General features: G+C 36.0%; 6 protein-coding genes and 3 long non-coding RNA genes across 10 annotated transcripts; 5 read left to right on the top strand and 4 right to left on the bottom strand.

Moving 5' to 3' along the window:
• The first annotated feature begins 9,707 nt into the window (after positions 1-9,707).
• LOC128201928 (trypsin 3A1-like) lies at positions 9,708-16,265 on the top strand. The gene is made up of 8 exons (XM_052900352.1): positions 9,708-9,848; positions 11,188-11,242; positions 11,682-11,847; positions 12,911-13,074; positions 13,578-13,685; positions 14,193-14,338; positions 15,152-15,260; positions 15,922-16,265. The coding sequence occupies exons 1-8, from the start codon at positions 9,798-9,800 to the stop codon at positions 16,074-16,076; spliced, it is 954 nt and encodes a 317-aa protein (XP_052756312.1). The 5' UTR covers positions 9,708-9,797; the 3' UTR covers positions 16,077-16,265.
• Positions 16,266-23,086: 6,821 nt separating this feature from the next.
• LOC128201930 (uncharacterized) lies at positions 23,087-26,614 on the top strand. Its single transcript, XM_052900354.1, has one exon. The coding sequence runs from the start codon at positions 23,087-23,089 to the stop codon at positions 26,612-26,614; it is 3,528 nt and encodes a 1,175-aa protein (XP_052756314.1).
• An 89-nt stretch (positions 26,615-26,703) lies between these two features.
• LOC128201929 (uncharacterized) lies at positions 26,704-28,071 on the top strand. Its single transcript, XM_052900353.1, has one exon. It carries the CDS (start codon positions 26,704-26,706, stop codon positions 28,069-28,071), a length of 1,368 nt encoding a protein of 455 aa, XP_052756313.1.
• LOC128201925 (hsp70-binding protein 1-like) lies at positions 27,947-35,151 on the bottom strand. Its single transcript, XM_052900351.1, has 6 exons — positions 34,814-35,151; positions 33,073-33,153; positions 32,001-32,190; positions 31,507-31,725; positions 30,566-30,721; positions 27,947-29,192 (listed from the first exon to the last, which is right to left on the bottom strand). Exons 1-6 carry the CDS (start codon positions 34,922-34,924, stop codon positions 28,891-28,893), a joined length of 1,059 nt encoding a protein of 352 aa, XP_052756311.1. The 5' UTR covers positions 34,925-35,151; the 3' UTR covers positions 27,947-28,890.
• Positions 35,152-36,228: 1,077 nt separating this feature from the next.
• On the top strand, positions 36,229-37,387 carry LOC128201926 (uncharacterized). The gene is made up of 2 exons (XR_008253515.1): positions 36,229-36,421; positions 37,129-37,387. It is a non-coding gene; the product is annotated as an uncharacterized LOC128201926 (long non-coding RNA).
• Positions 37,388-52,156: 14,769 nt separating this feature from the next.
• Positions 52,157-118,787, top strand: LOC116412859 (uncharacterized). 2 transcript variants are annotated; one of them, XR_008253513.1, is made up of 3 exons: positions 52,157-52,958; positions 58,817-58,990; positions 118,389-118,787. It is a non-coding gene; the product is annotated as an uncharacterized LOC116412859 (long non-coding RNA). The 2 variants fall into 2 exon arrangements; XR_008253512.1 differs by lacking the exon at positions 118,389-118,787 and adding an exon at positions 94,315-95,048.
• Positions 65,930-80,692, bottom strand: LOC128201924 (uncharacterized). The gene is made up of 2 exons (XR_008253514.1): positions 80,498-80,692; positions 65,930-66,029 (listed from the first exon to the last, which is right to left on the bottom strand). It is a non-coding gene; the product is annotated as an uncharacterized LOC128201924 (long non-coding RNA).
• Positions 91,809-93,524, bottom strand: LOC113510243 (uncharacterized). The gene is made up of 2 exons (XM_026893694.3): positions 93,185-93,524; positions 91,809-92,450 (listed from the first exon to the last, which is right to left on the bottom strand). The coding sequence occupies exons 1-2, from the start codon at positions 93,366-93,368 to the stop codon at positions 91,891-91,893; spliced, it is 744 nt and encodes a 247-aa protein (XP_026749495.1). The 5' UTR covers positions 93,369-93,524; the 3' UTR covers positions 91,809-91,890.
• Positions 95,132-100,163, bottom strand: LOC113516540 (uncharacterized). Its single transcript, XM_052900350.1, has 3 exons — positions 99,872-100,163; positions 98,916-99,069; positions 95,132-96,980 (listed from the first exon to the last, which is right to left on the bottom strand). The coding sequence occupies exons 1-3, from the start codon at positions 100,041-100,043 to the stop codon at positions 96,611-96,613; spliced, it is 696 nt and encodes a 231-aa protein (XP_052756310.1). The 5' UTR covers positions 100,044-100,163; the 3' UTR covers positions 95,132-96,610.
• Positions 118,788-138,674: the final 19,887 nt, after the last annotated feature.

The raw sequence follows: 138,674 nt of genomic DNA, 5'->3' as shown, positions 1-138,674 counted from the left end.
AAGCTGAATTGCTAGAATCGATCCATTAGTGCGAAAAATACAAAAACAACAAGTTGAGGAAAAATAAAGCAATAGCAATACAGTTGTTTTATGTAGTAATATTTTATTTATGTATGTATTTATTGTATGTATGTATATATTTATTTAATACTAGCGACCCGTCCCGGCTTCGCACGGGGCCTCAGGTGGACCGTCAGTTTGTTTGCCATTCTAAGTTGTATAAAAAAATCGTTTTAGCTAAAATATTGGCTAACAATATTGATTTGGGTCAATCCTAAATTTTTAAATGTAATTTTTTTTTTATATTTATAAAACCTCTTATTCTTTTAATTGATACAACTTCTATATTGTATTGTTGATATCGCCGTATGGTCCCAGCGTAGAATGGGCCACCACATGGGTGTCTTAAAAGGCAACTAAGGGAACTTAACAGTCGAGGGATGGGCAGCAGCATCCCTCTTTAAACATCACATAATTTGACTGCGGTTGTGGCGTCTAATAACAACTTCCTTATGGAGGAGGCCTATTCCCAGCAGTGGACAATTAACGGGTGATATATTTAAAAAAAAAAGCATTTATTGTATATTAAATATATATATGTTTTATATATAAATATGTTATATAACTTGTTATATTAAATACTCTGTTATTTCACTGTGACATTAACATGCCGCGGCTTATCACCTCCATCTCGCTGTCATCACGGATCGACAGTATAAAATATTGTACGCAACACATAAGCATTACGTTGAAACCAACAAATATGCACCATCTAAGTACCCCAAAAACGCTGACTTGATACCCCAGCGTGTATGGACACCTGAAATAATAAATATATATCCATTTACAATATTAAAGGAAAAATCTTATATTTTATGCAACTTAGAGTGGCAAACGAGCTGACGGCCCATCTGATGGAAAGTGGTAACAGTTGTCTATACACATGAGAAGTACCATGGAAATAATAGAGTATACTGTTTCACCCATGATACCCCCCATGCGTTGCCATTCCTGAGGACTCAGGTGTTATTCTTCTGTACCCTGTAAATTCACTGCCGTATCCCACCGTTCAAACTGAAACAGAGCCATGCAAACACAACTGCTTCACAGTAGAAACACGAATGGGACAGAGGTGCCCAAGCAAACGACTTTTGTACTAACTTCCTCTAGTAAAATCCCATATTTTTCTACCCACATCACTAACAACTTTTAAGCCTTCTTTGCATTATTTTTTTATTGGTGAAATATATCAAAGTGATATAATTCATGTTCAAAATTAAAGGAAAAATGTTTAAGAAAGACAGCTGTTTTTTTTTCTGCAATCGACATTAAAAAGATATCCGGACACGATCAACTTAAAGTGAACTTGTTCTTTTAAATAATTTTTGGACATTCAATATTATGATGGAAATTTCCACCATTATGCAAAGAAGGGTTAACTGTCCACTGCTGAACATAGCCTTCCCCATAAGAAGAGTTTAGCCAGTAGTTGCCACGCGTGGTAAGCGGATTGGGAACCGCAGTTAGGCTTTTAGAGATACACGGATGGAATACATTCTAACTCAAAACCACTATCACTACAAACAAACAAAGTCGCTGTCGCTGTCTGTCCGTCCTTATGTATGCTTAGATATTTAAAACTACGCAACGGATTTTGAAGCGGTTTTTTTTTAATAGATAGAGTGTGTCAAAAGGCAGGTTTATATGTATAATACATGCATAATATTGTAGAGGAACACTGATAAATTTAGAGGTTTCTAATGTGATGTCGTAAATAAACACATTTTTTATCATTTCACCCGTGCGGCCGGGGCGGGTCGCTAGTATAGGATACTTTAAATACTGATGCATCGCGGACAAATCCGCGGGAAATAAATCTTGTCTTACCTCCTGTCTGTAAATAAATGCATATTTATTTTACAAGTGTATATCAGTTTAAATCCTCATTTTTTATTTTCTCAAATGGAAAGTATTTAAAATAGAATCCACATTATATGTGTTTTTTTTTATTATTATTTGCTCTTTTTATATTTTTATAATAATTATACATTTGACATTTATGTCAGTTTAAAAATAGAAAATGTCAATTACGATATTAGAACTACTCAAAGAACTATCTATAGTTCTAAGAACAAGGAATTAAATAGAAGGAATGATAAAATAAAAACTGTAAATCATATGGTTGCCTCATTTCTTTTTATGCAAATATAATTAGTAAAAAGAGGACGAGGGATACACCATCAGCTGTTATTTTTCTCAATTCATAGCAGGCTAGTGTATGTAAAATTTTTGTTCATTTACATTACTAGATTATATATTCGACACAGTTTATGTAGAAAGTATGCAAGCAAGTTTTATCTGAATTTGGTAGGGTTATACGGCCGTATAACATTGTTTATAACCTATGTTTTTAATCTATGTTTTTTACCAATATTTAGCTTCGGTACGATTCTTTATCTATATAAAATATTTAATTTTTAAAAAGTTTATAAACAAGTCTATATGAACAAAGACGATTTTTAATTGAATATTAATTATTTTTAGTTATAATTTATATAAGAAAAAGCTATTTCATGTATTAGGTAATTCACAGATAAGTCAACAAATGTTATTTTGTCCTTTACCATTTAAAAATATAAAAATGCAATAATATCATGTTTTTAAAATTATTTTTAATTACATAAAAAATTCTAAAAAAATATAATAGTATTTTAATTATTTATTTAAACAATAAAATGTGATACAAAAGGCAGAATTAATGCTATAGACATTCTGTACCAGTCAAACTTTAGGATGTGCAGAATTGCTCGATGACGGTTTAAAAAAAATAGAATTACATATTTATATTTTAGTATAATTTTTTTTTATTATATTTATTTAAAAATAATTGATATATCACCAGGCGGAAGAGTTGCCAGGCATCAAGATATTCCACTACTGCGGCGGCCTCAACTTCGCCAGTAAGAACTTATTCAGATCGACTCTCTTCCGTAAAATTGGCTACATGAAGCCAGCCGAGCTCTCCCACGACGAGTAGACAACAACTGACTAGAAGCGAGTCGTACGAATGGGACCCTACAATTGGGAGTAGAGTGAGTATTAATATCCTTAACAGACTTTAAAAAAAAAGAAAGTATATTAATAACAACCGTGAAGCAGTTGTGTTTGCATGGCTATGTTTCGGTTTGAAAGGTGGGATATGGCGTGAATTTACTGGATACAGAGGAATAACGCCTGAGTCCTCAGGAATAGCAACGCATTGGGGGTATCATGAGCGAAACAATATACTCTATTTATGTCACGGTACTGCTCGCACATGTCTATAAACGACGGTTACCCTTTCCATCAGGTGGGCCGTCAAGCATTTGCCGTTCTAAGTTGTATAAAAAAAAATTATATTTTCAAGCGACTTAAAAAAACCACCAGAAGATGTAAATTGTAAACCAGAAGGTGACTTTAAATTCTATTTTCTTTTGATTACCAATATTTTTGCAATCAAAAAACGATCAATTCGGATTGTCTAGTTTTCTAGTTCACATTACGACTCTGCTAAGTTCAAGAACTAGATGGCGGTGCATCGCATTTCCGCTAATATTTGTTGTTCGTCCAATCACATCTTCGGTACAAATTGATAATTAAATAAAATTATATTTTATGCGGAGTACATAACGACGATAGTGGACGCGAGCGCATTGTCGTACGTGGATGCGCCAGGCATCAAGACGCTGGTCTCCATCACCACGAGCTCGTCGCGAGCAATATCACGCTGCTACTCGCCGGCGCCAATGGTAGAAACCACCAGATCTCCCTTTTACCGCCCTTCCCTTCTCCCTTACCCATTTCTCTGCTCCTCCTCGCGTATTTTCTCACTCCTTTGCCCATTGCTCTGCTCCTTCTCATCTATTTCTTACTCCCCGTACTCATTTTCACTCTTCCCCTTCTATTTCGTACCTACTTTAATAAACTTGGCCCTGTAAACTATCATCCGAATTGTAAACTTTGTTTATCACCTTTGTGGTATACAAAAAACCTATCTTTATCCCGTAATTTCGCTCGTGGTCGCAAACTACCTTTCTTACCTTCAAAGAATGAGTTATCAGATGCAAAAATATTTTTTAAATTCGCCTAATTGCTCCATAAATAGGCGTGTTCAAACAAACAAACTCTTTTGCTTTATACTATAGTAGTACAGATTTGTAAAAGACTACAATGTTTTTGTTTAATATAAAAAAAAACTTCCGGGTCCAGTTCTAGAAATGATGAGAGATATAACTCTCTCGAAACAGATCGACTGCAACTGGACACATTCCCAACCGTTCACGACGCGGTCGTCTACTACAAAGTGCTGGAGGCGAAGCGACACGACGTCACCACCACCGTCACTATGACGTGACAGCGGAATGAAGCAATCGGTAGAAACAGGTAGTAGAAATGGTAGAAATACATTATTAAGCTACGCTCACACTGACGTGAAATTCGCGCGGGACGCGAACGCGAATACGCTTGTGTGGCAGCCACTTTATTATTGATGGAACTATATTCTTGGCTTTTCCAAGTTCCGTATATCTTAATACTAGCTTTTAGTTTAGAATAGAAAACACAAAAATTGTTCAGCATTTCATATAGGAATACAAAAAAGAAAAAAAAAACGTTTAAATTGTTTTGGAGTTCCATTACAAGCATACAATCAAATATTCCCTCATTTGTAATATTAGTACAAATTTATTTTTATTTATTTGTAATATATATGTACTGCATTGTACTAGATGACTGTTACCCCTTAAACTATATAGATAGAGTATCTCAATAAAAATACTTCGCCAAAACAGGTCAACTTTTTTTTATCCAATTGTTAATAGAGTTACCATAAAAAGTAGCACATTGTTTTTGTTTAAAAAATGTATCAAAATTCAATCAGCCAAGATGGCATTTAGCTGACTAAATTATAACCTGTTGTTAACACTCGATGCTCTATCTATATATTCTAAGTGTTAGTACGTACTTAAATACATTTTTTCATATTCCATTTTTGGAACTTAATCAACGTCAATTATTTAATTGAAATATAGTCATTACTTGCAGCGGCCAGCAACTGAGGCATTGATGGATGAACGTGCAAATGTGGGCCGAGGCGTAGCCGAGGCATACATACGTGAGTCCATCAATGACTAGTTGTGGCCAAGGCTTGTATAGTACTTTTTTCAATCAATGCGCGGAAATCAAAAACACAATTTTTATTACATGTTGGATACGAAATAATTAACACCATTTGAAGGGAGTATTCTACCAGTGTCGATTAATTATTTACACAAAGTAATTTATTAATACTCGCTTTAAAACATAAGTTAGATATTGTGAATGAATCGTGTCCCACGTCCCGCGCGGTTTCTACTAATTTGAAGCTTAAATTATTATCCAAGAGTATAAAATAAATTGATTGTCTTTTAAAGACGAACACTTGTTAGAAATGAACATGGTAGAAATTGGTAGAAACAGAATTGTTCTTGCAATTTATAATTGACTATAAACTACTTCATAAGAGATGGCTATTTACGCAATCATTTAGGTAAACTATGATATTTTCTTATTACCTCAATGTTTCCATCAATTTACACACGGCCAGTGTAGCTCGACATAATTTTCGTAGTTTACTTTAGACTATTTTAACTACCAAATGGTAGAAATTTATTTAATTAAAAATTAAAGTTGTATGACCGAATTTAATACAAATATATAAGGACAATAAATGGCAATAATGATATTTATATAGAAATAAAGTAGTAAACACTTTATTTTTGTAAAATCGAATATAAATGTATGAAAAATTCTATTAATTATATTTCGTCTAAGTACTTAATGAGTACTTAAGTATTTATTACTTTAAAAAATAGGAGAGCGACCTATGAGTGATCACACTTTTTATTTATGTAATTTTTTTTTTTATTATATTTGTTATCCGTTCAGATATAAAAAAAATACCTATAACCCTTTGCCTTATTTTAATTAATTTATTATTGAAAAAAACCTTTCAATGTTTATATAGGTATTGGAATTTTAGCTTACATATATTTAGTAAAATATATGTACCTTTGGATTAGGTAAATATAGTAAGTGTAGATTTATAGACAATGCATTTAATGCGAATTCCAATATTTTAGCTATAACCAGGCTGTGTCCTGTATATTTTTGTTTATATATTTTCCTATTATATTAACAATAGATATGGAGGTAACAATAAATTTCATTCAAATCTCATTCAAATCTGTTCAGCCATTTAAGTGTGATTGAATAACAAACATAGAAGCATCTTTACAAACAATTATATTTATAACATTTATAGGATAAATTCAAATACAATTACAGATACAGGTATGTTTAAAAGGGTTTAAAAAAATCTACCAATCATTTTACGTATTACTAAAATTTATATTGTACTAACTAGTTGTTCGAATATTGTATTTCTTTATTCTTTCTTTCATTTTTTATTCTTTATTGTACACAAACATAATGATAAGAACAAAGATATTTAAACGTAATGTGACAAAGGGGAGCTTATCTCTAATGAGAGATTTCCTCCAGCGAACATTTTCAAGTGATTTAAATTGTTATTTAAAAAAAAAAAAGTATTTATAATTTATTTCAATAAAATTTAATTAAAAATGTAAATTAATTTATAATTAGTCGACCATAAGACGGTCTGCCGAGGAAAAGTTCTTGAGTGGCCACCTCGTATGGGCAAACGTGTATAACGACCCTCCACTAGAGTAAAGTGACGACTTCAAATGCATTGCAGAGAGTCAGTGGATGCAGGTGACTCAGGTCCGTTACTTATTGCAGTCTATGGGAGAGGCCTATGTCCAGCAGTGGTCGAATAATAGCTGAGATGATGAGGATGGTCTGCTGATGTCCTATACTACAAATAAATGTCATATTAATTGTTTGGATGTTTCGATTAGTAACAAATTTCATTTGGACAACAAAAATTGGTTATTTTCATTAAATTATATTGAAAAGAACATATAAATAATATGCACCTTAAGATGCCTAGATTGTCCAATTTCGATCAAACATAACAAAAGTTAAGAATTTTCTCGTAAATTTAGCCTAAAGTCCAGTGTTGCTATAACAAAATTTTATTAATATACCATGTACTTTAACTGTACTTATTTTTAAATTAATTTTAACATGACTGCAATATTGTTTATTGTTTTAAAAATGTGTAAATAAAATTATTGTAATGGAACAATGACATAGGTGACAGAATTGTGATTGTCAGCTGCCATTTTATTTGGTACGCAGTGTCTCTCAAAGTTCACATCGTTTTGATGTACGCATTTTAATGGATTCACAACACAGTGGTGGATTTCCCAGTGATTACTGAACATTAAATATTTATTTTTATACGACCAAAATTATTTTATTCTATAATATAAATTGACACGAATTATAATTACTGAATTCCCTTTTTTATTCAGGGCTGCCAGATTATATAAATGAATACGACTTGAATATAATTTTAAAGTCTTTTTTAGTCTCATTAAATCCTGAATTTTTATGTTTAATTGAAGACAAAATCAAAGTATTTTAAATGAATTTTAAATGTCAAATATCAGTTCGTGAATCGGAACGTATTTAGCAGAAATGGAAGTATTTCTACCATAAATAAAAGCTGTGGTAGAAATACAGCGTTTCTACTAAATATATGTATTTTGTTACAAATATTGTGTAGTAATTAATCAATATTACATATGTGTCAGTCTTTATAATATTTATTTATTTATTTATAGGATAACCAACATAAGATACAACTAAAGATTTTAATACAATACACTGGCAGATTAGATCTTACTGTTCTTACATTTATAGGCAACCACAGCATGCCTTGTGTTTGAAAAACATTAAAATATAATTAAATTATTAAATGAGTAAAGATATTAACAATATGAATATGAATAATAATATAATATAATATAAATAATCGAAATTGTATTTAAATTATTATAAAATATAAATAAATATAATGTAATGGGGAGGTACATCAACATGTTAATTTAGTCATGAATTCAATATATACTGGCAACTCTTACTTATAAAGTACTTGGTATCATATTTATGTATATATGTATATATATACCTAGTTTTTAAGACTATTGTGATATTTTGTACCTACAATATGTACTTAGTTGTAAAAATAAAACAATTACATTTTGCACCGTTTTTTTAATACTCTACAAAACCGTCACCAAAATCTACCAAAACTGGGTGCAGGGGATTGTTGGTAATGGGAAATAGCGGCCACATCGCTAGCAATAAACCCCTGGAAATTGGGTTCATTCCTGGTCTTCTAGAATCACGAAGAATCAACTAAATAACAAACTTGTCCTCACCTTCCATCCTTCACTAGTATCCCACCAGCGAAAACCAATTGCGCAAGCGGAAATTACAACTCTCTAATTATTAATATTAATTTTCTTCTGCCAGAGATATATATATATATACTATACATAAGTCATCCGCATGGGTACTTCTGCCCTACTGGTTTTTACGCCGTAAAGCAGTATTATTTTAAAGTGGCAAACAAGCTGACAGCCCACCTGATGGAAAGTGGTAACCGTCGCCTATAGACATGAGCAGTACCATGAACATAACAGAGAGTATATTCTTTTGCCCATGATGCCTCTGTACCCTGTAATTTTATTGCCACATTTTTTTTTTTAGCAACTTAGAATGGCAAAAAAGCTGACGGCCCACCTGATGAGAAGTGGTAATCGTCGCCTATAGACATGAGCAGTACCATGGATATAACAGAGTATACTGTTTCGCCCATTATGCCTCTGTACCCTGTAATTTTATTGCCACATTTTTCTTTTAGCAACTTAGAATGGCAAAAAAGCTGACGGCCCACCTGATGAGAAGTGGTAATCGTCGCCTATATACATGAGCAGTACCATGGATATAACAGAGTATACTGTTTCGCCCATGATACCTCCCATGCGTTGCCATTCCTGAGGACTCAGGTGTTATTCCTTTGTACCCTGATTACAGGGTACAGAGGGTATGAAATTATTCATTACCATATTTCAGCGTTCAAACCGAAACACAGCCATCACAGGGTAAGGGGGCGTAACACCATATGCATCTTGTATGTGGGAAGGGAAGCTTATTCAATGTACATCAAAATTATTGCATGACAAATCTATTTAAAAACGTGCAATTATATGTAAAAGTGATTAAATATTATCTAATACCTATATTGACAACGATGCATGTACTCGTATATTTTTTTTTGATGGGTGAAAATGGTATGGTAACCCCGCCTGCGCTAACGAGATACGCTGGCGGAGCACCAGTGAAGGGTGATAGATGAGAATGAAAACAGGCCAGTTAGCACATCATGATGAATTCATCAGGAATTAACCATGACAGTTTCCAGGGGGAACCGCGAGGAGGTCGACCTGGTTGGGTATATTGCTAGCAATGGGATTCTCAGTCTCCATTACTAACAATCCCATTCCCCACACAATTGCAATTTATTTATCTTCTTCACTTTAAACTCAGCTAAAGGCAGCTTGAATGAATTAAATATTATAATGGATAACGTAATACCTACCGGGAATGATTTGGCCCTATCTTGGACATTCACGTCGTCAGTAATCTTGATAATCATTATTAATTGGTTCTTCTCCATAATACCTGATAATGTTCACGCTAAGATTATGTCCGTCTGCTATAATCCTTATTAATTACTAATACTGTAATGTGGAATTCACTTGTCAGTCTACGGTGAACTGTGAAATATGCAACACTTGTACGTGGTCGGTCTCCTACTAGCCCTGGGATATGTCCAGGTGAGTTAATACTATTTGTATTATAAAAGCGAAATAAATGGATACATGTTTGTCACTAGACGCTACTGGCATTACTTTGCTACTGGCCGCCCTAGACGGACGTTTGTCGACCAAATAGGCGACGTGCTGAGGAAGGGCCAAATTAAAAGTACCCGTAACCGGCGAGCGTGTATGAAAAGATTGATGAATGTGGAGGAAGCGAAAGAGGTTTGTTTGAATCGAAGCATTTGGTGTTCCATTGTTTCTGCCTACCCTAATGGGAGACAGGCGTGACAGATATGTATGTATGTATGATTGTTACTCTTTCACGCAAAAACTACTGTACAGATTTGAATAAAATTTTCTTCACGAATAGGTCATATCCTAACTTAGAATATAGGATGCTGTATGTATCGATTCACATGAGTTAGTCGAAGTTAGTCTAATATTGATGCATGTACTCGTATATTTTATTTTTTTTATGTGTAAAAATGGGTATGGTAACCCCGCCTGCGCTAACGGGATACGCTGGCGGAGCACCAGTGAAGGGTGATAGATGAGAATGAAAACAGGCCAGTTAGCCCATCATGATGAATTCATCAGGAATTAACCATGACAGTTTCCAGGGAGAACCGCGAGGATGTTGACCTGGTTGGGTATATTGCTAGCAATGGGATTTTTAGTCTCCATTACTAACAATCCCTTTCCCCCCGTGATGTACTTATTATTATTCGAATCCAATGCGTGTTACAATACCGTAACAAAACAAACGTACAAATTGTTATTATGTCTATTGCATGTCTAATTGAATGAGTCACACAAGTCCCGCAAATTGAATAACTATTTAATTTACATAATTGGATGTAACTCCATATGCACTCAACGATGACAGATTTTATATCGTGCCTCCGATCGAACTGTTTATAATTGCTCCTCTCCATCCAAAGGTTGCCTGGAAGAGATCGCTCTTAGCGATAAGGTCGCCCATTGTTTTCTCACTGTGATTATTTCTTGTAATTGTTTATATTTATAATAAGTTTACTATTGTAATCTTTTGGAGGAAACAATAAAGAGTATCTATCTATCTATTTCTAGTAAACTATAAAAGTTTCTGACAATAATATTTTACACGCTTTGCTTTACCTACATTTATGGAATTCTTTGTAAAAGTAGGTGTTCCACCCAAGAGGTCTTTGCGGATTTGCCTAAATCAGATAAATGTTTACTCATTGACAGATATCAATTATAAGTAGTGTAATTATTTAATTATCTACAGACAATTAATCCGGCGACCTTATAGATTATAGATAACATAATTCGATAGATTATGTGTTAATTAAAATAAATTAATACCTTTCAGGGCGAGCCAATACGTCAGCCAGCCGAACCTGCCTACATCGAGGATGTTCGTAGCGGTATGTAGAAACTTCTAGAATACTCTCCTTATTAACGATAGCGTCTACGGTCCTACAACTAACTAAAGTTTTTTTTTTATACAACTTAGAATGGCAAACAAGGCGACGGCCCACCTGACAGAAAGTGGTAACCGTCGCCTATAGACATGAGCAGTGCCATGGACATAACAGAGTATACTGTTTCGCCCGTGATACCCCCCATGCGTTGCCATTCCTGAAGATTCGGGTGTTATTCCTCTGTACCCTGTAAATTCACGCCATATCCCGCCCTTCAAACCGAAACACAGCCATGCAAACACAATTGCTTCACGGTAGAAACACGATAGGGACAGAGGTACCCAAGCAATCGACTTTTGTACAAAGTCTCTCTCAGAAATGATACATTTACCAAAGTAATATAACTAAAATTTTGGATGAATCAATGATATTTTTCTCGCAGCTTCCAACTCCAACTCCCGCATCGTGGCGGGATGGGAGGCTGAGGATGGCCAGATTCCCCACCAGGTGAGCCTGCGCATGGTGAGCGGCGCCGGCGGCGTCTCCTCCTGCGGGGGCTCCGTTATTCACAACAATTGGGTCATTACTGCCGCCCACTGCGCTAGCAAGTTAGTATTGTATATTTTATGACCCATCCGTCATACTCGTGAACTGGTGGGTTTTGTAGATTCAAAAATACTCCAATTGATTATGACTTGTATCAATATGAATCGAAAACTTCCTTTTTTTTGAATGAATGAATGAGTATACTATATTTGCATTATACAATATAGGTAATAAGCAAGACAATTAATAAATGTAACGATACAGTTGTATAAGTACAGTAAGGCGGTCTTATTACTGAGAGCGATCTTTGAAAGACAACCTTGGGGTGATGAACTAATTGTTGTACAAGTAGGTATGATAGTATTGTATAATTTAAGAAAGTAAAGCATTAAGGAAAATAATTACAAGTACCTATTATCAATTTTTTTTAAATAAAATCATTAACTATAACATAAAATAAATATTTATATAAATAGATAGGTAAAGAATGCCAATTTATCAAATAAAAAATCAATCAGATAGAAAGAAATTAATCTCATCTTCGGTTTGAAGGGTGGGATATGGCGTGAATTTACTGGGTACAGAGGAATAATACCTGAGTCCTCAGGAATGGCAACGCATGGGGGTATCATGGGCGAAACAGTATACTCTGTTACGTCCATGGTACTGCTCATGCCTATAGGCGACGGTTACCACTTTTCATCAGGTAGGCAGTCAGCTTGATTACCATTCTAAGTTGTATAAAAAAAAAAAAACTTTCACTTGTCGCTTGAAAGCATCGATGGATTTGAAATTAAATACGCTTGAAAAAAGCTTAAGTGTCCAGTTGTAGCTTACTTGACAACTTGATGTACCGTGTTAATATAGAGAGTTCCCCCTGGAAACTATCATGGTTAATTCCTGATGAATTCATCATGAAGGGCTAACTGGCCTGTTTTCATTCTCATCGATCACCCTTCACTGGTGCTCCGCCAGCGTATACCGTTATCGCAGGCGAAGTTACCATACCATTTTCATCCATCAAAAAAGAAATGAGAGGCTCGACATTTATCATAGTTTTTCGAACCAATTTCTAGATTTCTATTTGTAAAATATGCAATCACTGACAAAGCATTTTCATTTCAGCCGCTTCACATTCGTGATCCGCGCTGGTCTGACCAATCTGACTCGGCCACAGTACTTGATTGAGAGCACGCGCGCTTATCTGCACCCAGCTTACATCGTGGGCGGCCCCGTCCAGACTGACGACATTGCATTGATTGGAATCGACAACCCCATACCTTACGGCCGTAAGTTTCCATATTGCATTTTAATTCCACTACTTCCATAACGTAATTCAATAGGTAATTGATGACAATGGAATGGTAACCCCACCTGTTACATCAAAATTATTTAAGATCGCAAACGACATGCTTTCTCACTGTATTGGGTTGACTGGAAGAGATCTCTGTCAGAGTCCACCCTTACTCACAACGTTTACAAATGCAATATTATATTATATACATGTAATTTACAAGTGCAATAAAGAACAAAGAATAAAATCTTCTGACAATTTAGAGACTGAAAACTCAATATATACAGTTTTGGCGTATATAAAGTTATAACTGGAATATATTCCAGTCATGGGACTAGCCGTTTAAACAGGAGCATAGTTTACTCTCATGTCTTTGCACAAAACATGACCATGGGCACCAAGTAAATCTGGAAGGGGGGAGTAGAAGCATTCGGCACTCTCTTAAAATCTTTGGTTTTATACATAAGGAGCTGCAAACAATGTAAATATCTCTTGCAGCCTACGTGCAGCCATGCCGCCTTCAGAACAGCGCCCAGCGCAACCTGGACTACACCGGAGTGGTGCTCACTGTCAGTGGCTACGGACGTACTGACGACCCGTGGAACGGTAAATATATATTTATACAATTTAATATGGCAAATAAGCTAACAACTCAGTTGAACAATTTTCAATACTGGTTAAAGCCGGCTAGAAGGATCAAATTCTTCTATTAGTTCTTTAAGAGATCAAGAGTAAGTAAAATTAAAGAAAAAGAAAGGAATGCAAGGTATAAAGGTTTAAATTATATGCATGTAGATTTATTTTGGCTTTATACTTGGTTTTGACTTTTTACTTTGATACACTTGTCTATATTTTAACGTATATTATAGTCACATATCAAAATAAAGGAAGAATAGTGAAATGATTGCCATAAACAATATTAATAAGTCTTGATCATAAATAGAAGTAAAACCACTGTTTGATATGATCAATCATATGTGATGAAATGAACAGATGGGCATCACAGACTCTTCTATGAAACACGTGGTGGTCATACGTTGCCATTCCTTAGGTCTAAAAAGTTATACCTCCATACCCTTATTGGGCTTAACATATCAATATTCTATCACACAGGTGGCACAGTGTCAGAAGTTCTCCGCTGGGTATTCCTGAGAGGCATCTCCAACGCGGAGTGCCGCACCTGGTACTCTGGTAACGTCGTGCAGGACAGGACCATCTGCGCTGAGTACTACAATGACACCGCACAATCTTCCTGCCAGGTAAACTAATATAAGCCTATTAAAAAAAACGGGTAAACAATTAAAATGCTTGATTATGAAGTTCTCTTTTATCACATCTTATCTGTATGAAAACATTTGTGTTTTCCTACTGATAAGATTTTTTATACCACTGAGGTGGCAAACAAGCATACGGCCCACCTGATGGTAAGCGGTTACCGTAGCCTATAAACGCCTGCAATACCAGAGGTATTACGCGCGCGTTGCCGACCCTGAAGAAACCTCTTTACCCCCCTTTTGAAGAACCCCATGCTGTAGTCTTTCGGGAAAACCTCGGCAAGGAGCTCATTCCATAACCTGAGTGTTCGTGGGAGAAAGCATCTCTGAAACCGCGATAAGATGTGATAAAGAAAGAAAGACTAGGAAGATAAAGAAAGACTAAGAATGTCAGAAGTGCAGAAACAAAAGAAGATAGAAAATCAATAGAAAAACATAAATAGCATATTTTGATGGCCAGTAATATACCACACCTAGATTATTTTTTTCTTGACAATCGACATCCTTGCCGTGTAGTTCCAGCATAGCATAGGCCGCCCCATCCATTCCCGAGGTTTTTAAAAGAGGCAACTAAGGGAACTTAATCGTCAAAGGAAGGGCAGCAGCATCTTAAAACACTACTGTAAGCCAAACTGCGGTTGCCAATCCGCCTGCCAAGTGTGGCAACTACAGGCAAGATAATTTTTTTTTTGTAATTTAACGCTCTATTAATTTACGCTAGTGATGTACCAGTAAGGGATGATAGGTGAGGCTGAAGTCAAATCGGTTAGCTCATTATTATATATTTATTGTCTCCAGGGCGACAGCGGTGGTCCTCTCACAGTGGTCGACGAGGATGGTCAGATCACCATGGTGGGTATTGTGAGCTTCGGTTCCTCCGCCGGCTGCAACAGTCCGTTCCCATCAGGTAATGTTTAATTTATGGTTTTATTACTAAAAAAAATATGTATTTTCTTTTCTGCCACCAAGCCACCTACATGACTATACTTCGGATTAAATGATGAGATATAACAGTGGTATTACAGGGTGCATAACATCTTAATCTTCAGAAATGGCAATATTTAATATGTACGCCATAGTGTACACTGTTAAATCCAAGGTGCTGTTTATGTCTATAGGCATTAGTTACCACGTTCCATCAGGTTAACCCTCGACTTATTAGCCATTCCAAATATACAATTGGCCGTGTGGTCCCAGCATAGAATAGGCCACCCCTTTCTTTCCTATGGATGTCGTGAGAGATGACTAAGGGAGGCCGAAACATGGGCAGCAGTGTCCCTCTTAAAACATCTCTAAAGCCTAACTGCGGTTGCCAATCCGCCTACCAAGCATGGCAACTACTGACAAACCCCCCAAGGGGGAGACTTATGTGCAGCAGTGTTAATTACAATTAAACGCTAATATGATGATGATGAATTTGGAAAAAAAATTATTGGTTATTACCAATAATTTTTTGCAATATTTTGGGTGCAATATTTTGCACCCACAATCGTCCAAAAGTCATTCTTTCCCCTATTTATTAGTCTAAGAGACAGCAACCCAATTAATAATGGGCCATTTCATTCCAGCGTACGTCCGTCCCGGTCACTACCACGAATGGATCGCTGAAGTGACCGGCATCAACTTCGACTGGAGTTTAGATGACGCAAAACTCAAGCCCATCAGTCTCGAACTTCCCGCCGAGCCTAAACAAATCGACACACCCATTGTAGTCGATGCATAGACGAAGCAAACACATCACGATGCAAATGTTCTCATTTTATCATATTAAAGCATATTTGTCACATTACGAAGCAAATGTGTCACAGTTGGTCCTGTTATGAAGCAAATATGTCATATTTGGTCATTTACGAAGCAAATGTGTCACATTTTCATTTTTGTTTGTCGACAATCGTGTTCACTATATAGTTCAAATAAATTAATTAGATACAATAGTTAACTTGTGTGTTTCATTAAACAGTAGCTATTTAGCATTGAAAAATACTCATCCCGGAAGATACTAAAAAATAAATACCTCGGTGGTGTGAGAGCAAGTTGGTTTAAAAGAAAATATTGTAATATGTAAGATGTACTGCTCATGTCTATAGGCGACGGTTACTACTTTCCATCAGCTGGGCCGTCAGCTTGTTTGCCATTCTAAGTTGTATAAAAAAAATGTAAGATTGAAAAAGGGTATGCTACATTAGTGCGGGTATGTGGATAGGACATTATATAAATAAAGGAAGCAGATACCGGATTAAAACTAAACTAATATATGCGGCCCTTTTTCGTACGGATGGATATAATTTTCTAAAATAATATACAGCCTATGTGGTATATATAATCTCATCATATGCTTTAAACATTTCCGAACGCAATATCCTTCTACCCTCCTTACCTATCCATATTTCCTATCAAATCTGGGATCACATTGGGGGGTAGATGGACAAAATCAGTCTATAATCCAACTGCGTGTCGAGCTGATCAAGTTCCGCTAAGATCACGAAAAATCTCCATTAGTTGCGAATTAATCAATCAGCCGCGATCTCCGCGCAACATACAGTGGTACTTAAGCAAAATCAACACAAGTGTTGGATATTTAGAAGAGAGAACGAGAACGCGTACAAAAGACCTACACGCGGGGACTACGTGAACCAGGTTTGTCCTTTACCCTTCTTTATATCCAACGCTATGTATAAGTCGTTTATAATGGGTTGAGTAATTTTTGAAATTATGCATTACAAACATTATTTGTTTGTAATGCATAAACTCAAAAACTATAGTCAATTTTTTCTCTCTTTATAGATAGTATACTTACTAGTATTGATTAGATAGATTGTATCCCATCTGATGACGAAGAGTCTCCAGAGAACGCGTTACGAAAACGGGCAGAGAACAAAATGTACCATCATTCTCACTGCCTACATCGCAAAAGACTTGGCAAGAAGATAAAAAAAACTCTACTTAGTGCTCTTATCTCAGAAATTACTTTACTAGTGATTATTTTTCACTTCGAATTATAACCAAAAAAAAAATGTGCTTTTAGCTTTAATTCTTAATGAGGTAGAGGCATTTGACCCCTATTGCTGTTGTGGTAAACGTAACTCTCAATGTGTCCTATTTCGCTGAGTATACTAAAATCCACGTAGCAAAAAGTGCGTGAATAGATAAGTATGGCTCTAAAAATACTTTGATTATCTGCCAACATTTAATAATACTGCGCCGTAGTTTAGACACGAGCAATCTAAACACAGAAGCAAATGTGACAAAAACGGTTCGAGTCTAATTCTTCCATAGATGAAGAATAATATATAATAAGTACCTGCATCTTCATTTTGGATAATAGATAATGGAGCGAAGTGCACGCTTCAGCTACAGTAACCCGAAGGAGCGCGCGTGGACAGGTGTCACTGTGTTTTCAGCGTATTTAGTGCTCCTAATGGTCGAGATATACATAGAAATATACGAGAACCAAACCCATATGCGTGTATATAATAGACTGTGTGAATTCTTTGTTTATGTACAAAGTTATTTTGTTGTGTAATAAATATGTTAATGACATTTTCATTCGTTACTTCCGACTTGGGTGAATGACACAGATGGATATAGACACGTGTGTGTTAAATTTGAAATATATCTGATAGTTAAAAGGGTTCATTCTTTGACCCTCTGACCGGACATCCCGCGATCTCCGCGTACAGTATATACTAGTTTAATTTTACGCATCCCGCGATTTCGACGTGCTCGCATTTTTTATGTTTTTTTGACGTTGTTTTCCCGCGATTTTTGTTTTGGTAGATCGATATTGTTTCTCCGAATCTCGCTAGATGGCTAATCACTCGTACTACTATTTGTTGTCAAAGCGATGTGTTTTATTGTTGTAATAAAAAAATACGCGGGAAAAGAGTTAAATGACTTTGCCGAAGTGTGTCAAGATCTCGACGGTAAAAATAATTTCACTAATATAATAAAATTGTAAGGAGACGATGTCTGTACATGGGGTGTGCGAGATACATACATACATACATATCTGTCACGCCTGTCTCCCATTAGGGTAGGCAGAAACAATGGTGTGCGAGATATTTAAGAAAAATTAATATGAGGTGTAAATAGTTTAAATAATAATTTTTAGACATTTTTCTGTCTGTATATTTGTTCCGTACGCAAAAATAACTGCATCGAATTGCTTTTCCAATTATGATCCTAAAGGTGTAGCTTAAAATCTGATGTTTTATCTCAATACCTAAAAGTAATCTATTTTATTAGCTTTCCCACAAAATGCGAGCTTATAAAATAGCAGGGAAAAAACTAGTTAGAAATATTAAACATAAATAAAGTGTTTTTTAAAATTAAGAGATAATTATGAGGTTGCTGTGCGTCAGGGGTATTCTCTGGAAATCAGTACGATTCTAGAATAAAGGCATACGGCTATGAGACTCCGGCCTCCCGAGCCGCTGCAGTGTCCCAGTCCTTTCCGCTACTGTAGTGTCCCCCCCACCCTTCCCCTTTCCTTTCCCACATAACTCCCTTATTCCTCTCATTCACCAATTTCCTTTACGCATTTCCAACGTTCCCTTTTTTTTTCTCAATCCTTACCTCCATATCGTAGGTGGTAGAAAGCACCAACAAATGCATTCCCAAAGAGGGTTGATGTCAGGCAGGCGGCCGGTCGTAAAACTATAAGCCAAATCTTTTTGGCTTGATAAAACAATTTTTTTGTTTTTAATGGGTGATAATGAAATGGTTACCCTGCCTGTGCCACCGGTATACACTGGCGGGGCACCAGTGAGAGATGATAGGTGAGGATGAAGCAGGTCAGTTGGCCCATCGTGACGAATTCAACAAGAATTGTTCACGATGGTATCCAGGGGAAACCACGTGGAAGTCGACCTGATAGGGTATATTGCTAGCAATGGAGCTGTTATACTCCATTGCTAACAATTCCTTTCCCCCGATAAAACCATATTACGCGGACCCCATATAATAATTGGGGTGAGGGTAGGAAGATGACGATGTGAGGTTACTGTTTAACCCTTAAATACCTGAAGTTTCAGATTTGATACCGGGGTTATAAATCGCATTGGGCGCCTACAATCAATTTTATTTTAATATTTGGCTGTTTACATGTTACCAAATGTTTTTTTTTTAAATAAATATATAAAAATATCGTTCTGTTTTTTTTTACTATTTTTCCCCATTAGTAAAAAAGTGTACCCTTATATATTTTTTAATTTGATTTGAAAAAATCAGTCTTTTAAGCGTTAATTATTGAATAAACGCTCTTAAACATGACATGAACATCTGGCAGACACCAAGAATATTGTGTTAATTACAATTTTGGACCGGTGATGAATAACACCTATAGGAAACCAGTTTAAACCAAATCAAGGCGGATCTCTGACACAATTATACACTTCTTGTTTTATCTATTTTGAAAATTCATCCGATGAGAATAAACAAACGTAAAAGGCCAGTAGAATTTGATGATGCACTATTATCGGTTGCTCAACGGCGGAATAGACAATCCTGCAACTCTTAGCCGTTGTTCTTTGTACGCACCCCAACGCTGCATGCGATTGCGCGCGTGTCGACTACTATCGGCACAGCCGGTTCGCACCTGTACTGCTCAGTTTGCTCCCACTTATCAGGCTATTTCTCTGGTCAACTCTCTGATTGCTCAGCAGCCAGATATTGACATATTTAATGACAAAATAGATATATTTTTAAAATGTTGTACCAAATTTGTAAGTTTGTAAAAAACCTATGGCTCACTACACGTTTTGGGAGACTGTAAGTGTGGTGAGTAATTTTCAAATAAATAAATAAAACATATCAATGTAAGTAGCATTATTTTTTATTAAAAATAAAACAATACCTCCATAAATAAGCTATAAATTTATACAAGCATAGTTGTAAAATATCAATTATTTACAAATATTACTTACTTAATAATGGTGAATGTATTCCATAAAAAAAAATGACTTCGACCGTCGCAAAATCAATTGTTTATTTAAAAAATCCAGTTCTTAATGATTTAAAAACTAAACTGAACTAATTTTGATAAAATCTCTATGGGACCAATCTAACCCTTTCAGACCTGAACGATACGGGCGTGAGTTGTAACTTTAAAACATTCTAAAACCGTGCGCAATTCATTTTTACGCACGAAGCTGAAATAACATGATAGTGAGATCCTAAACCAGCCAATAAGAAATCATTTTAGCGGTTAGGTGGTGCAGTAGTCTCGTGCGTGCCGGCAAGATGGCTTTGCTCCAAAACACGAAAATACATTTAATCTGAAAGAAAAAAAATCTTGGGTCTGAAAGGGCTAAAAGTCTTTCAAACAAAGAAGAATTTTCCGAAACTGTCTAGGAGTATTCGAGTGATCGGAGAATATACATAAAAAAATATAAAAAATCCGACGAATTGCAAACCTGTTTTTTTTGAAGTCGGTTTTTTAAATAGCGACTGTCATACAGAAAAAATTGCTTCAGGTGAGAGTTTGAGTATTTAAACCTAATATCAAAATAGGTATTACACGAAACAAAAACGATGTATCTACATCGGGGGTGTCTAACCGGTCGATCGCGCCGGTAAATTCGAGTTTAACTCTTACACTGTTATTTTAATTAATAACTTTAAAGGTCTTAACCAATTTTGCTTTCATATTCACATACCCTCATGGGTGAGTAGTCTGCTTTAGTATTTATTTATTTCTATCCATTATCAAGGTATATTTTTTTGAAATATTTTCAAAATTTGTAACAAATTTATTTACTGTTTGTTTTATTTACATTATTTTTACCTGTACCTTTCCTGCACTGGATTACCTGCCAATTAATTATTTTCTCTCGCAACTACACTGGGTTGGCTGGAAGAGATCTCTATTAGAGATAAGCCCACCCTTGCCAACAAGTTGTTAAACTAATCGCTGTATCTTTTTTTTATACAACTTAGAATGGCAAACAAGCTGACGGCCCACCTGATGGAAAGTGGTAACCGTCGCCTATAGACATGAGCAGTACCATGTACATAACAGAGTATACTGTTTCGCCAATGATACCCCCCATGCGTTGCCATTCCTGAAGACTCAGGTGTTATTCCTCTGTACTCAGTAAATTCACGCCACATCCCACCCTTCAAACCGAAACACAACCATGCAAACACAACTGCTTCACGGTTGAAACACGAATGTGACAGAGGTGCCCAAGCAATCGACGTTTGTACAGTCTCCCTCCCGCTGTATCTATTGTTCAAATGCAATAAAGAATATAAATAAATGAGCAGAAAATGTATTAAGTGTCTTGGATGGACCCACGTGAATAAATGCAGTTATTTTCATTTTAATACAGAATTTAAGTCACTGCTTGAAAACTGAACTTCGATTGCATTGAAGTTGGCCTCGCTGTTAAATAATTATATTATTAGTATATATCAGTGATATATCAGTGAATATATATATATATATATATATATATATATATATATATATATATATATATATCAGTGAATCTCAACCACTGTGCCGCGACACTTTTGTGTGCCGCCAAATTTTAAAAGTGCGCCGCCAAATTTTGCAAATATTTAAAATTTTTGTCATAAACTATTTGTTAAGAATTGTAGCTTAAATAAATTTCGCCTGGCAACATTTTTACAAAATAAAAAAAAAGTCTGTCGGTTGTTATCGAATGTGTCGGTAGAACGTACGTTCGTTGTCGTCGTTCTCGTTTAAAAATATTATCGCACGCGTGCATATATTGCCGCGAATATCGTTTGTCTTTTCGTATCGCTTTTTTAATCATATCACACATAACCAAGAGGCTGATTGAGAGGAGGGCATTGCACTGCTGGTCGGTTCAAGGCGGTGGATAGGTAACCTGGATCTGAGGGTAAGTTCGAACGAGCCAGAAGTACTGGGAAGCCTAAAGCCAGAACCGAATCCTGCAAACTACAAAGTTTCAGGTCAGTGGTCTCCACTTTCATTATCCTCTTGTGTTTCTTATGTTAACTACCACCATTGTATTAAAATTTCATACAGTCCACTAATAACCGTTGCCGGACGATTAATTTCATTTTTTGTAAGATCTTATTTTACGAACGGTCAACATTTTGTTGGTCCTTCGGCGGATTTTGTTGTAAGGCGATCTTTGGATAATTTAGTGTAATTTCGAGTTTAAAAAACTAATTTTCGTAATTCTTTCGCATTATTAATTTTTTGTAAAAATAAGTGGGTACTTTTACATCATACATTAGCAATCAGGATTTCTTCCATTTTGACGCCATATTGCGTTTCGTTGTATTAATTTCATGAAACGTTTTGTTCCATCATTTTGTCGCAATAAATCTCGCCGATCGTTTTTATTGAAATAACTTTTTGCAAAATAATAAAAACATTATTCATTGAATATAAATAAATATTTTCATTGTTAATATTGATAATTTAAAAATCGTAATTCTTTATCTAAAATATTTAAATTGATTTTGCGCTAATAAAACTTATCGTTTCAGAACGTATCTTAAAAGTGACTGTCAATGTAAAAATTGATTGTCATATTTTGTTTTCGTAATTTGGTTGTCAATTTCGTTTGTTTTGATTTTGTTGTTTGTTATTTTCCAAGTTATTTCATTTTATTTGGATATTGCGTTGTAATTAAAAAATAGTTATTTTGTTAAACAATGGAAACCAGTCGTTCATCGTTGGATGCAGGCGATAGAAATCGCATTGGGCGTGATTATGCTTTTGCCCGCATAGAAATGATGGAGGGCACCGATTTAATTGGTTATAGTTTACAGGATGTAAAGGATATTGAGGATGATTTCCATAAGTCACAGTTGGAACTATTAACATCGTTGTCCGGGAGTGATACATCCAGTGAATTAAAATTGTCATTTCGTTTTGAGCAAATAGTAAAATCAATAAAACATCGTTTGAAAAATATAGAACAGAAACCTGTTATATCGTCTAGTGGTAGTAGTAATATGAAATTACCCAGAATTATTATAAAACCCTTTGACAGCCGTATTGAAAATTGGGTCTCTTTTATTCAGTTGTTCGACTCACTAATTCACTCTAAAGAGATAGCACCAGTAGAAAAACTTCATTACTTATTGTCAAATGTTCAAGGTGAAGCTTTAGATTTAATAAAAAATTATCCCCTTTGTGATGAAAACTATTTGTTAGCATATAACACCTTAAAACACAAATATGAACAAAAAAGAGTCATCGCTACTGTCTTTTATGAAAGATTATTATATTGTGAATCAGTGAAGTCAAAGAGTAGCTTAGAATTAAACAGAATTTGTCGAACATTTAAAGAAAATTTAGATATACTTTCGAAATACCAGTTACCTGATAGTAATTTCATGTTATTTAATTTGTTGTGGAGTAAATTGGATGCAGTAACAAGGGAAGCATTTGAGTTACAACTGGATTCAAATGTTGATATACCTAAATATGAAAATTTAATTAACTTCATAGAAAAAAGAAGTCGAGCCTTGGAGAATTCAAACACATCAAAGTCAAATATTATTACTAGTAAACCAACAATTAGGTCAAAACCATCGCTTATTGTGCCTTCGGTTAACTGTATTGCTTGTTCTTCTTCCAGTCATAGTGTGGAGAAGTGTTCAAAATTCAATAGCTTGTCACCCTTTGAAAGATTCTCTTTAATAAAAGAAAATAAACTGTGTATTGGATGTTTTCGGCCCTCACATATTGTAAAGAATTGTAGAACATTTAGCAATTGTTCTAAGTGTAAATATAGACATCACACTTTACTTCATTTTGACAAAGGTGATAATACAGAGCTTTCACCGCAAGCTTCAGCAGTTACCACCACCTTGGCTGTATTGGGCACTGAAACTCAAGTTTTGTTTTCAACTGCAGTTGTTCTCATTAAAACTAAATTAAATAAATGGACACCTATTCGTATTCTTTTGGATAGTGCTAGTGCTTGCAATTTTATTACACACACCTGTGCAAGGAAACTTGGACTTCACATTGGGAATACCAAACAATCTGTTAGTGGTATTGGTCATGTGTCAGCGGACACACTTGGATCAGTCGCTTGTGAAATTATTCCATCAAATGGTGATGTCACTTGTAAATTTTCATTTGAAGCTTTTGTTTTACCAAAGATTTGTTCAGATATGCCATCCGGACAAATTGATGTCTCGGCTTGGAAACATATTCTGGATTTGGATCTTGCTGATCCCTCGTTCCACATACCTGGACCTATCGATATGTTAGTTAGTGTTAACATTTTGACATCAGCACTTCAAGAAGGCCTTGTCAAAGGCAATGTAGGTCAGCCCATTGCTGTTAGCACTGTATTCGGCTGGGTAGTGATGGGAGAATGTGCTACTCATGTTGATTCTTATCGTTCTCATTGTGTCTCTAGTTCCACAAACAATGATTGTCTCTTTGTTTCAAGTTGGTCTTTGGACAGCAATATTAAACGTTTTTGGGAATTAGAAACTATTGATCCCCCCAAATCTGTCGTACTTTCGAAATCAGAATTATCGTGTGAAAACTATATGAACGCTTCATATTGTCGTAGTCCTGAAGGTAGGATGGTAGTACCATTAACTTTCGTTGACCCTCAGGCGAGGCCCAAGTTTTGTAATTCTCGTGAGATTGCTCTCAAGCGTCTTTTAAATTTGGAGAGGAAATTTAAAACAAACCCTCTATTTCGGACTGCTTATGTCAAATTCATGGATGACTATTTTCAAAGTGGTCACATGGAGGAAGTTGAACCACCTTCATCGAATGATGGTAATTTTTATTACATTCCGCATCATGGAGTGATGCGGCCTGACTCGGCTACTACTCCTTTGCGTACAGTATTCGATGCAAGCGCCAAGGATACTACAGGAAGGTCCTTAAATGATTCTTTATTACCGGGCCCTAAGCTGCAAAAGAACATTTTTGACTTGTTAGTCAGATTTCGTTGGCATGCAGTTGTGTTCACTGCAGATATCAAGCAGATGTATCGTCAATTTCTTGTTCATCTTCGAGACTGTGATTATCAACGCATTTTGTGGCGTCCTTCTCCGAATGATCCTGTTAGGGATTTTCGATTACTCACAGTGACTTATGGTGTATCCTGTGCCCCATATCAGGCTCTTTGGTGCATTGCTAGGTTGGCAAAGGAATTTTCGTCTCTTGCTTCACGTGGTAGTGCAGTATTAGCTAGAGATACTTACGTTGATGACGTCGTATCAGGCGCCGATTCTGTAGAGAATGCTCTGCAAATACGTCAGGAATTAGTAGAAATTTTGTCGTCGGGTCATCTTCACTTGCGTAAATGGACTTCAAACTGTCCAGAATTTCTAGAAAAGGTGTCAGATTCCGACTTGTACTCGGAGCAACTTCGTGATTTTGAAGATGTTCGTGATGTTTCGGTTAAAATATTGGATCTTTCATGGTTTCCTGGGGATGATCTTTTTACATTTAAGACATCTTCCAGTGATACTCGTTGTACCAAGCGATCCATTCTGTCGGACATCGCTAGAATCTTCGACCCATTGGGTTTGTTAGCACCAGTGGTATTTCTGGCAAAATATTTGATACAACTTTTGTGGTTATCGGGTGTCGATTGGGATAGTGATGCTCCCGTCACTATCAGTCAAGAGTGGTCTAAATTTAAATCACAATTGTCGTCGTTAAGTTCGTTTTCCATTCCTCGCAGAATGGTCGAGTCTTTCGAGTCATTACAACTCCATGGGTTCTGTGATGCCTCGGAAAGAGGTTATTGTGCCGTCATATATTGTCGTGTCGTTAAGAATGATGGTTCTGTCGTCGTGCGCTTGTGTTGTGCAAAATCAAAGGTAGCTCCTCTACGTAAGTGCTCAATTCCACGTTTGGAATTGTTAGCAGCTGTCTTATTGTCGGACTTAATTTGCTCATTTGTCGATGCTTTAAAAGAGTTTTATCCCTTTAGTAATATTTATGCTTGGTCAGATTCAACTGTCGCTCTGACTTGGATTCGTGCTTGTCCATCTAAATGGAAAACTTTCGTGGCTAATAGAGTGGTAAATATTCAGGAGAAAGTCCCTCCGCAAAATTGGCATCACGTTTCTGGGTTTGAAAATCCAGCGGATTGTGGTTCTCGCGGCTTACTTCCTGTTGATTTAGTTCAGAATACGTTATGGTGGGCGGACCTGCCTGGCTCTCCAACCCTGAAGTGTCGTGGCCACATTCAGAGATGTCGTTCGATCAAGCCGCTGCTGATGAACAAAAGATTTATAGTCTTTTCACAGCCTCTAATATGTCGTTTATAGATGATTTATTAAATAGATTCTCGTCGTTACAGCGCGCCTTGCGTATTTTGGCTTATTGTTTTAGATATATTCATAATTTGCAAAACCCTATGCTGAAAAATAATTGTAATTTGTCGGGTGCAGAGATAAATCAAGCGTTTCGTTTTCTAGTGAGGCATGTTCAGGAGCGTTGTTTTGCATCAGAATTTTGTAGTTTATCGAAGGAAGGATCGTCGCTTTCCATTTCCAAACCCATTCGAAAGTTGTCTCCATTCTTGGATGAACATGGTCTTTTGAGGGTGGGCGGTCGGCTTTCCAAGGGAAACCTAACTTATGATGTCAAACATCCAATTTTATTGCCTCGTAATCATAGATTAACAACACTCATTATCGAAGAGTATCATCATCGGTTTATGCACCCTGGTATGCAAACTTTGAAAAACTTATTATCTCAAGAGTTTTGGATATTGTCTTCGAAGAGAGCTATTCATGCAGTAATATCCTCGTGTGTAAAATGCTTTCGTGCTCATCCTAGAGTTGCAGCGCCACCTATCATGGGTAACTTACCAGCGTGTCGTATCAATCAAATAAAGCCATTTTCGGTTTCGGCAGTCGACTATGCTGGTCCTTTCGATATTAGTTTGGGTCGTGGTCGTGGTACACGTACATTTAAATCGTACGTATGTGTTTTTGTATGCACTGCCACCAAGGCAGTGCACCTTGAACTCGTGTCTGAGTTAACTACGGAAGCATACCTAGCAGCTTTAAGGCGCTTTATCGCTCGGCGCGGTCGTTGCTCTCGGTTGATTTCGGATCAAGGTAGAAATTTTATCGGTGCAGCAAATGTATTGCATGACTTGCTGCAAAATGCTACGCATGTAGAACAAATTGAATTTGTCTTTAATCCACCCGGTAGTCCGCATTTTTCCGGTTTAGCAGAAGCTGGTGTGAAGTCAATAAAGACTCATTTGTCTCGTGTAATAGGTATACAACGTCTTACTTTCGAAGAGTTTTATACCGTCTTAGCTCAAATAGAGGCCATGTTAAACTCAAGACCTCTATCGCCTATCAGTTCGGATCCCAATGACTTTTCGGTGTTGACTCCTGGTCATTTTCTCACCATGGAACCTCTCACTATATTACCTGAAAGTAATCTAGTTGATATAAAATTAGGACCGTTGCAGCGTTGGAAATTGCTACAAAAAATCCATCAGGATTTCTGGCGCAAGTGGCATTTAGAGTACTTGCATACCTTGCAGTCGCGTCTCAAATGGTACAACAAACAACAGGAGATTGATGTCGGCACTCTTGTTCTCATTGTCAATGAGCAATTCAGTCCAATGAAATGGAGGATTGGTCGAGTAGTCAAACTTCACCGTGGTACTGATGGAGTTTGTAGAGTCGTTACCATTCGAACCAATTCTGGTGAATGTAAGAGGCCAGTCGTTAAACTGTGCCCTCTACCGTTATCAAATTAAAGACCTTTGTTAAATTTTTGTCGTTTAACTTGTCGTTATTTATCGTTAAATTAATTGTGTCGTTTGAAAGGAAACCTATTGCTAATGTGTAATTAGGAAAATATGTTGTATTTTGGTGGGCGGAATGTTAAGAATTGTAGCTTAAATAAATTTCGCCTGGCAACATTTTTACAAAATAAAAAAAGTCTGTCGGTTGTTATCGAATGTGTCGGTAGAACGTACGTTCGTTGTCGTCGTTCTCGTTTAAAAATATTATCGCACGCGTGCATATATTGCCGCGAATATCGTTTGTCTTTTCGTATCGCTTTTTTAATCATATCACACATAACCAAGAGGCTGATTGAGAGGAGGGCATTGCACTGCTGGTCGGTTCAAGGCGGTGGATAGGTAACCTGGATCTGAGGGTAAGTTGAGCGAGCCAGAAGTACTGGGAAGCCTAAAGCCAGAACCGAATCCTGCAAACTACAAAGTTTCAGGTCAGTGGTCTCCACTTTCATTATCCTCTTGTGTTTCTTATGTTAACTACCACCATTGTATTAAAATTTCATACAGTCCACTAATAACCGTTGCCGGACGATTAATTTCATTTTTTGTAAGATCTTATTTTACGAACGGTCAACACTATTCATGCAGTGTGTTGTAGTAAGTAAATGATTTTTATCTTTTTCTTTGTGTGCCGCCAAATTTTGAAATCGTTAAATATGTGCCGCAACGAAAAAAAAAGGTTGAGAATCACTGATCTAGGTTATGTTTTCATTCCACATCTTTAAGTGTATAACTGCTAAATTCAGTCCAAACTTAACTGAAACATTTACAAAACTATCTGGTCACTTCATCATCCACCACTTCAATCGGAGGGCAATCCTTGAAGACCTGCTGCAGTATCTCCTGACAGTATTCTTTCTCTTCTATATATGACTCCTCCAATTCTGGATGTTTGAGATGATCTTCTAGAACCTTCTTGAGGTTGAGACGAGGGTTCCTGCACTGTTGCAGCACAGTCGGGTCCAGACCCTCTACTAGGGCGAGGAGAATGCCCAACAGATGTTCGGTAGTGTCATCTCGTCCCGACTTGATTTGTTCCACCACTGTTTCCACAACGTTGTTCTGTATGAATTGTTCTGAAAATATAAAACAAAAATGTACCCTCTTATTCATAACACCATCAAACTGCTTATAAAACCTACTTAAACTATCTCTTTCTTTTATACTAAATTTAGTTTGCATGAAAGTGACAAAACAGTGTAAATAATAGTTAAAACAGATTTGACAGTATTATATAATAGTTAAGACAGATTACATTTTCGTTTTTATGAATAAGGGAGTAAGGAATTGTGTTCTGAGGAATTGATCTTTTTTTTTACAACACAGGGGGCCAACGAGCATGCGGCTCACCTGATGGTAAGTGACTACCGCCGCCCATGGTCACCTACAACACCTACGGCATTGCAGGTGTGCTGCCGGCCTTATCGTATCGGCTCGGATATACTGCTACTGGAAATTGATTCCAAAGAGTGGTTGTGCGTGGAAGAAAGTGCCTTGAAAAACGCACGGTGGAGGACCGCCACTCGTCCAGATGGTTGGGATGAAATTTTAGTTTATGGCGAATTGTACGGTGTTGAAAATCAGCAGCAGGTATCAATCCGAACAATTCCTCAGAGCACTCCCCATGATAAATTCGGTAGAAGATGCACAGAGATGCAACATCTCTACGCAGTTTCAGTAGGTCGAGCCGGACAGTAAGACGCCGATCGTCAACAATTCGAGCTGCTCGACTTTGAATGCGGTCTAACGGAAGGAGTTGCTACTGCGGCGCTCCTGCGCACAGGTGAGAACAGTATTCCATGTGATTATTTGATGTGATGCCTACAGTCACTTTTTATCATCGCACCGCTCGCCATCGACAGGGAATTCATTCTTAGACACTTGAACCTAAATGGTCATATACAGTGCGATTTTAAAGGAATTTTCTCTGATGAACACTCAAGTTGTGGAATGAGTCCCCTCCCGAGGTTTTAGTAGGACATTGTTGTTCAACAAGGTAAGTTCGCCTTTGCTAACATTGTTATTACTGTATTATACATACTGTATTAAAACATACAGTAACAACTTATTGTTGTTACTCTATGTTTTAGCGCAATAAAGAATATATATATTGTTCCTTACGTATACGTAATAATACGATATTTCCTATATTAATAAATGCTATTAATTTTCGATACTTTTAACCCTTCTTTGCATAACGGTGGAAATTTCCATCATAACATTAAATTCCCAAAAATTATATAAAAGAACATGTTCACTTTAAGTTGATCGTGTCCGGATACCTTTTTAATGTCCATTGCAGAAAAAAAAAACATAGCTGTCAAATTTATTTTCTTAACCATTTTTCCTTTAATTTTGAACATAAATTATATCACCTTGATTTATTTTACCAATAAAAAAAAATTATGCAAAGAAGGGTTAAATGACTACCGCATACTAATGACTATACCTTTAGCATCGCTGTAGTGGTGCGCAAGGTGCCTGACGAGGAATGCGGCGCGGGTCCTGGCGGCCGGCTCCGGCGCCCGCAGTAGCGCTGCGAGCGCCGCCACGCCGTCCTGCCACACCAGCTCGCGCGCCGCCGGCTCGTACTCGCGGCATATGCCTGCCATCACCACGCAATTTTTTTATTATATGATAACCCCATATACCATAGCCGCATGTTCATTTGTCTCTGTACGCATGCGCTCGCGTGCGGCCGTGCGTGCGTGCGTGCGAAGCGTGCGTACGTGCGTGCGTGCGTGCATGCGTGTTTGTGTGTGTGTGTGTGTGTGTGTGTGTGTGTGTGTGTGTGTGTGTGTGTGTGTGTGTGTGTGTGTGTGTGTGTGTGTGTGTGTGTGTGTATATATATATATGTGTGTGTAGAGCATATGTCGAAATTTAATTTGAAACAGAGAAGGCCATAAGCTATTGCCATAAGCCTGGTTACATGGATAAAATTGCGGATTTTTTTATTAGACATAATGGGATAACAGAAAGAGCAAAAGAGCATGCGACTTAACTAATAATAAGTTATTACTATCGCCCATAGACATCCGCAATATCTAAGAAACTACAAGAGTGTTGCTGTTTTCTTGAAGGTTTCAGTATCATATCTGTTCAAAAATACTATTGCTTTTTTATGGATTATAATGGAATAGTACCCCGCCTGCGCTTACGGGGCACCATTGAGTGATGATAGATGGGAATGAAAAGACAGGTCAGTTAGCCCATCGTGATGAATACACCTGAAATTCAACTGTGGTTTCCAGAGAACACCACTTCGAGGTCGACCTGATAGAGTATATTTCTAGCAATAGGACAGATAGTCTGCATTACTAACTTTATCGTCCCCCTCCTAAAATACTACTGGTGGAAGTTGGTGCCTTGTTTTGGTCGGTTCCAACTCACATGATATAGCGTACAAGCACTTGGCGAGCGCGTGCCCCCGCTCGGACTGCACGAGGTGTATGAGCACGTTGAGCAGGCCGCAGTCGAGGGCGCGGCGCTGGCAGTGCGGGTTGTTCTGGCACGCCTCCGCCAGCACCGAGCTCGCGCGCGACCGCACCTCGTCGTTCTCGCTGCCGTAGCATACCGGAAAGATGGCGAACCCACCCATTTTGTAGAAGTCTGGAATGTAAAGCCCATCATGATGAATTCATCAGGAATTAATCATGACAGTTTCTGGAGAGAACCGCGAGGAGGTCGACCTGGTTGGGTATATTGCTAGCAACAGGATTCTCAGTCTCCATTACTAACACTCCCTTTCCCCCCAATATTGCTATATTACCCACCCCTATGTCAGATAAATATGACGGGATTGGTATGGGCATGAAAATGTTTCTCAGGTATACGTAACAGAGTGAAGGGTTAAATAAATAAAAATATTAAAAAAAAAAACACACCATTAGCAATATCGATATCATCAATATAATCCAGCAGGTTGTCGAATGCGGTCTCAACATCAGAAGGCAACGGTTCCCCGAGCTGGCTGCGGATCTTCTCTGTGTCTGTTAGCACTTTGATGGAACTCTGCAGCACCTCCGCCACATTCACTGTGAGACTCTTTAATGCGTCTTCGAGAAATTTCCGCCGCTGTGAATGATAAGTAATAACATTGCTTTAATATTTTAATATTTGCCATTCGCGTTTCTACCGTAAAGCAGTTGTATTTGCATTGCTGTGTTTCGGTTTGAAGGGTGGGATATGGCGTGAATTTACAGGGTACAGAGGAATAACACCTGAGTCCTCAGAACTGGCAACGCATGGGGGGTATCATGGGCGAAACAGTATACTCTGTTATGTCCATGGTACTGCTCATGTCTATAGGCGATGGTTACCACTTTCCATCAGGTGGGCCGTCAGCTTGTTTACCATTATAAGTTGGATAAAAAAATAATAATAACTTGATAACCTGGGGAAAGGAATTGCTAGTAACGGGGTCTAAGGACTAACTAGCAACTAACTGGACTTTTTTCACTGTACTGCCACAAAGTTTAGCAAGGTGGTAACAAATTATGCAAAACTGCATTTTTACTGTTTATTTTTATACTATAATTAGATATGTTATGATATGTATGATTTTTTTATTATTATTATTTTTCCATTATTGTATTATTACAATATTCTATTTTTGGTTTTTGATGAATGCATTGGTAAATCTGTAAAACTCACCAAAAATATGTATATATGTTATAAATAAATAAACTCTCATTCCATGTTAAAACATATGTAAATACTTTTTTTTCTAAGAATGGCAAACAAGCTGACGGCCCACCTGATGGAAAGTGGTAACCGTCGCCTATAGACAAACAAAACTGCTTCACGGTTGAAACACGAATGGGACAGAGGTACCCAAGCAATCAACTTTTGTACAAAGTCTCCCTCTGATAAAACATCAACAAAAATTTACATAAGGATTATTAATATAACTTTAGCAAAACTATGAGTTAAATACTAATATATTAATACCCTTACCTCTTCATCCATGGGACTGAATTCTGAGTTCCCTGGTGCATCTTCTGCTTTTGTTGCTTCCATTGCAAACCTCAGGAGACCCTGAAATAACCAAATCAAGTCCATTTAGTTTGTGACTTTTGCCTTATTTGCTAAAAAAATATTTACAAGCTGTTTAATATATGTTTTTAATCATTCACGTTTATATAAAAAAAAATATGTCATCAGATGACCAGCGAGGTTACAATAATAGAAAAGCCACACATACACAAAAAAAATCACATAGAGTAAAAGTGTTTTGTATTTAAAATTCACAAATAAATATTTCAATAATGATTGAACACGAAATATTTAAAACACAAGAATGTTTAAAATACTTATGTACTGTTTTTATGTAATAATGTTATTTAACTCCCTTCATCATCATCATCAGCCATTATCCGTCCACTGCTGAACATAAACCTCCTCCATATACTGCCGTAACAAACTCCCTTATTTTAATTGAAAAATTCATAAAATAATGAAATAAAAATGAAATTTTACAATGTTCAATTAAATATTATATCTTAAACATCATCGTTTCAGGCATTAATCCATTGTCCACTGCTAAACATATACCTCCCATATAGAGTGCCATAATGAATGTTCCAGACCACCTGCATCCATTGACTCTCTAGTACACATTCAAGGTTGTTCCATTTAGTTGGAGGTCATCCTATGTTAACCTGAACATTTGTATTAGTATGTAAAGTAACTAATTTACCATTGTCATCCATGTGAACAGTGTTGTAAATAGCAGGATGCAGTAATAAAACATATATGTATTTGTGATACAAAATAATAAGTTTAGTGAAAAATTACGAGACATGTCTTATAAAAATCTGACACAGAACAAACTTAAAAATAATACATTGTTCTAAAAAAACCTCAGTGTCAACAGCCAGTATTAAAACTCCAACAACCAAGATATGTTGAGTAACTATGAAAATGTTGCCCATGTCATTTTCGATCCAATAAAATAGTTTTGTGCCAAATTTCATAATTATTGTTTAAGCCATTAAGACAACAAGAGGTAACAAATATAAAAATCACTTTCAATTTTATAATAAACTGGATTTCACCTGTACATGAATACATTCATGGGATATATTTACTGACCAGGATAAGAAGTAACCTCTCGTTCTCCAACCCCTATGTATACCATATTTCATAGCCATTAGTTAAGCTGTTAAGACACTAAGAGGTAATAAACAAATTCACTTTCACATTCAATAAGGATTTAAGGTTTCGCCATATAAAAGTATCCCTTAACTTTATTTCTATAAATGATAAATTTAATTCAAATAAAACAATAAATTTTTATTTAGGGTATTTTAATTAAAATTTATTGTTTTTATTTGTGATAACATCTTTGTATTTATTTTTAATTTAATACCTTATGGTTGGGTGTTTCGGTGCAAATAGACACATATTTATATCCTGGCAGGTCGACCTCCATGTGAAACCATCTTATTAAATTCCAGGTGAATTTATTATGATGGGCTAACTGATCTGCCTTTTCATTCTCACCTATCATACCTCACTGGTGCCCCGCCAGCATATATTGTTAGCCCAGGTGATTACTATTCCATTAAAATCATTAAAAAAAAAATACACACATATTTTCAATTACAAAAAAATGTGTACATGAGTGAGAACTTTTACTGAGTAATATTTTATGAATGTATTTTTTTACGTAAAGTTATACAGATAAATAAGTTACCTGGAGACTCCTGGGCTGCCGCGGTTGTACAGGCACGGATTGCATATTCTGACTGCTAACAGGATATGTTATTGCACCAGCTATTTGGTTATTTTCAGGATTCGTACCCATTATTCAAAATTGAATAATAAAAAAACAATTGACAAACACTCAACTGTAACTAACAGGACATATATCTGTTCTCACGCGTCTTCTTTATATACTAACACAACAACGACGTATTGACGAATGAATAATGTACGCAAAGGAAAATAAAACACAATATTCTATTCTATTCGAGAAAATTCAAGAACGCCTAAGAAGATGGAATCATAGAAATCTTTGAAGAACACGCGGAATGCGTAATTCTGTTTTGACATTTTAATTTGACATTTTATTATGACATTGACAGTACTATTTGTTGTTGTTTTAATATTCGTCCAAATAAGACAGTCAAAGAGTATGGCCCATACAGCCTAGTCGTAAGTTATTATCAGTTCTTCATAAACGGGGAGAAAACTATTTCATAATATGTATTTTATATTAATCTTCATAGGAGTTGTAACTACCAAACGTCAGAGTTCTTAATACTCTTATCTCAAAGCTTATAGCTATACTGCCATATCTAAAAGTACTTACTTTCATATTACTTTTATATTAAAATGTTATTAATTACAAAATATTATTGATCCAGAAATTAAATGAAGATAACGGCTGTACAGACATATCCCTTTTGCCGTTTTTATTGATGGGGTAAATCTTAATTATTACTACGTAAAAACGTTATACTAAGTATATGGGGAAAAGAAATAAAAAAATATTGATACATAAGACTACTAACAATAATATTATTGTATTGCTAAAAAAATAAGCACAAAATATAACTTATAAAAAAAAAACTTATACAGTATTTACATTAAATTCTACTTAAATACTAATGATAATTCCCTCACTAGATGGAACACGACTTCAAATGCATTTTCTGTAGTGGTGGATGCAGGTGGCTCAGATCCATTCTTTATTTCTTTATGGCAGTCTATGAAGAAGGCCTATATTCAGCAGTAGACAGATAATGGCTGAGATGATGATGTCTGATGATAGTAAGTTTCTAATATTTTTAAATTATAATGCTCTACACTAAGGAACTTACTTTTTACTTTTAGCCATAAAAAATAAGTTAATATGATGTCGTGTGAATGTTCGTAGCTTAAGGTTTGCAGATAATTGTTCAATGAGTGGGTATATAAACAATTATTTGGAATACTGATGTTTTTAAAGTTATTTAATTAAATTAATTAATTAACATTTCTGAATAACTCAAGTCGTGAGCTAATTACGAATTTATTTCTTTGTTTTTCTCACGACTAGCAGCGGGATGTTTTTTTTTTTCATAGTTTCCCGCGCTGTCAATATTTACAACTGCCGTAGGCACAATATACATTGCATTAATCTCTGATAATTCCTGAGATAAACTGTTTCGAGATAAACCAAGTGTAATAATATATTTTCATAACATCAGTGTCGACTGTGAATATGACTAAACGGCATTGTTGTAGATTAATTAATAATTTAAATAATTAAAATTAGGTAGAGTAAGGTCACTGCGGAATTGGAGTTTATACAACACAGGTCAGTACAGCTGTATATATATACATACATATTTAATGGCGAAGCAATTTTCTACTTAATTGTCGCTAAACACGTACCAAGTTAATTTATTACTAATAAAATAACTTCATTTATTATATTTGATTGTGCTTTACTTTTGACATTTGTTTTTTATTTTTTAATGTATGGTAACGGAATAACAACCCCGCCTGTGGCAACTGTATAAACTGGTGGACTACTATTGAGACATGGTAAGGTGAGGATGAAAAGACAGGTTTTTTTTATGAGTGATAATGAAATGGTAACCCCGCCTGCGCTATCGGTATACACTGGCGGGGCACCAGTAAGGGATGATTGGTAAGGATGAAAAGGCAAGTCAGTTAGGCCATCGTGACAAATTCAACAATAAATTAGTCACGATAGTTTCCAGGAGAAACCGCGTGGAGGTCGACCTGATAGGGTATATTCATAGCAATGAGGACTAACCTCCCCATTACTAGCAATCCCTTCCCTCCCGAAAAGGCAGATCAGTTAGCCCATCGTGGGTTCACCAGGAATTAAGCAAGATCCAGGCGAGAAATGAATTTTTGAATTTTTATTATTATAATTATGTCATCCGTTAACTTTCCACTGCTGAATATTGGCCTCTCCCATAAGAGAGGGTGTTGCCACGCTTGGTAGGTGGATTAGCAACTCTTCGACTTCAGTTCGATTACATCCATTTTCAGAGATGTCACCTCGACAGGACCACATACGAGAGACGGAACGAGTGTGTCTGCCCACGCAGCCGCGGCCGCCGCCCCCGCCCGCTCCTGGTCGCCTACAGAGACCTCTGCACGACCACCCCGCCAACTATATCCTACGACCCGCCAACACGACACGCAATACCGTCACAATCACAACGCGCTAAATATATAATTTGAAATTTGAAAATGGAACTCTTCGTTCTATAAGTGTGGTTTACATAAAAAAAAAGTTTTTATCGTGTTTTTTTTTTTTTTATTTTATATTTTCCTCATCTTCCTTGTACCGTACTGCAACACTTACTCAACAGTTTTTTCTTTTTTATACCATTGAAGTGACAAACAAGCATACGGCCCACCTGATGGTAAGCGGTTACCGTAGCATATTAACGCCTGCAATACCAGGGGTATTACGTGTGCGTTGCTGACTCTGAAGAAACCCCTTTACCCCCCTTTTGAAGAACCCCATGCTGTAGGCCAGTGATTCTCAACCACTGTGCCGCGACACTTTTGTGTGCCGCCAAATTTTAAAAGTATGCCGCCAAATTTTGCAAATATTTAAAATTTTTGTCATAAACTATTCATGCAGTAAGTGAATAATTTTTATCTTTTCCTTTGTGTGCCGCCAAATTTTGAAATCGTTAAATATGTGCCGCAACAAAAAAAAAGGGTGAGAATCACTGCTGTAGGCTCTTGGGAAAACCTCGGCAGGGAGATCATCCCATAACCTGAGTGTTCGTGGGAGGGAACATCTCTGAACCCGCGTTGTACACGACCATTTAGGCTGTAAGGTATGAGCGTGAACTCCCTGTCGATGGCGAGCCGCGCGATGGGAGAAAGTGGCCATGGTCATCGTATTGGTATTCATAAAAATAAATTTGTAAATATAAATATTTTTACCATCTGTCTACCAAGTCGACGTTTTAGACACTGTGATCCAAAACAGCGTAGTTTAAATACTGCATCCGCCACATCACATGCCTAATCAGAGAGTATCTTTTTTTTTTTTAATGAGGGTCGTTGACACTGATACATGCCTAGACAATGGCGGACCGGCATGAACGTAGTGGGTAGGCCGTGTAAATTATTACAACGGAACGGTCACCATACTACCCCGCAAATTGGATATTAATCGCTTGGTTGCGACGCCCTCTGTGTGACACTACACTTGACTACTACGAGACTGTCTTATTTGTTACGTTGTAAATCTTAATATTATGTATCTATTTTAAAAGAAAACTGAAACTGTTTAATATATTAAGGACTATTACTGCATCAAGCGGAGTATTTAGTAGTAGAGGGTAAAGAAATGGTAATCCGTCTGCATTATTGGTATAAGTTGAAGGGGCATCAGTCAGTTATGACAGTTGAAGAGGAAAGCAGGTCAGTTGGCCCATCCTGAAGAATTCAACAAGCATTGACCACGATGATTTCCAGAGGGAACTGCGTGGACCGCGTGGAGGGCAGTTAGACCCTATTAGCGCAGGCGGGGTTACTATTTGATTATCCTTTAAAAAAAAACCTATAATATCTTTTCTGGGCTTTTTTTTTAATGTATCATAATGGAGTAGTACCCCGCCTGCACTATCGGTTTACGCTAGCGGAGCACCAGTGAGGGATAATAGGTAGATAATAAAAAAGCAAGTCAGTTAGCCCATCGTGATGAATACATCTGGAATTTGACACGGTTCCAGGGGGAACCGTGTGGAGGTCGATCTGACGAGGTATATTGCTAGTAACGGGATTGGTAGCCCGTATTTCTAACAATCCCTTTCCCCCCACCCCTCTGTGGAGGGCTTTGCTAATAGTTGCCACACTTGACAAGCGAGTTGGCAACCGTACTTAGGTTTTCCTTTAGTCGCCTCTTACGACACCCATGGGAAAGGAAGGAGCGACCCATTCTATGCCGGGACCACATGGCGGTACTATTACCATTCTAATTTTATCCATTAAAAAAAACTTTCTTTACTTTACTGGCCAGTTCACAATTCTGCGATCTGTAATTATGAAAAGTTACAATGTACAGACAAACAGACACAAACAATGCAAATGGTGCGTCGACAATGGCAGACGATGGCCAGTACTCGGCAGGTGTCATTATTGCCACATAGTAATTGATTGGTAACAATAAAAATAAACAGCGCGCTGCGGGTCAACAGAACGCGCGGGCAGTCGACAGCTTGGCGGACTGGTGTTGCCAATCACAAGGTATAAAAGTCCACTAAGGGGTAAATATATTAAGGGGTAAATTATTTTGGTGTCTTAACCGAAATCTTTATATTACAATTGACAATTTAACATTATTATTTTATAATTAAAATTTTGTGTAATATATGATAGACATACACCATACAAATCTTTATAGATTTAATAATAATAAAATAAAAAAAAACTATGACTTTCTGTGTTGGGCTCACAATAAATTATATCAAATAATATATATTATTACATAATACTTATAATATTTCTCATAAGGTTTACAAAAATTATTTACATGTCAAAATACACACACTTCATACCTTGATTTTATTATTATACTCTTTTTTTTTTATTATTTCTGATCATAAATAGTTTTAAAATATTTCATACTGTTCTTTTATATCTGTATTCTATTTCATTCACTCTCTCAATGAAATAGACATATGAATAAATGGTATAAAAAATTGTTATATAAAAAATTACGAACACGGATTCTCTGTTAGATAAATCTGACTCGGATGATTACATAAAAGGTTAAACATATGTGATAATTACGTAAATCACTTTACTAAACAAGTGACACAGTGACAAAATGGTTAAAATATAGATAAATAAATAATAATAAATATATATATCATTGGTGGGTTTCATATGGGGTGAATAAGGAAACGTAATGGTCGAAGAATGGGCAGCATATGACAGTTAACGGCTAATATGACGATATATATCATTGGACTTATTATATAACACCATTTATGCAACAAGAAAAATTATGAAAAATAGTAACTGTCGCTTTTAGATATAAACAGCATCAAATTATATAAAAAATGTACCTTAATTATATTTGTAATGTTATATGAATTCATAACGATTTATCTATTAATGACTATTTTATACCTCTAAACAGTCACTGCTTGAAACTTTTTATTGAACTTCGAATGCTAAATGCAAAGAAGTCCAAAATATATTGTGATGATCATGCTTTCCCTAAGATTATAAGCTGTTATAACTTCGTTACCCTGTAATTTGATTACCGTTCAAATCAAAACATACGCCATGCAAGCACAATTGATCGCAGAAACATGAGTAGAACTAAAATGTACAAGCACAGGACTTTTGTATAATTTCAATATGTAAAGTAAAATTTGATTAGTTCCGTTTTGTAATCAATAAGAACACTTTATTTAGTACATAATTTTACATAGTATAAAACAAAATCGCTTCCTACCATCTCTCGTTTAGATCTTTCGAGTTACGCAACGGATTATAATGCAGTTTTCATCAGTAGATTGATTGATTGATTCTAGTGGAATGTACATGTATAATATAATATAAAACATGCATACTATAATAAAAAAAGTCGATAATTCCAAAAATTTGCAATGTTATATCCAAAACATGTTTTTGTGCGCTTACATTGCAAACGCCGGCTATATCTTACGAATAACGTCAGAATATTGTGCTATAGAGTTATATATCTTAAATAAATCTACAAAAAAAATCCGCGATGATAATTATCTATCTCCTAAGAATAACCTACACAACTGCAGTAACCATTTTTTTTTTATTACAAAAAATAATTAATTATTTACAAAGCTATTTTAAACAATACAGTATTATTCCTTACCCAACTAATTACGGTAGATACGTTGTACTTTTATTAAATACTTAAATTGCCCTTTACAGCATATCATTAAAATGTATCTTAGAAGATATTAGAGATTTAAAATGCGCTGGTGGAGCGGCCGTCGAGCTGTACATTTAGTCTAAATGTATGGCCCATGCTAAGCAGGAGCGAGTTGCTAGTATGTTATAATTTAAATCAAATTAATTGATCTCCAAAATTCTTGGGGAAATTCCTGCGCTGGCAATCCAACTGAAACCGCGACAAGTGACAGTCCCCCTAGCGCACGGAGCGGCAACATCGCTCAATCGATCCACATCACGTTCAGTTGGCGGTTCGAGCCGTTGTTGCCGTTCCACGTGAAAGCCCGCATTTCTGTTCTGTTTCCTCTTCGACTGACTTCAAGAAGTAAAAAGTCCTCAATTCGATTGTAGTTTTTTTATATTTGTCACACCACAACTTCGCCAGTTGTAAAGAGATTTGGAAAATTATTTTTTTATCTGCAAGTATTGTATTGTAAAAATTAAGCACTGATAAATGATTTATTATACAATGGCGGACTTATCCCATAAAGGGATCTCTTACAGTCAACCTTTGAGAAGCTGAAAGAAAACTGTAGAATGTATAACCGTACAATTAAAGATAAACTAAATAATACGCAGTAAAAAATTTTATATATAATACATTAAAGTAGGTTTTATATGGAACTCAATTTCTTTTTTTCCACAGAATGGATGAAAAAAAAATGTGTTAGACATTAGACGTTTACATTTTTATAAAACAAGATTTACAATTAATATACGCCAAGCGTTTTTATAATGGTTGCTGTTTTTGAGGTTTTGTCTAAACATTTTCCTGTCTGGTTTAGTAAACAGTTTTAAGGTCAATTCTAGCATCCAAAATTAATAAAAGTTGTACGTAATACTTTTTGACTACTCCATCGGGGATTGCAGTCGTAAGCATATATTTTATTAGCCAATGCCCGTGACTTCGTTTGCGTAGAATTGAATTTTATATCTCTAAATTGAAAAATATATTGATTCTCCATACAAACGTGCAACCCCATTTTCATCGCTTTCAAGTTTTACATTCGTGATACAGTGTTCTTCTCCAAAGTTCAATCTATCTTTATACCACAACTTATTAAAATTGGTTTAGTACCCCGCCTGCACTAACGGTATACGCTGGCAGGACACCAGTTAGGAATGATAAGTGAGGATGGAAAGACAGGTCAGTTAGCCCATCGTGATGAATACACTTGGAATTCAGCACGATGGTTTCCAAGTGGGACCACGTGGAGGTCGACCTGATAGGATATATTGCTAGCAATGAGACTGGTAGTCCGCATTACTAATAATCCCTTTCCCCAATGGTTCAGTGGTTTAAACGTGAGAAGGTGATAGACTGATAGAGTTTGTAATATTAACTAGCTTTTACTCGCGACTTCGTCTGCACGAGATATGTTATATTAGCTATTAAATAAAAACAAACCACGACCACGATGGTTTCCAAAGGAAACAAGGGTCGATTCTAGTTGAATTCGTCAGGATGGGCTAACTGACCTGCTTTCGTCCTCATCAGTCATCTATCACTGGTGCCCCGCCATTGTATCCCGATAGCGCAGGCGGTGTTACCATTCCATTATCACTCATTAAAAAAAATACTGACGGAGTTATAAGGTAACAGTCATAAAAAAACACAACTGAATTGAGGGGCCACCTTCTTTTTGAAGTCGGTTAAAAAGCGATAAAAATGCGCAGTTGTAAAATATATATATTGTTTTTTTGTTTTTGATGGGTGAAAGTGGTATGGTAACCCCGCCTGCGCTAACGGGATACGCTGGCGGAGCACCAGTGAAGGGTGATAGAGGAGAATGAAAACAGGCCAGTTAGCCCATTATGATGAATTCATCGGGAATTAACCATGATAGTTTCCAGGAAGAACCGCAAGGAGGTCGACCTGGTTGGGTATATTGCTAGCAATGGGATTCTCAGTCTCCATTACTAACAATCCCTTTCCCTCCATATATATATATATATATATATATATATATATATATATATATATATATATATATATATATATATATATATATATATATATATTATATATTAAACTTGTAAAATGACAACAGTAAAGATTTACATTCTAGAACTTTCTAGATATTTTACCTTTTGCCATAAACAAAAGAGGTTTCCGTTCAGTTGCATAAAATTTAATTTTATGTTATTAATTTCTATTCTGGTTATGAGAGCGATCTTTCTCTCCGCTCCAGGCTGGGTCTAGGGTTGGCACTCGTCCAACCTTATCAATATACTAGCGGCCCGTCCCGGCGTCGCACGGGTGGACATTTTTAACATTTCCCTTCACTGCTCTGCTCCTATTGATCGTAGCGTGATGAAAAGTATACTATAACCTGGCCAGGAGTATGAAGAATAGTTGTGCCAAGTTTCGTTAAAATCCGTCGAGTAGTTTTTGTTTCTATAACGAACATACAGACAGACGGACAAAAATTTTACTGATTGCATTTTTGGCATCAGTATCGATCACTAATCACCGCCTGATAGTTATTTTGGAAATATATTTTATGTACACAATTGACCTCTCTACAGATTTATTATAAGTATATATTAAAATTGCAACTGGACGGTGTCTGTACATGAGAATTATGTGTGTAAAAATAAGATGAAAGGATGTTAACAAAACCAATAGAGGCCAAAAGAATATTTTTTAGAAATTTTGTGTTTGTCTGTATGTTTGATCCGATGTCACGCAAAAATTACTTCACCAACTTGGATCCAGTTTTCACAGTTGTGTTCCTGAAGGTTTAAATCAAAATAAATTTAAAATCTGATATATGTTTATAATATATATATAATATACAGCGACATATATATATATATATATATATATATATATATATATATATATATATATATATATATATATATATATATATATATATATATATATATATATATATATATATATATGGAATGGATTCCTTCTTTTAAAATCCACACGTTCGAAGCAGCGAGCAAAACGCTAGATTTTAATAATCGTCTAACTCGGTCAAACATGTCACATATACTGGCAAGCAAGCATACGGCCCGTCCGACGGTAAACGGTTACAGGAACCTATAATTGACAATACCAGGATTATGGGGGGAAAAGGATTGTTAGTGGTGGAGGCTGAGAATCCTATTGCTAGCAATATATCCAACCAGGTCGACCTCCTCGCGGTTCTCCCTGAAAACTATCATGGTTATTTCCTGATGAATTCATCATGATGGGCTAACTGGCCTGTTTTCATTCTCATCTATCACCCGTCACTGGTGCTCCGCCAGCGTATCCCGTTAGCGCGGGCGGGGTTGCCATACCATTTTCACCCATAAACAAAAAAAAAACCAGGATTGTCACAAGTTGTTATTAATGATTTTTGTATGGTAAATATTTTTACTGCATTGGTTATATCTATTTAAAAATCTAATCTCTTAGGCCTAAATCCCCAGATAAAAATAACTCTTAATCCGAAATTTATTATTTTGTTACTTGGCAACCCTAGCTGGATCGGGGTGGAGTCCTCCCGTCAGGGGTGTGCGGAGGGGGTAAAGAGGGTGCGAGAGGGTCGACCTTCACGGAAGTCTCGGTTGGAGTTACTTATAATTACTGCGCGACTCGACTCACATCAAAATAGACGTTTCGTATGGAAAGTTTTGCGTACAGATGGCGCTAGCATCACTTGCCTAGTAAAAATATTTTGAACAAAACCAATCGATTCTTTGTTAATCCCACTAGGTACTATGTAATAAATGCGAAAGTTTGTTTGTTTGTGGACGGCTGCTAGTTACTATTTCACGCAAAAACTACTGGACGGATTTGAATGTAATTTGGTAAGCGTATAGATTACATCCTAACACAGAACATAGGATACTTTGTATTCTGTATCACGTGACTACGACGGACAAGTGTGTCTTTTGCAAGGAATAGCAATTCAACGAAGGTCTGTTAAGTGGACTTTTATTAGATCTTTAGATAGGACAGACATACAATTTTGTTTATATATACACACACAAATATATATACAAATTCGTATCCTTACATTTATACATTGACATCATTGGCGATCGCACTTACTAATAGACAAATAAATTCCACGTGTTTCGGTACCAAGATATTTAAAATTTGATCTATATTAAAGAAATTAGGTATGAAAAACAAAAGGAGGGATCAAATATCCCCAGTCTCCCTATATCTTCCGTGTGGTCCCAGCATAGAATAGACCATCCCTTCCTTTCCCGTGGGTGTCGTAAGAGTCGACTAAGGGAGGGCGAGAGATGGATAGCAGTGTCCCTCTTAAAACATCTTCAAAGCCTAACTGCGGTTGCCAATCCACCTGCGAAGCGTGGCAACTACTAACAATACCCCCAAATGGGGTGGCTTACAATCAACAATGGATAGTTAAATGTATGTATTTATATGTACATTGTTTTCAGTTCTTAGCGGCTAAGAACTCACTCACCACCACCAGAGTATCACGCCTCCACTGATTTCAACTGACTCCAAAAAGTGGAAGTATCTCAATTCGGTTGTATCCTTTTTTATGTTTGTAACCTCATAACTCCACCAGTTGTAAACCTATTTGGATTTTTCTAATTTGAAAGCATATATTTACTGAATGCTTTTGATTGAATCAATTTCGAATTTAACCGGTTTTATCACAATGTAATCCAAAATTTATATATTTATATTACATATTATATACACACATATATAAGTATCTATAAACATAATCTTTGCAGTTATTTGTCAGACGAGGACTTAATTAGGTAAATACAATTAGCCGACAAATCATAGACAGATAGATACTCTTTATTGTTTCCTCTAAAAGATTACAATAGTAAACTTATTATAGATACAAACAATTACAAGAAATAATCACAGTAAGAAAACAATGGGCGACCTTATCGCTAAGAGCGATCTCTTCCAGGCAACCTTTGGATGGAGAGGAGTAATTATAAACAGTTTAATCGGAAGCTCGATGAAATTATATTATATCTTAATATAATATTATATTTATTTATTAATCTCCATTACATAAAAATTGTTACATTACAATAAATAACGATCTAATTAAAAGGTCATTAAAATAATTACCATGATTTATTAATTATCAAAAAGATTTACATTAAATATTTTTTCTTTACAATTTCTGTCCTTCCACGCTTTGTTATTTCTTTTAAACATATGGTATAATCGAAATCTGATAAACAGTTTTTTCAAATAATCTATAGGGAAACATTCGCATGGCAAGTGAAGTTTGTACATCGCGTCGAAATTCCTCAATAACACGTTACCGGGATTGGTGATTCTTGGCGTGGTGTCGAAATATTCACACGCAGTGACCTCTAAAAATTTTACATATACTACAAAACTTTCCGGAGGGATTGATAACGATGTAATTTTTTCACAATTGTGTACTTCTTTACACTTTCTGTACAAATAGATAGTGGCGCAAGCCAGCGAGCTCTGATCGGGCAGATTAAATCTATAATCAGCTGTTCCAATTAGAATGGGATCTGGAATAAAAGTGGGTGGACCGACCTGACGATCCAATTGTTTTACTAACAAACTTTCCAAATCTTCATTGCATTTGGCTGTCTCAGGCCTTTTAAGAGGTTGTCTACGAAAAATTTTTTAAATGCTATATCTAGCTTTCGGCACGTTGGTTCCTGACCGCCATTTGCCCGCCGTACTTTGTCAAATACATATCTAATAGCATCAAGACTAAGACGTCTCGTATAAATTACTGCAATTCCCGCTGATTTTAAATCATCATACAGCTGTAATACAGATTTAATGGACACTTTAAAACCAATAATAAAACTCTTCTCGCCCGTAACATCTACTTCTGTACCTGTCTTTCTTAACCTTAGATATTTGAAAAACTTTAACATATCCTGTAAGAACTGGATTTGGTAATGTTCGCCACAGAAAGCCCTTTTAAATTTTTTCTTAGATCCTAGCGTTTTTGAATTAAGTATGTCGAATAAATTATTTATTTTATTAATAAAATCAGCAGTATCTCTTGCAGCTACATCAATAAGATTTAAATCAATATATGTATCAATGGCCGACGCTACAGACCGGCTCAATACTTGTGCAGCATAATTTATATTTGTTTTTCGCAAATTTTTTGGATAGATGTGATCGTCTATCAGTTTAGGTGCCAATTTTATTTGTTTCGTTCTCTCCTGATCATACATATTTGCAACATGAGACCATCTCGCTATTTTATTATCGAAAATGAAATCACAAATGGTTAATTCATCTCTCAAGCAATTGATAAGATGGAGGACATCGAAAATACAATAAATTTTGCGTCCGTTCACCGTGAAGTATGTTTCTTCACTGCTTACAGAACGTAGTTTTGAGGTGCCCACGAATTTCGAACCTAAAGCTGAGACAAACACTCGTATATCCAGACCAATGGTTGTTATCAAATCAACAATTATTTCGTCAATCCAAGTATTCAAGTCCATATATGATTTGCACTGACTCGGAAATGCAATAGCTATTGGCTGTTTCCAATTATATATTATTCCATGGACCATAATAACTACACAATGCTCGGCCGCTTTTGCTCTTTGAATCCCATTGTATTCGTGAAATCCTATAATTTTATCATTTGTAATATCGTAAAATAAACTGGGTTTTACAGAGGTGCTATCCACGGAGATACTGCAAATCTTTTCTTTAGCATCCATTTTGTCAACCTTCATTTTTAAAACAGCCAACAAATGTTTGTCTAACTTAGTCCCCTTTGGCTTAAAATTTGTTTTTAAGGTAGCAAGAGGAGGTAAATTTAATGTATGTGAAAGGAATCTATATATTTCTTGGCTTGAAAAATGAAGATTGAGTGCAAACAAATTGAAATTGACATTGCTGTATTTATTTCCATTTTTCTTATAATCCGTTTGCCACTTTAATATTTGGCACATACCTTTACTAATAATGTCCGAATTATTGCAAACTTTAAAAAAGTCTGTGGTGAACGGATTGGAAACTAGTTTTTTTGTTCTTGTGCCCCTCGAAGTATTTTGTTGTGTCCATTGCGCCTTGCTATTAGAAGGCTTGTCATCGTCTAAATCTATTTTAATACAATGAAGTGTTTTAACATCGTTGTCCGAGACATAAGTTTCAGTAACAGTATCTTCTTGAAGATACACAGTTTCCCAATGACTAGTGCTTGTTCCTACAGTGTTTCCTTGGTCCATACTTGGTCTTTGAAGTGAATGTAATTTAAGGGTTGGGAATGCATCAGCAGTTAAATATTTTATAGTTCCTTTTTTGGAAAATACAATGCAGTCCTCTTCAAAATGTTCCTCGCATATTCTGTGTTGCTGTCTGGTTTTGTTGTCGGTTAGTTTAGGAAGGAGGTCTTCCCGATCGACAGCTTTGAGCCATTCAAGTAATCTGAAATTAAACGCTAAATTAATATTTGTTTTTGTTAAATGAAAAAGGTACTTTTACTACGTTTACGCGGCTGATAGCAAGGTACCAGAGAAGTAAGGGTGAAAGGCGAAGATGAAATCAGATCACTCGGCTCAACAAGACTACTTTACCTAGATTCAATTAATGTATTCTAAGAGTTAAGCATGAAAGTCAATCTAATAGGGTATATTGCTAGCAATGTAGACTAGCCTCTCTATACCTAACAATCCCCCTCCTTCTTCGCTGTCGGTATACGCACGCTATCGTATGTCGTAGCCCATCGTGATGAATTCACTGAAAATTAACTACGATGGTTTGAAAGAGGAACCACGTGAAGTTCGGCACGATGGGGCAAACAGTAACAATGTAACTGTTACACCTCATTACCAGTAGACCCTTTCCCCGTCGCGGGAAGGTTGTCATTCTACACTATGCTTACCTGCACGTGGTTTTTACGCTTATATGTTTCATTCCTTATCATTATTAATAATACTATAACCAATATAAATTAAATATAAGTTAAAAAAAACTAGACTACAATAATTATATAGAAATATAACAATGTCATTTAGATAATATTTATAAATAAATAGATAATTTAACCATTTATGTCTAGAAATAAGTTTTTTTACCTAGTCTGTTCCCTTGGGTACGTAAAATACGATATATTTTTGTTCGTTCTATTATTGTTCATACATATAGTACAATAGTTGACCATATTTAATAACCTCACTTTTTTAAACAGCTGTTGATTACACACTTTTTAAAAAATTGTGCCCTAAAATTTGTCCACTCCCGCAATACCGTACAATGTGCTACATAAACTCGCTCAACGTTTACTTAAAAAAAAAATAACCATATTTCACAGTCTTGACGTAATAACAAACGCGAAAGAAATGTATTCGGTATGATGAACCACACACATTATTTAAAAACGCGACCCTAAAATTGTCCACTCGCCGGTAATCGTAGCGAAACAGCGCGAGTCACTTTTGTTAGACTGTAGTGAAGTTGTCCACTGGAGTTGCGTCATCAATGCCTCAGTTGATTCGTAATGTACACATCGACGCAATAAATAATAATAACAATACCCACAAATGAGCGCCGTTTTTACTGGTATGCACGTGTGCAAAATTAGGTGGAAATAGTGACGTAACGATATATTCGACGTATACGCGTTCGCATAATAGAATATTGACCATATTTAATAACCTCTTTTTTATTTTATTTTTTTAATGTATAATAATGGAATGGTAACCACGCCTGCGCTAACGGTATACGCTGGTGGGTCACTAGTGAGGGATGATAGGTGAGGATGAAAAGGCAGGTCAGTTAGTCCACCGTGACGTTTTCGACGATAAATTAATTTAGATGGTTTCCAGGGGGAACCGCGTGGAGGTCTCCCTGATAGAGGTTTTTTTTTTATGGGTGATAATGGTATGATATGCCTGCGCTAACGGATGCGCAGGCGGAGCACTTTTGAAGGGTGATAGATGAGAATGAAAACAGGCCAGTTAGCACCATCATGATGAATTCATCAGGAATTAACCATGATAGTTTCCAGGGAGAACGTGCGAAAAGGTCGACCTGGTTCGATATTGCTAGCAATGGGATTCTCAGTCGCCATTACTAACAATCCCTTCCCCCCCCTGATAGTGGTTATCGATAGCAATGGGGACCTCCCCAATCTTAATCATAAACTAACAATCCCTTCTATCTTTATTTGTATTAGGTACAGTCAGTTTTAATAATTCTTACCAAATTTTGTAAACCAGAGGGAGACTTTGTACAAAAGTCGATTGCTTGGGTACCTCTGTCCCATTCGTGTTTCAACCGTGAAGCAGCTGTGTTTGCATGGCTGTGTTTCAAGAAGGGTGGATATGGCAGTGAATTTACAGGGTACACAGGAATAACACCTGAGTCCTCAGGAATGGCAACGCATGGGGGGTCTCATGGGCGAAACAGTATATTCTGTTATGTCCATGGTACTGCTCGTGTCTATAGGCGACGGTTACCACTTTCCATCAGGTGGACCGTCAGCTTGTTTGCCATTCTAAGTTGTATAAAAAAAAAAGGCGTCACATAATTGGTATATGAATAATATACGAAACTAAATTCTATTGATTTGTGAAACAATTATTGAAATTAAGTTGACGAAGATATAGCGTGACATAAAACTATGCACAGCAGGTATCTAGGTACGTAAAGTTTATAGACTACGCTTTAAAAAAGATTACATAAAAGAAAATGACTTTTTTTTACCTTCTTATTTATTTATTTAGTCATTAGTACATACATGTGTACATGGCGGACTTAATGCTAAAAGCATTCTCTCCCAGTCAACCATAGGGAAGTGTCAGAATACTCGAATGCGGTACTACTAATTATTGATATACATACATACTAAAATTACATATATAAACGAATAAATATATATAAATAACAAATATACTTACACATATATGACATATACTATATTATACACGAAATTGAGAATAATATAAAGCACTTACCTTCTTTATTTATGTTTGCGACTGAAGGAATTGTATCCATGGTCATGAATAAATTAAAAAAAAATTACCTTCAGGTACATATTCGTATATTATTCTAAACTGATTTTTTAAAGTTTTATCTACTTTCCCTAAATACGGAAAGAGAGGAACTAATAGGTATCAATTATTCACAGTGATGTTAAAAAATTTCTAATTTGTTTTTTTTTTTACAACGCAGACGAGCATGCGGCTCACCTGATGGTAAGTGACTACCGCCGCCCATGATCACCCACAACACCAACGACATTGCAGGTGTGCTGCCGGCCTTTTAAAAAGGAATATACTCTCTTCTTGAAGGTTATGTTGTCGTATCGGTTCGGAAATACTGCTGCTGGAAGTTGATTCCAAAGAATGGTTGTGCGTGGAAAAAAGTGCCTTGAAAAACGCACGGTGGAGGACCGCCACTCGTCCAGATGGTTGGGATGAAACTTTAGTTTGTGGCGGGTTGTACGGTGGTGAAAATGAGTTCAGCTAAAATGACTTTAATTATCTTCATAATAGTTGCCTGACCATTGATCAGTATACATACTAAAAGCGACGCCCGTCACCTAGATAACACGCATTGGATTGAAAACATTTTAGATTAATAATAATTAGGCATTATTTCACAAGCGGTACTTTTGGTTCACGAAGAAAAAATGCAGTTTTACTAAAATTATTTTATTATATTTTTTTTTATTAATTTATTATATTATAGTTTTACTAAAATATGCGTGTTATTAAAAATCACTTGAACAAGGCCTGTTACACACTAAACGATTACTTGAATGACAAATGTGCATGGTGTTAGTCGATCATGCACTCCTGCCTCCCCCATAGACTGTAATAAGGAACGGTTTTGAGTCACATGCATGCACTGACTCCCTGCAATGCACTTGAAGTCGTCGCTCCACCTAGTGGGGGGTTGTCCTACACTGCGTTTGCCTGTACGGGGTCACCACTTCAGCTAGCAAAGTTAGTATTTTATATATATAAATATATATGTGTAGGTGAATACTTATTAACTTTTATCATTAGTTTCGTGAACCTCTCAAGCCGAGACACCTCTTGTCCTACTTGCAATAAGATTGCAACTGTACCTACCCACATACATATACCTGTAGATAGCACATACACTTACTTATCTATAGATAAGTATGTTAGTATGTAGTTTATAAACCCGTATTTGTTACCTAGAAATTGTAGATACGCGGTTTGATACTTTGGTTGGGAATGCTAGTGTCTGTTGGACCCGTCAGATGGGTACCTAGGCACCTATTAGCTCCTATAAACTAGTACTTGGAAACGCGTTATTCCCCTAGAGATATTTCGCCCACACTACAACACTAGACTTTCGTATTTTGTTGTAACGTGGTCTCAGCGCCTTGAGCAGCGGGCGCGCGGTCTTGCAACGTCGCACTCTCGACCGACGACCTCGCGTTATCGCCCGCCAGCGCGCGCGATACGCAAAAGGGTCACCAGTCGCCGCGGCGCTCGCCGACGCCTAATGTCTTCAGTCAGCATCATCAATATAAACAATAGCAGTTTCCACATTGAACACCATAAGCACACCGTGGAAATAACTATTGCTGCGACGTGGCGACGCCGCGCTCCGTCTCGTTCTCGCGTGTCCGCCGTCTCCTAGCTCCGCCCCTCTCCGACCGCAGCGCCGCCGAGCGGCCGCGACGGGAATGTACACGTCGCTCGAAATCTACACGTTGCCACTCCGTACCAATAATTTCGCTGGACGTAAATTTTAACCTAAACAGTTCAATGTACTTTTCGGAAAATCAAAACGCGTCTGTTTCCACAAAACGTCTTATGTTGTACCGGTTATTGTAAAATAGTGTTGTAAAACGTTATATTTTCGTATTACTGTGATATCTAGTGATAGTTGCGTGTCGTGCGTGTGAGAAATTGTGAACACAGTCCTGTTGGAGGATTTTAACACTGTTTCTAGCTAAAAAGTAAGTAGTCTCTCTGTAATTTTGTATCCAGAAGGTCAGGTTGCCAATCGGCTATGTGTTAGTGATGTTTGTGTTTATATTCCATGATCGTCACTTTCCCCGTGCGTTCCTGTTCGACACACGTTCTCAGTTTATCTAACTGCGCAAATAACTACAGTTACTGTACAGTTGTGACATTAATGGAAAAACAGTGTTACATAGTTACATAGCACGTGCCTAGGAGCCCTGGATTATATAAGGAATGATAGCTTATCACGGCGATGATGGTTCGTCGTTATTTTGGTCTCGCTGTGGCCTTTGGTCGCGACAGTTAAAATAGACAGCTCTGTTCCGTGGTGGCAGTGCATACCACCCGCTGATGCATCTCTGGTGAAAGCTAGCGAATGGAACCGTTACGCAATATTTTCAGCCAGCACTCGCCGTTCGATTTTCAAATTTTTTTAAAAATAATATAACATTTGACGGAAACGGCAAAAACAGTGAGTTAATTAATTTCCCATTACATATATATATAGACATAAAATAATTTATATAAATAATAATTGGTTAATGAAGTCTTAATTACCGTAACAATAAATATACATATCGTCATAGTCGTAGAATACTGAAGGATCTGACAAATATTAAATATAAAGTTCCGTCAGTATTCTACGACTATGACGATATTTGGTGCTAGACGGACTTCTATCATTCAAACTAGTTACTGAAATCTGTAGATATTAAAAATAATTAAAAACCAGTTTATGAATATGCCAAAATCAAACATAACTAAATTATTAAATATCCAAGTTGCTAGAAGGTTGGTAGCTTTACATTTGTACGTCTTATTTAACCTAGTGTCTTATTAAATAACTTTTTTATTTCATCACCTTTCTATAAAATAAAATTTATAACGTCTGATATACCTAATTAAAAAAAATTGTCAGCTTGTAGTAGGTAGGTAGGTAGTAAATTTTTTTAGGAAGATAGATAGGTAAATATCACCTACAATAAAGTGTTTTTCTATTCTGAATAAAAAAAAATGTAAGCATACTTTTTTATTGATATATCAGTACATAAAATAAATATTTCCTTATTTAAAAAAGGCTCTTGTATTAATTGTATATTACGCGGTACTTTTTGTTTATTTCCAAATAGCGAAATTCAACAAATTCCATGACGATTGATCAAGAGTACAATTTTCAAATTTAATTATTTGGTTGCATAGATTTTATACAAACGTTTTTTTTTTATTCGAAGTGATTGGTTCTACTTCCATGTAAGGGTAACTTCATTAAGTGAAAGAGACAAAGGAAATAAATGATACTGCCAAATATAATGCGACATTTCCATATTCAATATCAAATGAAGATTGCAAGGTCTTCATAGCTACGTATGTATTGGTTTAATTTATTATGTACCAACATTAGCAAGTAGGTAGGTGGGGAGTTGACGGTGCCTTGGCTGGCGTGGGTGGGCACAATAACATGCTATTATTATATGATAATACATGTGGATTAGCTTTAATTGAACTGCCGAACTCACAGCTTTGCAAATCAACCAATTAGGTACTTTTGATGGATTAAAATAGAATGGAAACAACACCTGAGTCATTACTTTACGTTGGTAAAGTACTATAGTTTTTTTTTTTTTATGGGTGATAATGGTATGATATGCCTGCGCTAACGGGATACGCTGGCGGAGTACCAGTGAAGGGTGATAGATGAGAATGAAAACAGGCCAGTTAGCCCATCATGATGAATTCATCGGGAATTAACCATTATAGTTTCCACGGGGAACCCTTCACTGGTGCTCCGCCAGCGTATCCCGTTAGCGCGGGCGGGGTTACAATACCATTTTCACCCATCAAAAAAAAAAAAATATATATATATGTAGGTATGTTTGTACGAGCTTGATTATAATATTATGGCAAAGCGCGTTGGAAAGTAGCCAGCTAGATTCGCGTAGGCGTATGGAAACACCAACAAACAGGAAAGTAACGGGGGGATTTTCTTATTTATAGACAAACCTGGCTAGGCCCTGTCGCGGAGTTCGCTGAAATTGCCATTTTTTCACATAAACAACAGTGTAAGGTAATAGCAATGATCTATATATGCACATAGATGGAGCTAGTGTTCAAAACCGTTCCATAATTTTCATCTCTATTTATTTAAACTTTAATGCATAGTAAAACTATACGTACATATCGTCATAGTCGTAGAATACAGACGGATCTGAACAAGATTACATATAAAGATCCGTCAGTATTCTACGACTATGACGATATGGCAGACTTAACACCGGACGGTGTTCTCTACCAGTCAACCATTGGGCAAACAGAAATACGTAGGCGGTGCATTATTGAATTAAAGAAATAAAAAAAAAATCTATACTTATAATAAATCTGTAGAGAGGTCAATTCTGTACATAAAATATATTTCCAAAATAACTATCAGCGGGTGATTAGTGATCGATACTGATGCCAAAAATGCAATTAGTAAATTTTTTGTCTGTCTGTCTGTATATATTTTCGTTATAGAAACAAAACTACTCGACGGATTTTAACGAACTTTGGTACAATTATTCTTCATACTCCTGGACAGGTTATACTTTTCATCACGCTACGATCAATAGGAGCAGAGCAGTGAAGGGAAATGTTAAAAATGTCCATCCGTGCGACGCCGGGACGAACCGCTAGTATATTAATAAGATTGGAATTAGAATGGCAAACAAGCTGACGGCCCACCTGATGGAAAATGGTAACCGTCGCCTATAGACATGAGTAGTACCATGGACACAACAGAGTATACAGTTTCGTCCATGATACCCCCCATGCGTTGCCATTCCTGAGGACTCAGATGTTTTCCTCTGTACCCTGTAAATTTACTGCCATATCCCACCCTTCAAACCGAAACTCAGCCATGCAAACACAACTGCTTCACGGTTGAAACACGAATGGGACAGAGGTATCCAAGCACTCGACTTTTGTACAAAGTCTCCCTCTGGTAGATTATATATAATTATTCCGACCACTTACGATTTTATTATATCTATTGATATTGATAATATAAATAATAGTACATAAACATAAATATATAAATATAAATGTACTAAATAGATCAAGTAAATAACGCGTAGTAAACATCGAGGCAAATTGGAGAGAGATAGGTAATGAGGTTTATCTATACTTATGTATTTTACTATCTAGGTATTATTTACATTGTTTAGATAAATTTGTTTAAATTGTATTTCAGTGTAACATTAAAGTATATATATATATATATATATATATATATATATATATATATATATATATATATATATATATATATATATATATACCACGGATTTAGGCAGTTTGACTTTTGGTCATGTTTTAAGAGGGACGCTGTGTGAGGATCCCTCCACCAGGAGCTCCTTTAGTTGCCTCTTGCAATACCCACAGTAAAGAAAGGGGGAAGTAAGGTAGACAGTGTTTTAAATTATCTTTGTGGACCTATACTATAGACTGCGTATAACTTTTTCTAAATAAAACGCTTCTAAATATTTTTTTTATGACTCGTTTGTCTATGATTTTAAAGACTTGTTGTTATTTCTTAAGTACCTATTTATCTAAAACGAGCCTTTTTCAATTAGGCCTGTTCCTTTGCCTCTTAAACTAACAAAAATGCAATGGACCGAACTGTATTTTTATGGCCTAGCCCATTATGAGGTCTATGGCTGAATCGTTTTATATGCTGCGTCAATCTACACTAATATTATAAATAGGAAAGATTTGTATTTTTTGTGTGTATGTATGTTTGTAATGAATAAACTCAAAAACTACTTTGCCGATTTTAAAAATTGTTTCACCATTAGAAAACTATATTCACTCTGAGTGACATAGGCTGTATTTATTGCTAGAAAAGATTAGGGATCCTTACTAAAACTCTAGTAACGTAACTCAAGGTGTAAAAAATGCTATATCTTTCGTCGTGTGCGCTGCGGAAACTATTGGTGATGGAACAAAAGTATGTTCTACAATATTGAAGAAAATATCGATAACTACAAAAAACTCCGCGATACTATATGTCCAACTATTATCGTTATGTCGCAATAGCTACTTTTAAAATATTGTAAAAATGTCCACCCGTGCGAAGCCGGGACGGGCCGCTAGTAACATATACAGTGTCTCGGATTACTAGTTACAGATCCATGATACAATGTCTACGAATCGTCACGTTGGCAGTGTCAGCAGTTTCTTTGCCTTTCTTCGCTTCTTGGAATGGAGACTTTTGCTGCAGTCCGTTTCAATAGGGCTTATTTATTTATTTATTCTTTATTGTACACAAAAAATTACAATATATAATATATATGAAATAAGGATGTACAACAGGCGAGCTTAACTCTGTAAGAGTTCTCTTCCAGCAAACCCTGAGTGGAAAGGAGCATTAATCACCAGCGGGCAGTATGCGTACAATAATAGGAGGAAACATTATAGATGTTTCTATTAAAAAATTATAAATATGTTGACGTACATATATAAGTAACTCATACAATTTAAAACAAAATAAATACATATCTGTACACAATAATACATATACATATATACATAGACATAAAATATAATGATATATAAACAAATGAATACCACATATCTACCATAAAATAAATGCATAATTAATTGTGAAATTTTGCGTTGTTGACACATATTTTACCATATATGTATGCTTTTTTTTTATTGAACGATAATGGAATGGCAACCCCACCTGCGCTATCGGTATCCGCTTCCACCAGTGAAAGATGATAGGTGAGAATCAAAAGGCAAGGCAGGTCAGTTAGCCCATCATGATAAATATGCCTGGAATTTAACACCATGATTTCTGGGGACGACCACGTGCCATGTTCAGCTGCTGAGCGTGGTAGAATTGGCGCTTTACGTTTTCCTTTATCATACGTACGGCCAAGGAGTGGAATTCTATTCCTGTATATGTTTTTTCATCCAAATATATTTTGCACCAATTTAAAACAAATGAGAATAGTCGATTCGTGGGCTCTCGAGCCCCATCTTAGACCACATCATCTCTTACCATCAGATGAGATCGTGACCAACCGCGGGACCCAACAATAATTAAAAGAAATATCGGTAACGCAGGCGAGGTTACCATTCTTTTATCATCCATTAAAAAGCGGAATGGTAACCCCGCCTGCGCTACCGGTTTACAGTGACGGATGATAGGTGGAGTTGAAACCAGATCAGTTGGCTCGTCGACGCGTTAAAGAGGGTACCGCGTGGAGGTCGACCTGATAGGATATATTCCTGGCAGTGTATTATAATACTAGCATTACTACCACTCTTCATTACTACATAACTGGGAGATTATGTAGGGTTTCTAGACATTGTCTGTATATGTAATGGGAGATATTTAAAAAACATATATCTACGGTCATAAAACACTAAAAGATACCAAAATTTTGTCTGTGTGTCTGTCTGTATGTTTATTTCGGCATCATGCATGAACTATTGCACCAAATTGAATGTTGTCGCTCTTGTGTTCAGGTCCAATTTAAAAACGGTTCTATATTAAGGAAACCCAAGGAATTTTTAAGTAATTGGTTTTCCGAGTTTTTAAATACACGTTTTTTTTACAATACGGAACAAACAAGCGCGCGGCTCACCTGATGGTAAGTGACTACCGCCGCCCATGATCACCCACAACACCAGCGGCATTGCAGGTGTGCTGCCGGCCTTTTAAAAAGGAATCTACTCTTTTCTTGAAGGTTATGATGTCGTATCGGTTAGGAAACGTACATGTACGAAGTAGCGGGAAAAAGGTGGTAATTCTAATAATATAGATACTTCTAGAAAAGATTAATAAGTCGTGTGTCATTGTCCGCAGGTTGGTGCAGTGTGGGCTTGGCCGTGTGCAGTGTCCGTGCTAGTGTATGTGTGTGTGTGAGTGCCCGATGGCGCGGAGCTAGCGGCGTGTCCCGGCATGCGCGCCGCCTAGCCATGCCCGCTGTGCACCATCCCACATGGCGCAATACACACAAAGGACTCAGCCGATGCACAGGTAAACTCACAAGTTAACGATTATCAGGTATAAACTCACAAAGGGTTAGACATGGATATTATAGCTATATTTAATTCGTTATCGTGTAGTGATTTTTGTTCACTGTGATATCACTAGTGACAAATCACAGACAGTGATTTTCCTTCACTATGATTTAAAATGAAATTAGTTGATTTGCATTAAACAGGTTTAAAATTATGACAAAAGCCACGTAGTACTTACTATTTTGGCACGTGTTTAATTGCCTAATACGCAGGCGTGCGAAACAAAACATTTTATAAAAAAAAAAAATTAAAATATATGATTCACTACTTAGTGTTAATTATGAATTAAAAAAAAAGAGACTAAAAGTGTGCTAAAAGACTTTAAAATCCACTTAAGTATTTCGTTTTTAAAACAGTATGATAGTCTTTAATGTCTCCCTTCGTACGGGTCAGATAGTCATTTGCCGCGATTTCACTTAGTGAAATGAAATCGCCGTAAATATTACCAGTGGCTAACGGAACACAGCACATACTCACGAATAAAACTTTAATTTTGAAACATTTGAATTTTGAAACATTTTGAAACATTTTTTAGTGATTTTAAAAATCTATAAAATGTATCACTCCATCTTATAGATTTTTTAAAAAATTGAAAAAAAATGATTTTAGCTAATGTTATTTCTTTTATTATATGTGGTCACATATAACAAGTGAAATATCATATAGCTACGCAAAATCATTTGTCGATCCATCTACGTCGTTTTATATTCCAAACATTAAAGGATTTGCTTTGCATAAACCCGCCGTTGGGGAGGAAAGGAATTGATGGTATGGTCAAACAGCCCCATTCCTATCAATATACTCTATCTGGTGTTATTATATATTTTTTTTATTTATTTATTCATTAGTACAAATATGTGTACATGGCGGACTTAATGCTAAAAGCATTCTCTCCCAGTCAACCATAGGGAAGTGTCAGAATACTCGAATGCGGTACTACTAATTATTGATATACATACATACTAAAATTACATATATAAACGAATAAATATATATAAATAACAAATATACTTACACATATATGATATATACTATATTATACACGAATTTGGGAATAATATAAAGCACTTATTGCTCGGATAAAAATAAAAATAAAAAATATCTCTCGTCTCTCGCTGGTGCCCCGCCAGCGTATACCAATGACACAAGCAGATTTGCTTTTCCATTTTCACCCATTGAAACAAAATTAAGTATAAACACTTGGCTCACGAGAACGTGACTGCTTATTAACACTTCTTTAAACTAATATATTAAAATGAATAAGATATTTATTATCACAATTGTTATTTATTTAACTCTTTATTGCACCAAAAACATAAAAATATACAATGACAATTAGAAAATTCAAGTGAAATACAGTAGCATGGAGTAGAGATCAGAATGTACACATAAAGGTACAAAAGGCGGTCTTATTGCTAAGTCAATCTCTGACTGACAACCTTTGATTAAAAGAGATAATGAATAACATGTTTTTTAAACTGATAACAGACCATTGGGGTATTTAAGATTATTTCCCAGGGGCATATTGACTCCTTGAAAAAGGCCTATATGTAGACATGCCTCTTAGCTATACTCTACTCTGTTATGTCCATGGTACTGCTCATGTCTATAAGCGACGGTTACTACTTTCCATCAGGTAGGCCGTCAACTTGTTTGCCATTCTAAATTGTATAAAAAAGGCATGTTCTTGCGAAGCTTTGTTCGTAATCTGGGGTGGGCACCGGACGTTTCTAAGACGGGCCAGCCCGTACGGTCTTCCCGTCTATGTACGACGTATTCGACGCGCATAGGATTAACATCCGGTGTTCTCTGATGTTCTGTCACGTTTTAGATGTAAAATTTTTTTGGTAAACCCTAATTTTATGCAAAATATTGACCGATTAAATCTCATAATCGATAATATATACTTTTACCAGGGAGAGACTTTGTACAAAAGTCGATTGCTGATTCGTGTTTCTACCGTCAGTTGTGTTTGCATGGCTGTGTTTCGGTTTGAAGGGTGGGATGGCGTAAATTTACTGGGTACGGAGGAATAACACCTGAGTCCTCAGCATTGGCAACGCATGGGGGGTATCATGGGCGAAACAGTATACTCTGTTATGTCCATGGTACTGCTTATGTCTATAGGCGACGGTTAATACTTTCTATCAGGTGGGTCGTCAGCTTGTTTGTTATAATTTTTTTTTTTTTGTTATAAAAATAATAAGTTTAGAAGAGCAAATATTTCGGAATAGAACAGATGGAATGCATAATTCACATATTGTGTTACTCGTTGTATTTATGACATTGCCAATGCGTTAGAGAGGGATGGACATATAAAAACGCATCTGCCTTTTGACTAGTCTGTAGAATTCAAATTCATCAAGATATGTCACTGGATTTTATTGGCCGTATAATCCTACCAAATTCAGATACAACCTGCTTGCATACTTTCTACATAAACTGTGTCGAATATATAATCTAGTAATGTAAAATTTGTTATTGACAAATAATTGACATGTCAAAATAAACAAAAATTTTACATACGTCTATAGGCGACGGTTACCACTTTCCATCAGGTGGGCCGTCAGCTTGTTTGCCATTCTAAGTTGTATGAAAAAAAAAACACATACATTTTCTATACACTAGCCTGCTATGAATATAAATATAAATTATATTTGCATAAGAAGAAATGAGGCAACTATATGATTTACAGTTTTTATTTTATGCATTCCTTCTATGTAATTCCTTTTTCTTAGGTTTAGAGTATAGGTTTTTTTTGATGGGTGAAAATGGTATGGTAACCCCGCCTGCGCTAACGGGATACGCTGTCGGAGCACCAGTGAAGGGCGATAGATGAGAATGAAAACAGGCCAGTTAGCCCATCATGATGAATTCATCAGGAATTAACCGTGATAGTTTCCAGGGAGAACCGCGAGGAGGTCGACCTGGTTGGGTATATTGCTAGCAATAGGATTCTCAGTCTCCATTACTAACAATCCTTTTCCCCCTAGTGGTAGTAGTTAGTAGTACTAATTGACAGATGTCATGAATGAGCAAACAGTGAAAACTCAAATTTATGTATTGGAAGATTTGAAAACACATGTCTGTTGTACCGCCATAAATTGTGTGCTGCATACATATACGTGCATATAAACCATACATCTGCATTTATATGTGTACACGGCGAAACAATGGCCCCAAGTAACGGACGGCGGCTCGACACAGGTTTGCCAATTTGTCTTAACCGGTTACGATTAATGGTCAATTAATTAATGCTTGGAAAGGACTAGCTTTCTCTTTACCAAAATATATCCGTACACAATTTTTATAGGTAGTAATTGCAGACTATGGTTTTTTTTTTTTAATTTTATTAATGACTTTAATGGCATTATGAATTATATGGGAACAGTGCGGAAGTAAAGTCTGTTCTTTTATTTATTGTTCACTGAGAAAAGAAAATAAAAAAAAAATATATTAATCAAATAATAATTATTAAATTTCATGTCTAATTTCACGTAAAAAGAAAGAGTGATCTCAATCTCGTCAAAGTGAGAAATGAGGTCAAGAATTAAAAAAAAACATAATACCTGACAACCTATACTCTAGGGGGGAAACGGATTGCTAGTATTGGGGACTTAGAATGTCATTCTAGCAATATACCCAACCAGGTTGACTTCCACGCGGTTCCCCCTGGAAACTATCATGGTTAATTCCTGATGAATTCATCATGATGAGCTAACTGGCCTGTTTTCATTCTCATCTATCACCCTTCACTGGTGCTCCGCCAGCGTATCCCGTTAGCGCAGGCGGGGTTACCATTCCATTATAACCCATTAAAAAAACTACTACCACTGTGTACTACTGGGTTCTAACAGCCCCATTGCTAGCAGTATACCTTATCAGGTCGACCTCCACGTGGTTCCCCTTGGAATCCATCGTGGTTAATTCTAGTTGAATTTGTCACGGTGGCCTAACTGACCTGCCTACATCTTCACCTGTCATCTATCACTGATGCCCCGATAGTGTATATCGATAGCGCAGGCGGGGATACCATACCAATATCATCCATTAAAAAACCCACAATTTATTGCGTAACAACAGACATGTTTTTTTTAATGGATGGTAATGGAATGGTAACCCCACCCGCGCTCCGTATACACCGGCGGGGCACCAGTGAGGGATGATAGGTGAGGATGAAGTAGGTCAGTTAGCTCATCGTGACGATTTCAACAAGAATTGTTCACGACGGTTTCCAGGGGGAAGCACGTGGAGGTCGACCTAATAGGGCATATTGCTAGCAATGGGGCTATCAAACTCCATTGCTAACAATCCCCCAACTCCCCCCCCCCCCCCCTCATCAACATTATATTAATCCTTATCATAATAACAGAAATTGACGTGGGCGAAGTCGCGAGCAACAGCTAGTTATATACATAGATTTTATGTACGATCACCTTGTTTGTAAGTATATAATGCTAGCATGTAGTATGTATAATGTAATAAACATGTAAAGGTACAGTTTAATTAAATTAAACGGAAAATTACTGATTACTATAATTACTAATATAAATGTGACCAGTTGTGTATAGAAATATTTTCCCTAAGGAAACAATTTATGACATGTTTTTTAATTATCTAGGTTAGTGTTTTACGACCTGTGGGTCGCTTACCATCAGGTGGGCCGTCAGCTTGTTTGCCATTCTAAGTTGCATAAAAAAAAATTCTGCTGCAGTTCAGACATTCACAGCAGTGATTAAGTAATACAATTCCATGGTAAATAATTGTAAAGAGGTATATATGTGTGAGTGGGTAGGGTAGTGTGAGTTATAGTGTGATGTAAATAAATGTAAATGTGTAGTGTATATATATATATACGTATATATACATATATGCACATAAGGTAGTTATGATATTATCTTATCCATTATTACAGCCCTGAATTTATATCTAGGATTTATTGTTCGTAAATAACACTCTTACTTTACTAAGGTTCCGTATAATTATATATCTAGTATAGAATATGATCATACACAAAAGAAGACTATGCCGAATCAGTTTCCTTTGCCTCGCCAAATATAAAAAGAAATTAATTTAAGTGGGTCGCTATACTGTTATAAAACAAGCAATATTAGACTCTCATACATATACAATAAGGTCAAAGGCCGTCGAGTTGGTACAAAATAGTATTGTTCAGGTTAACAAACAAAAGTCGTTGGCCGATTGACGTGTAGCAATTTGCATAATTTACACGCGGGTGACACATCAGGAAGGTTTAGTGCAGTAAATGAACTATAAAACTTTTAATTATAGTTTAATAACGCGTGACGTCACGCTACGTGCCTGGCATGTTAGTGTAGCGTTAGTGATGTGCCTATTGTGTTTAGTACATAACGACAATTAGATTGAACGCATAGTGATGTTCCTTATGTTTTTAAAAATGCAAGCTCTAAGTCTAAATGATAATGTCATGCTTTTTGAGCGTTCTTTTTTAATACCACTGAGGTGGCAAACAAGCATTCGGCCCATTTGATGGTAAGCGATTACCGTAGCCTATGAACGCCTGCTATATCAAAGGCATACCGCGTTTTGTCGATCCTAAAAAAAACTTTTTTACCTCTATTTTGAAAAAAAACCCGTACTGTTAGAAATATGTTGTGTATCTCTTAGGAAAACTATGACACTCATTCCATAATTTGAGCGTTCATGAGGGGAAGCATATCTGAAACCGCGTACCCGACCGTCTAGGCCGGTGTTCCCCACGTGGGGTCCACGACCCCCACAGCGGGTCAATTTGATAATTAAGGTGGGACAATTAAAAAATGGACTCGAAGCTATTTTAACCCTTTTGCTGGCCACTTAAATGCAATGCTAAGAGTAGATATCGGTGCCAAATTTAACAAAAAAGTAAATTAAAAAAAATCTATAAATATTTATTAGGTATAATTTCGTTTGACGTTACCAAAATATCAACTGGGCGTTTAGAGTCATCAAGTAAATTTTGTCGGGAAAAATTATGTATGGAGGCATACAAATTTTAAAAATGTTTAAGTCTCTACGGTACCCATACCGTATCGGAAAGTAATAACATACTTTACTCCTAAGTGAGGTATGTTAGTACTTTCCGATTAGAAACTAAAAACATACTACTATATAACGATATCACGTAAGGACTACTATCAGTCCCGATAGTACTCGACACTAGCTATGAAACAATCCTAGATTACTAAAACACTCACATTCAATCATTCGGTAATTTGCCATTTCTCTACAAGAAATTTTAACCTTTTTTTTGTACAACTTAGAATGCAAACAAGCTGACGGCTCACCTGATGGAAAGTGGTAACCGTCGCCTATAGACACGAGCAGTCCCATGGACATAACAGAGAATACTGTTTCGCCCATGATACCCCCCCTGCGTTGCCATTTCTGAGGACTCAGATTTTATTCCTCTGTATCCAGTAAATTCACGCTATATCCCACCCTTCAAACCGAAACACAGCCATGCAAACACAACTGCTTCACGTTTGAAACACGAATAAGACAGAGGTACCCAAGCAATTGACTTTAAATTCACCTCTTTACCTTTCACCTCACCTTTAAACTAACCTCAATATAAATGCATTTTTCCTATTTAGAATTCCTCAAAATTACTTTATATTATTTCAACAATATTATTAGAAAACATTAATTACAAATACATATTAATAGTACAAAATGATTGTCAAATAAATCCCTCAGTTGGAACAACACTAGCGTTTTGCTCGATGCAGACCATAGACAAACCGGAATGGCTAAAACGCCATTTTCTCTATCTGGATGTATTTTGCGGCAATTAGGCATTAAAACTGTCACATTACTGTACCGAAAAGGGAAGATTTATGGTATAATTAAGCAATGAGAGAATAAACGGGGGTTAATATTATAAAAACTGGATTTATTTCGTTTATTAAGCCATAAAGAAGTTGTGTAGAGTCCGCTCGCACCGCAGATGCGCTTGAGCTCACTCGTACTATCTGAAATAAAAATAAAAAGTATCTACATTATGTTTTTTTTTTTTAGAAAATGTACTAGACCATTGCGACTTTAATACATAAAAAAAAAACCTGGCAGTGTCTGGAAAATAAGAAAGAAAAATTAGACAATATGGTTGTTACCATAGTTATTATTTTTATACTTAAAAGTAAGGGTTGGTAACATATAGCAATATTTACTGATTTAATAACGAATGTGTTAAAAGTCTGTTATACCAGAGGAAGACTTTGTACAAAATTCGATTGCTTCGGTACCTCTGTCCCATTCGTGTTTCTACCGTGAAGCAGTTGTGTTTGCATGGCTGTGTTTCGGTTTGAAGGGTGGGATATGGCATGAACTTACTGGGTACACAGGAATAACACTTGACTCCACAGGAATGGCAACGCATGGGGGCTATCATGGGCGAAACAGTATACTCTGTTATGTCCATGGTACTGCTGATGTCTATAGGCGACAGTTACCACTTTCCATCAGGTGGGCCGTCAGCTTGTTTGCCATTCTAAGTTGTATAAAAAAAAATCCAAAAATTAATATTGGATATCAAACTTTTAACAAATTCGAAAATAGATATTTGATCGATGTGGGTGATGTCGAAATGGGTGATGACCTTTTTTCCGTCATGAGTGTTCAGAGGATCCCAATATATAGGTATCAGATCGGTATGCATATTACCCATGCCTATTGAATAGGCATTTAAAGAAAATCTCATAAATATATTGTAGGCATTTACGAAATAAAATTTATCGCCACGAGTTTGCATGTATGTGGGCTATTAAGTAAAAAAATCGTATTTCAAGCCTTTGTTACTTTCTCCGGATTATTTCGGATTCCGGATCTAAGTTGGGGTATTTATTACTTTTATATATAACTAACCGACCCGACAAACGTTGTTTTGGCCATTACAGTCCATTGCTAGCAATATAGCCTATTTTTTTAATGGATGATAATGGAATTGTAATCCCCCCCCCCCCCCCCCCCCCCCCGCACTAACGGTATACGCTGGCGGGGCACCATTGAGGGATGATAAGTGAGAATGAAAAGGTACGTCAGTTAGCCGATCGCGAAGAATAAACTTGGAATTCAGATCGATGGTTTCCAGGGGGACCACGTGGATGTCGACCTGACAGGGTATATTGCTAGCAATGGGACTGGTACGCATTACTAACAATCCCTACTACCCCAATATACCTTATTAGATAATGGAGTAGTAACCCTGAGTTAACGGTATGCACTGTCGAGGCACCAGTGAGAGATGATACTTGAGGATGGAAGACTGCGTTTCGGTTTGAATGGTGGTGAATTTACAGGGTACATAGGAATAACATCTGAGTCCTCAGGAATGGCAACGCATGGGGGGTATCATGGGCGAAACAGTATACTCTGTTATGTCCATGCTACTTTATATATCTATAGGCGACGGTTACCACTTTCCATCAGGTGGACCATCAGTTTGCCATTCTAAGTTCCAAAAAAAAGTAAGTCAGTTAGCTCATCGTGACAAATTCAACAATAAATTAATCACAATGTTTTCCATGGGGGACCGCGAGGAAGTCAACATGATTAGGTTTATTGCTAGCAATTGGGTTCCCACATCCCTAATATTGCAGGCATCTTTAAGCTATACTGACCGTTTATCATCAGACGGGCTAAATGCATGTTTGTCACATGGGTGATATGAAAAAAAAAAAAAGCTGATAATGAAAAACTGATATGAATAATGCTACACGTGTGTAATTGTAAGATATGACTAATCAGTATTCTGTGCTCATTATTATTTCAAAGCTTTGCATTTCATATACGTAATATGATATAGGATTTGTACCTATTTTATTTAGCTACTCAAGCATTGTAACTTGATATTTTATCATTACTTCTTGGAATGACAAGCTCACTTTGCACTTCAGTGTCATATTTTAAAGGAGATACTAACATTCCATTTTTTTTATGCAATTTAGAATGGCGAACAAGCTGATGGCTCGCCTGATGGAAAGTGGTAACCGTCGCCTATACACGTGAGCAGTACCATGGACATAACAGAGTATACTGTTTCGCCCATGATACCCCCCATGCGTTGCCATTCCTGAGGACTCGGGTGTTATTCCTCTGTACCCAGTAAATTCACGCTATATCCCACCCTTCAAACCGAAACACAGCCATGCAAACACAACTGTTCTACGGTTGAAACACGAATGGGACAGAGGTACCCAAGCAATAGACTTTTGTACAAAGTCTTCCTCTGGTAAGATTCTAGATTGTGATAGCACATATACCAGTTCTTAAGTTTTTTTAATAGATGAAAATGGAATGGTAACCCCACCCCGCCCGCGCTATCGGTATGAATGAAGGCAGGATGAGTGCAGGTCAGTTGGCCCACCATGATGAATTCGGAAATTTCCGGGGGGAACCGCGTGGTGGTCGACCTCAGAGGGTCAATTGCTAGCAACGGGGCTATTAGACCTCATTACTAACAAACCCTTTCCCCCCTGATCTCTAGGATTGCAACTATAGAAATCGTATCCAGATTGGTGTAGTAGTTTTTGCATGATACCAAATCAAACATACAAACGGAGAAGACAAAATTTTTAAAATGTGTTATTTTGACACTAGCGAGTCTCCCCGGTTTCGCACAGGTGCACATTACATCACATTACATTAGAGACCTCTAAAATTATCAGTGTTCCTCTACTATATTACGCATGTATTATAAATATAAACCTTCCTCTTGAATCACTCTATCTATTTAAAAAAAAACTTCAAAATCTGTTGCATAGTTTTAAAGATTTAAGCATACATAGGGACGGACAGACAGCGATAGCGACTTTGTTTTATACTATGTAGTGATGTATTCGTCTTTAAGACCGCCTCATATAAATTTTTCTTTAATATATATATATATATATATATATATATATATATATATATATATATATATATATATATATATATTCTTTATTGCACTAAAACATACAGTAACAACAATAAGTTAATAACAATGTTAGCAAAGGCGAACTTATCTCTAAAAGAGATCTCTTCCAGTCAACCTAACACAGTGGCACAGTATTTGAAAGATACAATAGGTATGGTCTAGTTATAATTTTATCATATTAGTAATATATTTAATTTTGACCTTAACTTAGCTATGTGTACCGGAGCAGACTAGATTAATCCGGTAATTTCGCATGCGTTACTAACTATTGGTTACGCAACCGGCCGCGTTTTCTACACAACCAGCGTCGAACAATATTCATGGCCGTGCCTATGTACGACTGTCAAGGTCCCTCATTTCGCGCCGTGACTCATAAATAACGAACACAGATGCCGAATAATGACATGATTTGCATATTTATTAATCCTATTCGATATTTAAAAATTTCTTTTTTTACTCGCTTACCGAAAATTCTGGGTGAATTTATTACGACGAACTAACTGATCTACATTTAGGGGGAAAGGGATTGTTAGTAATGGAAATTGAGAATCCCATTGCTAGCAATATGCCTAACCAGGTTGATCTCTGGCTATATTCCAGGTGCACTCATCACGATGGCTTCCAAGGGTGACCACGTGGATGTCGACCTGACAGGGTGCATTGCTGGCAATGGAACTAGTAGTTCGCATTACTAACAATCCCTTCCCCTCTTAACATGAACGTAGTTAAATACTATGTAAAAACTTGCGAAATGTAACAGTTGGTTTTCGTAACATGATCACGTCCACTTGTCACTAGGTAGCGTCGTAATGACATGTCTGTACCATGGAATGTTTTAAGCATGGGTCATATTAGTACCGCTGTAATATCTATATATCGACTTCTTCTATATATTGAGGACGGAATAGAAAAAAAAAATATTGCTAACTATGTATATACGTATATAGCAGTAAACATTGCTTTGGATTTGACATAAATATCATTTTAATTTAATATTTTTTTTTTTTGTTTTGTGTTGATCGACTCTGCATGTATTATATAAAAATTAAGCTATTTTATGTAACACTAGCTGTTGCCCGCGACTTCGTCCGCGTTTTCGTTGATTTTCGTAAAAGAAGTAGCCTATGTCCTTTCCTCACGGTTCAGTGGTTTTGATGTAACAGACACATTTCCCTTCACTGCTCTGCTCCTGTTGATCGTAGCGTGATGAAAAGTATACTATAACCTGGCCAGGAGTATGAAGAATAATTGTACCAAGTTTCGTTAAAATCCGTCGAGTAGTTTTTGTTTCTATAACGAACAGACAGACAGACGGACAAAAATTTTACTAATTGCATTTTTGACATCAGTATCGATCACTAATCACCGCCTGATAGTTATTTTGGAAATATATTTCATGTACAGAATTGACCTCTCTACAGATTTATTATAAGTATAGAAGATATAGATTAATATGATTTTTTTATACAACTTAGAATGGCAAACAAGCTGACGGCCCACCTGGTGGAAAGTGGTAACCGTCGCCTATAGACATGAGCAGTACCGTGGACATAACAGAGTATACTGTTTCGCCCATGATACCCCCCATGCGTTGCCATTCCTGAGGACTCGGGTGTTATTCCTCTGTACCCAGTAAATTCACGCCATATCCCACCCTTCAAACCGAAACACAGCCATGCAAACACAAATGCTTCACGGTTGAAACACGAATGGGACAGAAATACCCAAGCAGTCGACTTTTGTACAGTCTTTGTAATGACTTTGCAGTAGTGTTGCTTAATAAATTGTTGTGTGTCGATTTAAGCAATCGATTGTAATCCTCGATCCTTACTTCCTTACTAATGTTATAATTGTGAAAGTGAGTTTCTTTAAAGTGGCTCGAGGCCCGCATCTGCGTCCCCGTAAGGTTTTTTTTTAATGGTATGCTAACCCCGTCTGTGCTATCGGTTTACACTGGCAAGGCACCAGTGATAGATGACTGATGAGGATGAAGGCAGGTCAGTTAGCCCATCGTGACGAATTCGACTAGAATTAGCCACGATGGTTTCCAGGGGGAACCACGTGAAGGTTGACCTGACAGGGTCGTAATGTGACTATTGGACCCCATTACTAACAATCCCTTCTCTCCCCTCCCTCATAAGCGGTCCTAGACAAACCGCACACTCATTTATAAACCGATTTGAAAAATACTTTTTTTTTTTTTAACTTTGAGAGAATTGCAATACATAGCAGTAAGTCCGCCTTTCACACCAAAATTTTTTTTTTATATTTTGATCAACAAAGAATAAATAAATAAACACGTTATATTGTCGAAATTTGCCAAACGGATTTATCATGAAAATTTTCTGTACTCGAATTAAAATGTAAGAACGTAATTGCATACAACTTTAATGAAGTTCTAATGCCAAGTGGGTTACTCAATGAAACTACATCCCGCTATTGTGTTGTGTTATACGCATACATTTATGGCTAGTTACAATTAACCGTCAAAATAACGTACTTGACCCGAATTCCCGCGTAATCGTCGTAAGAGCAATCTCTTTAAAATTCGCCGCCATATTTGTTACGCAACTGCGCCTAAATGAATCGTGTTTGTCCTCGCCTCTTGTAAATGTGGTAATGAACTTGGCAAGTGTTTGGAATGATTTTTAATTGAATAAATCGTCACTGTAACCGACTTTCATATTGAGGTTTCGATTGAGTGTGTTTATTCTTTAAATATATATGTATGTATGTGTGTTGTTTTTTTTTTTTTTTATGGGTGATAATGGAATGGTAACCCCGTCCGCGCTATTGGTATACACTGGCGGGGCACCAGTGAAGGATGATAGGTGAGGATGAAGCAGGTCAGTTAGCCCATCGTGACAAATTCAACAAGAATTGTTCACGATGATTTCCAGAGGGAACCACGTGGAGGTCGACTTAATAGGGCATATTGCTAGCAATGGGGCTGTCAAACTCCATTGCTAACAATCCCTTTGCCCCTGTGTGTTGATATTGAAATTGTTTATTTCAACAAAAATCTAATTTCACCATCATTGTTGATCTTTAATAATTAAAATACGTATATTTCGTATGTAATTAGTGAGTGTTGAAATGGCTGAATATTAATTAACGGAAGTTCTCCTTTAATTAATATTATCTAATAAAATTTTGCAAGGTTTTTATTTTAATTTTTTTCTTTTTAGGGCCTCCAGAATTCAATTTACACATGATTAATTTTTTTTTTTCAATTGTCTTCAAACAAAATGAAGTTTTTATTTTGGCTGTATTTTTTTTTATGTAAAAAAAAGAATTCCGAATCGGTTAACAACTGACATAGTAATCAGGTAATAACCTGATTACTATGTCAGTTGTTAACCGATTCGGAATTCTTTTTTTTTTATCTAAAAAGATATACTTTAAATGGGGTAGTTAGTTAATGAAAAAAAATAATAATAAGACGCAATAAAAAGTTTAAATTAGAAATTATACTTTATTTCAATTGTCATTGGATGTGATTAAGTAAAACTTTCTTTTTTATATACAACTTAGAATGTCAAACAAGCTGACGGCCCACCTGATGGAAAGTGGTAACCGTCGCCTATAGACATGAGCAGTACCATGGACATAACAAAGTATACTGTTTCACCCATGATACCCCCCATGCGTTGCCATTCCTGAGGACTCAGGTGTTATTCCTCTGTACCCTGTTAATTCACTGCCATATTCCACCCTTTAAACCGAAACGCAAACATGCAAATATACTCGTAACTGCGTCACGGTAGAAATAATTCAATTGATGCATAATTAATTTTTTTTTTTTAAACTGAACTACTCAATTGATTTTGATCAAATTTCTATGAGACCAATCTGTAAGTAAGTCGTGTCAATTAAAAAAAAAAATTAAAATCTGTTTAAGACTGACTGAGGTAACAAACATAAAAAAAGGAAAAAAAAAAACAGGACCTGTTTCTGAATCTCCTTCTTTTTAAAATCAGTGAAAAATGAGAATTTCTTAGTCTTTTAGTATTAAGCTTTGTTTTTTTTTTTTGCCATCTCCCGTATTGTTCTCATAGCAAAGTCATTTAAACTGCTTTCAGTGGCGGAATAAGTTCTCATCATCATCATCATGTCAGCCGTTAACTGTCCACTGCTGGACATAGGCCTACCCCATAAGAAAGGGTTTTGCTGGTAGTTGTTTTGCAATTGTAGTTAGGCTTTGGAGATGTTTAAAGAGAGATTTTAAGCTTCTTTAATCATCTCTTACGACATCCACGGAAAAGGAAGGGGTAGCCTATTCTATGCCGGGACCACACAGAAATTAGTTCTATTTATTTGAAATTTAATATTTTCCCTGATACTTTCCCTTGATATCAAAAAATTTTAAAGAAAAAAATAAAAGAAGAAAAAGGACTTATGGTTTGAACAAAGTAAAAAAATGAGTTTTCTGTACTGACATGACTGCTTTTTTTTAATCGACTTAAAATATATCTCTCTGGAAATAATATTTAATGATACAGATCGAAAATTCTTTTAAAAAAAACATTAATAAGTTATTAAATAAGTCAAAAAATGTATTTTCCGTACTAACATGACTGCTTTTTTTATCGACTTAAAGTATATCTCTCTAGCAATAATATTTAATTATACATGTCGAAAATTCTCTTAAAAACATGCTAATTTTCCTTTGTATCCTGTATTCATCATCGCCATATCACCAGTGATCTGTCCACCTGTCCTGTCTATATCCTGTATTGTGTATAAATTATTCTATGCATACCTAGACGCTCTAAAATTCCGTGCCGTTATCTGTCTGCTTATAGCAGTGGTCTGTACCGCCTGGGCAGGCTGGGCGCGGCTAGTACTATGTCGAGAACCGGTCGTATTAACACGCGGCGTACACACAAAAAACATTTCTTACCTGTGTGAACTGGCTTGTACGACAGTTTCTTACTATCCAAGTGTGAGTCCTGTACAAGGTTTATGGTTTCTGTGACACTGATAATGGTTGACGAAGCCGTAAATGGGGGAAAGGGATATTTAGTAATGGGATTAACAGCTCCATTGCTAATGGCTGTCTTTTTTTAATGGAAGATGAATGGTAATCCCGCCTGCGCTGTGGTTTACACTGGCGGGGCACCAGTTAGGGATGATAGGTGAGCATGAAAGCAGCTCAATTGACCTATCATGAATAATTAAAAATAATATATACAATAACCATGATGGTTTCCAGGGGAACCGCGTGGAGGGCGACCTGATGTGGTATTGCTAGAAATGCGGATGCTACCTTCTCACGTACTTCTTCGGATACTATTGTGATACCTATTATTAACAGTCCCCTCTCCCTCCCCCCTTAATATCAGGATTAACGGTTCTATCAAGTTAACATATGTATATGCGATTATAGAATTCATCCTTCTTAATTCCTGGTCAATTCGTCACAGGTCGACCTCCATGCGGTTCCCACTTAAAACCGTCGTAATTAATTTTTGATGAATTCATCACGATAGGCCAACTGACCTGCTTTATCTTCACCTATCATCCCTCACTGGTGCCCCGCCACTATATACCGACGGCGCGGACGAGATACCATTCCATTCACATTCATTAAAAAAAAAAACCCTTATGATGAACCGACTGATCTGACTTCATTCTCATTTATCATCTCCCACTGGTCCCCCCTGTCATATATTGACAGCACAGGCGAGCTTACTATTCTATTATCCCATAAAAAATATATATAAATAAAACCGTATGGAACGCCTGCAACAGCTAGGTAATTCGGTCCATTGGTCTGCCATTGATCGATTTTTCATTAACACTGAAGTCCAACGAGGCCAGTTCGATGCCCGAAATATATCGGTCTCCGTGCGACCGTATGGCCTACAATAAAAATACCATACAACGGCTCGGTAGGCTAATATTGATGTTCGACTCTCGAACTCTCGAACTCTCGAGTGGGGTTGAACGCCGCGTCGATACGTTCGAAATTCAAATCCCGAATGTTTTTTTTTTTAATAGGTGATAATGCAATAGTAACCCCGCCTGTGCTAACGGTATACGCTGGCGGGATACCCGTGATAGGGTATAGATGATAGATGACGATGAAAGCAGGTCAGTTAGCCCATCGTGAAGAATTACACGAGAAGTAACCACGGTGGTTTCCAGGGCGAACCGCGTGGAGGTCGACCTGATACCCAGTTTAGCAGTATTTCCGAACCGATACGACAACATAACCTTCAAGAAAAGAGTATATTCCTTTTTAAAGGCCGGCAGCACACCTGCAATGCCGCTGGTGTTGTGGGTGATCATGGGCGGCGGTAGTCACTTACCATCAGGTGAGCCGCATGCTCGTTTGCCCCCTGTGTTGTAAAAAAAAAAAAAACAGTTACCATGGGGTATACCAGACCCCAATTACTAACAATCCCTTTCCCCCTACATAATCGACTAACACCATGCACATGTCATTCAAAATCTGTTATTTAAAAAATCATATTGGATAAAAAGCTTTTAACACCGACCGATATGGACGATATCGAAATAAATTATGAACTGTTTTCCCATCGTCAATGTCCAGAGAAACCCAATATATATGTAGATATCGGATCGGTATCCGTATTGCCCATGCCTACTGCAGAAGTTATTTTTACCACTGTCAAACGAAGGGTGTCCAACTGCAGATTGAGGAATATTGAACATTTTCAATAATTCAGCTCTCGGCGGAGTCTAGACAGCGGTGACCGTTCGTATTTATGGAAGGCCACCAATTTACAGACTTAAATAGCTATCAGATACGGGTTAAAATTACTTGACCCCATTTGATTCTCAGTTAGAACTCTCTAGAAGTTTATTTTGACTATTATTATTATTGAAAGACCAACTATTTTCAGACAGAAAAACCTGTGACACTGCGACCTTTTCATGATCTTTCGTGCTCGTTTTTTTAAAGGAAGATTTTTTAAGATGTTTTTTATCCCTCAGGATACAGAGTGTGTTTTCCCAATGAGATATATCGTTTATGTATGTGTGGGCTACAGCGACACATTCAGTGCTGCGGCATTTCTTCCTCACTGTGACAAAATCTGCGAATAATTTTTGGGCCTAAGCCTAGTTGGGCCATGTGCTTGTTTAATTTGCAGTGTCTAGTGAGAGCCCTTGTTAATATACACATTTTTACTCAAAAGAATTAATTTCTGAGAGTGATTTACTGAAAATCCCTTAATCAGAGTTTATTTAACTACCATTATTTTCATCTTTTTTTTTATGCAACTTAGAATGGCCAACAAGCTGACGGCCCACCTGATGGGAAGTGGTAACCGTCGTCTATAGACATGAGCTGTACCATGGACATAACAGGGTATACTGTTTCGCCCATGATACTCCCCATGCGTTGCCATTCCTGAGGATTTAGTTGTTATTCCTCTGTACCCAGTAAATTCACGCCATATCCCACCCTTCAAACCGAAACACAGCCATGCAAACACAGCTGCTTCACGGTTGAAACACGAATGGGATAGAGGTACCCAAGCAATCGACTTTTGTCTTAAGTACTGCTAGCGACATATCACCGTGTTGTATTATGTTATAAAAAGTCCCAGAAATATAATTGAAAAAAAAAAATGGAGACATCAATAGATATAGGCGTGATGAATGTGTATATATTTATTTAAAAAAGTTCACAATTCCATTACAAAATGCTTGTAAAACACGCACGTTTTACATAAATCATTACTTAGTTACAAGTCGAGTGAAATAAAATTTAAAAATTTGTATTTTATTTCTTTTAACATTAGTTACTTATAAATAATCTTATGAATACATAAAATGTTACAAAAACAAAGGTCAAATGTCCTCGCAGAAATACCTCTACTCTTTGTCTTTACAGAAGATCGTAAATCAAATAACATTTGGTTACGTTATTTGGCGGTAACGCTTCGATATCAGGTTCAGGGACGACTTCAAGCACGTAAACACACCGTGGTAATCGATTTACTAATTAACTGAACTAATTAAAATATATAAGTTTGGATATTAATAGAAATAACGAAACAGAATATTCATATATTTTTCCCTCTCGTATTGTGATAATCAATCAAAATTGTTAGGTTATTTTTCCCCACTCGTGACATTATGATTGAAGCTTGGACTCTGCTGTTGGATATTTATTTACTCGGTGGCGAAATGGCGGTGCGACGTTGCCGCGCTGCGCGCTGAACGAGAACGTGCCACGTTGCCGCTCCGCCATGTTCCACAAGTAAATATTCGAATTTCGAACTTGTTTGGCATTGCGAATTGGTCAGGTTAGCGTAAATGGACGCTCGGTATTCTTTAGATATAAATATAAGTTTATAACAACATTGTGCGCCGTGTGTAGGCTGGTTTGGTATTCTGTAACGGTTTCAGCCAATTAAAGAACACGAAACTGGTTTAGTTCGCCGTTTCGTACTGGGATACCTATTGATAAATAAATTGCCGGTGGCCGGCGGTGGTCCGCGCGAAATGCACTGGCCGGAATAATTAAGTAATATTTTATAATCATAAAGCGTTATGAGAATTTTTGTATCTTACATAATTAATCGTAGTCGTGCACTTGTAGTTTTTCTTGAATATGCAATGGTAATGCCAGTTGTATAGCGTTTAATGGTATACGCACACATTAGTGGAAGTTGAAGCAAAAGAAATTCCGTAATTTTATGGTTGGAATCAACTCAGTTGGCCTATCATGGTATTATTGGCGAATGCCAAAGGAATGTAATTAGATTAGTCTAATGGGAATATTAGAAGTCATATGACGATACTATAAAATTAATATGGTGACTATAAACTGTAGAAAGATTATTGTCAATCGACTTTAAAAAGAATGGAGTTCTCAAGTCGGTTGTATTTTTTTTTTGTTTATTACCTCATAACGCTGTTAGTTTGTAAACCGATTTGGAATTTTTTTTTATCTAAAAGTATATATTTACCGATTGGTCTCATAGATATTTTATCAAAATCGGTTCAGTAGATAATTTTTTAAATTAGTTATATTAATTAGTTTTGTCACAATTGAAGTCGACTTTTTTTGTGAAACGCGATCTTAATTATACCGTCGACTTTTGTGACTAAATGTAATCGTTTACCTGCTGAGAGCTAGCCAATGGGTATAGAATGGCAAAACAGACATACTGACGGCCTGCCTGGTGAAAAAGGTAACGTACACAGTAGGTAAATTGGTATTAAGCATTATTTAATCGTTGCTTGTCCACGATTCTACATTATGGTATCTGACCAAACGGAAATCAGGAGGCACGGCTTAATAATTATAAAAAAAATAAAAATATAAAACGAAATCTACTATTTCGATTACTAAATAAATCTAAACAGTGGGGGGGGGGAAGGGATTGTTAATAATGGAGACTGAGAATCCCATTGCTAGCAATATACCCAACCCAACCAGGTCGATCTCCTCGCGGTTCCCCCTGGAAACTTTAATGGTTAATTCCTGATGAATTCATCATGATGGGCTAACTGGCCTGTTTTCATTCTCATCTATCACCCTTCACTGGTGCTCCGCCAGCGTATCCCATTAGCGCAGGCGGGGTTACCATACCATTTTCACCCATCAAAAAAAAATCTAAACAGTGGACTTGAGAACAAAGTATTTTATTAGTAGAACATGTTGCAGTGCAGTTGCCAAGTCATTATAATTATTATAGAAGTAAAGATGTCTAATATTGATTCGGTTATTATAAACGCTGATAGGTCATTTGATTAGATTAACAATTTATAACAAAGTTGTAGAATAGACACTTCTAGTATAGTCACTGATTAAAACAACTGATTCGGTTTTACATGAGATCTCACAACTGTCTGTAGTGGAACAACTGCGTCGAGAGACTTGGCATATTTTTACATTTTATGTTTTTGATGAGTTGTCTTATCAGAGGGAGACTTTGTACAAAAGTCGTTTGCTTGGGGTACCTCTGTCCCATTCGTGTTTCAACCGTGAAGCAGTTGTGTTTTCATGGCTGTGTTTCGGTTTGAAGGGTGGGATATGGCGTGAATTTACTGGGTACAGATGAATAACACTTGAGTCCTTAGGAATGGCAACGCATGGGGGTATTATGGGCGAAACAGTATACTCTGTTATGTCCATGGTACTGCTTATGTCTATAGGCGACGGTTACCACTTTCCATCAGGTGGGCCGTCAGCTTGTTTGCCATTCTAAGTTGTATAAAAAAAAATATTATAATAGATAATTAGAAAGACGAAAGAGAGGAGTTTGTCAACTGGATAGATTCTATTTTCGTAGGGAAAGTGCAGGTTCGAATCCAATTTAATCGTACTGCCATTAATTTAAATTTTGGATATAGATGGAGAAATGATGGATTAAGTATTAGGAGTATTTTTGTTTACACATACCTAGATATCTAAATAAATGCTACATAATAGATAGACATCAGCTGAATCACCGGCGCTGACACAATAAAGATATTCTAAAAACGCCGCTTCATTTCTGAGCGTTTTATCTTTTACGTATGTTATCTATTATTAATTTACTAGATAAATTAAGCAAATACCTAGTGTGTATATTTTATTTTCCTAGATAGCTAGATTTTTAAGATTTTTTTAAACGGATGATAATGGAATGGTAACCCCGCCTGCGCTAACGGTATACGCTGGAGGGGCACCAGTGAGCGATGATAGGTGAGAATGAAAAGACAGGTCAGTTAGCCCATCGTGATGAATACACTTGGAACTCGGCACGATGGTTTCCAGGGGGACCACGTGGAGGTCAACCTGGTTGGGTATATTGCTAGCAATATTGCTAGCTATTAACAATCCCCCAGATTTTCGAGTTGGCAACGCGAAACTGGTACGGAATCTCGCTTCGAGCCGGCTTGTCCTGTCCGCATTGATCGGTCGCCGCCGCGACGTTGCCGCTCCGCGCGCTCTCCTGGCCGCACGTTGCCGTTCCGCGGCGGCCTATTATTATTTATTATGTTATGGCCGCCCGCGGCCCCCCGCGCGCGCCACTGCACGCTTGCGTCACCCGCGTGCAATGCCCGACAATGTTTTTACACTATTGTTTTCCGAGATTCGCGCTAATTATAATAATTCAGACGGTAAAGGATGTAAGTTTACTTCACGCCCACTGTTATTGTGCGAAAAGATTGTTAGATTGTTTTTTTTTTTTTATCGCGGGTTGATCTCTAGATGCTTGCTAGTAATATACTCTATCAGATCGACCTCCAAGCGGTTCTCCCTGGAAACTATAGTGGTTAATTGTTGTGAATTTCATCACGATGGACTGACTGCTCTCATCCTCACTTACCATCCCTCACTGGTGCCCCTCCAGTGTATATCGATAGCGCAGGCGGGGTTACCATTCCATTACCAACTATTAGAAAAAAAATCTAGACGCTATGTCCACATAGAATTGTTACTTTAATTAATAAGAAATGCAGATTTTAATGGGTACATAGATAAACAAATAAACAATTTATTGGCATTTAATTGAATATAACATGCTTGACAGGTTAACAAACGAGACAAACCTAGCTGTGTGGTCCCAGCGTAGAATTCCTTTCCAGTGGGTGATGTAAGAGGCGACTAAGGGAGGGTGAGGGATGGGCAGCAGCGTCCCTCTTAAAACATCACCAATGCCAAACGTGGCAACTACTGGCAAAACTCCCCAAGGGAGAGGCCTATGTTTAACAGCTCTATTGTTGTAACGTTGACTTCCACACAGTCTCCCCTGAAAACCATTATGATTGATAATCGTCCCAATGGGCCAACTGACCTGCTTTCATCCTCACTACTCATCACTCACTGGTGCCTCTCCAGTGTATACCAATAAGCGGGGTTATCATTCCATTATCATACATTCAAAAAATGTCTCTGCCTATCCCATTCGTGATTGTAGTCGTTAGTATATTCATTTAAAAAATATTATCAAAATTGTACTACCAATAGATTTAGACTGATTTTATTTTATTCTTGAACTCTGTGGTTTAAGAAACACCACAGTCTAAATATAAACAGTGCGCCAAACGTGGCGAAACAAATTCCGCGCGTAATAAAAATGGATGTTCATTGACTGATTGTAAATGCCAATATGGTTGTATTGTAACTAATTATGTGTACTTTATCGATGAATCACGAAGTACTTTATTATAATATACGTGTAATTCTTTCATAATGTATTTTATAGAGATATATACTTATTTCAGACATATTCTTTTAAGCGGTTACCGGATATTTTTGGTATTTATAAATATTTTATAGAACTTCACGGAGAACGTACTCAAGTCTGCACTGACTTCGATGATTATTTCCATCGAAAGGTTTCGCTTTAATTTGACACTTGATTTCTTTTATCTTCTCTTTTCACAATCATAGTCCTTTTCAACTTTGAATTTAGCAAAACGACCTAAATTCCAAAGTATGATTAGACATTTTAGATACCACCTGCAATGCCGCTGGTGTTGTGGGTGATCATGGGCGGCGGTAGTCACTTACCCATCAGGTGAGCCGCATACTCGTTTGTCCCCTGTGTTGTAAAAAAAAAACCACACACTTTATGACTACATAAAGTTGTAAAATATATACATATCATATCGTTGAGTTATACACAGTTTAGAACGGTAAACGACGTCACAAATAAAATTAATTCCCAACTAAATATTATATTCAATGTCATTTTAAACAATGTATAATTATTTATACATATATGCTATTTATAAATATAAATTTAATATTCATGTACAGACTATGAGACTACGTCAAAAGATATGTTTGTTATTCAATAAAACGTCACACCGAATTACGTGTGCGTACGTGATCCGAATTGTTTATATAAGATACATAGGTGCAGATAAAACAAGTCGCTACTGCCACAAAATATACGTTTTTATTTTATTTTGAATTTTTGGAATTTAGACTTTTAGTTTGGAGTTGACAGTCTGTGACGCGTTTGTCTTTAGGTCAAAGATATTGATACATAGATGAGCATAAGTCTCTACTGCCGCAAAATATTAGCTTTTATTTTATTTCGAAATTGGAATTTAGACTTTAGTTTGGAGTTGATAGTCTGTGACGCGTTTGTCTTTAGGTAACATATTGATACATAGATGAGCATAAGTCTCTACTGCCGCAAAATATTAGCTTTTATTTTATTTCGAAATTGGAATTTAGACTTTAGTTTGGAGTTGATAGTCTGTGACGCGTTTGGCTTTAGGTAACATATTGATACATACGAGATTCTGTCCGGAAAGTTCGTATAAAAGTGTTCTGGAATGCGAGAAAGAGGACATTTTTTTTTCCCCTTCCTTATGTCCCTAACAATGCTTCAGTTCTGGTCTGACCGCCGTGCGGTTTGGAACTGGATTGTCACGCCATCTGTGAAGTAATACCTCTTAACGAAACCCCGTCGGCATGGAGCCCGCTTCCGTTGAAGAGCAGCGCGTCGTAATCAAGTTTCTCTCGAAACTCGGCAAGAATGGCCGTGAAATTTTTGCCGATCTCAGAACAGTTTATGGGGATGATGCTGTGAAGGAACCAACCGTCCACAAGTGGCTAAAAAGATTCAGAGAGGGCCGAGAAAGCGTTCAAGATGACCCACGTTCAGGACGTCCTTCCACTTCACATTCCGACGAATTCGTCCCTCCAGGCCAGACAGTTGATGGAAAATTCTACGTCGATGTGCTCAGACGAACCTCAGAAGCTCGTGTGGCACGAGTTCGTCCAGAATTGGCGCGAGAGGGGCGTTGGATTCTTCACCACGACAATGCCCCTGCCCACACCTCTCTTGTTGTCCGTGAGTTTTTGAGTAAAAATTCCATTACGGTGACCGAACACCCCCTATTCGCCGGATTTGGCCCCGTGTGACTTCTTCTTGTTCCCAAAAACCAAATTGGTACTTCGGGGGCGGCATTTGGGGGACATAAATGAGATAAAAAAAGCTACGACGGGGCAGCTGAGAAACCTACAACCAGAGGACTTTCAAGGAGCCTTCTCACAGTGGAAACGGCGTTGGCACAAGTGCATTATGTCACAGGGGGAGTACTTTGAAGGGGATAAAATTGATTTACCTGAATAATTGTAAAATAAAATTTTTAAAAACTTTTATACGTACTTTCCGGACAAACCTCGTAGATGAGCATAAGTCTCTACTGCCGCAAAATATTAGCTTTTATTTTATTTCGAATTTGGAATTTAGACTTAGTTTGGAGTTGATAGTCTGTGACACGTTTGTCTTTAGGTAACATATTGATACATAGATGATCATAAGTCTCTACTGCCACAAAATATACGTTTTGATTTTATTTTGAATTTGGAATTTAGACTTTTAGTTTGGAGTTGATAGTCTGTGACGCGTTTGGCTTTAGGTAACATATTGATACATAGATGAGCATAAGTCTCTACTGCCACAGAGTATTGACATTTTTTTTCTTTTAAATTTAGACTTTAGAATTTAGAATTCATAGTCTGTGACGCGTTTGTGTTTGGGTCCAAGATATACTTATTATTGTTAATAATGTTAGGTACATACCTGTCAGATTGACTTTTATATGGTCTCCCTGAAAACCATAGTGAATTTTTGAACGAATGAGAATGGAATGGTAACCTTACCTGTGCTATCGGTATATGCTGGGGAGGCATCAGTAACAGAGACAAAGATAAAAACAGGTCAGTTAGCCCATCGTGACGAATGAACCTACAGGAATGAACCACTATGGTTTCCAGAGAGAACCACGTGGCAGTCGACCTGCTATTGCTAGCAATAGAGCTGTTCAACTCCATTACTAACACTTCCAAAATCATCGTGATTAATTCCTGTCAAATTCGTCATTATGGGCTTATTGATCTGCTTTCATCTTCCAATAGCGCAGGCGAGGTTAGGATTCCAAACTTTTTCATACGGGGGGGGGGGAGGTATTGTTAGTAATGAGGTCTAATAGCTCCATTCCTAGAAATATACCATCTCAGGTCGACCTCCACGCGGTTCTCCCTGGAAACCATCTTAATTCTTGTCGAAGTCATGGCGGACCAACTCATCTGCATTCATTCTCACCTATCATCTTCCACTGGTGCCTCGCCAGCGTATACCGATAGCGCGGGCGGGGTTATTATTCCATTTTCACCCATTAAAAAAAACTTATCCATACAAAAAAGTTGTATCGGTCGGTATGGTGGCGTGGTATCGCGCAGTAACAGTATCCTGTACAACGATACCGCAGTCGTTTCCTTTTAACGAGCGCTCCAAGCCAGCCTTTTGTTTCAGACATTTTCGTAATCTCTAAAGAGTAAAAGAATCTCGTTTGTTTTGTAGGCTTTAGCTTCTGGTCTATATTTATTTATTTATTCTTTATTACACAACTAGCGGCCCGTCCCGGCTTCGCACGGGTGGACATTTTTAAACTTTGACAAAAAAAAATGCAATTAAAATCGTCAAAAAATGTTCAATATCGGTTACGTCCGCTGCGTAGGGAGGCGACCGGCGACCGCGCGAATGAATCTATCAACTTTTAAAACGTAAAAAATGGTTATTGTGACATAACGATAATAGTTGGACATATAGTATCGTGAAGTTTTTTGTAATTATTGATTTTTTTTTCTTCAATATTGTAGAACATACTTTTGTTCTATCACCAATAGTTTCCACAGCGCACGCGACCAAAGATATTTTATAGCGTTTTTTTTTTACACCTCGGGTTACGTTATTAAAGTTTTAGTAAGGATTCCTAATCTTTTCTAGCAATAAATATAGCCTATGTTACTCAGGGTGAATGTAGCTTTGTAATGGTGAAAGAATTTTTGAAAACGGTAGTTTTTGAGTTAATTCGTTACAAACATACATACACACCAGAGGGAGACTTTGTACAAAAGTCGATTGCTTGGGTACCTCTGTCCCATTCGTGTTTCAACCGTGAAGCAGTTGTGTTTGCATAACTGTGTTTCGGTTTGAAGGATGGGATATGGCGTGAATTTACTGGGTACAGAGGAATAACACCTGAGTCCTCAGGAATGGCAACGCATGAGGGGTATCATGGGCGAAACATTATACTCTATTATGTTCATGGTACTGCTCATGTCTATAGGCTACGGTTACCACTTTCCATCAGGTGGGCCGCCAGCTTGTTTGCCATTCTAAGTAGTATAAAAAAAAAAAAAAAAAAAAAAAAAAACACAAAAATACAAATCTTTCCTCTTTGTAATATTAGTGTAGATAATACATAAGAAATACGCATATAACACATAAACACTATTTCTTATTTTATAATATAATTAGTAGATAACATTTCAACTTCAATTACGGACCCTGTTGGGCACAGTGAGTACGAGAGAAGATGACACTTTTTTTCACTTTAAAAATAGTCTAAGAATCTTTTTTTTTTATACAACTTAGAATGACAAACAAGCTGACGGTCCACCTGATGGAAAGTGGTAACCGTCGCCTATAGACATGAGCAGTACCGTGGACATAACAGAGTATATAATCTGTTACAATATTGGGTGAAAATGGTATGGTAACCCCGCCTGCGCTAACGGGATACGCTGCCGGTGCACCAGTGAAGGGTGATAGATGAGAATGAAAACAGGCCAGTTAGCCCATCATGATGAATTCATCAGGAATTAACCATGATAGTTTCCAGGGGGAAGCGCGAGGAGGTCGACCTGGTTGGGTATATTGCTAGCAATGGGATTCTCAGTCTCCATTACTAAAAATCCCTTTCCCCCTAGTATATATGGTTATACTACATACATACATACATATCTGTCACGCCTGTCTCCCATTAGGGTAGGCAGAAACAATGGAACGCCAAATGCTTCGATTCAAACAAACCTCTTTCGCTACTACTATATATGATATATATATATATATATATATATATATATATATATATATATATATATATATATATATATATATATATATATATATATATATATATATATATATATATATATAACATATACCATACATGTTTTTCATTTACATTTTCTTTACATGCATTTAACTTGCTTTAGTATGTAAATCTTTCCATTCAAAATTTATTATCTGTTTTTTTATACCACTGAAGTGGTAAACAAGCATACGGCCCACCTTATGGTAAGCGGTTACCGTAGCCTATGAACGCCTGCAATATCAGGGGTATTATGCGCGCGATGGTGACCCTGAGGAAATCTCTTTATTCCCCTTTTTGTAGAACCACATGCTGAAGTCTCTTGGAAAAACCTCGCCAGGGAGCTCATTCCATAACCTATCCGTGGGAGACTGTGTTTTTAACCACTTCATTACCAGCCTACTTCAATCCACTTTTGGATATAGTTCTCCCTCAGTGTCTTCCAACCCAACCAATGCGATATTCTTATTATGTATTATATTTATTTTATATATGTAGTAACACCTCATAACTAGATCAGTTGTAAACCGATTTGGGTTATTCTTTTTTTTTTCATCTGTAAGGATATACTAACAGATTGGTCTCATAGAAATTTTATAAAAATCTATTCATTAGTTTTATTTTAGTAGAGCCACGGTAGTTACTGTACAGTGGTACCCTGCACTTTGGTTGTTTTGTTAAGAGAGGGACTGGCTGAAAACCAGCGCTGTGCAGCTGTTCACATTGCGCTGGGACACTCACAGCGTCAGCTGAGCCGGTTCTTTTTGCCGAGTATGGACACTTTTTGTATATGTTATTTATATTTTATATTGTAATTGTATGGCAATAAATGTTTCTATTCTAGTTGTTTGAAAGCTAGTTACCGATGGGATGCTCTATGTAAATTTATCAAAATAACTCTCTATCACAGATACAGTCGAAATGTGAACCCTAAGCTTTTTTAATTCCATTAGAGTAGCTGTCAACGGGCAGTTGGCTACTGTCGTAATGATTTCCCAAACTTTAATAACTTACAGTTGCATCAGTCACATAAAATGGTATTTTATAGTGGCAGGTGAGATCGCTATGGTGTATTTAAATTCTTAACACATTAATACATATATAGCTATATTTTTATACCGTGATCTCATGGAGTGACCGGTACATGTCGATTGGCTGGGACAAATAAATGGCCTAGGGTTTGCCAGTAGTTGCTACACTTGGCATGCGAGTTGGCAACCACAGTTTAGTTTTTTTTTATACAACTTAGAATGGCAAAAAAGCTGACGGCCCACCTGATGGAAAGTGGTAACCCTCGCCTATAGACATGAGCAGTACTATGGACATAACAGAGTATACTGTTTCGCCCATGATACCCCCCATGCGTTGCCATTCCTGAGGACTCAGGTGTTATTTCTCTGTACCCAGTAAATTTACGCCATATCCCACTCACCCTTCAAACCGAAACACAGTCATGCAAACACAACTGCTTCACGGTTGAAACACGAATGGGACAGAGGTGTCCAAGCAATCGACTTATGTACAGTCTCCCTCTGGTAAGCTTTTGGTGATGTTTTAAGTGGGACGCTGCTACCTATCCCTCGACCATGAGCTCATTTAGTCGCCTCTTACACGCTCCTGTGAAAAGAAGGGGTGGCTTATGCCGGAAACTACGCGGCTATCCCATATAAAGTCTAAATCATTTAATATTATATATTCCATATGTAATTTTATATTATTTATTGTGTATAGGTATACATTATTAGTTGTTATTTTCTCTACCCATCCCAATAATGTAGCACCGCGTCCGTGATTCACCGTTCATCCCTAAGGATGACTCTTAGAGAATGCTACTGGCATTTTGTACCATATTTTCTTCTGGTCATTAAAGTTATTTAAATAAACAATACTTGAATACTAAATCAGTGGCGATTTGTTCAGCTTTTAAGGCGTTAAAGGTAACAAACATACACACACAAATATTACTGTTTTCTGTAGCTTTTCCTGCATGAGCCAGTGTATAATATGACGTATGTTTAAAGCTGGAATATACATAATCTTTCTATGTATATATACAAAATATCATTCAATACGTTCTGTAGTTTTTGCATGAAAGACTAACAAACAATCATGCATACATATATACTTACAAACTTTTTTATTTATTACGGTAACAGGACAACACGTCTTGAAGCGTACGGCAATCAAGTTCGTATGTTTCCATCGATTGTTGGAAACTCCAATGTCGCCCTTTATCCTGCCCAAATATTGGTTCAGCTTTGGCCAACTTCAATCGGTACCTCTATCTCTCTCCTTGTACAGAACGCCGAGAGAGATGGCGAGAGTCGGCCGCCTTGACAAATAAGTGTTAAATTTCGTATTCACATCGTGCGTGTGTGAGTGTTGCAAACCTAAAATCATGTTTCTATTCAAGGTCGGCCAAAGAAAGATGTTTTTCTACCAATTTGACATTTGTCTATGGTTTTTAGATGTTATCGTATTGTATATTTTACGGGATTCATGGGTTCAGTAGTGATATAAAATTATATTATAAAAATTATAAAAGCAATTATAAAAGTATTTTTAAATCGATTTTCGATTTTTTTTTAATACGATAAAAATGGAATTTAACCCCACTTGTGCTGTCGGCATTGTCGACTAAATTCACTATGTAGTCCGAAACGACCTATTAAACGAAACATTGGGCAACTCACACCGTAATTCAAAATACACGTGGTGCGAATCGCCCCAATACCAAATTTATGAAGTTCATGTTGTTTGTGTCTAGTGACGTTAACCTTCCATCAGTCGGGCCGACAACCTTGTTTGCCATTTCGGTCGAAAACTTTCGAAAATTTTCCAATATTAGTTTGTATTAGACGACTTACTGTCTGTTTTTCCATGAATCACTTCATTTCGTACGCGCTCAAATTGCAACTGTAATTTTTTAAATAAATATACTCGTAAAAGACATTTTAACTTCGATTACGAATCATTTGCTGACTAGCTACCAATAAGGAGTGGTAGATAGTGAGTTTTTTTATGGGTGATAATGGAATGGTAACCCCGCACTGCGCTATCGTTATACGCTGGCAAGGCACCAGTGAAAGATGAAAGCAGGTCAGTTAGCCTATCGTGAAGAATTCCACAATAATTAACCACAATGGTTTTCCAATGGGAACCGCGTGGAGGTCGATTTGGTAAGATGCATTGCTAGCAATGGGGCTGTAAGACCCCATTATTAACAATTCCTTTCCCCCAGATAGTGAAGTTGGAATCAAGTCACTTGTCCCATCGTGACGAAATTTATTAGAAATTTACTAAGATGGTTTTATACGCCGCCAGCGTATACCAATAGCGCAAACTCGGTACAATTCCATTTCCAGCCCATAAAGAAAGATAGCTCAACTACATACTGTAATGAATGCCTCACCCTTAAAAATGAATCACGCATACTACTATCATACCAGGAATAGATTTTTTTATTGTTTCTCGCTATGTATCACTCTGATATGTGCCAAAGACTTTTATATGCAAATGTTTGTTTTATTATTCTTTTTATTGACGACTACATGAGTCCGTACATTCGTCCGCGTGATCTGGATAAAGATTACTACTTATTCCAAATTATATTATAATTGGTTTAGTCGTTAATGTCTCAACAAACAAACAAATTTACTTTCGAATTAATGGATCGATTGCTTCGCTTACATTCTGTTCGGAATATTATTTAAAACGATATGATTTTTGATGTTGTAGTGTAATATAGGTTCTAGTTTAAATGTCTTCTAGGATTCCTAAAAGGACGTAGCTAATGGCGAAGAATATTTTATAATTTTGGGTGTTATTCTAGAATTTAAGTTGACCTTCATAAATAAAATTCTAACATTCATTGTTAAAGCAATCCGTGTGGAATAAAGTGTGTATATAACCAGAATTTTTAAAATAATTTCTTTTCCCGCCATAACTAACGTAAATGTATTTCATTAACTTACAATACAAGAGAAATTGTAATGGTTAGGTAAATATGATCATACTAAGTACAAGTTTCACATTTTAGCGTCACTTTTCTCAGCTTTTACGTTCAGCTATTGAAAAGTAGAGCCCATCCGGAGTTGTCGAAGTAATTACAAGGCCTGGCTTTTGTTAGGAACAAACTCCTTCATAGCTGTTTCATCAACAACATACTAATTTGCATCTATCGTTGAAGATTTTTTTGTAAATCTAAGTTTTAATGTGTTCGACCACTGACTCACTGTAGCCTCTTAAATTAAACATTCTTACTTATTACTTGTTTTAATTCTGTTGTTTGTTTATAGATAAGATCTATAAACAATCTACAGAATTAAAGTGTTTTTTATTATCCCATCGTCACTATTATATTATGAACAAAGTGTAAAACGAGGTTATCAAAGTAAGTATCTATGTCTACTATGAATGCAAAATATAAGAACTCAAAGCCGACAACCTGCCCCATACATACGTTTTGGTACTCTATTCGCGAACCGCCCCGCATGCATAACTAGGCAGGCACCTACATACACAACTACAGACGTATATCTAAATATATGTTCTGTAGTCTGTAGTCGGAAGGGTCAGCTCCCCTTCCCGCAGTCGCGCGCTCCCCCGCGCTCTATCGATTGCGCGCCGTTGCCACATCACTACTTTCCCGCGCCGTTGCCAGCCCGCTGCTATTTAGATATATTTATTATAACAAGAGTGATTGTACTTTATTACTTGTTGCTGTTTCTGCGACATCGAGCACTTGATAAAAGATACCTACCGTTTCTCATTCACGCTGCAATGGAAAATTGGGAACGTTAATTGACATCAGCGAATTATAAACAAGCCGAATACAAACTCTTCATCCAATTTTTGAGAACTCTAATTGTTGTGTGGGTGAATGAATGAAATACTTTCTTTATAGTTATGACGTTCGTGAAATAGCTAATCGAAAGTTGAACAGATGTAGATAAATTAAAAACGAAATCGTACTGGCTGACGATAGATGTTATTACCGATAGATTATGTGAAAACCATGTCACCACAATCGATGGTAGAGAGAGAAATTTAATGACTCGCTTGTTCTAGTTCAATTCAATGTGATTAAATACAATACACTCTGATTTTAGGACATTTTACATTACTATGTGCGACTCGGCCCATGATGGGGATCATAGATAGGCATAGAGATAGACGTAGTTACCTCAGTTTACATGTAAAGTATGTAATGTATTTAAATGACTTTACGAAAGTCATTTATTTATTCACAGTAAATCCCTTCTCGTAGCTGGATAGCTATTTCGAAAATACCATATGTAATGCATCTATTAAATCTATATCTAACTATAAATAGTTATAGGATTTTTTTTTAAATGAGGACGAATTAGATTCGCATTTTTTTAGTGATACTATAAAATCCGAATAATTCTAACAAAAAAGAGCAGTTGGGCGTTTCGCTCCCCTGGTCTGAAATGCCCCATTAAAAAAACTATTGTACAATTTATAACATGGTCCGAATCACCCCACGTTGTTAGATAACGTAGGGTAATTCAGATTGCGTTGGAATGGTAAAAAAGCTATTAGGCTTTTTGTAGACTATTGACTAGCCTATCGGAATAGTTTAGGTAGACTGGCCCAGCCATAAACGATTACAATGATCTAATTACGTAAATGAGGTTAAGTGCGGAATTAGTCAAACCATATACATAGTAGTATATAAATCTAAATGTTGAACTGATTGCTGTTAGATAACCCCACTAGGTGGAAAATAAGATGTAATCATCTCGTGTGTTGATATTAACTCCTCATATGATATTTACCCTTAATATCTAAAGTGTTACGTCGTAAATTGTCTGTAGTTTACTGCTCGTGTGTAATAGAGACTGCAGTAGCTTTTCGAAACACCACTACGTGATCGAAAATGCATTCAATAATAGTGTATATTTGCTACCATCTTGTTGGGTATTGAAATAACACATAAATATATAGTCTTTATTGTAACAAAGTTGGAATGAATTGTATAGCTAGCTAGACTACTATCTACCTAAATGGTTTGTTCTCTAATCATTGAAGTCTCCTGTCGTTGGGTCGAGTTGAAACTTCCTAATATTATTTGACCTAATATTTTTAATCAAACCTAAAATTTCGCTACGGAATTCTAATTTCTGGTCTACATCGAACCTCCTAACCACTGGTAAGAGGGATTCGAAAAATGACCTATCCTCATCTTCTATTTGGTAAGTGGAGGCCGATGCGTCTATGTACGGGGTGTCGACGTACTCTATGTCTTGTTTTTTGTTTTTACTAGATCGTTTTCGTTTGAGATTCTCTATGGTCGAGGGCGGGCCATCCTCGCCATCACTGGGCCATATATTGGAATCAGTCAGCAAATTGAGCCTCCGTTTTAATGAGATCTTTTTGAATCCGTGAGAGTCGTCAGCATCGCTCTGCCACGACTCGTTATTGTCCAGATCCTCATCACTGCAATCACTGGGTTTGTAGATATCGTTTAAGAAGGACAATTGCGCTGCATACAAGTAACCTCTCTTTCCGTCTTTCTTTTTCACGTGTCTGACGAACGAATCTCGTATATTACGCCATTTGCCGTGTAATTTTCTATCTGAAACAGATTTTTTGTATCAACCATTCAATGAATGTTAGATTTATATTGAAGATCGATCTATAGGTGCTATTTGCGCAGTTCCTGTAAAGAGTTTAGATATAATTAATTTTAAAACCGCTAGTTTACGTTGCGATAAAAATAGGTAACGTTTTTCTAATAAAATATTCTCGTTCACCTAGAGCGTAAACATTGAAATTAACAGTTTTAAAAAGTTAAAACTGTTACAAAAGTATTTTTATGTATTTATCTAGAATGGTCATACGGTGAAGTTTAATACAATTTAAATCCGTTCAGTATGAATTAATTATTATAACACAGTTGAGTAACAAACATGCAGATGTCTTTCCAAATATTTGAAATTATTTATAAAATTAGTAGGTAAATATTTTTGTTTATGTTTGGAATAGTTCAGGCTATTCAGACCTGTAAACACTGCGACTTTTTAGAAATAGTTGTATTATTTGGCCGTTTGCTCTTCATCTTAGTCCTTGATTGGTCATTACGTTTGTTCACTTTGCTGTATCCAGTGAAGATCCTTGCCATTACACAGATATTGTTTTCATTAAATATAATTCTATAATTTTGTGAAAAGTTTTTTTTTATCTAGTTTGTATGCCACTAAATCTCATTTTGCCAATTTTGAATTAGTCTGTTTTTTTTTTTATTAAAAATACGATGCCACAAAACTGTTTTCATTTGTAATTGTCTCACATTTTGGTTCATATACTCACAAACATCAATTTTGTCGATTTCGGGCATATCGTCAAAGTCGGTTATAAAAACACGCGCTATTTCAGCCCAAGCGCGCTGCTTCTTGTTCTTGAATCTGTAATCTTCGTTGTGCAAATCCCATATTTCTGGATATTTCTTCACTTCACTTATAAACATTTCTACGTCCAAGGAATAAGAAGACATTTAGCACGACAGGATGTAGCAGAAGTAGGACGGGTATCGTGCGGCGTGATGGCGTATGGTCCGCGGGTATGTGATACGGGCGATCGCGCCGGAGTGACGCTGCGTTGCCGGCGCGAGTCCGCAGCGATTCCGCCGCGCGCCTCTGCCGGCTGCCACTAGTGTGCGGTGTTGCAACGTCGCATATCTCGTAAACGGCAACGTCTCCTTTATTGATTGTTTTGATTATAATTCAGAATGTGTTGCAAGTTTGCAAATACATGTCATGTCGTACTTGTGTCATAGGCGTACTTACTGCTATTTTGCTACTGTTGTTTACGGCGCTTCAAAGAGTTGTCTCGAACGGTCTTGCGTCCCAACTTGGTCTTCAACTTTGTTGTTGTTGTTAATGTAACTACTTTCGGTTAACTACAAAGATGCAACTTAGTCTTGTCACTAAATGTAACTTCTGACATAAATAGAGAATAGAACCTGCGCCCATGTACGGTCGTATAATACGAGAACTGCTTGGAATTTAACTAGGCCAAGTCTTTATGAACGGTGTAGGCAGACAGAGAAAACTAATTGTCTTGGGTATGATTTATAATGTGCGAAAAGTTCTGTATAAAAAAAATTTAAGGACGATTTACAAAAATGTGGTCCGAAAAACCTCATTGAAAAAAAAAACTAATTGGGCGACTCACAGTATGGTCATCTCATACGTGGTGTGACACGCCCATTTATCCATAAATTTATAATGTGTCTAAAATTTTAAATTATCAAGTTAAAAAATGAGAAGATAGTGTTATTTCTGATTCTGAAAAGAAGTTTGAAGTTTACTTCTTAAATAAAAAAAAAAACATATCTCGTCTCAGTACGTAGTGCTTATTACTTTTGTCAAGATTTAAGTTAATTATTTTAAAACAAACTTACATACTTATATACTTAATTTTACTTTCTTTTGTTACAGGTATAAGAGTTAACGTTAAAGGAATATTGGGTAAGGCTAAGTTAGAATAAGTTATTTGTACCGTTAAGAACTATAAAATATGTAACTAAATACTTAAATAAGTTCAATTAGTCAGCGTACATAAATTTAAATTATTTCCCTAAAAACTTTAGAATCCTAATGCGTGAAGTTTTTTCGTGCGTACAGGACGAGTATACTGCCAAGTAATTTGGTTAGAGAATTTTGGCGCGCATTCCACGTGTCTTGTTTGTAGACGTTCCAGTCGCTGCGTTCGGGTGAATAGAAGACTTTCTTGAGCCAACTCTCATGTGAAATCTTTTGCAAATTCGCCCTTATTTAGCTTCGTAAATGACACAGTGCGTTGTTGTAGATATTGTGCTAGTTTTAGTATTAATAATTAAAATCACCATACTAATAATACTACCATTTGTGTGTGCCAACGGATGTCAAATATTTTATGTCGCTACAAACGCCTCTGATGTCTCCCATAGCACGAAACAAGTGACACACTTTTAAATGTTCCAGACATAATGTAAAAACATAACGTTCTGTGTTGGAATCACATATAAACACTCTATTAATGAGCTAACACCACTTTTATACCTTTAATATACTTACTTATAGCATTTTGTCATTAGTTTTATCAATAATCTAAATCCAGGTTAACTATATTATAATTTTAAGCTGATGAAAGTGACCACGCAATACGCCATAATATTTTAAGCTCACTTTGATTAGCTGTTATAAATAATAATTGCATTGTTTCATTTTATCGATATAATAAACAAATTTCAAATTAACATTAACAATTGAACCATTAATTTACTCAAATTTTGAATTGCGACAAACAAAACATTTACCTCTCAATAACACAAAACAGTGTATCTTTGCAAGATACCACAGAAAATTGGGTAAAAAATACCATGTGACTATGAATACTTTTCAATTTGAATTGCACATATATTTTTAAACTGACCTCGTATATGAGTGTTTCTCTGTAAACTGGGCAAAAAATATTATATAAAAAAATACAAGTTATTACATATTTCGTCCATAACTTAAAAACATAAAAGCGTAATCTACCTCTACTTAATGTACAATATCCATTAAAATAAAGTTAACTATATAAAAAAACTTTTTTATAGTCCTCAAAAAACAATCCCCTGACGTGTAACCAATACAAAATGGTCGCAACAGGTGAAATTAATTATGACAATAATTAAAGGAATAAATACATTTTTTTTTTTTACTTAACCCATTTTATTTTATTTCTAATCAGACCTGTTTATTTTTTACAAATATTATTTTATATTGCTAAAAACTTAAAGATTGTTCCCGCATTTTCTGAACAGTTCCCCTACCTATATTTTAAATTATGTGACATGTAGTCTAAAAATTAAACAATTGCATTGGTGCATGTAACAAAACGCAAACGATGTAAAATTTGCGTTGTTGCCTCTATTAATGTCCTGACGCCGTTTTTTTTTTATGCTGCGCGAGCATCCCTCCGTAAAATTCACGTTGAAACCTGACAGTCGACAGTCCTCTGGTAAGGATTATTTTTATTTCTTTATATTTATTATATTGATAGCTTTGCAATTTTATACTGTTATAATAAATTATCCTTGTATACAGTAAAGCAACGTAACTCAATTACATTTTGTATTATCTTTCAATTAAATCAAATTAAACAGTCCCCTGGCAACAGCTCCCTGACTCTTAACAGGACAGGAGATTGTTTAAACAACCAGAGGACTGTCTTTACATTATGTTTGTTATTGTTATAAGTGTATTGTATATAGGTGTATTTTAAATATGGCATCGATGAAGAAATATTCTTAAAAATTTTAATATAAAAAAGAGAAGTCGACAAACATATAAACGAACATATTAAAGATAGAAAAGGAACTAAGAAACTTGTTAAGAATATGACTTCATGAGAGCACTGGGGAGCAAAGAAAAGGTGGTGAGAGAACTGCACCAAGCATTGTAATAATAATTTTTCAGTAAATGCTTAATATTTTCGAAAATAATGGAAATATTTTGGATTCGTCTGTCGTTTATTATTAAATGGGTGGAAATATATTCTTTGAATAAAATTATATTAATATATAAGTAAAAAAAAAAATACCTAGACAGCTTTCTTAGGGCGAGTTGCGCAGTTTACAGAGAAATGCCCATATACCTTCTTACATCGCGATACTTATCAGAAAAAATCATAAACCTTTACAACGTAAATTATATTCCACTGTTCCATATTCAAATGTGTTCTTTTTTTAAAACTTAATCACCATTTTCAGTCAGTACTATCATGCCTTTCCTTTTTCCCGTTCTTATTTCCAGAGACTCCCGGTTGTGTATTGTTATAGTGGCTGGACACTGCTTCTTGCATCACATTAGCTATCTGCACTCTCACCCACATCTTAATATTTACCGGTAGTTGCTTCATTTCTGGAAGGAACGAGAGGAGAAATAGTCTATCACTATCACTGTCTCCCTCTTCCGCTATTTCTACGGGGAACGTTGGCATTTCTAATTCTTCTGGTTCAGCGATGCCATCGGAACTGGGTTTTCTGTGTCGTTTCTTGCGTGGCTTTTTGGTTTTAACCGCCTGGGGTATGGGGGTTTCCTCCTCTCCGTCATCGTCATCCACCACGTTGTCATCGCTGAAACAAATTATATCTTTATAGGTTTTTGGGAATTATTTCAACATAACTATAAATATTAACGTTCACTGCTAGTTAAGAGTTCCTCACTATAAGAAGAGAATGTTTTTTCCTTTACCAATTTTTCACCACTACACACAGTTAGTACTTATACAACTATTGTAATAGCTATTTAATGTTTACTGTTTGTATATTCACCATCACCATGTCAGGCGTTAACTGTCCACCATAGAACATAGGCACCCCCTATAATGGGGGGTTTTGCAGGCGGGTTGGCATCCGTAGTTAGACATTGGTGCGTTCTAGGAGAGACTCAACCGTTTTTTTATTTTGATGGGTGAAAATGAAATGGTAAACCCGCCTGCGCTAACGGGATACGCTGGCAGAGCACCAGTGAAGGGTGATAGATGAGAATGAAAACAGGCCAGTTAGCCCATCATGATGAATTCATCAGGAATTAACCATGATAGTTTCCAGGGGGAACAGCGAGGAGGTCGACTTGGTTGGGTATATTGCTAGCAATGGAATTCTCGGTCTCCATTATTAACAATCCCTTTCCCCCCAACTCAACCAACGTTGTTTTGCTCCCTATAGCCATTCACCGAGTCCATTTTTTTTTTGCTATTAGAATAAAAATAATCCTATATCTCAAGTTGGGGCAAATAACATATATTTACGAAAATTCATTTAAAGTTAAGCGGTTTCGTTGATTAGCGCAAACGAACATTGTGATACGAGATTTTTATATATTATGATTAATACATAATTGTATGTCTGGCCTACGCATTGTAAAAACAGAGCTAATTACTATGTGTAGGTGTAACCTAGGCGAGCAATTACGGGTGTAATTAGTCGTTTCACAACACCTGCGATTCGGACCATGCTGTAAATTAAATCATCCAAGTACTATTTTTGAATGGGGGCTTTTGACCCACGGTGTGAATAGCCCCATTAAAAAAATGTATACCTAATCCGCACTGTGGTGTGAAACTCCCAAGTATTAACTACGTAATTGGCGATCTTCGTAGCGCAGTGGTGGACGAATCGCTCTGCGTTGAGGTTCCGTGTTCGATTCATGTCGGGTCGAGCCAGTTTAAGAAAGGAACTTTTATGAATTGGCTCAGTTCTGTGTGTTCAAGGTTATCCAGTATTAAATACCTGGTTCCTCATAACACAGAGTATCCTAACCTGAGCATCAGGCCATTGATGTTTTTGTTGGCACTTAAAAAAAGTTACAAATCTAGATTAGGGAAACCGTTCATTTGATGGAGTGTTAACATCAATTATACTAAAGATGGACGCTAGTGGATCGAGATTGCCTTTCGCCTTTGGAACTCAATGCAGCCAGTATGTTTAACCATGGATAGTAAACAACTAACATACTAATGGCGAAGAATATGTGTGTGTGTATATATACATGTATATATGTATATATACACACATATATGATTGTCACATGCACTACTTATTTACATTATAGTTTAAAACACCTCATTACTTTGTTATTCAAATGATGAAACTATTAATAAAAATGTATGTATGTATGTCTAACTATTAGACTATAAAAATATTCGTGGTCGATTTGACACAGTGGTCCGAAAGACCCCTTAAAACAAGAGCGCTTGGGCGACTCATGCCATGGGTCAAATCGTATAATATTTTTCGCTTTTGACAATAACAAAATATCAGTGTATATCCCTCTTTAGCCTTTAGCAAAGCAATAAACTGAGCTGTGACCACTTTGTGTTACTGTGGTACACGCACGAAATGAAAAATTATGTTACTTCTTTTGTTTTTCTTTTTTTTTATATGTATTCTTTTATCACTTTTTTTGTATATAAAAATATTTGTCTTTTAATATTTGTATGCTGAAAGTGATGTAAATAAATTATATCTATTTATCTAACTAGAAACGCTCTTCACAATGTTTCTTACTCTTCACTGATACTTCCAGTGAATCCTCCGAGGAAGCTCATCTTCTTGAAGTATCTATACACCCTTCTGTTGACCCTGACGCCGGTTTTGCGCGCCCTCAGCTCTCTGTTGTACGCGTCCCTCAACGAGCGCCATTTTCTTTGCAGTTGCAGAACTGAAATATGAACAAATTAGTGCATTTTGTTGCATTAAAATGTAATTTAATTGTTCTTTAATTATACGCTTACCACTAAAAAAGATTAAAAGATGATGAAATTAAAATTATATGATGATGAATTCCAGTAATAAAATATAATTCGTTATTACTTATTTAGAACTAGAAATACATATATATTACTTATTTATATCTTTATTCTATTCAAATAATTTATAACTACTTTCCATGGTTCACTTTTTTTTTTATAATAATTTAAAAAGTACGTGATTACATTATAAACCACGTCTATGGTACTATCCATGTTAGTAATACACTTATTTAAGCTGATGGCTCCCAACCAAATCCTAATATATTTTTTTTATCCAAAGAGGAAGGCAAAGGACTCTGCCCATACAGCTCATGTCTATCGTAATGATTCTTAGAATAAAAAAAAGTCTATGGTACTGTCGATAATCAAAATTCAAAATCTATGATATAACAATACTTAGTTATAACAAAAATTACTGAAACAGTTCTCACTAACTAAATGATTCTAGAAAACATTTGATCGATAGAAAATTAATGGATTCATTTTCAACTCGAAAAATTTTGCTCAATACTATACTTTTATTATTTAAAAAAAAAATTAATAAAAATGCCATATTACAACATACAAAATATGGAGAAAGGTATATTCCCAGACGAAATTGTATTACTATATGCCATTGTCGTGCTGTTTATCAAACCACAGTACAAATAACTATTAACGATACGACTATAATAAAATTCGCTAGACTATACTGTTGCCGACTGAACGCACCTTTGTCGTAGGCCGTCGCTTTATTGAACGTGTCCCAGTCGTGGTACAGAGCTGCGCCCACCTCCTTCCACAGGGCCAATTTCTCCTCCCTGTCGGCCGGCGTATCAGTCTTGTATAGGCCGGGCCGTTTTTTAATCTCCTCAATCAAAGCGGGTGGATGGAAAAACGTCATTGCGACTGCGACGAAAAAAACGCACCGTCCGTAAAGCGCGGCGCGACGCGACTGCCGCAGTGAGTCGCGTGTCGCGTGTCGCGTGTGTGCGCACGCAGCCGGCCTGCCCGATTGGTCGCCGTCCGCGGCGACTAGCCGCCCCCTGCGACTGACGTGTCGGAGCGTCGTTGCGTTGGGTTTTCATGAATGGAAATTGTTTATCTTATCGTTTGCTCATGTTGTATTCTGTGGATTTAAAGGCGTGAATTTACAGGGTACAGAGGAATAACACCTGAGTCCTCAGGAATGGCAACGCATGGGAGGTATCATGGGCGAAACAGTATACTCTGTTATGTCCATGGTACTGCTCATGTCTATAGGCGACGGCTACCACTTTCCATCAGGTGGGCCGTCAGCTTGTTTGCCATTCTAAGTTGTATAAAAAAAAGTTTTCTATTTATGGACTGTTCATGTCTATTCGCCACGCGCGACAGTTTTTTTCAATGGTTGATAATGGAATGGTAACCCCGCCTGCGCTAACGGTATACGCTGGCGGGGCGCTAGTGAGGATGAAAAAGCAGGTCAGTTAGCTCACCTGGAATTCAGCACGATGGTTTCCGGGGAGGACCACGTGGAGGTCGACCTGATAGGGTATATTGCTAGCAATGGGACTGGTAGTACGCATTACTAACAGTCCCTTTCCCCCCTTACGCGCGACAGTTACCACTTCCCACCAGGCGGACCGTCCAATTATTTGGTCGTAAAAAAAAATATATATAAAGTTTAAACTACAATACAATAATGGCCGTGTTATTTTTTATTATAACGGTCAAAAATTCAATTCGCTAATGGTTGCCAGATATTACTAGAAAAAATGTTATGAGCTGGATTGCTCTTGATTTTTTTTTATCAATTTAAATTTTATTTCAATATGATTTGAGTGAGAACAGATTTTGCAAATGTTTCTTTGTTTAATAGATGACAACGGAATGGTAACCAAGCCCGCGCTAACGGGATATGCCGACGGGGCACCAGTGAGGGATAGGTGATGATGGAATGGATGATGGAAATGGTTAATTCTTGTGAAATTCGTCACGATGGGCTAACTGACCTGCTTTTATCCTCACCTGTCATCCTTCACTGGTGCGCCGCCGGTGTATACCGATAGCGCATGCGGGGTCACTATTTCATTTTCACTCATAAAAACAAATACAAAGAGTCATAGGTACGTATAGACACAAACTGTGAATTTCCCTCGTCCTTTTTTAAAGCGGCCGATAAATATTGCTTTAATCACGAGATATGACGGCGATTATCCATTTAGTAAAGAAACAACGCGTGTAAGAAAGTACAGAGAAAACGTGTATACTTAGTTAGTGATAATTATTTTATTACTTACACCCAACGTCATTAAAATTGTACACTTCTAAGAACTAAAGTTGCACTATCGAATGCTCACTAAACTTGCTTCAAAAGCTGGCAAGATTTAGGGGCCGGTAATATAATATACAGCAATATATATTTATTTATAATTTTTTTTATTTTACACTTTATTGCACCATGTAAAAAGTTCATCCTCATGTCCTACAACCTCAATGGTCGCGTACTGCGCGGTTTCAGAGATGTTTCCTCCCACGAACACTCAGGTTGTGGAATGAGCTCCCTGCCGATGTTTTCCCAAGAGACTACAGCATGGGGTTCTTCAAAAGGGGGGTAAAGAGGTTTCCTCAGGGTCGGCAACGCACGCGTAATACCTCTGGTATTGCAGGTGTTCATAGGCTACGGTAACCACTTACCATCTGGTGGGCCGTATGCTTGTTTGCCACCACAGTGGTATAAAAAAAAAATAACAAATACAGTAAATGTTAATGAGAAGCGATACAAAAGGCGGCCTTATCGCTAAGCAATCTCTTCCATACAACCTTTGGGTAGAGGACATTGAGAAGAGACAAAGGGTAAGTGACGAACTATTATATAGTGCGCCGCTATTATATATTATATTATCTATTTATTTATCTATATCGTCATAGTCGTAGAATACTAACATATCTATATGTGTAATATTTGTCAGATCCGTCAGTATTCTACGACTATGACGATATATTGGTCCAACAACGAATATTGGATAAGATATTTTACGTATTCATAAACAGATATCCGACCGATATGGACGATGTCGAAATGAGTTTTTTCCTTTTTTTCTTCAGTCAATATCTAGTGAAACCCAATATATAGATTTCGAATCGCCACCCATATTCCCATGCCTAGCCAGGATGTTTTACTGTCTAATTAGAAATTAAAAAATATTATTAGTTTAATAGTTTAGAGTTTTAGTTATTAGTATAATAGGTAGGGGGGAGAAGGAATTGTTAATAACAGGGATTAGTAGCCTCATTGCTAGCAATATACCCTGTCAGGTCGACCTCCTCGTGGTTCTCCCTGGAAACCATCGTGATTGATTTATTGTTAGATTCGTCACGGTGGGCTCACTGACCTGCTTCATTCTCACCTATCATCCCTCACTCGTGCCCCGCCAATGTATACCGATAGCGCATGTGGGGTAACCATTCCATTATCATTTGTTAAAAAAAATAGGTTAAGTCTTTGAAATCATAGACTTAGTATAATGTATAATACTTATGTACTAACAGACTGGCAATAAAATCACAAAAACGAGACAAGAAAATGTGTTTACACTTGTGTGCGTGAAATGTAAATGAGAGCGTGATACAGTGTTGCACCATGCACATTCAGTTGTTAGATGATTTATCAATATTGTTAAATAAATACAAACACAAAATATACAGTTTTATTTAATTTAAATATTATTAAATTAGTTATTTTAAAAGTTAACAATAATTTATTTATTTATTTAACTTATATATTTATACACACGTAATTGTATGTAGTATGTACATTGTACATATTAGGCGTGAATTTACTGGGTACAGAGGAATAATACATGAGTCCTCAAGAATGGCAAAACATGGGGGGTATCATGGGCGAAACAGTATACTCTGTTATGTCCATGCTACTGATCAGATCTATAGGCGACGGTTACCACTTTCCATCAGGTGAGCCGTCAGATTGTTTGCCATTCTAAGTTGTATAAAAAAAACTGTAAATTATTCCATTTTTTTATTATTAAATATTACACATATAATAGTGTGTTATTAACCAATTAAAAAAAAATATGATCGTCAATTCGGTTGTATTTTCTTTATGTATGTTTGTTACCTCATAACTTTGGCAGTGTAAAACCTATTTGGAAATTTCTTTACCAACCAGTTATTTTTATCTAAAAACTAATAAATCGATTTTAGTAAAATTTCTATGTTACCATTATATCTTTCAGATAGAAAAAGAATTTTCCAATTCATTTTATAAAAAAATATTATACATACAAAAAAAAAGACAGACAAATTGATAACCTCCTTTTTGAAATCGGTTGAAGCAAACCTATCTCCCAAGTTAGCAAACAATATTTCATTCAAATCGGTCGAGTGGTTGCGGAGATTACTGCGAACGGATATCGTGACCGTGACCCGGGATTTTGCTAAGCCTTACACGTGCCGCCCGTTTCTCTTTGACAACACTTTCCAACCGGCAAATAATATTATCACAGCGTTATTTATATATTTATACTTGAATGCACAGTATTATTGTATAGTTGATGGACCTAATACCGTTGTTATCTATCTATATATGTGTGTATGTGTCTGAGCGTGCGTGCGTGCGTGCATACGTGCGTGCGTGCATGCGTATGTGTGCGTGCGTTCATGCGTATGTGTGCGTGCGTGCATGCGTATGTGTGCGTGCGTTCATGCGTATGTGTGCGTGCGTGCATGCGTATGTGTGCGTGCGTGCATGCGTATGTGTGCGTGCGTGCATGCGTATGTGTGCGTGCGTGTGTGTGTGTGCGTGTGCGTGCGTGTGTGCGTGCGTGCGTGTGTGTGTGCGTGCGTGTGTGCGGGCGTTCGTGCGAGTGCGTGCGAGTGTGCGTGTGTGCGTGTGTGTGTGTCGAGTGTCTATGTGTGTGTGTGTGTGCGCGCGTGTGTGTCTGTGTGTGTGTGTGTGTGTGTGTGTGTGTGTGTGTGTGTGTGTGTGTGTGTGTGTGTGTGTGTGTGTGTGTGTGTGTGTGTGTGTGTGTGTGTGTGTGTGTGCGCGCGCGTGCGTGCGTGCGTGTGTGTGTGTGTGTGTGTGTATGTGTGTGTGTACTAATATTATTATAAAGAGGGAAGATTTGGTACATATACATGACAGTAAAGGTATAAAATGTCCATTTATGTTTCTATTGTATCTTATTTTTGCAACAATAAATTTTAATATATGGCAATTAGTCGTCTAGTCTCAACAATCGAATCGAATTTAAACATGGATAACTGCAAAAAAAATTACGCACTATTCGACTAAGCTTACGATTTTCCGAGTCGCAGTACCATTTGTTCATCGATTTGCCGCTAATCAATATCCCAGCGTTTGACGTGAGCGTATTGGCGTATTTAACATTATTCTCCGGGCAGGGCCTGGCCCCTTTAAAAAGACATATATCAGCATGTTTTTGTGAAGCTCCGCTCGCAGCCTGGGGCCACGGCCTACTCGCCCCCCCCCCCCCCCACCCCACCTCCCTCTACCCTCTAAATATGCTTATGCGTGAGTAATTGAGCATTGAATTATCATCATTATGATATCAGCCTTTATCTCTCCACTGCTGAACATAGACTTATGGCGGAGCCATAGGCTGCCATAAGGAAAGGCATACCTACATAGCATTGTAATAAAAATATAAACAAGATAATTTATAAATACCTAAATATATTTATGTTTTCTTTACAAAAATCTAAAGTTTTGTTCTCCTCAAATAGATATGAATACTAATATTTATATTACTCGGGAATCGAACCTGCAAACAATAGAAGGTGAGATGCTATGTGCTAAACCACTACACTATCAAGTTCTTCAGTAAGGTCACCGTGTAAATATATATTGTATAATACATATTTAAAACATTTCCATGCCACGAGGGGCAAAATATAGATTTATCTAAAAATATATATGCACTTAATAAACCTATATAATTAATCTTTCTATGTTTTTGCAAAATAAATTTTCAATTTTCAAATATTATTTTTAGTTTTATTATCTCTTTTAATTTAAAAGTTTCCTCTTGTCGGTTGCGATCAATTCATGCATTTTCTTCCAGCCAGCTCTATTTCAGGCCATATCTTTGACCTCCTTATACGACATGACAGCTAGTGTTTCCTTTATCTGTCCCATGTAGTTATTCCTCGGTCATTCCCTACCTCTTTAGCTCTCTATTTTCCCTTCTACTATATGCTCTTTAAAAAATCGTCATGTCATATATGGTGGCGCAGCATTTTGCCTCTTCTATTCTCTATTGTTTTTGTTATTTTCTCATGCCCCCTTTTCAGGACTTCCTTATTCGTTACTCTAATTGTTTTTCCTATTCGTTTTTCTGTCCAGCCTTTCCATTTTCCTCCATTCCACATTTCGAATGCTATGCTCCAAATGTAAGTTTTTATAAATTTCTTAAGGATTATTTTTAATATATATATATTTATACAATTTAGAATAGCAAACAAGCTGACGGCCCACCTGATGGAAAGTGGTAATCATCGCCTATAGACATGAGCAGTACCATGGACATAACAGAGTATACTGCTTCGCCCATGCGTTGCCATTCCTAAGGACTCAGGTGTTATTCCTCTGTACCCAGTAAATTCACGCCATATCGCAACCCTTCAAACCGAAACACAGCCATGCAAACACAGCTGCTTCACGGTTGAAACACGAATGGGACAGAGGTATCCAAGCAATCGACTTTTGTAAAAAGTCTCCCTATACATATATGTATATATACAGTTTTATTATATTAGCTGTAAATTTTAAATCACGCACACATCGTTTGCTGGACAATACTATTCTACTAATTGTCTACTCGCTGGAGACAGTGCAAAGTCCATGTTTTTTCGCGTCTACGTTATGACACATATGGAAAAAAAAAATACTTGATGGAATTAATGAAGTGGGTCGTATATAATATTGGTTTGTTTGTGAAGTCTTATTATGTCTACGAGTGGTAACTATGCAATAAAAACAGCTTCATTTATCACGACACCTTGTAACTTCATTAGTGACGCTGCAGTCGATACTGTAGCGCCATTTTTCTGAATTTATCTATCTATCTATATTTCTATATAATTTTTTGTATAATTCTCGTGTCACAGTGTTAGTTGCTATACATCTCCGAAACGGCATAACCGATTTTAGGTCTGAGAATAGGTTGGTATTTATTTTTTATACCCGTTAGTGGTAGAGGATGGACCATCCCAAAAATTTGTTCCTTAGAAATAATTGATATGGCAAACCGTTTGCGGGGTCAGCTTTTATACCACTGAAGTGGTAATCAAGCATACGGCCCACCTGATAGTAAGGTTATCGTGGCCTATGAACGCCTGCAATACCAGGGGTTTCGCGCATTGCCGATCCTGAGAAAGCAAAGATATGACACAAAAATACAGATGAACGATTTTTTTAATAGATGATGATGAAATGGTAGTTATTGATGACGCTGGTAAAACGTGCAGGAGAGAAGGCATTGTTAATAACAGAGACTAATGGCCCCATTAGTACGTAGTTATTTGTCAGGTCGACCTCCACTCGGTTCCCCCTAAAAACTATTTCGATTAGTTCTTACTAGTTCGTCACGCTGTTTCATCATCACCTGTCCTCCTTCACTGACGCTCTAGTAGTGTATACCGATATCACAGGCTGGGCTACCATTCTTGTATCATTGATTAAAAACTCTAGAAAGATTGGCAAATCAATAAATGTCCTCGGCACACAATTATTTCTATTGACAACATTTTGTGAATCTAACTTCTATCGTCTTGACAGGATCTGCTGACGATGTGCTTAACACCTGAAATGACGCAAAACCGCCAAGAATGGCGTAAAATTATCAAGAGTGTTGACCACAATTAGGAAACTAGCCGGGATTGATTGATTGATGAAGAATTATTTCGGGAATTTACTATAAACTTTTGTAATATAAATTTTTACAAGACACAGGTAAATATGTCGTGGGGGGTTACGCATTTAGCTCACTTGTTATATTTTTGTAGCGCGCCGCGTGGATGCGACGTTGCCGCACCTACACTGCCCCCATACCGGCTGCGGCGTTGCCAGACCGCCGCCATGCGCCATGCCCGTAGTCCGTACCGAATAAAATATTTTACATTTTTCGTTTGATGCACTTTTCGTGTTGCATTTTAGGCGTAAACTTTTTATTTTACACATTTCGCAAATAACTTTATACTGTATCAAATATTCATGAAAACCAATTTCGTTTTATACCGTCTGGTACGAGCTGTATTTCTTTCTTTCATTCGGGCCTCCAGTCCAATAAATAATCATTTAATTCCCTCCAAAAGGTATAATAACTTACAGCCGAAATACTAAAAATAGATTAGCATAATAAAATATATGTACATTATATCTCATCTTAAAACATATCGCGCCTAAAAATGTTATTTCTGTATATTTTTTTAATTGTAAATTATATTTCCGCGGCAGTGCACTTACATACCTATTTTGTTAATGGCCAGTCTTAAATTTACCGCCTAATATACAATTAGTTTTTTTTTTTTTTTTTATTTAAGTGTACATACAAAAAGTTTTTAATTTATTAGTGTGAATAAAAAACGAACGCAAGGTTAGCAAAACAGTAATCGCGTGTCCAGTAATTTTTTTGATGGCCGCATAAATCAGATTAGTAGTGGTACATACATATAATCTAAATTATACTATATAATCTAAGCATTATACATAATTATAAATACTTTCAAGAGAACTGGCAAAGTGTAGGTTTTTTTTATATAACTTAGAATGGCAAACAAGCTGACGGCCCACCTGATGGAAAGTGGTAACCGTCGCCTATAGACATGAGCAGTACCATGGACATAACAGAGTATATTGTTTCGCCCACGATAATATGCGTTGCCATTCCTGAGGACTCAGGTGTTATTCCTCTGTACCCAGTAAATTCACGCCATATCCCACCCTTCAAACCGAAACACAGCCATGCAAACACAACTGCTTCACGGTTGAAACACGAATGGGACAAAGGTGCCCAAGCAATCGACTTTCGTACAAAGTCTCCCTCTGGTAATTTATATATTATATATAAATTTATAATGACCGTTTTGTAGTCACGTTTACCATAGATTAAGGATAACACCTGCGGTGTTTACTCAGTTATTTGATATTGATTTAACATTAAATGTCAAATTATTCATTGATCACCGACTACGTAGAAAAAGGCAGGTACTATTTTTAATCTATGACTGAATAGCATGTTTTTTTATACAGCTATGTCGGAGAACTCTTCAAATAATTTAACATAAAGATAATATTTACATTTGGCTCTATAAGTAATGAAAAAAAAATCGATCGTGACAAAATTAATATGAGAGCAATATAGAACTAAAAAACATGTCGATTATAAAAAGAATTATCAAAATCGGTTCAATATTGACAATTGTATTTTTGAGCATACATACAATAGAAATCATTTAATAATGAATATTTTATCATCATATAAGCCGGTTAACTGTCCACTGCTGAACATAGGCCTTCCCCATAAAGGGTTTTTTTTATAGGTGATAATGAAATAGTAACACCACCCGCGCTATCGGTATACGCTGATAGGGCACCAGTGAAGGATGTTAGGTGAGGATGAAGCAGGTCAGTTAACTCATCGCGACGAATTCAACGAGAATTGTTCACGATGGTTTCCAAGGGGAACTACATGGAGGTTGACCTGATATATATTGCTAGCAATGGGGATGTCAAACTCCATTGTTAACCATCTCTCCCCCCCCCCCATAAAGGGGGTTTTACCAGTAATTGCCACGCTTGGCAGGGGAGTTGACAACCGCAGTTAGGTTTTGATGTTTTGAGAGGCACGCTTCCCTCGACTGTTAAGTTTCCTTCGTTACCACTTAGGATACTCGCGGGAAAATAAGGTAATTAATTGTGATTTTTCGTGGTGAATTAGTCACGATGGGACAACTGACTCGATTCCAACCTATAAATTAAACATGATACCTGAGCTACATCCTCACCTCTTATCCCTGACTGGTGCCCAGCCAGCGTATACCAATAGTGCAAATAGGATTACCATTCCCATATCATCCACAAAAAAGCATAATATAGCCAATTTGTATTGCTTTGAATATAGACGGAAAGGGGATAAGGGATTGTTAAAAATGCTAGTAATATACCTTTTAGCTTGATCACGCGGTTCCCCTTGAAGCCATCGTGGTTAATTCTTGTTGAATTCGTCACGATGGGCCAACTGACCTGCGGGTCTACCATGAAATGAAATTCCGAAATTTCGGACTCAATTTCGTGTTTTTGTTTATACCAAAATCGGATCAATAAATGTGGTTTAACATTTCGTTCGTCATACATCCTATCATAAAGGTCCAAAGGAACAATATTTTAACATTTTTAATATTTCTAAGCGGAATGTATTATGTAATTTTAACATTAAATTTTTGTTTCGTTTGACTCCGAAATTTCGGAAAACATTTCATGGTAGACCCGCTGTTTTCATCCTCACATATCATTTGTCACTGTTGTCCCGCTAGTTTATACCGATAGCGCAGGCAGAGTTACCATTCCATTTTCATACATTAAAAAAGTACAAACGAACAGAGAACGTCCGATATTTGGAACTTAGAAATGTCAAAAATTTGCACTATTTACCAGTAGGGTTTTCCTTTATCGCGTTCCACTTGTTCTATACAATCATTTGAAACATTACAAACCATCGTTAAAAAGCTTTTACGAATTCCCAACCGTAATTTCGCGTAGAACTAGATAAAATAATCCTTTGGCTCATCTGTCGGCCATCAAATCCTCTTGGGTGGGATAGGATAGGAACGCTTACTACCTAGTATACCTACCCGTGTGTACGGTGTAGACTGTACCAAGCGGTGTGTCAACGTCGCGTTCGAGCGCGGTTGCCGCTCCGGCCGGTACCGCTATGCGACGTTGCCGCATCGACCCACTTCCAAGCGGCAACATGCCTTTTTTCACTTTGCTAAATTGTCCGGGGTTTGTTTTATAGCATAATTGCGGACGATTTTTAGATTCCGCTGGCTCGGGCGGGTCATTTATTTATTTATTCAACTTTAATACGCCTAGACAGTAAATATAACCTTGTGTAAATGGCGGACTTAACACCATATGGCGTTGTCTACCAGGAATAACAGAAAATATAATGGACGATGCCACGTGATTAGCAAATAAATGGAAAAATAAAAAAATATTTTAATTTATAAGTAACGTTCATATAATACTCATGTTATCTACATTATACATATATATTATTTTATAATAAATAGTGTCGGACGAAAAACCACTCGGATACAAGGGAAAGGGTCATCTCGCTCCAGCGAAATTACTTCCAAGTAATTTCACAGGTACTATATTGTGACGTCACTGTTTGGTTTACCTTTAATGCATTGTACAGGCCAGGTAGAATAGGAAGACAGTTTAAGATTTTGTTCAGCAAAATAACAACTAACCTCCTCATTACAAATAATCCATCCCATACAGTGAATCAGTTAACCTATCGTCATAAATTCACCGAATATTAATTATGACAGTTTCTAAGAGGGTCCACGTAGAGGTCAATCTGATAGTCTGTATTGTTGGAAATGAGGTTCCTAGGCCCCATTACTAACAATCCCTTCCGTTGTTACTTTCTCCTCCGTTTAAAACATCTGATTTAAATAAAAATATATAAATATGATGTAGTCGTAAGGACTAGATTTCTTAGTAGGATAATTTTTACCTACTTGTACAACAATTAGTCCATCACCTTAAGGTTGTCTTGTAAAGATCGCTCTCAACAATAAGGCCGCCTTACTGTACTTATACAACTGTATCGTTACATTTATTGTCTTGCTTATTTCCTATATTGTATAATGCAAATAAAGTATACCATCAGGTGGGCCGTATGCTTGTTTGCCACCTCAGCGGTATAAAGTCATTCATTCATTTTTTTTTTTTAATATAAGTGATATTTGAAAATACTAATGCTAATGTTTACATGGGATTTTCCTCATTAATTTCACATATAGATAATTACAATTTAATACAAACGTAAGGTTTGAGCGTATTTTAATTAGAGACACTATAAGATGTATATATATATATATATATATATATATATATATATATATATATATATATATATGTGTGTGTGTGTTATTTCATAATGAGGTAGAGGCATTTGTCGACTGTTATCTAACTAAATATTACTGCTTAATGTTTCATGCATGCATGCATACATGCATGCATACGCAATTAACAATTAATCAGTCTCCCAACACAGTTTTTATCAATTTTTTTTGTTAACGTGCAATTTGTTTTCTTTAATTTCTGATTATTCGCCGTCATTCTCTCACTTCATTAATTATCACTTAATTTTTTTTTCTTTTCATTTAAAATAGAAAAAAAAGTTACCTAAAATTTCAATATTATCATCATACCAGCCGTTAATTGTTCACTGCTGCAAATAGGCTTCTACATATTGGAGAATTTTGCCAGTAGTTGCCACGCTTGGCAGGCGGATTGGCAACCGCAGATTTTTTTAATAGATGATAATGGAATGGTAACCCCGCCTGCGCTTATAGGTATACGTTAGCGTGGCACCAGTGAGAGATGAAAACTGAGAACGAAGGGGCAAGTCAGTTAACCCATCGTGATGACTACACCTGGAATTCAGCACAATAGTTTCCAGGGGACCATGTGGAGGTCGACCTGACAAGATGTATTGTTAATAATAAATTGGACTGGTAGTCCGCGTTACTAACAATCCCTTCCTCCTGGCAACAGTAGTTAAGCTTTGGTGATGTTTAAAGAACGCTACTGTACGTTCATACAGTTTTATTATAAAATCATATTATTATATTGTTTGGTCGCATAATAAAAATGTTACAATACTATACAACTATGGTTTTCCTATTCCCAGACGTTAACGACATACTAAAATGTAGGAACGTTATGTTTCTCTCTGTATATAAATGCTTGCTTATATATAAGTATTGCGGACTAGTAGTATTTTTATTGTTGTACTTATTCTTTAGTTTATTTCGTTGCTGTAACGTGTATTTACTAGAGCTGAATAACATCTATTGTTATGCATTATTCGTAATAAAAAAAAAACAACAAGTATTATGTCTGTTGCGTTTTTTAACTAAAAAAAAAAAATAACTCTTACAATCACGTCGATTTCACAGTCCAGAAATTAACAGAAGACAACGGCTGTATAGACTTAGTCCTTTTGCCTTCCCTATTCTTAAGAGTAAACAGAACCGAAAAAAAAAACTTCGATTGCTCAGTAAAGAAGCTATAAAGTCTGTAAGTATTACAAGAAATTTGATATCCATAAACTGGGGTATCAACCCAGATTTAAAACAGCCAAACTCGAGACAATGCCGTATTTAAAAAATGCCAACTTGCATATTTATTTATGTATATACATACACAATATATGTACATACTTATATACAGAGGTATCGATTATGGTAAGTATAACGTGTTCAATAGCTTTATCCCATTTCAAAAATGTTCAACGCGCCTAAAGCAGTTTTCATTTTAAAATCTAAAAAAAATGTTACATTAAAATGTGACTGAAAGTAAAATCGATAAAACGCACACAATACTGTATACGGTGAATGGTATTCTTTTTTCAAATCTGCAATATTTGACATTTCAAATTCGAATTGTCAGCGATTCCGCATCGAAACTATTTCAACGTATTCTGACAGCAGTGACAGCCAACCAAGCCCGCGTCATTTGGAATAAAAAACCACTTGTGTGATATCTATGCAACCGATTCATTGAATTTGAAAATTTTATGGTTTACAGCATAAATAGATAGGTCTTTTATATATGTAAAATAGTTTTAAAAAATATATTAGTTTATTTTGTTGTGTGACACTTCTAAATGCTTGCATAGATTTTTATATCAGTTTTTTCAATATATGGGCAGTGTCAACTCTTAAATGACATGATAAATACTTATTCTGTGAAACCAACAGGTGCCATCCTTAATCTATGAACGGGCCGTATCATGAGCGCGGCCCCACACTGCCTTCGTGTGCGTGCACTTTTTGTGTTACCAGCACTCGCCTGCCAGTCCCACACACAATGCACATCCGCCCCATTGTCGGCGCATTAGATCTGCATCTTCATGCTCTCTTGCATATGCATGCAATACACCTGAATAGCGTTCATACTTGGGATCGTTTCTCTCGGTAAATGAACAATTTTATAGCGCTATAACCAAGATATAGCGATGGAAGACTTCATTCCCTAGTATTTGTACGTTCATTGTGATAGGATACATTAAATGTTAATTGTGTTGGTATTTAAAAGCAGTAATAATACATACAATTATTGTATTTGTGAAACCAGAATTGTTCCGCAGTCAATCATCCGCACAATCATTTATTAAAGAGAATTGAAGGGTGGGATGTGGCAGTGAATTTACTGGGTACGGAGGAATAACACCTGAGTCCTCAGGAATGGCAACGCATGGGGGGTGTCATGGGCGAAACAGTATACTCTGTTATGTACATGGTACTGCTCATGTCTATAGGCGACGGTTACCACTTTCCATCAGGTGGGCCGTCAGCTTGTTTGCCGTTCTAAGTTGTATAAAAAAAAACAATCATTTACCGAAGTTAGGTACTTTCTAGTTTTCATAATAAATTAAGTATCTCAATATATAAAAAAATATAAGCATTGTCTATATCTATATTTGTTATTTCTTACTATTGCTTACATATGTTGCATGCACGATGAACATTTTGTTTACAGACGAAGTTTTCCTCGTCTACGTGGGTCATTATTGATCAATATCAACGTCAAAATTATATTTGTACGAGTATCTATCGAACCTCTTTATATTGGAACAAATAAAAATATATTGGAAACATACAAAAGCAATGAAATCCAATAAAAACATTTATATTAAAATATATATTTAGTATCTACTAAGTCATGTTGTTACAGTGTTTCGAATAGGGCTCCATTTGAGTTGAATATTTTGATGGGATTTATTATTTTATATAATATTTATTTAATTCTCAAACTCCGTGGCACGAAATAATATTTACATCTACATGTATTACGTAATTGTATGGTGTTTTGACTTCCATCCATACATGTTCATTTACGTTCGTCACGGTGGGTGCCCGCCATTATTCCATTGCCTGTCACCCAGACAAATGACAGACGGCGGCCATTTTGTCCAATTACCCGCGTCTGTATATTCAAATTTCGAATTTGTGTCTTCAGTATTTTATTATGATTGTTCAAATTTAGAGTCCGTTTTTAAAACTATAAAAGAAAAAAGGGAGTGTACACAGGATTCTAGAAAATTCTTGTGTAATATCATGAATTGTATGTTAAGTATAAAATGTAACTTGACCTTCCTTTCCCGTGGGCGTCTTAAGAGGCGATTAATGATCGAGGGATGGACAGCAAAGTCCCCCTTAAAACACCAAAGCTGAACTGTGGTTACTAACCCGTCTGCCAAGCGTAGCAGCTACTGGCAAAACTCCCTTTACCTAGGCTTTATCTAAAGGCTATGTTAAAGCCTATATTCAGTATATCTGGACAGTTAACAGCTGGTATGGTGATGATGATGATGATGATGTAATTTAACAGAAGCGTATCTCTTGAGTGTTCATTAAAAGACAAGATACGTCTAGCAGTTCTATTGACCTACACTGGAACTTTACAGACAATAGGCAAAAGGGCCAGCCGTCAGACAATAATTGTACCTACTGATGTAGAAGTTGATTCAAAGTTGAGAACGATTACGAGCACTTATATGTAGTCATTATATTAAAGTTCCTCTTAATAATTTAATACTAGCGAGACGCCCCGACTTCGCTCGGGTGCAATGTAGAAACGATGTGGTATTAGTGTGACGTAATTAAAGTAAGAAAGGTAGATTAATATTGTTTTGTCTTAATTTGTTAAAACATGGCGAGAACTTTCATCAAAAATACAAAATTTTGTTTTATGCAACTTAGAATGGCAAACAAGCTGACGGCCCACCTGATGGAAAGTGGTAACCGTCCCTATAAACATGAGCAGTACCATGGACATAACAGAGTATACTGTTTCGTCCATGATACCCCCATGCGTTGTCATACCTGAGGACTCAGGTGTTATTCCTCTGTACCCAGTAAATTCACGCCATATCCCACCCTTCAAACCGAAACACAGCCATGCAAACACAACTGCTTCGCGGTAGAAACACGAATGGAACAGAGGTACCCAAGCAATCGACTTTTGTACAAAGTCTCCCTTTGTTTACTATTGTATGTATATTTATATAACCATAATGTACTGTAGTTCTGCATTATACTATATATCACATACATGTAAATGTTTATTTACAACAATTATAAATTTTTTTACCGTTCATAATTATATTTCTGTTTCGCCAAAGGTTGACTGCGAGAGAATGCTATACATAGCATTAAGTCAAATTATTAAGTTACATTATATATTAAAAATTATATCCCAAAAAGAAACCGACTTCAAAATTGACAAAACCAATTATTTTGATCTAAAAACTAAACTACTAAACCCAATTTGATAAAATTTCTATAAGACCAATCTATGAGTGTATCTTTTCAGAGAAAAAAAAAGAATTTTTCGAATCGGTGTACAACTGACAGAGTTATGAGGTAAGAAAAATAAAAAAATAAAACATTCGAATGGAGAACCTCCTTTTTAAAGTCGGTTGAAAAGATGTCAAAAACACAAGCTTTGTAAGTACCATATCAAACATATCTCGGTAAGAAAGCAAACAATAATTTTCATATGAAGCTGTACTAGAATCGAGGTGCCACTCTGCCTCGGCTCGGTGTGAATCCTTATAAAATACTGTTCTCGTATTTACTCGAAACGCCTACGAGATTATATTAAAAACCTCTGTTGGTGTAGGTATGTTACGTGGTTATGTCATATGTAGGTACCTAAGTTCCTAAACCACGTGTTACGTCAACAGATAATGAAAAACAAAATTATACTTATACCTAGTAGGCATATAGTCTCTTAACATATCTGTTTTCCTATCTACACTACGTTCTTTGTTATAGATATGTATGTGAACATTTACGTAGGTATGTTTCTATTTAAAATTAGATAAGCTATCTACCGACTTACTGATGCCTATGTTATTATTATATCAGTTGGTTGATATTACAAAATGCGTAGCTATTTATTGCAAGTAACATATTTTAATAACAATAATTTTCAATGTAATCTTGAACACGACTCGAATCCAGGCTGAATGTGAAGTGCTGAATCAGTGCGCGCCGTTGCCACACCGCGGGCCGCGACGTTGCCGCCTCGGCGGATACGATGGCGCCGCGTTGCCAACTCGCGCGGTCCGGGGCGCCACGCGGCGTTGCCGCTCCGCCGCCGCTAAGCCGTATAATACCATTCATTCAATTAGTGTGTGGCGACTTCTATCAAACATTTAATGAATTCAAAGAGATAAGCGGTTATGTAGATTCACAAAATCAAAACACATGCGTTGTGACGATTGTAATACAGCGGTCGGTCGCTGGGTTTCACTCGCAACGGCGCGCTAATAACAAAATACGCCAAGCGGCCGATCGATAAATATCTACCTAGGTATATACGACAAGCAAGTTCCTCCGCTCAGATGATATTTTTCGGGAGCGTTACTGTGAACGGCCTCTGATTTGGGCCCGATCGCTTCGCTAATGGTCCGGAATTTCGTTGATTGCGCGATTTCCGCAGCCCCAATCCCGTCCATCCAGTAATATCGGTGTGGAGTCCCTTTCGAGCGATGGAAGCGCTCGAACACGGTCCAGGGTTTTATTCCGAAAGAGGTAGCCTCTAAATCGATTGCGAGACCGTTTTGCTCAAACTGTCGTGATATTTTCAAGATAGATAGGTTCAACAAGAGTATTTTAGAGGACTAGCTGATCCGACAAACGTTTTGTTATCTTAGTTCAAGATAGATTGAGATAGTAACCGTTCTATTCATCCAGTTGGAGCGAACAATGCCATTTTTATGGGTGAAATTGGAATGGTAGGCCAGCCTGCACTATCGGTATAGTCTGGTAAATACAGTATTTATTTACAGGAGGAGGGGAATATTAGCAATGATGGTGTAGCAATATACTCTGTCGGGGGGAAAAAAATATGAAATAACAAACACTGGCCATCTTATTGTTTTATTGCTCCATTCCTTTTATTTTATTTTTTTATTATAATGCCTTTTACCTTCTTTAGATGTACCAGCTCTATCGTACCCTGAACTGACTTCTCACGTAAAGTTTTATCTACTTTCCCTAGTCATGGAAAAAGAGGAATTAATGGGTATTAATAATTTACAGAGATGTTCAAAAATATCTAACTTGGGTTCAGCTAACATAGAGTGAATAAGACCAATATTAAATTTATTTAAGTTAAAGTGGCACATGAGTTCTCTTTCCGTCGAGTTTATACGACACTCTAATAGAATATGTTGCACATCATCGATGGTATCACAAATTTGACAATGGGGTAACCAATTTTTGGGGGCATTTTACGATGTGGTAAAATGTTTAAATTAAATAAATAAATTCCTATGTATGATTTTTCATTTGTTTTCTGTATGCGTGTATAAAAATGTATTTATTTATTAGTAAAAAATATATAAAGCTCTAGAGTTTACCTAATAAATAAAATATAATAAAATAAATAATATATTATAAATAAATAAATATATCAAAAATCCACGAGTACAGTAACCGCTTCAACCACCTCAGAGTTTCAGAGTTAAGAATGTTCGAAGCTTTTTATGGCGTCACGCTATACATATTTATAATATTCGTTGATACACGACCAGACTATGCGTGGCGCGGCCATAAAGTCCTAATAAAGTACCCCGGTGGCAATTTATTGCGCGAATCTGAATAACCCTTGGCTTCTGGGAATATGGCGCCCTCGCTTTCTTTTGGCACGCATTTTCGTATAAGTAACGCGAAAATATGGATAAGTTTAGGAAATACTGTATTAATTCCATATTTTATTGGTGGTATATACTTATTTTACTAGAAACTTATTGTTATGACTTAGAAAAATTAAGTAAAAAGTTAAAGTGAAAAAAAAAAACAGTCCATAGAATACTTTATGTACTAATTTACGCGGGCAAAGCCGCGGGAAACGGCTAACCGGTCTCAATAAAATTTATCAAATTTATTTCCTAATAGTGTCTATTTGTTACAGGTACTAATACAATACATCTAAATGGAAGGAGTTCGAATTAGTAAGTTTTATTCTTGCTTTTATTGCGAAAATAAAAGGTAGAGATTATGCGTCAAAATATGGAAACCATTTCACAATATTTTTACCTAACACAAACTTCCTGCGCTACTAAACAAGACTATCTTTCGATGATTCAAATCGGACCTAAAACAATAACAGAAAAGGTTCTATTTTTAATAACATACAGTATACCTAATTAGGGGGGAAGGGATCGTTAGTAATGCGGGCTACCAGTCCCATTGCTAGCAATATACCCTGTCAGGTCGACCTCCACGCGGTTCCCCCTGGAAACCATCGTGCTGAGTTCTAGGTGTATTCATCACGATGGGCTGACTGATGTGCTTTTTTCATTATTCACCTATCATCCCTCACTGGTTGTGACGGTTCGCCTATAGTACAATAGGTTTAATACCATAAGTACATAGAAAAGAAACAGAGGTTCCTATGGGTGACCGCTGCGAAAGCTGAGCTATTTAATATAAACAAACTTTAAAGTCAAGGTTCACAATAGTATACAGAGAAGACGTTACCATATATGAAATATTGACACAGAAGGGAAACTCCTTTGATGTGTTTCCAGAGTGTAGTGGACGTCACAAGAAAATTAAATAAATTAAACAAAAATATATTATATTTTATATTAACCAAATTATAGTTTACCTTTTTCTCATCAGGTGTAAAAGGATGCATATAACACAGTTTAATAAGGTTTATGAGAGCCTTTAAAGTTTTATAAATTCGATAATCAATTTAATAGAAAATATCAAAATACGTTAACATATAATTAAATTGAATTTAAAGAAAAGTTCAGTTCGAATAATAGGCTAAATCCGATTATTGAAATATCTACCCTTCGGTGACATAATCTATGACGTTACTAGGTGAGGAAAAAGAGAAAAGAAAAATGGCGGGGAGTCGTGTTTTAGGGATTGCGCAATAAAATAAAAAATTAACTGGGATATAGATCTAGGAGGGACTGGATCGATGAAGGGGTTTGAGATCTTAGTGTATCACTATCGATTAAGTGTGTGAAATTAATCAATAGAAGACTGGAGAATCCGGTGAGCTTGTTCCATTTATTACTACGTAGTTAGATTTTTGACTGTGATCACAGGCAAAGTCTATACTTAATATTTTTCCCAACAACTATTAAAATACGTATTTAGTCGAGTCCATATACCTTTAGGTAATGCGTATATCGTTAAATGCAATCACATTTAAACAAAGTTTACATCAATATAATTTACGTACTTACGTTATTTTACTCATATACAAAATCCAATTATATGGTCGTTTGATAGAACTTCATCAATTTGATTCAATGTTCTAATTGTCCAGTTTTGGAAAATACTTATTGAATCAACTATTGAACTATTACAATACTAACTAGTTTCATATCTAGTTATTATAAAGTATTTATTTATTGAGGATAATAGACTAAAGTGACTATGGTCTGGTCTCATTGCTGGGGAAACAGCCATTGATGAGAGAGAGGGGTTATTGAGTGGCGACCCTGTGAATGCAAGTGCGGTGTGGGCTACCTCCATTGTTTGGAGTGACTGTTTTATGTGTATTGTGGGGCCGTTCCTTGTGTCAGTCGGTGGAAATTGCCTGTGTTCAGTCGTGGGTTGGTGATGGTTGAGACGATGATGATGATGAAATATTTGTATTTATTACACTATTACAGTGTTGGTTTAGAATATCTATTCATACTTAACGCTTCATGGTGAAGTGTTTTTATACCATTACTCGGTCGACCAGATTAATGATTCTTAGTCTATATTTGATTATCCATGACTACATGTGGGGATTTGTTTTACTCCAGATGTACAGAGAAACAGCTTAGCTGTTGCAGGTGATTTTATGTGAATGTATTACTTTTAATACATTATTGTGTTAGTAGATAAATTCATGTAACGGTGGGATGTTTATGGTAAACAAGCCTGTATTGTTTAAATAGATATTTTGTCTTGATTTATTATAAACTTTAATATTGATTTTGTTGTAGTAAGCAAGCTGATAATAACAATTCTGTGTGTATTACTGGTTTCTAATAATATTTAATTATGCTGATATTATGGGTGTGGATTTATTTCCTAATGGTAATAAATGTACTAAAGGATTCTCTGACTATAGTTACTCTTAACTAGGTATGAGATACAGTATAAAATTAGTACTAAATGACAAGTGTGAGCTATGTATTTTACTCATATTTAGGAAGAAAGTTGTCATGGCGATAAGGTTTGTATGTGTGTTGTTTGTTCATGCTATATTGACTAGACAAGTTCAGACAGGGTTAAAATTAGTGAATCTTTATTGGATTTATATTTAATATACATATTTTGAATATTTATGGGAATAGAATGGAGATATACAAGTAATAAAATATAATATTAGTATTTTATAAATTTCATTATCGAGTTAGTTGTATATGTTGGGCTGCATCCAAGGAGATATGAACCTATTATATTAATAAAGCAAACACTAACACTGATTATTCACTTCTTTAATAAATTTACATTAGAGTTTAGAAATCAAATAGATAGCATATTGGGAAAATCTTCACCACACATGTATTTGAGGAATGTTCTTGATAATTAGTACTGTATGTATATATTATTGCAAGTACAATTGCAATAAGAATGTTAAACTTCTAATCTTCTGTTTATTCTTGAATTTGAGAGTAAGCTTGGCTACTGATATGAATATAAAACTGCAGCATTACTGGATACTATTAATTATTTCTGGTGTAAACCATGATTATTTATGTCACTGATAATTTAGTTGTATATTACGGTTGATATATGATGATTTTATATTTAGTTATATTAAACAAATACAAATAAACAAACTTGCTAGTATTTGTTACGTTGACAGTTGTGATAGATAATCAAAATTCAATTCAATACATCAATACGTCATTCAATACGTCATTAATGTGACAGATGTCAAACAAAAGGAGATTATACACGTTATGATTCTATATCTAAGTCTATAGAAAATTTATATAATATTCTGTTATTTTATAATAACTGTAGGGGGAATATTGGAATTATTTATATGAGAAATTTCACTTAAATGATATGATAATTATTTAAAGACCTAATTTCTTAGGGATTTAATCATGATGATTTAAATACTAAAACACTTGTTTATCCTAGAAATCTTCTTAGTAAATAGGTTTACTAAGACACTAAAAGGAAGTAAATATAGTATAACTATAGTACAGCTACAATAATTGTATAAGACTTACTGTCCTTTCTATACAAATATATATTTAATCTATATCTTTCACATTATAATTATGCAGTATATTGCCTCTACTACTACAACATACACAAATAGGACTTATTGTCCTTCCTATATACCTATATATAATAATTGACCTGGCACTTTAATGTGTAATTTATCAGTACTTATGACAACAACCAATTAGGACTTATAGTCCTCTCTATAAAGCTACATAATTATTTAATCTGATTATTTCACAATGTGATTAATCAAACCTCTACAAATATTACAAAAGATCTCTATTACTCTCAACACAATAATAGCTTGTTGGACTTAGTGTCCTCAAACTTATAGAAAACCCAACTGGTTATTTCACGAGACGTTGTTAACTTGTGATTAATCAGTGTCTTTTAAAGGACTTATAGTTCCTTTAGATATATCTCTCTGAATAAATAATTGGTTAATTCACAATGTGGTCAATCAACAATAATATTATATATAATTGACTGGACTTATAGTTCATTCAATAGCACTCATTACTTTTAGTAGCTCTCGACCTATGGGTTGGACTACTCGTTCTTAGGCTCGCCTAATCAACAGATTTAACTTGAACCTTGAGTATTCTTGGTATTAAGTAAATAATATTAAATTGACAATGCTATGTTATGATATAGCAATTATCAACATTATATGGCTTGGCCAATTCCAGGGTGTGGAAGGTATCCCCTATCACACAAATCTTCATCTCTATCGGACTGTCTTCACAGGTGATCTCTAATGTCACATTATAGGGCCGAAGGGTTATGTCCCAACAAAGTAAGTTCTGGTGTCTGGGTGATCTCGCTTCTTGGTCTGATCTCTTGTGGAGCCGAAGGGAAACCCCATTGAGTAAGCTCGTAACAGGGTGACGCTGGGAAACAGTTTCGTACTGTTAGTGGGTGATCTCTATGTCGCCATATAGGACTGAAAGGGTCATCGCCCATGAGTAAGCTCTCGTGTCGGAGTGATCCTGGGATTTCAGTTCCGATCCTTTTGCCTCTGGCAAACACCAATTTATACTGGAAGCATCGTGGGGCTGGTGGAGCCACTGTAATGTTGAAGTAAATGTACTTATGTTTGGTTTGGAACTGAGAATACTCATGCCCTTATTACCATCAGAGTGCATTAGTAAATAGTAATACCCTTCCCTACCTTTTAGGAGGAAGAGTTATAGATAGTTGGAAAGTCTTCCACTGGTCCGGGCGTGTGAGGGGCCCGACCGCTCCCCATTTTTTTTTTATTATTACAGTTATTCTGTAATTTACTATTAAATTAACATAACTTCCTAGTTACATGAATTATGAGTATAATTCATTAATTATTCTTAATCCTTAAAGATTTATCAATCATCTTCATTATTTAACTCCTATCATATACCAATTAAAGAACCTTTTGGTTATTACACACACAACGGGTCCTACATTACTAGACGATCACACATTTATTTATTTGGCCAGATGATCAAGTGTTCTACTATAAGATCTGTTCAATATTAAGTGTTTATTGTAAGGGTTTATATGATTCATAGGATGTTTGGGGTGTATAAGGCAATATAGGTATGGGGTTATATTGAGGGTGTTAGGCCATTCTTTAGGGTAAGTTTTCATTAGATTTTCATAGATTTCATTAGGTAAAGCCTTCGTAGGCTTTTCTTAGGCTTTGTAGGTTTTCCATGTGTAGCTTAGTTTAGAGGGTAATTATTATAAGGGGTGCAAAAGGGGGGGACCATCACAATTGGTGCCGTAGTGACCAGGATATAATTGGTTCATGGCTATTTACATATCAGATCAATAAGAACACTTGGTCACAATTGGAGCTTGTGACTTCAGGGATTGGTTATTAAAATATGAAGGAGTATAAAGTTAAACAGTAATATCTGCTAATAGTATAACTCAAAACCAACTTTGATGATTATGACTAAATAATTATACCGTCATAGATCTAGGATTTGGACCTAATTTCATGATTTCTATGTGTATAGGTAAATAGCCTATTTTACTGTTATCTCATGTTCTTAGGATTTAATTTATCAAATTCATTCAGTGGTTACCTATTGGAGTCAATTATACAACAAATTTACATGATTTGGTTTATATTTTATTTTACTCTATATCAATTGAGTAAATAACATTAGGTATTACACTAATAGGTACATAACAATAGTAGTGAGGATAGCTTACTAGGTTATATTCAGTTCACATTGATCTAATTTTATGCTATAGGACACATTTATTATTCTTTTGCTTCATTAATTCTCAATACTTACTGAACTATTAATTTAACATTATATAAATTTTATAAACAATAATTATGCTATAATGACTTATACATAAAATTTATTAAATTCTTTTTATTGTGAAAGAAATGATTTAAGATGAATTAATGACATTATTCATTTCTGAGGAAATATCCAATTGACTTTTATTTCATAAACTTTTATGATGCAGTGACATTGATTATATATATAAAAAAAAATATTAAATAATTATGATTTGATTTTGATCATCCTAAGATGTTTAAATAGCTTATATAATGTTTTATAGGGGTTTCAAATTGAAAGTTAGACGTTTCATAAAATATCATTAAGGTTAGTTAGGGCCTTTAGTTACTTTATTTGATTACCTAAATTTGAAAATTTAATTAGTTGTTTTCATGTTGTTAAATTTAATTCCAATAATTTATTAGGATGCTATTATAATATTTTATTTATGGTTCTATACATAATTTCTTTATTCCACTTTACAATTATATTTCAGATTTTATTTGATTATTCGCTTATTTTGACTTAGACACTTATTATAAAAAAAAAAAAAAAACTATACTTATATCAGAGGGAGATTTTGTAGGTTATTTATACATATACACTCTTTACATGCCTAAGCATTTTACATACTTAGATGTTGCGCACACTTAGTTTATTTTGCTCTTTGTAATTGCATATAACACAAGACATTTGTATCTTTTTAAATGATAATTTATTGTACAAAATAAATTAATTGATGTATCTAATATAGTTGGTTGTATTTATGTTGGGTTTGCTGTTGTGATCTTTTGGAGGAGGCGATGGGGGGTGTCTATCTACCTATCTAATGGGGTTACATAATATTTTATTATAAAACTTATTGATCATGTTATTTCTGAGAGTATTAAGAAATAGTCATTGGTAATTTAAGTATATTAAAGGAATTTCTTATAATAAGAGTTTTAAACTATGGGGGCCGTTTGTATTATTTTATGCAACATATTTATAGGAGTCTTAAAATTGGGGAGCCGTGCAAAATTTGTCAGACAGATAAGAGTTTTAAACTATGGGGCCGTTTATATTATTTTATGCAACATATTTATAGGAGTCTTAAAATTGGGGGGCCGTGCAGGAATTGTCAGATAGGGGGGTCGGTGGTGATAAATTATTATTTATATAAACTTTACGTCTATGATTAAAATTAATAAATAAAACTAAATTTATTTGAATTTTCTTAGGGACTGTTATATTTTTTATTATTATTCAATGAATACTAGGTTTATTTCTTAGATAAAGTTTTATTCGTATTGTTTAAATTTATTTTAACAAATTTATTTGAACATCTTCATTTTAATATTTAATTAATTTGGGATTTTATCTAATCATTTATTTACACTTAGACAATTATTTTAGGATTCCTTTTTGCATTTATTACATTTTAATGCTTAAATTATTTCACTTCATTTCGTTTTAGGTTTTTTTATTTAGGCTCTTTCGCTTGTTGATATGTTATACTCATACATTTAAGCTCTTAATTATGAACTTCCATTTAGATGTTTTAACTCGTATCTTTTAAATAGATACTTTATCTAAATTTACTGATACAAATAACGTATCTATTAGGTTCTTTACTTGAAGCTCTTCACATATTTAGGTTTTATACATTTAGACTCCTCACATACTTAGGCTTTTCATACATTTAGGTTTTATAGACTCCTTTACACACATTTAGGATTGTATTCATTTATGCTGTTTATGACATTGTAATTACATGCATTGAATTTATTACATATAAATAAACGAGTATAAAAATTTTAATTATAAAATTTAATGGATTCACTCTATCATTACAGCGTATGCAAATTAATTATAAATAATTATTTACAAATCTATTCATAAATAAATATTATGCTTAATTATTAATATATTGAGTAGAAATTTTAAAGCTATTCATACACATAACATTCAACAACACATAACTTCGGGTTTAAAGATCTTTTTAATACTTTTATTGTTTTGAGTCTTAAGAATGTCAGAGTGTTAGGCTAGTATCGATGAATCAATGAAAAATTTAAATGATGATCTTAAGCTCTGTAAAGTTAAATTATATACACATATATGAAGTACATTTTTAGGGTTGGAAAAAAAAAATTTGTAACAATAAACTTATCTTGTTGTAATTATCAATCCGGTAAACTCCTTGATAATTAGGGGGCCGGATGTGACGGTTCGCCTATAGTACAATAGGTTTAATACCATAAGTACATAGAAAAGAAACAGAGGTTCCTATGGGTGACCGCTGCGAAAGCTGAGCTATTTAATATAAACAAACTTTAAAGTCAAGGTTCACAATAGTATACAGAGAAGACGTTACCATATATGAAATATTGACACAGAAGGGAAACTCCTTTGATGTGTTTCCAGAGTGTAGTGGACGTCACAAGAAAATTAAATAAATTAAACAAAAATATATTATATTTTATATTAACCAAATTATAGTTTACCTTTTTCTCATCAGGTGTAAAAGGATGCATATAACACAGTTTAATAAGGTTTATGAGAGCCTTTAAAGTTTTATAAATTCGATAATCAATTTAATAGAAAATATCAAAATACGTTAACATATAATTAAATTGAATTTAAAGAAAAGTTCAGTTCGAATAATAGGCTAAATCTGATTATTGAAATATCTACCCTTCGGTGACATAATCTATGACATTACTAGATGAAAAGAAAAAAAAAAAAGAAAAGAGGAAAATGGCGCGGGAGTCGTGTTTTAGGGATTGCGCAATAAAATAAAAAATTAACTGGGATATAGATCTAGGAGGGACTGGATCGATGAAGGGGTTTGAGATCTTAGTGTATCACTATCGATTAAGTGTGTGAAATTAATCAATAGAAGACTGGAGAATCCGGTGAGCTTGTTCCATTTATTACTACGTAGTTAGATTTTTGACTGTGATCACAGGCAAAGTCTATACTTAATATTTTTCCCAACAACTATTAAAATACGTATTTAGTCGAGTCCATATACCTTTAGGTAATGCGTATATCGTTAAATGCAATCACATTTAAACAAAGTTTACATCAATATAATTTACGTACTTACGTTATTTTACTCATATACAAAATCCAATTATATGGTCGTTTGATAGAACTTCATCAATTTGATTCAATGTTCTAATTGTCCAGTTTTGGAAAATACTTATTGAATCAACTATTGAACTATTACAATACTAACTAGTTTCATATCTAGTTATTATAAAGTATTTATTTATTGAGGATAATAGACTAAAGTGACTATGGTCTGGTCTCATTGCTGGGGAAACAGCCATTGATGAGAGAGAGGGGTTATTGAGTGGCGACCCTGTGAATGCAAGTGCGGTGTGGGCTACCTCCATTGTTTGGAGTGACTGTTTTATGTGTATTGTGGGGCCGTTCCTTGTGTCAGTCGGTGGAAATTGCCTGTGTTCAGTCGTGGGTTGGTGATGGTTGAGACGATGATGATGATGAAATATTTGTATTTATTACACTATTACAGTGTTGGTTTAGAATATCTATTCATACTTAACGCTTCATGGTGAAGTGTTTTTATACCATTACTCGGTCGACCAGATTAATGATTCTTAGTCTATATTTGATTATCCATGACTACATGTGGGGATTTGTTTTACTCCAGATGTACAGAGAAACAGCTTAGCTGTTGCAGGTGATTTTATGTGAATGTATTACTTTTAATACATTATTATTGTGTTAGTAGATAAATTCATGTAACGGTGGGATGTTTATGGTAAACAAGCCTGTATTGTTTAAATAGATATTTTGTCTTGATTTATTATAAACTTTAATATTGATTTTGTTGTAGTAAGCAAGCTGATAATAACAATTCTGTGTGTATTACTGGTTTCTAATAATATTTAATTATGCTGATATTATGGGTGTGGATTTATTTCCTAATGGTAATAAATGTACTAAAGGATTCTCTGACTATAGTTACTCTTAACTAGGTATGAGATACAGTATAAAATTAGTACTAAATGACAAGTGTGAGCTATGTATTTTACTCATATTTAGGAAGAAAGTTGTCATGGCGATAAGGTTTGTATGTGTGTTGTTTGTTCATGCTATATTGACTAGACAAGTTCAGACAGGGTTAAAATTAGTGAATCTTTATTGGATTTATATTTAATATACATATTTTGAATATTTATGGGAATAGAATGGAGATATACAAGTAATAAAATATAATATTAGTATTTTATAAATTTCATTATCGAGTTAGTTGTATATGTTGGGCTGCATCCAAGGAGATATGAACCTATTATATTAATAAAGCAAACACTAACACTGATTATTCACTTCTTTAATAAATTTACATTAGAGTTTAGAAATCAAATAGATAGCATATTGGGAAAATCTTCACCACACATGTATTTGAGGAATGTTCTTGATAATTAGTACTGTATGTATATATTATTGCAAGTACAATTGCAATAAGAATGTTAAACTTCTAATCTTCTGTTTATTCTTGAATTTGAGAGTAAGCTTGGCTACTGATATGAATATAAAACTGCAGCATTACTGGATACTATTAATTATTTCTGGTGTAAACCATGATTATTTATGTCACTGATAATTTAGTTGTATATTACGGTTGATATATGATGATTTTATATTTAGTTATATTAAACAAATACAAATAAACAAACTTGCTAGTATTTGTTACGTTGACAGTTGTGATAGATAATCAAAATTCAATTCAATACATCAATACGTCATTCAATACGTCATTAATGTGACAGATGTCAAACAAAAGGAGATTATACACGTTATGATTCTATATCTAAGTCTATAGAAAATTTATATAATATTCTGTTATTTTATAATAACTGTAGGGGGAATATTGGAATTATTTATATGAGAAATTTCACTTAAATGATATGATAATTATTTAAAGACCTAATTTCTTAGGGATTTAATCATGATGATTTAAATACTAAAACACTTGTTTATCCTAGAAATCTTCTTAGTAAATAGGTTTACTAAGACACTAAAAGGAAGTAAATATAGTATAACTATAGTACAGCTACAATAATTGTATAAGACTTACTGTCCTTTCTATACAAATATATATTTAATCTATATCTTTCACATTATAATTATGCAATATATTGCCTCTACTACTACAACATACACAAATAGGACTTATTGTCCTTCCTATATACCTATATATAATAATTGACCTGGCACTTTAATGTGTAATTTATCAGTACTTATGACAACAACCAATTAGGACTTATAGTCCTCTCTATAAAGCTACATAATTATTTAATCTGATTATTTCACAATGTGATTAATCAAACCTCTACAAATATTACAAAAGATCTCTATTACTCTCAACACAATAATAGCTTGTTGGACTTAGTGTCCTCAAACTTATAGAAAACCCAACTGGTTATTTCACGAGACGTTGTTAACTTGTGATTAATCAGTGTCTTTTAAAGGACTTATAGTTCCTTTAGATATATCTCTCTGAATAAATAATTGGTTAATTCACAATGTGGTCAATCAACAATAATATTATATATAATTGACTGGACTTATAGTTCATTCAATAGCACTCATTACTTTTAGTAGCTCTCGACCTATGGGTTGGACTACTCGTTCTTAGGCTCCGGCCTAATCAACAGATTTAACTTGAACCTTGAGTATTCTTGGTATTAAGTAAATAATATTAAATTGACAATGCTATGTTATGATATAGCAATTATCAACATTATATGGCTTGGCCAATTCCAGGGTGTGGAAGGTATCCCCTATCACACAAATCTTCATCTCTATCGGACTGTCTTCACAGGTGATCTCTAATGTCACATTATAGGGCCGAAGGGTTATGTCCCAACAAAGTAAGTTCTGGTGTCTGGGTGATCTCGCTTCTTGGTCTGATCTCTTGTGGAGCCGAAGGGAAACCCCCATTGAGTAAGCTCGTAACAGGGTGACGCTGGGAAACAGTTTCGTACTGTTAGTGGGTGATCTCTATGTCGCCATATAGGACTGAAAGGGTCATCGCCCATGAGTAAGCTCTCGTGTCGGAGTGATCCTGGGATTTCAGTTCCGATCCTTTTGCCTCTGGCAAACACCAATTTATACTGGAAGCATCGTGGGGCTGGTGGAGCCACTGTAATGTTGAAGTAAATGTACTTATGTTTGGTTTGGAACTGAGAATACTCATGCCCTTATTACCATCAGAGTGCATTAGTAAATAGTAATACCCTTCCCTACCTTTTAGGAGGAAGAGTTATAGATAGTTGGAAAGTCTTCCACTGGTCCGGGCGTGTGAGGGGCCCGACCGCTCCCCATTTTTTTTTTATTATTACAGTTATTCTGTAATTTACTATTAAATTAACATAACTTCCTAGTTACATGAATTATGAGTATAATTCATTAATTATTCTTAATCCTTAAAGATTTATCAATCATCTTCATTATTTAACTCCTATCATATACCAATTAAAGAACCTTTTGGTTATTACACACACAACGGGTCCTACATTACTAGACGATCACACATTTATTTATTTGGCCAGATGATCAAGTGTTCTACTATAAGATCTGTTCAATATTAAGTGTTTATTGTAAGGGTTTATATGATTCATAGGATGTTTGGGGTGTATAAGGCAATATAGGTATGGGGTTATATTGAGGGTGTTAGGCCATTCTTTAGGGTAAGTTTTCATTAGATTTTCATAGATTTCATTAGGTAAAGCCTTCGTAGGCTTTTCTTAGGCTTTGTAGGTTTTCCATGTGTAGGTTAGTTTAGAGGGTAATTATTATAAGGGGTGCAAAGGGGGGGACCATCACATGGTGCCCCGCCAGCGTATACTGTTAGCGCATGCGGGGTTACCACTCCATTCATCATCCATTAAAAAAAAAAGTATACCTAATTGGGGGGGGGGGGTTTGAATATGATCTAGAAATGAGGTATAGTAGCTCCATTGCTAATGATATACCTTGTCAGTTCGATCTCTTCTCGGTTTCCCCCAGAAACCATTGTGCTCAATTCGACTGACAACTGACCTAACTGTAGGTCTAATATAATATGAAATGAAATTCCAAATTTTCGGGCTCAATTTCGTCTTTTGTTTGTATCGAAATCGGCCTAGTAAATGGAGTTTAGCATTTCGTTTGTCATAGATCCTATAGGAACAATATTTTAACATTTTTTAATTGAACATAACTATGTAGTTTTAACATGAAATTGGTGTTTTGTTCGGTCCCAAAATTTCGGAAAATATTTCATGGTAGGCCCTCAGTTCATCCTTACCCGTCATCAGTCAATGGTATACCATCAGGGGGGAAAGGGATTGTTAGTAATGGGGTCTAATAGCCCCATTACTGGCAATATACCCTCTCAGGTTGACCTCCACGCGGGTCGCCCTGGAAACCATCATGTTTAATTCTTGTCTGATTCATCATGGTGGGCCAACTGACCTGCATTCATTCTCACGTATCATCTTCCACTGGTGCCTCGCCGGTGTATACTGATAGCGCGGGTGGGGTTACCAATCCATTTTCACCCATTAAAAAAAATGGTATACCATTATATATATATACCGTTAGTGCAGATGGTATTACCATTTCATGTTCACCCATTAAAAAAAGTGTACCTAATTTAAAAAGGAATAGAAAGTGTATGTAGATAGATCTGTATGAAAAAGTTGAATTATATATCCTGTATGGATATATAATTCAAGGTATGAATTGACGAACTCCTTCATTTTGAAGTCGGTTGATAAGTGAGTTTATTTAATTTCTTCTTAGCCACTTTACCGTTCTGCCAACCATCATAAAATATTATATAAAATACCCGTAGCATTTAGCATTAAAAAGGACAGACTACTTTTTATTCCGGACAGTTAACATTAGGTAGCAGTAATATATAGCAATATATATATATATTTTAATTATAATATCTATATACTGGTCTAATAACGAATATATTAAAAATCCGTTATCCAAAAAATTACATTGTATAACAGACTTTTAATATATTCGAAAGTAGATATCCAACCGATATGGGCGATATCGAAGTGGGTGATGACCTTTTTTCCGTCAATATCCAGTGGAACCCAATATATAGATATCGGATCGGTATCCATATTACACATGCGTAGTTAACAATACCGATTCCTTTCTTTTTAATATAAAAAAATAATATTAAAAACAAGAAAAAAAAAAACAAGGGATAAGAATTCGTCAAATTTTATTGGTTGCAGGTATATACATCATACTTGCTAGCTGGAGTTGTGTTTCGGGGGTTTAATATTGTAAACGAGGGTGGCCCCGACCCCAAGGGTCTAACAATGTCAGGCGAACCTTGACACCCCCCGCCCCTCGTTACGAGTTTCATTCTTGCCTAAAAATGTTCCATGAAGCAAAATAAAGGTTTTCGTCTTTGCCTTTTCAACTTGCTTAAAAACGGAAAAGGTTTTTAATTCGATTATTCGACTTCTTTATGTGACGCGTTATATGTATGCGACGATTTTGAGGGTTATTTTTACATTTTTAATTTAGGTTTACTTCTTTTGCGTATTCTAAACTTCAATTATTTTACTGTAATTCTAGATTCCATTCAAAATAATCTTAAATACTAGGCTTAACTAGTCTTAAACACCAGAGGGAGACTTTGCACAAAAGTCTCCCTTTGTCCTATTCGTGTTTCTACCATGAATCAGTTGTGTTTGCATGGCTGTGTTTCGGTTTGAAGGGTGGGATATGGCGTGAATTTACAGGGTACAGAGGAATAATACCGGAGTCCTCAGGAATGGCAACGCATGAAGGGTATCATGGGCGAAACAGTATACTCTGTTATGTCCATGGTACTGCTCATGTCTATAGGCGACGGTTACCACTTTCCATTAGGTGGGTCGTCAGCTTGTTTGCCATTCTAAGTAGCAAATAAATACAACTCGTTTACACTAAAATACACATTTTTAAATATCACATGTGAGATTGGGGGATGAGGGAAAAGGTCGAGCTAAATCTCACGACATTTTATCAGAGAAAAGAGTGGTGGTGACGGTCGGAAAATCACCAAAATAGCCTTACATAATTAATTACAGACCGGGATAAAAACAAGCGTATTTCCATTCCATTTTGTACGTGTAAATACCAAATGTCATAGTGATAGGTTAAGCCGTTAAGACTCTAAAATGTAACAAACAGGATTTAATTAAGGAAAAACTCACATTTGAAGCAGTCAAAATATGAAAATGAATTTGATTGTTACCTTTTCGGGATTGCCTTGATCACCAGTGATCAGTATTTTAATTTTACATTCATTTTTATATTAATACCCGCCCATTATGTACTTTTTATTATAACACATTTGTGATTTGTTAATCTTTGTCAGGTGCCTACGATACAGGCTCGCCTAGTGTGGGGCCCAGTGTATCTTGTATTTGTAACTTTGTGTTTTTGTCAAATAATAAATTTCTATTCTATTTCTTTAGTCACCTTTACTGCTCAAGTAATCATTATGTTTGCCCGCAAAACTAATGATGTCACATGCGTAAATTCGTCAGGAACTGTGGTGTTTTTCGGAGAACACATCACAGTTGTAATATAGCTAGCAAATGGGGCCTATGGTCCCCTTTATTAACAATTCCCGACCCTCGCTGAAATAAAGGGTGAGTGAACCATAGACGTAGTATAAATGAACCGAGTAAGTTTGCGAATAAATTTTATAAAGAAAAAAAATTACCTTTTTTTTATTTTCTTACTATTATTCTAATCATGCATCGTTAGTCATTTATTTCATTTACATTAAAAAAATCCCAAAGAAAAACCGTTAGTCTCGGAGAAAGTTTGTTTTTTTTTTGCAATTTCAGAATATTGTTCGTGCTCGAACAATAAATTATCTTTTCCAATATATTTTATAAATATTTATAATACATACAGTAATAACGTCTAGGTAAGAAAATAGTAAAATAAAACTCCGCAACAATATTGTATTATTCAATTTCATTCTCAGGTTGTCGTAAGAGTGAGAGATGAATGGCAAAACAAAACGCAATATAACAATGTGAATGAAAGAACAGAAAAAAAAAGAATTTCAAGTAAACTTAAGTTGACGCCATTTTGAATAGTTATTTTTTTTATCAGTCTTCTGAGAATTCGTAATAAATTCACAGGCAAAAGACTCCTGACCAGAAGGATTTAAGTAAATTGTTCTAGCAGTAAGTCGTTTATATATCTCGAGAACTCGACAACCGACACAGAAGAACAATTTTCGAATCTCTCTTTTCATTTAAGTTTCCTCTTGTTTGTGCAACTAATTCACGCATCTTCTTCCAGCCAGTTCTATCCTAGGCCATATCCTTGACTTCCCTATACGACATGACACCTAGTGTTTCTTTTATAATAACCAATATTATCGTCTAATTGACCAATATTTTCAAATGCAGTATAGTATTTATTAATATAGGAAATTGGTAGTAGCACTCATCAGTATTAAGCAACGCCGGGATCAGGATCAGTGTTAAGGAAAACCAGGACTAGGATTTTGGTTACCTACACTAGTTAATATTAGTCAGTTAGCAAGTTCAGTCAATGTTCATAGTATATAAGACAAAAGGGGTAATCTGTCATTTTTATTCTAATATTTTTTTTTTACATTGACAAGCGTTGCTAGAATGCATATCGCCTGCCATTGAACCAAGGAGGTGCTTAACATTTATTCCACAGCTAGGTGAAGTAACGTGCTAGTTTAGGACTCACTCAACAACGCGACCCATCGCTCCGCCAATGCTAACTTTATTTTATATCTAACATTACTTTCAAACGAATAGAAGCCATATTTTAATTTTTTTTTTGTTGTTTTTTTTTTTTATGGGATGATAATGGAATGGTGACCCCACCTGCGCTTACGGTGAGTAAGAATATACTTACAAATTAGTTGCATAGAAATTTTATCAAAATTAGTCCAGCAGTTTTTTATATCAAAATAACTGATTTTGTCACAATTATAATGTTCTTTTTTTTTTTGTGGTACACAATTTTTAATTAATATTAATGGAAATGGAATGGTAAATCCGCCCACACTATCGGTGTACGCTGGCGAGACACCATTGCTTTCACTGATGTCTCGCCAGCAAGAAGGTGAGAATTTGTTGTTGTCGATGGAGTTACCATTTCATTTTCTTCCATTAAAACAAAGACCTTACCTCCATCCTCAAATTTTTTTTAGAACACAGGGACAAACGAGCGTGCGGCTCACCTGATGGTAAGTGACTACCGCCGCCCATGATCACCCACAACACCAGTGGCATTGCAAGTGTGCTGCCGGCCTTTAAAAAGGAATATACTCTTTTCTTGAAGGTTATGTTGTCGTATCGGTTCGGAAATACTGCTGCTGGAAGTTGATTCCAAAGAATGGTTGTGCGTGGAAGAAAGTGCCTTGAAAAACGACTTTATGTTTCAATAAATTCTTTTTTGACCCAAATTATGAATATACCAGAGGTTTTTGAAAAAGAGACGGCATATCTGATTGTAATTTGTAAGTTTAAACCTCCCCTGGTACCTATACCTTTGTACTTATTATAATTATCTCTAGTAAAATACCTATTTTTAGATCCCTTAGTTCATATTCCAAGAAATTCGAGATACGAAAATACTTTAATCTTAACGTTCGAGTACCTATTGACATAACCTATCTGCACCTCCAGCCAGTTTTATTGACGTTAAACGAACAAAACAACTTCGTAAACACTGCGAACGAAGCCGCACCGCGCTTTGTAATAAAATAATTTTAAGATTGTGTTTTTTTTTATACAACTTAGAATGGCAAACAAGCTGACGGCCCACCTGATGGAAAGTAGTAACCGTTGCCTATAGACATGAGCAGTACCATGGACATAACAGAGTATATTGTTTCGCCTATGATACTCCCCATGCATTGCCATTCCTGAGGACTCAGGTGTTATTCCTCTGTATCCAGTAAATTCACGCCATATCCTATCCTTCAAACCGAAACACAGCCATGCAAACACAACTGCTTCACGGTTGAAACACGAATGGGACAGAGGTACCCAAGCAATCGACTTTTGTACAAAGTCTCCCTCTGGTGTGTAAAACCAGTCATTTTTATTTAAAAACTACACCATTAAATTAATTTTGTTATAATTTCTATGGAACCAATCTGTAAGTATATCCTGGATTTACGAAGTCAGCAGCAGTATTTCCGAACCGATACAACATCATAACCTTCAAGAAAAGAGTATATTCCTTTTTAAAAAGCCGGCAGCACGCCTGCAATGCCTTTAGTGTTGTGGGTGACCATGGGCGGCGGTAGTCACTTACCGTCAGGTAAGCCGCATGCTCGTTTTACCCCCTGTGTTCTTAAAAAAAAAACGGAGTTATGAGGTAACAAACATAAAAAGAAATATACAACCAAATTGAGACCCAAGTTCTTTTTGAAATCGGTTGAAAAACGCAATACCTAATTAGTTTACTACTCTGTGCTGTTTACTTGTTATACCTATAAAACCCACACGAGTCTGTGAAAGTATACATTCAAGCTGGAAACTCGAGCTGACTGCCTGCCGCGACTAGAATGTCTTGTATTTGCAACGAGTAAACAAGTACCTATGTTGTAGTCGATAACTTGTTTTATTATTATAAGTAGGTACGTTTCATTTTAAATGGAAACTACCACAAACCCGTTATGAAACATCACATCGTTATAAGTGAAGGACAAGCATGAGAACGCATTCTTTATTTAAAATTATGTTCAACCCGAATGAGTTTTATTTTTTAATTGTCTCTAGTTATTATTTTTTATCTGTATTCCTTGAAGCAACAGCTGAGTTTAATTGTCATAGACAAAATGAACAATTTTTATTGTTTACTTTTATTGCAATATTTTTTCTTTTTTTTTTAATTTAATGTAATGTGTACAGATGATTAACGGAGCGGCTCGATGTAACATCATCGTGTAGGCAGGCAGGCAACATGCATATGGTAGAAAGTAGCGGAAACTTGTTTATGCGATCCCCACCTTGGTTGGTCAAGCTTCATGGATGGTAAATGTGGCCTTGGTGTTTTTCCGTCATTATTGTATTCGTGAAACTCGATATACCGTCTGCTGCCATAAACATTTTAAATATTAACTGTGCCTTCGACTGCGTTCACATGACTTCGACATAACGAGTGAACAGCATATTAATGTATTTTTTTTTTTTTACTTTTTAATATAAAATAATACAAATTTGTTTTCACCTTTTTTTTACTAGTTATTACCTTCTACTTCGTCCAGATTACGAGAATATTATGTTTATCATCTGGGACACTTCTCTATTTCAATTACTACGTGCATGTCAAATTTTATGACAACCGGTTGAGTCGTTAAGACGCCAAGAGGTTATAAGCAAAATCACTTTTACATATAATATTAGTAACTTTATTTTGGAAGCATAATTATGGTATGTTTCAAAAGAACTCATTGAAAACGTAAACAAACCGATAAATTTAACCGACCATAAATAAGACTGTCTGCTGATGTTAAAACAACGATTAATTTATTGAATATAATCATAAATATTTATATTTGTTACTAATTTTATTAAGAGAGATGATATGTAAGATTTTTTTTTTTATGCAACTTAGAATGGCAAACAAGCTGACGGCCCACCTGATGGAAAGTGGTAACCGTCGCCTATAGACATGAGCAGTACCATGGACATAACAGAGTATACTATATCGCTCATGATACCCCCCAAGCGTAGCCCTTCCTGAGGACTCAGGTGTTATTCCTCTGTACCCTGTAAATTCACTGTCATATCCCACCCTTCAACCGAAACACAGCCATGCAAACACAACTGCTTCACGGTAGAAACATTAAAAAATTTCAACAAGACTTGTATACGTTTTTATTAGGATAAAACAGTTAAAAGGTAGCCAAATCTGTCTAAATACCAAAAATTTAAACACATATCTCACAGTGTAAGCAATAGTTCTGTAGTACTTGTATCGAAGTACATTATAGGCATGTCTAGTTTGTAAGCTACATTATATATGTACGTAGTTGAAGGAACTGGCCGCAAACAGCACATGTCATGTTCTGTTATAGCTTTCCCGATGAAATAAAATGGAAGGCAGGTGACATGTATGATACGGATGCCAGTCGCCAGCCGACCTGTCTAGCGGATGTTCGTTCAATATACATTTTACAATTCAATAAGCAGTTTTTGTTTGTATTTATCATTAATTCACTAATGTTTTTTTTAGAAGTATTTCATCAACTATCTAGTAAATACACTAGTTTTATCTTAATTTCTATGGGAGTAACTAGATGTCGCTACTATCATTTAAGAACAGATTATGGTTGGTTATTATCTCCCGTCCTTCAAGTAAAATTGAAAGAATGTTTTTTTTTTTTCTTTCGTCGCTCTTTTTTCGGCTAAGGTGTTAACGTATACGAACTAAAATCAGTGTGTTTCTTTGGAGTATTTCTAGTGCGCTTTATATCAATCGTGTCAAACAGTATTTGATAGGATAGTACTAACATTTTCTACAAGAGAGGTTAGTATAAAGCTAATTGTATTACCTATTAACTTATTAAAGAAAGATTATGTTAAGTAAAGACATTATTTATTAAAGTTCCTTATAAAAACTTAATTTGATTCGATCATTCCCATTGACACGTACAAAGATATTTTGCATGAATTTGACATTAC

This window comes from Galleria mellonella, unplaced genomic scaffold (genome assembly GCF_026898425.1).
Source record: "Galleria mellonella isolate WM207_F2 unplaced genomic scaffold, CSIRO_AGI_GalMel_v1 utg6432, whole genome shotgun sequence".
Taxonomy (NCBI): Eukaryota; Metazoa; Arthropoda; class Insecta; order Lepidoptera; family Pyralidae; genus Galleria; species Galleria mellonella.
Note: the sequence above shows the minus strand (reverse complement) of the source record. Positions and strands in the feature narration are given on the sequence as shown.

Excerpts from the sequence above, each read along its gene's own strand:
- LOC128201928 (XM_052900352.1), top strand. The coding sequence starts at position 9,798 with ATGCAACACTTGTACGTGGTCGGTCTCCTACTAGCCCTGGGATATGTC. Across the intron at positions 9,849-11,187 it reads TAGCCCTGGGATATGTCCAG|GGCGAGCCAATACGTCAGCC; the intron begins GTGAGTTAATAC and ends AATACCTTTCAG. Across the intron at positions 13,686-14,192 it reads TACTGACGACCCGTGGAACG|GTGGCACAGTGTCAGAAGTT; the intron begins GTAAATATATAT and ends TCTATCACACAG.
- LOC128201930 (XM_052900354.1), top strand. The coding sequence starts at position 23,087 with ATGATGGAGGGCACCGATTTAATTGGTTATAGTTTACAGGATGTAAAG.
- LOC128201929 (XM_052900353.1), top strand. The coding sequence starts at position 26,704 with ATGCTGAAAAATAATTGTAATTTGTCGGGTGCAGAGATAAATCAAGCG.
- LOC128201925 (XM_052900351.1), bottom strand. The coding sequence starts at position 34,924 with ATGGGTACGAATCCTGAAAATAACCAAATAGCTGGTGCAATAACATAT. Across the intron at positions 30,722-31,506 it reads GTGCTTGTACGCTATATCAT|GCATATGCCGCGAGTACGAG; the intron begins GTGAGTTGGAAC and ends TGGTGATGGCAG. Across the intron at positions 29,193-30,565 it reads CCACTACAGCGATGCTAAAG|AACAATTCATACAGAACAAC; the intron begins GTATAGTCATTA and ends TTATATTTTCAG.
- LOC113510243 (XM_026893694.3), bottom strand. The coding sequence starts at position 93,368 with ATGTCTTCTTATTCCTTGGACGTAGAAATGTTTATAAGTGAAGTGAAG. Across the intron at positions 92,451-93,184 it reads AATCGACAAAATTGATGTTT|ATAGAAAATTACACGGCAAA; the intron begins GTGAGTATATGA and ends AATCTGTTTCAG.
- LOC113516540 (XM_052900350.1), bottom strand. The coding sequence starts at position 100,043 with ATGACGTTTTTCCATCCACCCGCTTTGATTGAGGAGATTAAAAAACGG. Across the intron at positions 99,070-99,871 it reads AGCGACGGCCTACGACAAAG|TTCTGCAACTGCAAAGAAAA; the intron begins GTGCGTTCAGTC and ends TTCATATTTCAG. Across the intron at positions 96,981-98,915 it reads ACTGGAAGTATCAGTGAAGA|CGATGACAACGTGGTGGATG; the intron begins GTAAGAAACATT and ends AATTTGTTTCAG.